The following is a 144,179-nucleotide window of genomic DNA, read 5'->3' on the forward strand; positions in this document are numbered from 1 at the left end:
AAAATTCATAAACTTCAAGATAGACTAAGATGAGCTCTCAATTGAAAATATGAGCCATTAATGGGCTCTCTCAATGAGAAGCTCTCTTGTTGAGTAGCTTTGTCTAAAAAGATAGGATGTATGCTCAAGCTTATGCTTCAAAAAGGGCTTCAAATGGAGTTGGAATTTGGGTGTGAGTGTATGGTTTTGATGTAAAATGGCTTCTTAAAATGACATTATGACTTTACTTCATGGATTGTGTTATTTTGCAAAGGGGAAGGATCCAATTTATAGGCAAGAGGCTTGAGGGATTGAGGGCTAAGATGCAAGGATGGGAAAAAGCTCATGGAGGGCTCAGATTGCATGAGAGGAGAGCACATGGGTTGTGCTTCCTTACAGCCAATCAAGGAGTGACACATGTCACATGGTGAGAGGATGGAGGAAAGGGGAAGGATGAGTCAACAAAAGAGGCTCAAGGGATAAAATCTGCATAAAGACCCTCATAATGGCTTGTAAGAGCAATAAAAGGGCTTGGAAGAGTCATTTATGGCCTAGTGGGCTTCATAAAGTTTTATGGTTGAGATATTTTGAGGGAGATGAGAGCAATTTCGACTTGGGCTTGATTAGGAGGGTTTTAAGCTTGCTTAGGCTTGTGCAAATGATTAGAGGATGGATTAGGATGGTTTAGGATTAGCTTAGGGATAGGCAAGTGGATGTCATTTAATGAGGGTGGGTGAAGGAGGAGATATTTGCTAACTTTGGCTTGGGTTAGTAATTCTTAACCCATGTTTAGGGAATGTGACAAGGTTAGGAGGGGATTAGGATTAGGTTTAAAGACATCTTCTAGAAGAGTCTAGACTTTGGATGAGGATAAAGACTTTCTAGAATAGTCTAGAATTTCCTAGGATGAGGATGAAGACTTCAAATTTAAATAAAGCTTCTACAAACTAAACAAAATTCATAAACTTCAAGATAGACTAAGATGAGCTCTCAATTGAAAATATGAGCCATTAATGGGCTCTCTCAATGAGAAGCTCTCTTGTTGAGTAGCTTTGTCTAAAAAGATAGGATGTATGCTCAAGCTTATGCTTCAAAAAGGGCTTCAAATGGAGTTGGAATTTGGGTGTGAGTGTATGGTTTTGATGTAAAATGGCTTCTTAAAATGGCATTATGACTTTACTTCATGGATTGTGTTATTTTGTAAAGGGGAAGGATCCAATTTATAGGCAACAGGCTTGAGGGATTGAGGGCTAAGATGCAAGGATGGGAAAAAGCTCATGGAGGGCTCAGATTGCATGAGAGGAGAGCACATGGATTGTGCTTCCTTACAGCCAATCAAAGAGTGACACATGTCACATGGTGAGAGGATGGAGGAAAGGGGAAGGATGAGTCAACAAAAGAGGCTCAAGGGATAAAATCTGCATAAAGACCCTCATAATGGCTTGTAAGAGCAATAAAAGGGCTTGGAAGAGTCATTTATGGCCTAGTGGGCTTCATAAAGTTTTATGGTTGAGATATTTTGAGAGAGATGAGAGAAATTTTGACTTGGGCTTGATTAGGAGGGTTTTAAGCTTGCTTAGGCTTGTGCAAATGATTAGAGGATGGATTAGGATGGTTTAGGATTAGCTTAGGGATAGGCAAGTGGATGTCATTTAATGAGGGTGGGTGAAGGAGGAGATATTTGCTAACTTTGGCTTGGGTTAGTAATTCTTAATCCATGTTTAGAGAATGTGACAAGGTTAGGAGGGGATTAGGATTAGGTTTAAAGACATCTTCTAGAAGAGTCTAGACTTTGGATGAGGATAAAGACTTTCTAGAATAGTCTAGAATTTCCTAGGATGAGGATGAAGACTTCAAATTTAAATAAAGCTTCTACAAACTAAACAAAATTCATAAACTTCAAGATAGACTAAGATGAGCTCTCAATTGAAAATATGAGCCATTAATGGGCTCTCTCAATGAGAAGCTCTCTTGTTGAGTAGCTTTGTCTAAAAAGATAGGATGTATGCTCAAGCTTATGCTTCAAAAAGGGCTTCAAATGGAGTTGGAATTTGGGTGTGAGTGTATGGTTTTGATGTAAAATGGCTTCTTAAAATGGCATTATGACTTTACTTCATGGATTGTGTTATTTTGTAAAGGGGAAGGATCCAATTTATAGGCAACAGGCTTGAGGGATTGAGGGCTAAGATGCAAGGATGGGAAAAAGCTCATGGAGGGCTCAGATTGCATGAGAGGAGAGCACATGGATTGTGCTTCCTTACAGCCAATCAAGGAGTGACACATGTCACATGGTGAGAGGATGGAGGAAAGGGGAAGGATGAGTCAACAAAAGAGGCTCAAGGGATAAAATCTTCATAAAGACCCTCATAATGGCTTGTAAGAGCAATAAAAGGGCTTGGAAGAGTCATTTATGGCCTAGTGGGCTTCATAAAGTTTTATGGTTGAGATATTTTGAGAGAGATGAGAGCAATTTTGACTTGGGCTTGATTAGGAGGGTTTTAAGCTTGCTTAGGCTTGTGCAAATGATTAGAGGATGGATTAGGATGGTTTAGGATTAGCTTAGGGATAGGCAAGTGGATGTCATTTAATGAGGGTGGGTGAAGGAGGAGATATTTGTTAACTTTGGCTTGGGTTAGTAATTCTTAACCCATGTTTAGGGAATGTGACAAGGTTAGGAGGGGATTAGGATTAGGTTTAAAGACATCTTCTAGAAGAATCTAGACTTTGGATGAGGATAAAGACTTTCTAGAATAGTCTAGAATTTCTTAGGATGAGGATGAAGACTTTCTAGAAGAGTCTAGAACTTCTTAGGATGAGGATAAGTTAGATTTTTAGGAAATAAATAAAGTTTTATTTATTTCAAGGGTTTGGGTTGAGGAGATATTTATTAAAACTTTTTTAATAAACATGAGGATTAATATTTAATCTTAATTAAATATTTTGAGTTGGGATTAGGGGTAGGAAATGATGAGATTAGCCTTTAATTAAAATTAAAGAAGGATTAGAAGATTTTGGAAGAGGTTAGTGGTCTTAAGGAAATTGGCCAAGTTTTGGGCAAAAAATAAATGTTTTATTTATTTTGGGTTTTTTGGTCAATTTATTAATTAAATAATTAATAAATAAGAAAATAATGTTTAAATAAGATTTAAACATTTTTGGGAGGGATTCCTTAAGTAAATATTTTTAATTAAGATAAAGGGATTTAATGGCATAAAAATTAATTAATTAATTAATAAATGATGATGTCATCAGGACTTTTTCAGAAAATAAAAAAAAATTATTTTCTAAAAGTTTTTAGGTGTCTACATTTTGCCCCTCTTTGATGTGATGCCGCAGGTGGCATGGCATCAAAGATAAGAAAATAAGATGCCCAAGGCTAGAGCAGAAGAGGAGAGAATGGACTGTGAGATGCCCCCTCAAGAAGGTAGCGGGGAGAGAAAGCGAGGCTCAATGGCTTCTTGAAAAGAACAAGAATCTCGGATGAGCAAGGAAACTCAGATTGGCAAAGAGAAGGGGTTGAATTAGCTCAAACTCTCACTATGGGAGAATGATAAAGGAGAATCATATGCACAAGAGGAAGCAAGCTTAAGACTTTAGGGAAGGTGGAGGATGAAGGAGCGGAGTGCTATAAAAAGGAATCCAGGATAGGGAGATGGATGAGGGGATTATAAAGCTGATGCAACAGGATTTCAAAGAGTCAGATTGGTGGAAGATGGGTTTCGAAGATCCCTAGGACTAGGATTGTGGATCTCGAAAGATGAGGCTTGGTGGATTGATTTGGATTGGTGGATCCCTAAGACTAGGATTGTGGATCCCTAAAGCTAAGAGTGATGAGTGATTCAAAGAGATACTGATGCATAAGCTGGGGTAGGAGAGACGGATGCTGGATATGGATGGGGGATAATGGAGATGAAGGAAAACCATTGAAGCTTTTTGAGCGAGGGGATACTGCAAAGAGAAGTACCACCATGTAGTTGAGCACTAGATTTGCTATAGGACTATTGGTTAATTGCCAAGGTTACCAAGAACATCAAGGCCTTTTCACCAACCGTCAAAAGGACTGAAAAACTAACTCAAAACAAACATGCAAGGATTGCCCCAGCATCACTCATGAATCCTAGAGGAAGCAGCGTGGAAACGACACTGGAGAACCCACAAGTAGAAAAGAAAAACAAACGAAAGACCTAATCAAGACCTTACACTCTAATTGCCCCATTCGCAGCATACCATGATATGGAAGATCATAGCAACCTTGAGGAGGGAACAAGGAGATTGCTTGGAAAAGATACTTCAAGACCCAAAAGGGAAGATCCCAAATCAAAAGAAAGTGAAAATCCAAAAGAGAGCCGTTTGCCAACGAGATGGGTAGGACAAGGTACTAACGGACCAAGATCAGACATGAGGAAAGCTATATCCTGCAAGGACCTATCGGAGAGCACCGAAGCTGGTGGATTTGGATGAGTGATGCGTCTGGCAAGCTGAACTAAGAAAGATAACACTTTGGTGATAGGAAATCTAGCTAAAGGATGCATTGGAATAGCTAACCAAGATGTGCGATGGGTGCAAGATGTTGATCAAGGATGAACTGACACGAACGCTGGATAGATACAATGGTACTAAGCTAAAGAGGATGTACAAGCTGACGGACCGAGATATTTACAAGATGAAGCTGACCAAGATAGTTACAAGCAGGAAAAAGCTCAGGATGATAGGATAGCAGGATGGTTCGATGTTGTGCAAGATGTGAAAGCTAAGGGTGGGGTGATAGCGAAAGATATGGATTTGGCAAGATGCATCCAATGATGATGAGAGATTTTGTGACCAAGGATAGCTAGAGGAGCAGGATGAGATGGCTGGATAGGATGGTAGATAGCTAGGATTATGATGGATATAAAGAGATGACATTGGGTTTGCATGAGGATAGCCTAGAGCTAGATACCAATGACAAGGAAGGATGGACAAGACAAGATCTCCAAGGAATATAGTGCCCCTAATCAGAAGATAACATGTGGAAGGAGGTCTTATGATGGATGTGATAGGATTGATGCTAGGATGGAAAAAGATGAAGGGGCTAAGGAGATGGATGATAGCTGGGATGGTTGGCTGAAGCTGCAGGAGATAAGTGGATGGTGTGAGATGGAAGATGGAGGGTGGAGGATAGGTGGATAGATTCGAAGATGGAGTTGAATTTCAAGAGATGACCAAAAGCATGAGGGTGATAGGCTAAGCTGGGGATGGCAGGATTACGCATGACGCTTGTTTGCTAAGTTTTCATCATGGTACTTGTCCAAGGCGCTTGAATTGCCAAGTTTTCACCAGTGGACGCTTTATTTTTCTTTTTCTTTTTTTTTTGACTTTTTGACTTTGGACTTAGCTGGAATGATTTTAGCTTTCTTCAGCTATTTTTGGCTCATAGATGTTGGTAGGATGGATGAAAAAGGATTGGATTTGAACAAGTGGAATGGTGGGTGGGAGTTTGACAGATAATGGATGCGAAGACATAAGGCTTGTGGGTAAATGGATGAGGAAAATGGAAAGATCATCATTGGCACACACCTTGAGAGGTGATAAAATAGTGGGAAAGATGGTTTTGAGCAAGGTTGAGGAGAAAATGGAGGAAGAGAAAGATAAGGACTAAAAGTAGAGTTCGAAGATGGAGGATGGGAAATTTAGGATAAGAAGCATATGGACTAAAAGTGGATTGGGGGGATGAAGGATGCTTATATGGGGATTTGGATGAAGGATGGATGGATGAGGCTTTTTGAGTAGCATGAATGGATGCCAATTGAGATTTTTCTTTGAGATGCATTTCTTTTATGAGAATCTTGGGTATCCACATGATTTTTTACTTTTTTAGCTTGGGCTTTTGTGGTCTCTTGACTTTTTCTTTGATTGGGATTAAATGTTTCTTGTTTGGAACATGTATTTTAGAAGGGACATGTTGAGACTTGGATTTTTGTGAATTTTTGGATTTATGCTTTTATATTTTGGCATACAATATGCTTCAATTAGCCATGGGATGGGAACAAGAGCATGGAGGAGATGGAGGGATAATTGATGGAGTGATAGGGTTTAAAGGTTGGAAGGGATTCAAGGGTGAGTGCCTTTGATGATCTAGCTGGTGGATTTGAGGGGATGGAAGGATAGATTGGAAAATAGGATATGGATGGATATAATTTCCCAAAATGGATGGAGGGAAGGAAGGATATGGGCCCAAAATAGATGGAAATGGGGAAGGTGTAGGTCCCAAAATAGATGGAGGGGATAAAGGATTCATATTAGGTATGTAAGGACCCAAAATGGATGGAAAGGGTGTGGGATTTAGATAAGGGATATATGGACCCAAAATGGAGGGTTGGAGATAAGGAGTAGGATGACGGCCCAAAATATATGCGGAATAAGATGGATGGGAACTTTGGGGTGGAGATGGAAGGACTTGGGACCATGCAGGAATAGCATGGATACCAACATCTAGAAATACATTTTCATTTCTTTTTTCAACATGATGTTCATTATTTGGAACACGAGACGTGAGTCTATTACTAGCTGAAGGAGTTGGAGCTTCAGATATGATAATTAGTTCTTCTTCGATGGATCTATCATCATGGATTATGGGAGATGTATGATCATGAAGCAGAGGAGATGGGAGGATAGGATCTTGAGTTGGGTGGGCTGAGGGAAAGGGATCTTGAGATGGAGTAAGTAAGATGGTAGGATTTAGATATGGAGGGGATGGTAAAAGTGGATCATGTAGGGGAATAAGTGGGATGGAAGGATCTGTTGTTCTGTCAGAGGATATTTCAACATGCTTTTGGACAAGATCTTGACAGGAATGGATGGGAGTGGATGCATGAGGTTCATTATATGGGATTTGGATAATGCTTGGAGGAGGAGATGTGGATGGGATTTGGAGCGATTCGATGGGTGGTGGGAAATTGATGCTTGTAGGAAGTGGAAGGATTTTAAGCAACTTGATGGATGGTATGGGGATGATAGCTATGGGAGATGGGGGTGATATTATAGATGGGGAAGCTTCATCACTAAATACTTCACATGGTTGGATTAGATGACATGGCTTATTGACTGTTGGAGGCGGCTTTTCTTGTATTTCCTCTAGGAAATTCCTTGGAGACTCATGTGTTGGAGGTGGAGGTGGTGGATTGATAAGAATAGCTGGTGTGATGAGGGTGGAATATTGAAATCTTGGTTGATTGGGTGATGGAGGAGAAGCTGGGATATCAGATGGCATGACTAGATAGTTTGGAATAACTCTTGGATTTTGGGGGATGCTTGGGGGAATGTTTCTAAGGCTTTCAATATACCCGTCATAGTCAACAACATTTTCATCATCATTGGAATAGGAGGTGGCAGGAGCAAGGACAATACGACCGAACACATCATGATAGGTTTGGGATTTCATGTTTTGATGATGAGTCAAATGGGGATGGGGTCTTGCATTCAGATGAACACGGAAGCTCATGGTTGGATTTGGATTAAGACTAGATTTTGGATTGGCTAATGAAAGATTTCCTAGGGAGAGTCAAAGTTGCATGATAGACCTAAGGAGGATTGGCTAGAGATTTTTGGCTTTCCTGTGGATGGAAAACTTCAAGGGCATGCTGTCAAAAAGTGAGAGTTTTGCTTTCCAATGTGCTGGATTGGTGGAGATTATGTCAACTTAAGGATAGACTAATGATCCTATGGGCATTACACGAGATTGACCACTTGTGGATCCCAACCTTTAGCTCAAGGTGATGAGGGATAACAAGTGACAAAGCTAGATTACCCTAGAAAAAGCTTTATCAAAGGGATAACCTTGGTGAGGCTGGTGGATTGGTCGGATTGATTGGATAGCAAATTCTAGCAGAATGACAACAACTCTCTAAAGGCTTGGGTGTGATTTTGGATTGGGTTGCTAGTTGGCTGGGGGGAATGATTTGGGGAGACTTTGGATTTGGGATTGTTCTAAAGCAAGGAACTAGATAGATTCAGTTGTAGCGGGGGAGCTTGGATGATTTTCTGATGAGGCAATGACTACGCTAAGTATGCCTTGAGCTCGGAGATTTTTGCTTTTTTGGGATTTTGACCGAAGTTGGCAAACATTCATTCAAAAGCTATGAACAAACAAGCAGACAAAATTTTGGAACAAGCACATCAAACACATCAACATCCTAGGAAGCTTTCTAAAAGGATGAAATTTGTTATAGCTAGGGAGTCCTCGATATACGCAAGGTACGTGAGGCCCAAATCCGTAGATGAAACCAAAAAGATGTCACACAACCGAGAGGAGCAGTAACCCACTTCTCCTCTTTCACTTTTCAAGAGTATAAAGTTCCTTGAGGCTTAGCCCGAGTGACAAAATCTTGATTCCAAGAGAGGTGTCTTTGGATTCACCTCTTGATTTTTATACTCCGCCAGAACGCTAGAGTTGAGATCGTCCCAAGGGGTGATGAAATCCCCAAGTAGGCCTCCTAAAAAGTGTAAAACAAGACCACACACATGATCTTGGGCTTTAAAAGACACGCGTTTATTCCAATTGATGATTTAGATTTTGTAAGCTATGATTGAAGAGACTTGTGATTATGGTATACAATGTTCATTCCAATTTGACAGCATCGTCAGCATAATGAAAGTCGAGAGATCGTCAACATAAGAAATGCGAGCGTCATTGAAAATGCGTCCAAACCATGCAATGTTCATTGATTGTTAGGCATTCAAGATTGAGTGTGAGTTTGTTTTAAGCCCAAAACAAAGATGTGTGAAACTCGATTGCCAAGTGTGCACCTGGAGGCCCTCCACGTCAAGATTTGTCCAATTTTTATGCCCAAATGAAGTGTGAGCGAGATTAATGCGCATTCAAGGAATTTTCTAACTTAGAAAAACCACTAAAGACCCAAGTGAGTGGAGTTTGATCTTTGTGGAGCACTTAACACCCTCTTAGGTAGACCCATCCCCATAGATGGCACTTAGATTGCAACCAATGGTTAAATTGATGGGTGATTAAAGAGAGTGAGTCCAACTACAAACTTACTTAAAGCGTCTTTATTAGTTTTTATAACTTAGAAGATTTCAAAAATGTGGATTCTTTTTATGCCCCAAAAGATGATTATTTGATCTATGACATTCAAGATTGGATTTGTTGTTTTAATCATGCATTCATAAAAAAAAAAAACTTGATTTTAATCCATGGCACTCAAGAGTGATTTTAGCAACATGCATTCAAAGACAAGTGATTAAACATTCAAGTTTTTTCCTTTGAGCATTCAAGATTGAGATTTTGTGTGTTGTTTTAAGAACTTTGAAGTGCTTTGTTTTAACCTTAGATCATTCAAGGTTGTTTTGGACTCAAAAGTGAAAATGACTCTTTGGACTTTGGTTTTCATTCAAGATTTTGTGTTCTAGTTTGCATGTTTTAAGCCCAAAAATTATATTCCTAGATTGTTTTGATGCATGAAAAACCTAAGAAACATTCAAGATTTTGCAACAAGACATTTGTTTGGAACAAATAACAAAGCTTTTAGGACAATTTTTCGCAACCATTTAGGACTCTTAGTTTTCATGAGATTTTTAAAATAACTTTAAAATATTTTCAAATGAGGTTCATTTTATCCTTGATTGATGCTTTGAGTTTGATTTAGATTTTAGTGTGCACTTAGTGTTGATTTTGAACCTTTTGAAATGGAAACTTGAAGTTCTTTTTAAATTCCCAAAAATGAAGTGTTCCTAATTTTGCATGAATGAATCTAAAACCTTGATGTTGCAAGGATGCAAATGATTAGATTGGTTTAGTTTCATTTGTTAAAAGATTTTTTCTTTTTTGCAAATTTTTAATTTTTCAATGGATTTAAGTATGATTTGGGGGTTCATTTTAAGCACTAAAAAGAAGTGTGTATGATTTTGCTTCCTTAAAAAAAAAAAATGGCCAAGATCTCCCACAAGAAGAAGAAGAAGAAGTAGATGGAATAAGAAGAATATAGACAAGAAGAGGAAGAAGAATTCCAAGTTCTTTGTCCACCTATAAGCTTGAAAAATCTGCAAACACTATGAGATAGATTATGAGTTCCTTTGTCTTCTTCATGCTCATGTGGACCTACAAAACCAATTTATACAATCCTACCAATCACAAAAACAAGTAAAATTGGCCAAAATCAGCAAATGACATACAAAACTTGACTAAAAAAGCTAATGAAGATGACCCATGCGGGGTCCCACCAGGCGTGCCAAAATGTATATGAGCAATGTTAGTATGCTAATAGAAACCAAATTTAAATAAAGCTTCTACAAACTAAACAAAATTCATAAACTTCAAGATATACTAAGATGAGCTCTCAATTGAAAATATGAGCCATTAATGGGCTCTCTCAATGAGAAGCTCTCTTGTTGAGTAGCTTTGTCTAAAAGGATAGGATGTATGCTCAAGCTTATGCTTCAAAAAGGGCTTCAAATGGAGTTGGAATTTGGGTGTGAGTGTATGGTTTTGATGTAAAATGGCTTCTTAAAATGGCATTATGACTTTACTTCATGGATTGTGTTATTTTGCAAAGGGGAAGGATCCAATTTATAGGCAAGAGGCTTGAGGGATTGAGGGCTAAGATGCAAGGATGGGAAAAAGCTCATGGAGGGCTTAGATTGCATGAGAGGAGAGCACATGGATTGTGCTTCCTTACAGCCAATCAAGGAGTGACACATGTCACATGGTGAGAGGATGGAGGAAAAGGGAAGGATGAGTCAACAAAAGAGGCTCAAGGGATAAAATCTTCATAAAGACCCTCATAATGGCTTGTAAGAGCAATAAAAGGGCTTGGAAGAGTCATTTATGGCCTAGTGGGCTTCATAAAGTTTTATGTTTGAGATATTTTGAGGGAGATGAGAGCAATTTCGACTTGGGCTTGATTAGGAGGGTTTTAAGCTTGCTTAGGCTTGTGCAAATGATTAGAGGATGGATTAGGATGGTTTAGGATTAGCTTAGGGATAGGCAAGTGGATGTCATTTAATGAGGGTGGGTGAAGGAGGAGATATTTGTTAACTTTGGCTTGGGTTAGTAATTCTTAACCCATGTTTAGGGAATGTGACAAGGTTAGGAGGGGATTAGGATTAGGTTTAAAGACATCTTCTAGAAGAGTCTAAACTTTGGATGAGGATAAAGACTTTCTAGAATAGTCTAGAATTTCTTAGGATGAGGATGAAGACTTTCTAGAAGAGTCTAGAACTTCTTAGGATGAGGATAAGTTAGATTTTTAGGAAATAAATAAAGTTTTATTTATTTCAAGGGTTTGGGTTGAGGAGATATTTATTAAAACTTTTTTAATAAACATGAGGATTAATATTTATTCTTAATTAAATATTTTGAGTTGGGATTAGGGGTAGGAAATGATGGGATTAGCCTTTAATTAAAATTAAAGAAGGATTAGAAGATTTTGGAAGAGGTTAGTGGTCTTAAGGAAATTGGCCAAGTTTTGGGCAAAAAATAATTTTTTTATTTATTTTGAGTTTTTTGGTCAATTTATTAATTAAATAATTAGTAAATAAGAAAATAATGTTTAAATAAGATTTAAACATTTTTGGGAGGGATTCCTTAATTAAATATTTTTAATTAAGATAAAGGGATTTAATGGCATAAAAATTAATTAATTAAATAATTAATTAATAAATGATGATGTCATTAGGACTTTTTTAGAAAATAAAATACTTTATTTTCTAAAGGTTTTTAGGTGTCTACAGTGCTTAGTTGTGATGTTTATCTCTTCACTGACTCCTAGTCATTCTAGTTGCCTTTATATACAAGGCACTTCTAGTGTATTAATCTCATATCCAATTATCTGATATCCATTATCATTTTGATCATTATTGAGATTCTCATTTGGTCATCATTAGTCTGTCTTATGCTATCTATTGAGCTTCTTGATCTTGGCATCATTTTTCCCTAAGGCAAATTCTTACATGGTATTATTAAAGCTATACTAAATTCTTACACTAATTCCAACAACGAAACACACTTATTTCACAATGAAGCTATAAATGTAAATATTCAAATAAATTGTATGGTTACCCTAATATATCCCAAAATCTAAGTGTGAGTGCTAGGTACTATCATTCATATTGTTTCTAGAGTCCTAACTTCTTCTACCCAAGCCTCATTCTCATCTTCAATACTTGTTGATGACTTTCAACTCTCAAATTTTCATTAGTTCCGCTATCCATAATCCATAATCAATAATCAAACTTCATCATAAATATATTATTATTTGTTTATTTTAGAAATTATAGAAATTTATTTATTTATTTTTTTCAATTTAAATTTTTTTTTATGATAATTATTATAATTGATTGATAATAGGCTATTGCCAATATTTTATTAATTTTAAAAAATATTTACATTTTTATTTTTGCTCGTTCAAAGTACATGCACAAAGGGGAAAAGAACAGAGAAGAAAACCCCTAGTCTAGCTTGAGATGCAAGCATCCTGTCTACTTGTACATACAATTGTCACTTATTTATAAGAGGGGACTTTGAGAAGACATTCCTTCTCCTACGTGATTAATGAATATATTACAAAAATACTTTATATCTTGCCTCTAAACTTCACTAGAGGGCTTGGGAATACATATCTTCCCTTACATTAATTGATAACTTTACATCTGAATTACAATCTTGCCCCATATTTTGCGGATCTTGGTAAAATACTTCATCTTTGATCTTGGATGTTGCTTAGTTTTCTAAAGTGTTATATCCATTTCATGCTACTTTGATTCTGATATTCTTATCCCCGCATTCTCCCTTATGGCTAAGATCATTATTAGTTCAAATAGAGGATTATACAAACATTAATGAGATGTAATTTGATAAATAAAAAAATATAATTTATGTCTTACTTCGGCATCATATTTTAGTAGGATAAAATAAATGTCAAGTTTGGAATATTTAGTACATCATAATGACCTTAAGCTTTAGGTATTAATAAGAAAGTCAATTGTTTCTCTTAGTGACTTATTTTGGATTAAGTATAACCTTTTATCTCAAAAGTGTGTATGCTGATATTTCACCCAAGTGAGTGGGTGCACCTTGTCTAGACAATGAGATCAATTAAAATTAGTTTTTGTCTGACAATGGCTAATCTGGTTTAAACTCTCATGCCCTAGTTTAATTAAGTGTTCTTCCATAATATTAAATCTTTATTCACGAGTTTTCATTACAAGGGTTTATTGGTTAGTTAGGGGTTTGTGTGTAATTTTTTTATTATTCCAACATTGACTTTGTTTGAAAATGAAATATTGTTATTTACTTGCATTAGTAGTCAATATAACTACATTTAAGGTTGCATTTGATCCTGAGTAAAGGAAAGATTTGCTTATTAGGGCTTATATCCAATCATTACTAGACTATCCTATTAGTGAAAGATGACTGAAAATTTGCTTTCATCATTTTTCTTGGATCTATTAGTGGGTACTTACATGCTAAATAAATATCAATTGATAACTCAACCATGAAAAGATTAGGACCAAAAAACTTATTAATAAACCACTTACTAAAGCATTAAGGTTTTCCTATGAAACTGTTAAGGCTTATCCCTGCTTTGATATAATAATGTTACTATGCCCATCATATCAATCCAATCCCCTGTAGAAGGTGTTGGAACTATAACTATAGAACAATTTTTATGTTGTCATTGATGTCAAACCTTACTAGTAAGACATTTACTAACAATGTATAGTGTCATATCATTTGATTGATGAAGGGGATTTGAAAATAAGAGATCAAAAGATGACCTAGTGAAAGATTGAGTTGAGATGTGAAAGTGTGATGGAATTGTAATGGCCACTTGATAAGTTAGTACTTGACAAGATAATGTGTTGTTTATTCATTACAACAAGCAAGGAAGAAAGATCGGTTGACAAACAAAAACAGTTAATTGAAGCAACCAAACTAATACAATTTATTGAGCATTTAAAGTAGAAGATTAAGAAACTTAAGCATTGCTAAGTAGAACAACATTGGATGAATAGCAATATTGACTGAGTGATAGAGAATGTCAAGTGACAATAATGACCGAGTTGTAAAGCGTAAACCAAGAAAGGCAATTTAGTCATGACCTAGTAACCTAGTGATGGCCGAGCAACATAACAAAGTTATGATTGAGTGTTAGAAAACTAATAGTTTGAGAAAGAATCAAGATTTGTGGCCGGCACAGTTAAATTCTTAAAATAATCAAAATGTGTTGAATATAAGGATTGATGAGCTAGATATACATGAAAAGGATTAGTTGAGTGATCAAATGCTAAGATTTGAGGAAATGTTTCTATAAGTTTCAAGAAGGAAGAAGAAGAACATAAGATGGATAGATTCATTAAATCTATTGAATCTAATCATAACCCTAATATCTACAATTATGTTTAAGCAGAAAAAGATCTAAACTACCCATTTAAATAGGCATATGAGATGTTTTATATGGTTTTTGGATTGGAATTTGTGAAGACAAGTGGAGAACAAACTTGCAAAGGAGAAGTGCGAAGTTTTTGATGTGGGAGATTGCTTAAAGTGTTGAAAAGTAGATTTGAGTTGTTGAGAAAGATGGAGTCCAGTCAATGGACCATGATTAAGGTGATTGGAGATCTGAATTTGCAAAGTGAGTTGTACGTTATCAGATCAAACCTAGCTATTACTAATCATTGCGGCAATAGTAAAATATTTTTGATTGTAAATCCTTTAACAAGGTGACATTCTAAGGGAATGTTCTAAAGTCCTCTAATAAGGCCACTCTTGAGAGGGTGATTAAATCCTTTAACAAGGCACACCTAACAATGTGTTTTGTAACCTTTAAAGGGTTGGCTCCTAATAGAGCTCACTTCAGAAGAGTGAAAAAGTGGTAGCATGTTACTTGGTGGTTTTCTCCAAATTGGGTTTCCACATTAAATTCTGGTGTCAAACATTTGTGTGGATGTTTGTTATGTGTTTATGCTACTTATTATTTTTATCCTCAAAAGGGCACGAAGGTATCAATAGTAACCCATGACTTTGAGTATAAAATGTAAGTCACCTAAACCAATTGATAGGCAAAATAAGACACCCATCAAAAGAGCTAGGGGACAAAAAACGGTAGGGACAAAATCAACCATAACGGGGTAGAAAAACATGAATTCCAAAAAGAACTTGATTGGGAAAGCCATGTAAATATAAAATTTGAATGAGGTATTGAGAAGCTACACCATACTCCACACAAACCAACTTTATATCGAGCGTGATCTAAGTTATAATGATAGCCTTCTTAAACAAAGTTTTAAAATACCTATCTTAATTAAAGATCAATTACTCCAATCATAGGCTACCATAATCCAAGATTCCTACTTTGAAATTAAAAATGCAGAACAAATCTATAATGAGGTTCTAGATGTGTAAACGAGTGATCTAGCTTACTAGTGAAACCTTAATATTTAATGGTTAAGATTGATTTTTCTAAAAATTATTTAGTTTAAAATTAAATATAAATAAATATTATTTACTTTTTATACATATATAAATGAATTTTAATAAAATATTTTAAATATTTTAAAATTGTTTTTATTTTAAAAATTAAACATTATTTTTATTTTTATTTTTATGCTTTATATGTATTATATAAATTAGTTTTAATATTATCAAATTATAATGCAACAACATACATCCAAGTTCCAATTGCAACTCATCTAAATACTTTACAATTAAGAATCCTCAATCTATAGTTTCATAGCCAATAAAATTTTAAAACAAATCTAACACCTTGCAATTTTTTCTTTTTGATGGAGGGTTTAGATCTACGAGGCAATCAAGCAGAGGCACGAAGCTTGTGAGTTGCCAATCAATGAAGGTTATTGTTGACACAAAAGTTTGCACCCATGCTTGAGGTATGACCCTCAAGCAACCTTGTGTAACATGGAAACAAACTCTAAGTGTGAGACTTGCACTTTGAGGTTAAATCTTTGGAAAAGGCGTTTCCTTACAATCAGGATGCACCTAAACTAAAACATTAAGGGAAAATGGAGAAGGAATGCATAAAAGTAAATTGCTAAAATGAAAGGGGGTGATGCACCAGATTGAAAATTGGTTACTACCTCTACCTATGAATGCACTAAACATTAATAAAACACCCAATTACAAAGTTTTAAACTCTAATCTATCTCCAAAGAACTTGTATGTAGGTTAGAACTGTTTAGATGTTGAAAGGAAATGGATTTTCACTATGTAGCAACTACCAACAGATTAAACACGACATTCAAATTAAGAAAATATAAAAGAACATCCAATACAAGATAGAAATCCACACAAGATAAATAAATTAAAGAACAAGTAAAACAAGTATTTTATTAGTGGAAGACAAAAAGATTTACAAATTTATAGAGCATACTGTTGCTACAAAATGAAAATAGAGAAGAACCCAAAAATTGTTTACAACTTTGTTTTTTAATGAGTTCATGCATAATTCAAATGTAACTTGATGTTCAAACTTCAACCACGATAGAGTTAGATAACATAGGAGAAATAAAGAAAAATCAGAAAGAAATCTGATCATGTCATGGAAGTGATAGGGAAAGCCCAAATGAATATATCTAGCAAGGCGAAAGGTCAAATCTAATAGATTTGATTGTTACAAGCAATAAAGAGGCATGGAGATACATTGGTGTCATGGCACAAGGCCCCAAAAGTCACCGAACAATAAAGAAATGGTATTGGAAGTGTGTTGTGGATGGAAGCAATCAACTTGCATCACTATAAAAAAATGCAAGAAGGGATAACACACAATGGTAACCCATCTGCATACACTTGCAGAGTTGACCCCCGTGGAAAAGACTTGATTTCCCCCCCAAAGTGGTGGACTGTCGATGAAGATCTTTCCATTTGAAATGGACGCCTTAGACACTACAAAAATCTCCCAATGAATGATTAAAACACAACCGTTCTTGAAAAAACTTTAAAATCTAACGATTGGCACATTTCCCAAATAAACAGTTGAAGAAACAACAAAAGCTTTCACTACTTCGCAGGCTGCCCAAATGACCTCCACGAAATAATGAAATGGGTTAACTTGAAGGTTAACCTTTTGCCACTACCAAACCCATTGGGTAAGCCATAGAAGGAACACCTCACCGAGAACCCAAAAGCAAAAAATCGAGCCATTCGGTGAATTAACACACTAAGCCACACAGTGAAATGTAAACCAAGGAAAAATCGAGTATCACAGTGAATCAACATGAAATGCTAACCACAAATATGACGTGTTAACCCATCGCAAAGAATCCAACCTGTTGAAGATCTTTCAAATTGATTATCTATGATGGGCTAAATGGGGGCAAAAATAGCCAACAACGACCAAAAAAATGTTTTAGCAACCCGATACGGGCTCATTCGTGCCCAAAACCTCTTTAGCTAAGAGCCATGGATTGAGGGGTATCTATTCTACCAAAATTGCCCAGGCACGATCTCGACCTAATCTCTTATGGTGTTAGAGTCTTGCACTTAACAATGCTTGATCTCTAGTGGACTCATTAAGAACCATTCGACTTCACCAATAGACCAAGAACCCATTAACAATTTTATTAACTATTTCAAAAACTTGAGTAAAATAAAATTAAACAAATCCCTATTTACCAAACTAAAAAAATTTCCACCTACTATTTAAAAGGAAAAAAGATAAAATTAAGAAAAGGGGAAAAAACAAACAAAAAGACAAATTCCCCAATCTTAGAAAGTTACAAGAATGTTAAGAAAAAAGTCGTCCCCCCAACCCCAAAATGTTAGAAAGTGGATCTATTTAATGTCCACTCAACTTCCTCATCCAATTAAAAAAAATTAACCAAAAGAAAACAAAAAATGTCACTAAAGAATGTCGCCAAAGTTGCTCTCCACGTCATCCCACCAATTTTCCAACGACTATAAGCCAATTTGAAAACTATGTTTGGCTACATTTGTTTTGGGCCCACTCCCTTTATTAGTAAAAGAAAGCTTTTTTTAGGGTTAAACGAACGTAACCATGGTGGAGTAAAACAAAAGACAAAATATAAATAGTTTAAAAAAATGCCACGGCATGTTAATAGCCACTCACCCAATCTAAAAACACGTTACCAAACCACCTTGTCACAACAATAATTATACAGGATCATAATCACTCAATTAGTAAAATAATTGAGTAGGATGATCAGAATCACTCAATCGGAAAAATCATTGAAGAGGATGATCATAATCACTCAATTATAAAAATAAATAAAAAGATCATTTACGAACTAAATTCAGCGCATCAACAACCAAAGTCAACAGGGACTATTTAAGGAGAAAAGGCCAACAAATAATCCCTGTTCTGAATTGAATCGAATTGGCCGCTGCCAAAAATGCCGAGCTTAAAACCCTCTTCTATGGCGACTGGATATTTGCATTCAGAAAACGTGTTTATAGATCGAATTCTTGTTCAGCTAGCTTGTCTTGAAGCTCTGTTGTAGCTGGTGCAGGTGTCTTCGATTTGAATTTACAGAGGTGTTATTATTATTTTCTCTGCGAGGCCTTCTGGATTGCTCTGGTTGTTTGTATTCAGGAAACGTGTTTAGAGATCGAGTTTCTGTTTAGTCTGTAGGACTTGATTGCCTTAAAACTATATTGTAGATTATCCGAGTGTCTTGAATTTGAATTTACAGAGGTATGCATATTTTCTCTGCAAGGCTTTCTGGATTGGGCTGGATATTAGCATTCAGGAAACGTGTTTAAGGATTGAATTTCTATTTAGCCTGTAAGACTTGATTGCCTTAAAGCTATATTGTAGCTCATGCAGGTGTCTTCGATTTGAATTTATAGAGGCATTATATTAAGGTTTTCTAGATGTGAGCTTGCCTGGCATTGAATTTTTAAATCGTGGTATGTTTAATAACCGAACTTAGCGGGATTGATCTTTAGCCTAAATCTGTCGTAATTGGCTGGTTAGACATTTGTTTGTTTGGTTGCGTTTTCGATAATGTTTGGAGTTAAGAAAATGTTAAAATATCTTCGCTTTGTTTTCACGCTCTGTTTGTCTAAGATTTTTATTTTTCATTTTTTTTGAATTGGAGAGCTGTTGTGACGTTTTCTCATTGGGATGTCTCGCAGGTCCAAGTCTTTATAAGTTATTTCAATTTGCGGTGTATGGTCCAGAGTTCAATCCCCGGGAATGGAGATTAATAGTCTTGATCAACTAATGCACCATGGCAATGGAGAGTCAGGTGTGTACGCCGTACACATTGAAACGATGCTTTCGATTTTAATATTCGTCTTCGTCTGCATCTCTATTTTTTGTAAATCTTGTGCTAATTGTAAGTGCGAGTTGCATGTTATTAGTTTTTATATTCTTTCTCGTTGTAATTTAGTGGGAGTTGAATTTGAAATTTGTAAATGGATTTTTCTCTATTTGCTGATTTGCAAATAAATGTCTCTTGATTTTAGAAGTATTATTTGCAATATTATGGGCCGTGGAAATTTATTAGGCCTTGCAATGCAATTTACTGCTTCTAATATTCTTGCTGGTCAGTTGATTTTATTGATTGATTTATTTATTTTTATCCTGTTGGCTGCACTATGGAAAAATAGAATGTCTATTAAATAAGATCTTTTTGGGGGTTTGTTTTTTAAAGAAGCATGTTCTTTTAAAGGGCGAATGGAAGAAACACACGTACAATCTGTCTTTTTCATTATGTTTTATAATAGTTTGTAGTCTGAATACATATTTGATCATTCAAGTAGTTTTCTTATTTCTCCAAATTATTGGGTCTGAACAATATTTTTAATTAACTAGCTTTTCTTTTTTCCAGTTTATTTTGTCTTAATAATTTGTATTATGGCTTATGTTTGGGAGCCAGAATAAGGTTGCGATTTCAACCAAGTGCCTTTTCTCAGAACAAAGAGCAGAAAGTTTTTTATCCATTTCATAACAGTTTATAATAAATACTATTCTAAGAGTAGTAAACGTTAAAGCTATCATAGCCCACCAGTGTCCAATATGGAACGAAGCAAGACACTTTCATTTCAATGATATTTTTTAATTAAGTAGCATTCCAATTTCTCCTATTTATAGTCCAAATAATTAGTAAACTGAACAATTTTTGGGTGCTAGATAAAGTTTATAATTTCAATTGATTGTCTTCTCTATTACAATCAAGATTTGAATTTTTTAATCTGCTTCAGAGTAGTTTATAACAGAGGCCACTCTATGATTATCATATGCTAATTCATCATAGACTATCATGCACCACCTGTGTCCAAAATGGAACTAGATCCATGTGAGAGTAGGGTTGTCGTTGCACCAAAAGACCAATTTGTCAATGCCCGAAACAACCACTCAACTTATAGTACATAGGAGGCAGTTAGGCTCTTGTCACGAATCCCGAGGGGAGTGCTGAACAAATTTTCAACAATCTCTTGTTAGAGTGGGGTTGCCATTGCACCAAAAGAGCGATCTTTCAATGCTCGATACAACCACTCAACTTATAGTACATCAGAGGCTGTTAAGTCCTTGTCACGAATCCTGAGGGGAGTGCTGAACAAATTTCTAACAATCTCTCCCTCAGCATTACCCGAGGGTCAGAGGATTCGAACCTGTGACCAAGTTCTGATACCACTTGTTAGAGTGGGGTTGCTGTTGCACCAAAAGACCGATTTTTCAATGCCCGATACAACCACTCAACTTATAGTACACAAGAGGCAGTTAAGCCCTTGTCATGAACCCCGAGGGGAGCGCTGAACAAATTTCTAACAATCCAATGATGGCGTGTGCTTTTACATTAAAATTATTTGGAATGATTACTCATTCCAGTGAGACAACTTATAACAGTCATGTTTGAAAGTAGTGTCAAATCTTTTGTGTTTTTGAATTTACTAACATATAGACTGTTACTATTGCCATGTGGATAAAGGAAAACATTTCCTTTGAAATGTTTTTATGCTAGCCAATGATGATTATGTTTGATTTTTTGTAAGATAGTAACAAGGGCATGTCTCAATACGGTTCATCTGTAGTCAATTTAAGTGTAGCATCACACTCCAGAAAAAGCATTAAGAAATGGATATTCATACCTGAACATTTTTACCCGAATGCTTAGTCATACTTTCTCATTGAAGGGCAGTAGGTTTACAGTCATTCTGTAGCATGTAAGTTGCACTGATCAATTGCTAAAGTATTCAAACTTGATGCCAATAGTAGCATCGGAACTCATTGTGATTAAATCATCTCTAAAAAATTTAAATAACTAACAAGTGCAATTTTGTGGAAAAGTGGTCAACATTTGATTTATTATAAACTCAATGGTAACTCTCCTATTATTACTGTAAAACTTATAGCAGAAATTCTAAGCTTGATTTGTTTCCTTTCTGAAACTTAACCAATCAAACAGAGATGTATGTTCTAAATGTTCACTAATTAATTTATCATATATATTCTCAATAATAAAGATTTTCAATAAGAAAAGTTGAATGAGCAATCTAATTGGTAAAATAGAAAAGAAAGTTTTGCAATTGAAATTTCAGTCCAGGAAGTACACTGGAGAACCAGTACCAACTTAGGCCAATAAAGTACACTGGAGGCCTTTGATAGACCTGTTATGCTGTTGTACTTTCATTGTGTGGGTTGCTGCTTCTCTTCAATGTTTCATTAGCTTTTTGTCATTTTCTACTAAATTATAGAGAAATCATTACATTTCATGTGACAGCTGCTTCAGGGGTCCAATTATGGAAGGGGGAACTCTGGGATACTGTATGATAAACTCCTTTGATAATAATTATTTGTGTGTCATGTGAGTGATAAAGAGCTTTGACAGGCATGTATTTGCTATGTTTGTAGGTTTTATGTCTATGTCAATCTGTGTACTTTTGTATTAGTAAAAAAAACTTAGTACAATTTAATCATTTCATATGTGAAGAAAAGAAAATGAAAGTGAAACAGTTGCTATAAATGGGCTCTTAATGGTCCTTGTGGGTCAAAGTGGTTTCCTAGAAAGGTCTGTCAAAATTCTCCAGTGTACTTCCTTGGCCAGATTTGAAATTTGTGGTTTGAGACTTGTCTGCACTTATGTGAAATGACTTGGAACTATAATTTGGACTCATTTTTGAGCTTTGCTTCAAGATTATATGCATTCTTGTAGGCATCTCCTAGGGAAGTATTTTGGAGAAAATCTGTCTGAGATCAGCTATAATTTGTCCACATTTTTGTGAAAGGACTTGGAAACATAATTTTTTGACTTAACTTTGAACTTTGCTTCAATATTATATGCATTCTTCTAGGCGTTTCCTAACAAACTGATTTGGAAGAAATCTATCTCAGATTGGATATAGAAACTTGATTGATTCATATACTATAAGCATTATATTTTGTTGTTTGATTCTTCATAGTTTTTGGTGTATGTTGCTTAGCAGTTAAACTTTTAAATATTTTATATATTGGCTCTCATGATTGCCAATATGATAAATTGATTTTATTCAAGGCATTGACAAGTCTAGACCAAGATTGTACTTGAATGTCATCATACATATGAATATTTCATTAGCTTCCTCAATAGTTTCTCACAAACAAGGAAAATTCCAAGAGGGCAAATGTAATCTTGTCTGAACTAGAGAGAGAATTGAAATCAAAGTAGGCATTCCCTTGACTGAGCCAATTATTAAGAGCATCAATATTTATCTTTTCTTAAAAAATAGGTATATGCAAGTGTATGTCTACCTTATGTGGGATTCTATGAAGGGGCCTCATCCCTGGCAATACAAACAGAAGTAAAAGCTATATAGAGATCAAAAACTGTGTGACCCTGATGCTTGATAACATTCAGAAGACAGATACATACATCTACCATTACTAAAACAACTTAGAGATCCAGTTACATGTAAGCTACATTTATATACACACTAACTATATTGCCAAGAACCTATAAATACTAATATTCATAGACTACTTACAAGTGAAAAAAGGGGTTTGACCATACAAAAAGACCTGCAGAAAAAAACACTTCGAATAAGAACAGAAGACAAACATACAAAAACCTTGAGCAATTGTAAACTCTCACTGAGATAATCCTGCAGTTCCAGGAACAGAATGCCAGGAGTCACCTGCTCAAGAACTTGTGCCTTTGCCAAATACAAGAACTGCATCCACCATTATTGAAGAGGAGAGAAACATTTGCAAGCTTGTCAACTGAAAGCCTTTTATTAACTTAGCTCTATTAGTCAGTCTCGTTATCTTATGGAAGCGATAAAGCACTAGTAGCCTCTAGAACTGCATTATGGTTAGAGCTACCATTTGTTTTCTTGCCGGTTTTCAATTTGGAAATACGTCCATGAAATCACCTGCATCCTGAGTGTATCCAATTCAGCTATAAATGCCTCATTCTTCACCTCCATTGCAACAAAAATACTTAAATCAAGAACCAATAGTTGCACATCCTCACATTCCTCATTGGCTTCTGCATTAAAGGAGAACATATCTAGAATACATTTGTGCACCACAACTTGTTCTATTTCACAACCTGTTCTATTTCAACTTCTATCTTGTTATGAAAGTTTACCCATATAGTATGCTACATCTTGAAATTCGAATACCCTCATCATTTTGGACCCATCTTACATGAATATTTTGATGGTAAAATATTTTCTTCAATCGGAAATGGGACACCTGCCCTTTTGTGCAAGGAATCCCTAGGAACCTGAAATAAAGTAGCCTGTAATGTCCCCATTTTAGCTCACCATGGCTGGTAGTTTCAATTAGCCTATTAGTGGCTCTTGTAGGCTAAGCTAGATGGTTAGGGGGTCTTAGTTGGCAGAATTGGAGGTCAATTTCCATTTCAGACAACATGGGAGTTCAGGATTGCTTTTTGTTTGGTTCAATCTGGCACACTTAGTGTCTATTCCGAGAAAGTTAAGAATCTATCTTTAATATGGTCACTTGTGGTGAGGTTGCACTCAAAGACTCCCCCACCCTATATTTTAGTGGGCCTATAAATTTTAGGGGCCTATCCCACTTAAATATAGGGTAGGGGGTGGGGAGTAACATTCCCTTAGAATAGTAGGGCGCCATCCCCACTGAACAGGATGGTGGCAGTATTGAGATTCGACAACATGGATTGGAACAGTTATTCATGAGCTTACTATTTTTAGTAAGTCAATGTTGAGGAGTTACTATATTTGGCAGGGCACTAGAACTCATGGTATACTCAATGGTTGACTCATTCGTTATTTGGCTTAGTGGAAAAGCTTTATTGAGCGCATTGATATTATTTTCATTAATAAAGTTGCTTTATTAATGATAAAATTATTATGAAGTTATATTACGAAGTAAGTTAATGAGTGGGGGCCAATTGACTTTAAAAGTGCATTAAATGATTATAATATTGAAGAAGGCCAGTAATTTAATGTTACTCTTAAGTCAATGTGAGTGCATGGAAAGCAAATATCATTTAATGCTTTAAAACAAAACCCGAGTAGTGTCTCACATGAGGGGCATTTAAAGAATTAATTATTAATGATGAAAGTCAACCTATATCAAAAGCCTGTGCATTTTAGTTATGTGGAAAGTAAATGTGAAGTTACTTGGTCGATTTGGGAAGGATACGTATATATAATGGCCAAAAGCCAAAAATTGAACCATCTCATGCATTTTTGTTAATTGCCTTTGAATTGGGAAGTTCTTGTGTGCAAGGGTTTCAGTATTTTCCAGCTTGGAAGAATGAAATTCTTGATGAGCTCTTGCAATCAGAGACAGTGAGAGATCCATTGCCTTTGCAGATATAGATGACTCCACCTTGGAGTCATGATTGAATCTAAATGAATTGTTTTAGAGGAGATTGAATTAGTTTTTGCAGAGTATAACACATACAGCTTGTCATAGGCAGCTATATAACGTATATCCTGGCATTTAGACTCAACATGTGGTGTTAATAGGACAACCGTCCCAAGTAAGACAGCAGCATGAGCAATCTGGATAGTCGCCAAAACCGTAAGTTGAATCGTATGATAACTTGTGCTTTGCATTCATTCCAGACTTGGAATGCCTAGAGGCTATTTTGCATTTCATGAAAGTTGTGATCATTTTTGAGTCAAGTTATAGAGCTGTGACTTTGTATCAGGTTCTCATAATTGTTGTTAACATCATTTGGAATTAAAGATATAAATCTGTAACTTTCATGTCCATTAAAATAACATTAGATTTCAATGCTGTTATCATTTGTTAATCTGATATATTTGCCAATCTGATTATATGCAAATCTAAGATCAAATTGTTGTATGAAGACATGATGTGAATATTGCCATGGTTCATCTACTTAGTCTGTAACAGCTAACCTTTAAATCCAAGTTTAGAGGAGAGGAATTCTCTTGTGTGAAGAGGTGTTAGTCTGTAACAGCTAACCTTTAAATCCAAGTTTAGAGGAGAGGAATTCTTTTGTGTGAAGAGGTGGTAGTCTGTAACAGCTAACCTCTAAATCCAAGTTTAAAGGAGAGGAATTCTCTTGTGTGAAGAGATGGTACACCAAGTGTTTGATGAACTGTCTCTATAGTATAAGTGATTACTCTAGCATGTTATGCTTGATAGAATTCCTATGCAAAGCACTTGCGATTTGTGTGCTGTTTTGGGTGACACAAGAACTTAGAAAATTAGAAAATCTTTACTTGTCAACTATTTGATGAAATTCCTCCAAGACATATTGAAGATTTAGGACAAATATTGGATAACTTGTTGGGGTTATTACAGTGGTATTAGAGCAGTTTCCTACCATCTTGTTGGGTGTTGGGAATTATTATTATTATTGGTTGTATAGATGAAATGTTAGTGATCAACACTCTTGCAGATGTTGTCATAGAGATAATTACGAAAGCACTTAAATAGGGAAAACATATAAAGATTGACAAAATAGCGCAAGGTAATGCTATTCACAGAGGGCTTATAGGACAGATTTAGAGGTTTGGTCAAGGTCCTTAAACCAGACACCTTGGATGATGCTATTAAGATCACACATGATTTGGACTCACCTTCTTCGATACTATAACCTCATAAGAAACCTTATAAGGGGTCTACTTCGATCCGGAAGAACAAGAATCAGCATAAGACTTCCCCCCCAGGTTGGACTTTGAGACACGGAATGAATTGGGGAGGAAGAAGCTATGTTTAACCTGTAGGGAGCCGTGGACACCGGATTACAGATGCCTTGGCAAGGGTAAAACACATTATGTCAAGGTTCTTTCGAAAGAGGAGGATGAGCAGCAGGGAGGCAACGATGAGGAGGGAAGTGAGGAGCAACCTCCTAAAGAGAGGAAGGAGTCCACTCCTGGACAATCCCCTATCATAGCTTCCCTTTCTAGCAATCCTACTGGTCACCCCTTTCGTTTGAAGGGCATAGTTAGAGGGCAACATATTGTGTGCCTTTTAGATATAGCTACATCACATAATTTCATAAGTACACGCTGGGTATCAAAGAGAAGGTTACAGGTTGATGATATACCCGAGTTCAACATTAGAATAGCAGGAGGTGATAGATTAAGGTGCATAGGGAAAGTGCCTGGGCTTTCAATTCACTTTGATGACTATCTTCTAGAGGCAGATTTTTATGTTGTTGATTTGAATGGGTTAGACGCCATGTTGGGTAGGCAATGGTTACAGATTGTTGGCAAGTACATAGTTGATCAGGGTAAGATGCAACTAGAATTCTTACAAGATGGTTGACAGGTGATTCTCAAGGCCATGCTAGAGGGTGAACCCAGAGTGGTTTTAGCACACAAGATGGAGGCTATTATGAGGCATGATGACGTTGATTGGGCAATATACTGTTTCATCTCCTCTAAGGCTACATTAGGTTTAGGAGAGTAGTTTCATTGTGACATTCAGCCGGTGCTAGATAAACACAAGAGGGTTTTTGAAGACATACCCCCAGGTAAACCCCCTGATAGAGGGTTTGAGGCTTTGAGCATATCATTGAGTTAGAGGAGGGCGCCAAACCCGTCATTGCCACTCCTTAGCGTCACCCAGGCACTATAAAGAGGAAATAGAAAGGACAATCAAGGAACTCTTAGACATGGGACATATTAGACCTAGCTCCAACCCTTTTGCTTCTTCGATAGTTTTGGTGAAGAAGGATGACACTCTTTGCATGTGTATTGATTACCATGCTCTCAACAAGAGGACCATTAAGAATAGGTATCTTATTCCTCGCATTGATGAGTTATTAGATGAACTACATGGGGCAGTCTATTTCTTAAAGATAGATCTTCAATTTGGATACCATCAAATACATGTTCGTGGGGATGTGCATAAGACAACTTTCAGATGCCACCATGGACACTATGAGTTTTTGGTTATGCCATTTGGGCTCACCAATGCACCAGCCACATTTCAGTCTTGTTTGAACCATATTTTTAAAAGGCAATTGCGCAAGAGTGTGTTGGCATTCTTTGACGATATATTGGTTTTTAGCAAGACTTGGGAGGAGCATTTGCAACACCTAGATGAGGTACTTAGCATTATGGAGGAGCATTCATTGTTTGCAAGGGAATTGAAGTTTGAGTGCAGATTGATTGAGATTCTTTACTTTGCACATGTAATTAGTGTAGATGGGGTTAAGGTACACCAGCAAAAGATACAAGCAATCCTAGATTGGCCGCCTTTGAGGAATGTATTAGATTTGAGAGGTTTCCTTGGTCTTTGCTTTTATTATAGGAGGTTCGCTAGAGGCTTCTCTTAAACAACAACTCCCCTCATTGCTCTCACATGGAAAGGGGCATTTAGGTGGATGGATGATGCATAGGTAGTCTTTGATAGGCTCAAGACAGTGATGAGCACATGTCCTCTTCTAACACTTCTCGACTTCTCTCACCCTTTTGTCTTAGAGTGTGATGATTCGGGGAACAAAATTGGCATAGTGTTGATGCGGGATAGGCACTTGATAACAAATGAGAGCCGGAAGCTCAAGAACAGTGAGAGATTGTATTCCACCTATGACAAGGAGATGCTAGCCATTATGCACGCCTTAACCAAGTTTAGATAGTACTTGGTGGGTGGAAAATTCACAGTTAAGACCGAGCACAACAGCTTGCGATATTTCTTAGAACAGAAGGATCTCAATGAATGAAAACAAAAGTGGGTCAGCAAGATTCAGGCCTATGATTTTGAAATCGAGTATGTCAAGGGTAAGAACAATATAGTTGTTGATGCACTTTCTAGGAGACCTTCAGTAGTAGAGTGTTGTGCCATTTCAGAGATATCAACAGATTGGAAGTCCTAGTTATTGGTTGAGTATTCTAAGAATACTCAAGCTTGTTAGATCCTGGATGGGCAGCTTCAGGACAACAGGTACATGGTATTTGATGATATGATTTTTTATACGGATAGGATTTACCTCGTGCCAAAGTCTACTTCAAGGTAAAAATTATGGATACTCTTCATGATGCACCATCAGCCGGACACCTAGGTTTCTTCACAACCTATAAGCAGGTCAGAGAAAGGTTTTCATGGAAGGAACTCAAGGTCGATGTCCTTCAACATGTCATATACTCTTCATAATGCACCATCAGCCGGACACCCAGGTTTCTTCACAACCTATAGGAATGTTAGAGAAAGGTTTTCATGGAAGGGCCTCAAGGTCGATGTCCTTTAGCATGTCAGAGAATGCCAGAATTATTAGCAGAACAAGTTAGAGTATGAGTTCCTCGCCGGATTATTATAGCCTCTTCCTATTCCAACACTGAATGGGGAGAGTATCTCCATGGACTTCATTACATGATTACCTAGAGTTCAGGGTAAAGATTCCATTTTTGTGGTTGTGGACAGATTGACTAAGTTTGCTCATTTCTATGCTATAGTGGTAGATTAGTCAGACTCTCAGGTAGTTGAGTTGTTTTTTTGAGAGGTTTTTTGTCTACATGGTCTACCTCAGATCATTGTGAGTGATAGGGATAGCAAATTTCTCGACACTTTTGGCAGGAATTATTCAGATTGGTAGGTACGAAATTGACACCTAACACGAGTTACCACCCACAAATGGACGGGCAGACTGAGATAGTAAATAAATGGGTGGAGGGTTATCTCTGGAACTATGTAGTGGGGCAACAAAGAGCTTGGGTTAAATGGTTATATTTAGGGGAGTATACTGTTACAACTCCTAGCACATGTCCATCTGGATGGCACTGTTTCAAGCTCTCTATGGCAACGGACCACTATTGGTCGTAGATTTGGCCTTATAGGACAACAGAACACCGCTAGCTGGAGATTGGATACAGGATCAGCAGGACATTAACAGATCTCTTCGGAAGAACATCCTATAGGCTCAAAATCAGCAGATGTATGCTGATCTCCATCGGACAGAGTGGAGTTTTGAGTTACGTGACATGGTTTACCTTCGTCTCCAAACTTACAGGTAGAGCTCCTTGACAAAGAGTGGATCTAAAAAGCTCCAGCCTAGATTTTATGGTCCCTATCGCATTACCAGGAGGGTTGGAGAGGTTGCTTATGAGCTGGACTTGCCAGATGACTGTAGAATCCATAATATTTTTCATGTGTCTTGCCTTAAGAAGGTGATTGGTTAGCATGTAGTGCCTTTTGTTGGATTGTACCCACTTGATTTGGAAGGGAAACTGGTTTTGGTTCCAGCTGAGGTGATTGAGATCAGAGAGAAGCAGCTGCGTAACAGATTCATCAGGGAGTATTTAGTCCGGTGGAAAGATTTGCCATATGAAGATGCCACTTGTGAGGGCGAATCAATCCTGCAGCATCTGACGCTGAGATTGCTTGAGGGTAACCAATCCTAGGAAGGGAGGACTGTAATGTCCCCTTCTTCGCGCTAGGCCTTTTTGGCGCCTTGTTGGTCTATCTCTCCATCCAGATAGGCTAATGACATTAAGCTTGAGGATGCCAGCTAGTCACAGGAATTTATTTGGTTTCGTTAGGGAAATATTTAAGATTGAGGAGTTTTTCTATAGTTAGGTCACTTTATTTTATAAAGTGGATTTAATAAAGTTACTTTATGACTTAAAGTCATTTTATAACAAAATTAACTTAAGTGGCTAAAAGAAGAAAATAACTTTTATCCCACATTGCCTAGTTTGTACTTCCCTTCATATCGAGGTTATAAAAGCAATGAGCTTCCTTGGGATTGGGACCATAAAATATAATATTATCTAAAAATGACAAAGGTTGCTTAAATGTGACTGGTTGCTTTGAGGGAGAAATCCCTTAAGGCAGTATTGAGGAGTTGAATGTAGCCCTGGTTGCTCTTTAGAGATTTCATTTAGTTGACGTGGAGTTTGAAGTGGTGATACTTGTTTATGTTGGGATTTGCTCCCAAGAATCAGGTTTTCCCTCAAAAATACAGTGGTAGGACTTCTGTTATCAGCTGGAAGTACAAAGGACAGGTCTGCAATATGTGAGAAAGACGACACAACCACTAGCAGACGTCGGATGATCATCTGGTCAGCATAACATTAAACCAGCAAGGCATCAGTTAACAGAGGACCATGCTGCTGGGTAGTCACTTTCCTCATGCGACAAGGGAGGAGTATGCCTTTCTGATCTACATATGGGTTTTGAGATGCTGCAGGTGACACAGCAGGAGCTTGGTGTACTATGTCCAACAACAGCTGTAGGTACGATGGTGGATTCGGGAGTGAGCACTCAATCTTCCATTTCCTTTGAGGAACTTGCCAGCCGTGATTGCATGGACAGTCTACTCTTCTACGACAACTCCAGGTTCCAATGTATTTAATTTGTGTTTTGTTTATTACAGTCATAGGTATGTAGCTCAAGATTGAACATAAATGTATGGCATTGCCAACTGATTGTTATCACAAGCCAACCAATAGATGAATCGAGAACCTGATTTTAAGTTTTTTTGAAGGTTGCTGTGAGTTTCTTTCTTCCAAGCATTCACATTTTGTATAGTTGCTTAGTCATTATATTGCACTTTGAGTTCAGATTCTTATGTTAAGACCCTCCCATACTTGAGGTTCCTTGCTTTCCATAGCTGATAGTAATTGAATTATTAATATCCTGTTAGTGAGGTTTTAGCACCAAAAATTTGTTCTCTCTTTAACAATGCATGTATTTGACCATGATAAGCTTCTGAACACATAAACTTGCCTCAAGATATTATCTTAGGTCCAATCAGGACTAAGGCTTTTCTTTAATGTTGTTACAACAACTAGTAAATAGCCTTATATTTTGACTTTTTCAAATCTTTCCTTATGTGCTAGTACGAGATCCACATTAAGAACCTTCCATTCCTCTTCATTATTTTATTTTGATCCTAGTATCTTTGAGTCACCACACTAGAATCTAGCAAGTATTTCAGCAGAAAAGTTTTGCTCTATAACAAAGCATATATTTGACCACTTTAGTTTGTGAGTCCAGTGACTTGCCTCCTCAAGACATTGATCTTATCCTCCAATCATTATGTTTTGACTTCTTCAAATCTTTCCTTATGTGCTAGTATGAGACATGCACCAAACACCTTCCATTCCTCTTCATTATTTTATTTCAGTCCTAGCATCTTGGAGACATCTACTAGAATTTATCTTTTCCATCCCACAATACATAACTTGCTTCTGCTATACTTGGTTTCCCCTTGGAAGCTCCATCAAAGTTCAGTTTTACATCCAACTTTGGAGACAATTAATTTATCTCTTTCTTTCATCTTTTAACCCATTAACAGGTATGTTTGGTCTTTAGATATTTTCTTCAATGATGTAAATAGTGGTGTATCTGGAGAGGATCACAATTTTTGTAGTAGCTGTGCCAAGTTATTAATTATCTTGCCTTTCCCTACTTAAAACTATTTTCTGGTTGTCTCTTTGTCAGGTTATGTACCAATGCCCATAGCTTATTGTTGATCTATGGAGCTATTTTTTGTTGGTACACATCAGTTCATGATCCTCTTAAATCATCAAGGGTAGTGGCAAATAGGAACACAATGTGTAGCTTGAGCTTGTGCCAGTTTGGCATGAATTTGTAAATATATTCTTCTCATTGGCAATGTGCCTGAGAGACACCAACAAGAATCATCATGCGTCATTTTGGTTGGATGTCTAAACCCACTAAGCTTCATCCCGGTTAAAGCGTTCTATAGATAAGGAGAGATGGTCATACACAAGATTTATCCCTAGCCAAAACAGTTAAAAAAAGTAATTATACATCTCTACTTGAATGTTACTTAATTAATAGCCATAATCTGGCATTTAATCTCTAATGGCATCATTCTGCTACTGGTGCAATCGTATCAGAATAATGAGTTGAAAATTCTCATAGCACATATTATGATATAAGAAGACAGTCATTGTCAAAATATTTTTCATAGAACTCTTTGCAACTGCATATGGATCCCACTTAGTTTGGATATCAATATGTATTATCAATCAGTGAGAGGTTGATTCTCTTGCTGCTCATGCTAATCTGCTATCTGCCATTGGAGATTAACATGTTTTATTGCATTGTAGTTGCAGGAAATGTTTTTTGTTTTGTTTTCTTTTTATTATATGAAATGCATGTTTCATTCTGCCCCATTAATTATCCTTATTTTATTTTGGTAGGAACAATAAGAAGGTTGCAAGAGCTGCTAACTCAACCAGATAATCAAATTTGTGCAGATTGCAGTGCTCCGTTCCCAAAATGGGCGTATGTATTTTATTTTTTCAGTATTATTAATTCTTTTAGTTTTAGCAACTTATTATTTTTAAGTCACATTTACTATTTTCTTTCAAGGAAACAAACATTCACATACATGGAAATAAATTGTCTGTTTAGAATTTATTTGATTTAGGAATTTCTAGAGCATTTTTTTTTTGTGATAGATTTGAATCTCCTCTTCCTAGTTACTCTATAGATGACGTGTAACAAACGGATTTTCATAACAAAATGAATAACTAATATCTGATTTCACATAGAAATGAAAGAGTTTTCTTCAACTAACTTTTGAAAACAAAACATCTTAAATCATTTTCATGAGACTTTAATTGGTTTAACTACTAATCGATTAACTGAAGTAATTGAAATAACGATTCTCTATCTTTCCTTGCATATAGTAAAGTAAATACATGATCAGTTACAAGAGGAATATAAATGTATATCAGGAATGGGAAGAAGAAACATACAAGAAGTAACTGGCGAGTCTTTAACTAGTTGTGCAAGCCTTGGCTTTCGGTAAGAGGAGAAGCATTGACTTAGGGTTAACCTTTTAACCTTGGACCATATCCATCCCCACACAATCTTTTGAAAAGAAAAGCCCTCCCTACCCTGGGATCGGGCTTGGGGTACTACTAGTCTTGCCACTTGAGCATTTCTGGTGTTTAGAATGTCTGCATAGTTATGGACGGACATGTCTAAATAACTGATACTACTGACATCAAGTGATCTTATGAAGACAAACATGCCCTTTAACGACCTTGGCCACAGTTTTTGGATGGGTTCTATTACTCGATCACCACCCTCGACTTGACAACAGGAGAACAATAAGTATGACCATGCATGAGCTATTAAACAATTTTTCTTTTTAAACTAATATATTATTGTTATATCATTTCTGATTTTGTTTCCATATTATTGTAGATTTCTTTATCACCTCTTCACCTCTTTTTTGGCCATTCAGCCGGGTGAGTCCCAAGTGTTTAAATCCTAGAGTAAACCAACTCAATCTGCTGATCCTCAGCTAGTGTATGAATAATTACATATTTCAATATATCGCAGCTTTTATGGCTTGAGAAAATTAATCTTAAGACTTGCAAAAGTACAATTAGATTCTGACTTACAGCAGTAAAAGAAATATGTTTGGACTCAACATGACAATTTGTCTTTTCTCAATATGGAAAGATTAGTCTCTTTGATAATACAATGCAGACTTCTCATGGACGTATTTCCTTCTCCTATAATTTCTAATGCAGGAATAAAAAGAATGAAGATGTATCACTCGAAAAGGGAAATGACCACCTAACTTTCTTTGACTTAATGATAACGTGAGCCCTGGCTTGATGTTTAATAGCTGGCTCCCTTATAGAAGCAATCCCTATGCAATATCAAAATATATTTGATTTCTGACCTTCAACAAGGGGTAGAAACAAGGAGTAAAACTGTGGAAAGATATACAAAAGTAAAATTGTGTGGAGCAATATATATATATCCGCCTTCTCTCGGCTTCCAAATATATGTAAAGGCATTCGATTTCTCAAAGGCTTCCAAGAAGCCGTAAGTTTTAAAAAAATGTTTTGCCTTCTTGGACGGTAGTGTGCATTTCGGTTTTTTGTAAAAAATTGAATAAATAAGGAAAATAATTTGAAGATAATAAATCAAGGATAATTTATAATATATTTCTCTACTTTCACGTAGATGTATTTATAAGATTGGCATCATAATATATGTCTTATCCAAAGTTGTATCTTTTATTACGTATATCTAAATACATGCTTAATTTGGAAGATTATTTTATCTTCTTGTACATGTATTTAAATGTACGTATTAGATAGAATCTTGTATAAAATGATATTATGGTGTCACCTTTATTTCTATATCTATGTGCACGTACATAAATATGTGTTACAATGAAATGATGGGAATGTCAACCATAAGTCATTAAAGATATGTACTTTAATTAAGTTAAAATCATTAATGTTTTAAATTTTTATCTAATAGCTCATGCATGTCCAAATGATTGTACCCTGTTATACAAGTTGCTAGATCCTTATCAAGATAGTTAGAGGTTATACCTATCGACCAGATAAATGGACTAAGATGGTACTCCATTCCGCTGATCCGTTTAGCAATGCTTCTCCCCTTTGTCTTCTCTTGCAATCACCCCTGCAACATTTTTTACAATAATAACAAGTTCCATGATAAATCCATAATAACATTTAACATAGATATTAGCAAGGAATTTAATTTTTAATCATAATTCTGAAACCAAGCAACTGTTAACTTACTATCATCATCATAGGATAAATAATGGATAAATAATAGGTAGACAAATAATGACAACAACATTTTCATAAAATACAACGGATATATTTAACTACCCTTTTCACATGATTAAGAAAGAAAATCCATTAAATTCAACAGCTATAATAAATTTAAATTAGGTCAAAATTTGGGATGTAACATGATGAAAACTCATTGTCAAGGAAACTAAACAATGAAGATAATGATATGAACTCCATGATGTTTGATGTTGAGAAAAATTGAGGGGTTTGCATTTTGTCCTGATATTAGTTGTAGATTCCAAATCCCTAATGCTCAGTAATCTATGTGACCAAGGTGCCAAATGCTGCAAACTTGTTTTCTATGTGGGCAACTAAGGGACAAACAATACCCTTTGCACTATGTACCCCGATATACCTATGTGTTAGCATGAACATATAAGGATGAGAACCTATTAAATAGATAACCTGCTATAAAACTATCTGAAAGTGTGCTTTATGAAAAACCCTTGTTGTTTTGCATATTCAAACATGACACTAAAATACACAGTAAAGAAAATGATTATAAAAGAAAACTGTTTGACTTTGAGCATGTTGAGGATTGTGGGGGAGAGAAAACAATAGATCAATGCCTTTGTCAGTTAGGCAACACAATCTTCAAATTTAATCAAACTTGCATTAATAGCAATTAATGCAATGCATTAATCAACACATCACAAAAGACTAGACTCTCCAAAGTGCACCAAGAAAGTAGGACCCTACACATAACTCACAAAAACCATAGATAGTTGCATACTCTTAAATGGATCTTAATAATCCATGCACATACCCATGCATCTCCTTTATGACCCCGAAAATATATCTTGCAAAAGCTTAACAAGAATTTTGCATTCATCTAGTTGGCTAACTAATTAAGAGTAGACTCAGAAACATACACCTTGCACTTGAAGACGCTCAATCAAGGTCCAGTCTACCCTCAATCATCCTTTCTACAATAGTTACATGCATTATTAGACATTTAGGATACACCTCGATCATTACGCTGATAATATATAAACACCCAGAACTGGAGTTATAAACAAGTGTCCACTGTAAATCTAATTTGATTGACTGGAAATGTGGAAGAACATTTCCCATGCCTCTACAATATAGTGCATTGATAAAATGCCCTACGATTTCCATTGTAGATCTTGTTTTGGAGGTGCTATGTGGCAAAAAAAGGTTTTGCACATCATAAATGAAATATGTGCATCATGATTTTCTTTGGATCAATGCCAAATCACATTAAAAACTTGTCCTTGAGCTCTGCAAATCGAAGTCTGTTTGGTGCAGCAATGGATGCATCTTTATGGCATTGCATAAGAGGTAGGTAGATGAAAGTGCACCTTTTAAGGTATCCCAGAGTTTTCTTGCTTGTGTACCTATCTCAAAGTTAGTTGCATGTCATATTTCTTTCATGTTTACCTCTTATTGTTCAAAAACCTTTGGTGGTCGAGCATTTTGCCTGCGGTGTGCTCAAGAAACATTATAATATTTGTTGGCCCACCAAATATTTTTGTTGGGTGTTGGGCTTGCTCCAAAACTTATGCCTTTTCCATCTACATCCCCAGTCAAGTGCTGGGCCTTGGGCTTGATTTATACCTTTTTCCTTGTGCCACCTTTGTTGTTTGTGTGTTGGGGATGAAGGTTCCTTGTAGAGGCTAGTACATTATAAACAACCAACAACCACCTTTCTTTTAACTAAGCCAATTTTGAACTCCAATTTTGATTTGGTGAATAGGTAGATGACATAGGAAGGGAATACACATCAAATAGCACAATATCAATGATGACGCATATAGAATATTCTTGGATTGGTTGTCATTAATGGGCAATCAAAGGTGTAGAGTAGATCATTAGAGCAGTACAACACAAAATGAGACAATAAAATGGTGTGCTGACAATTCTTTATTTTTTGTTTTCTCTCTTTGTAGAATAGTTCTTTGCATTTCTTGTTATTTATGGAGTTATGAGGACTATGCATTTGGCTTTGATATTTTGTTCTTAGGGTTTATATTTGTTTGAGTGAACTCTATTGTTACTTTCTTAACAGGGAACACTTGGGTGTTTCTTGTTGCTTTTAGTATATGCACTTTTGATTTCAATGAATCGATCCATTCATTTGGACATTGCTATAAATTTCTTTCCATTACACATGACACAACTAAGGTGCACCTGAATTTGTTCTGATGGTAAGAAAATTACTGTTATTTAATTAGAAAAAGTAGGGATTCTCAAGCCAGAGGGATAATGATTCCAAGGAATTGTTGAAATCTCAATTTTACCAACTTGCTTCCTAGAGTTTGGATTACATAACCCATTATATAAATAAGAAAGAAAATCTTGAATTTTCTTTTTGTATATAAAGATTCAGGAGCAACAGTAGTTATATTGATACTCTTGGTCATAGTTATAAGATTTAGACTCGACTCAACAACACAAAATTTAGACTTGGACCAAAGACTTGGCATAAAACTCGGCATAGACTCAGCAAAAAACAAAACCTCATAATAACACAAAAAACAAGAATTAAATGCATTTAGAGAATATAAAGTCTAGTTTGACGACCAGTTTATCACAATTCAAACATTACATGTAATGAACTCTCAAAACTCGAAATTTTTTCAGTTTTAAAATCAAAGAATGCATTGCAATACAAAAAATCATAAACAATAAATGCATAACAACCTTATAATTTATAACTATTTACACATGAATGCATGTAGAAATGAAAATCAACAAATGCAATCTATAGCTTCTATCTTTCCTTTTGAAGTTTTAATCTATCAAGCCTTGAATTACAAAAAAGTCATTTAGCAAAATGATGGTAGATTGTTTTGTAAATGTCTTCATTTTCTTCCATTGTATCCAATTTTGTTGCTTATGTTTGATGATATGATCATCCTTATAATTTATAACTATTTACACATGAATGCATGTAGAAATGAAAATCAACAAATACAATCTATAGCTTCTATCTTTCCTTTTAAAGTTTTAATCTATCAAGCCTTGAATTACAAAAAAATCATTTAGCAAAATGATGGTAAATTGTTTTGTAAATGTCTTCATTTTCTTCCATTGCATCCAATTTCGTTGCTTATGTTTGATGATATGATCATCTTTGAATCCTTCCAGTCATCTACTTGTTATGCTGATGCTTTATTGGGTGAAATGAATGCATAAGAGCAAAATATAACCAAAAAATGTTGAAATTCAGTTAAAAAGGCGTGTTTGTTATGTTGAAGCACCAAAAAAAGAGAGCTTGAGCTCAAACTTAAATAGTCCAAGCTCGAGACTTAGAGAGGCTTGGAGCTGGATTCAGTTGAGTACTCTCCAAAATGCAACTAGACTTGGTCCAAGAGTTTGGTTGACTCATCTTGGCTAGCTAAGGAACTCATGTTTATGCAGTCCTTTAGAGTACTTGAAGAGCCTTCAAACTATGTTCACGATCATCAGAATCAAGAGCTTTCAGGCTTGTTGCATATAGTTGCATTGGCATTGGTTTTTCTAGTTTAACTTTGGAATCCTTCTTTATGAATTATTTATGATGCCAAAAAGAGCGAAGAGTATGATAGTTAATAAACCTAGTACTAATATCCACCCTTGAAGTCAATGGACACAATCACATTTGTGGATGGGAAAGTTTTGGCATGGCCAAAAAATTCTACATATAAGAAAGGTAAAACTATAGTTATAAGACAAGGATACTTATACAAACTCTGCACTGAACCTAAACACACACTCATTTATGAAACTTATTATTGAGATCTATCATAGAAGATTAGAACATGTACACTTTCGTGCCCTAACCTCTGTGGATAAATTGGTAAGAGGACTACCCAAGCTAAATCCAACTCATAGTAGGACTTGTTAAGGGTGTGACTTAGGGAAAAACATCAAAGGGTCCTTTCAAAATAGTTTGAGCATAACTAAAAATATATTGGAATTAGTCCACTGTGACCTATGTGGACCTATGTCTACACCTTCCAAGAAAGGTGCATTTTATTATGTATTTTTTGTAGATAACTTCTTCAGAAAGACATGGATCTACTTCTTGAATTGTAAAGAATCAAAAGAGATCCCTAAAAGGTTTATGGAGTTCAAAGTCCTAATAGAAAACTCCTTTGGAAAGAAAATTAAAACATTAAGAATTGACAATTGAAAAGCGTTCACTTCAATTTTTTTTAAAGGATTTTGTGTTGCTGCTGTGATCAAGAGGAAGTTTAGTGTACCCGATAATCCTCAACAAAATGGGGTAGTTGAAAGGGAAAAAAAAACTATTGTGGAGGCTGCAAAATTAATGATGTATGACCAAAACTTAGACACCTCATTTTGGGCAGCAACATCTAGAGCAGTTATTTACATCCAAAACATATGTCCACATTCACATCTTGATAACAAAACCCCTGAAGAGGCTTTTACCGACCTAAAACCCGATATAAGCCATCTAAGGATATTTGGTTGCCCTGTGTATATTCATATGCCCAAAGAGAAGAGGTCAAAACTAAAACCTTCTAGTAGGAAAGGAATTTTTGTAGGCTACAGTGAACCTCAAAAGCCTACAAAATTTACATTTCTAGACAAAGACAAATAGAACCGAGTCGAGATGTCATATTTGGGGATGACATTGCTTCAAAAGGGCAAAGAGCTCAAATGAGTTAGAAATTCAGAACTTAGCCTCAAACATGGAGGAAGACCCTTCTCCTGAGATTCAGAGGGAGTATCTAGAAGAAACCTCAAATGAAGTCCAACCTAAACTTGAGAGTCAGAGGGAGCAATAAGAGGAAAATCAAAACATCCACAATAAGAAAAGATCACTGTGGGCTAGGAAGATTGTTGAGGAAGCTGAAAAATTTGCAGCACCTAAAGGCATTTTTAGAGAACGTAAGAGGCCTAACAAATTCTCAAGCTATGTGGCCTTAATGAGTGAAATTATGAAGTGAAAACCTACTAGTGTACCCGAAGCTCTCCGACAACAAGTTTGGAAAGATGCCATGAGAGAAGAGTATCAATCCATTTTGAACAATGATGTTTGGGATATAGTACCTAGGCCTAAAGAGAAATCTGGTGTCTCATCTAAATGGCTCTTCAAAATTAAAAATGTTGCAGATGGTAGTATAGAGAAACACAAAGCTCATTTTGTTGCTAGAAGGTTCTGTCAAAAGAAAGGAATTGATTATGAGGAAACATTTGCACCTATTGCCGTACATACTTTTGTTAGAGCAATCATAACTATTACAACAGCTAAAGGCTGGAAGATACACCGGATGGATGTGAAAGCTACACTCTTGAATGAGACTATCAAAGAAGTCTACTTGGAACAACTTGAAGGGTTTGTAACTGATAATGCAACATCTCATGTGTGCAAATTAAAGAAAGCCCTATATGGACAAAAGCAAGCTCCTCGGGCCTGGTGTGAAAGGATCAACAACTATCTCATGGATCTAGGGTTCACAAAGAATGTTGCAGATCTAAACCTTTATTTTAAAATTATCAAAAGTGACATGCTAATACTAATCCTTTATGTTGATGATCTACTAATTATAGAAGATGATCATCTTATTGCTCAATGCAAAGGAGACTTGGCTTCAGAGTTCTAGATGAAGGACTTGGGTATTTTACACTACTTCCTAGGTTTGGAAGTCTGGTAGAAACTTGATGGTTTTCTTCTAAATCGAGGAAAATACACTATTTGATATTTTGAAAAGATTTGGGATATTAAATTGTAGGCCAATGTCCACATCCATGGAAACAAACTTACATAAATTAAAAGAGGGAGCAACAGAATCCAGTTTTTCAGATCCTATCCTTTATAGATAGATTATCAGATCCTTGATTTACTTGGTCAACACTCGACTTGACATTTGCTATGCAGTGAATGCCTTGACTCAACTTATGTGTGAACCACGGGAGATACACCTTGTTGCTGCAAAACACATGCTGAGGTGTACCTATAATCTAATATTGGATATGGTCTAAAATATAAGAAAGTTGACCTAGATCTACATGGACACTCAAATTCAAATTGGGCTGGGATTCTGACTGATTGAAAGAACACGTTCGGATGTTGCTTCAGTTTGGGATCAGCCATGATTTCTTGGATAAGCATAAAACATTCTTCAGTAGCACAAAGCTCTACAGAAGAAGAATACATTCCTCTATGGGAGCTAGAGAAGCAACATGACTTAGAAAGTTGATTGTTGGACTATTTGGTGAGCCCTTGAAGCCTACCACTATCCATTGAATCAATCAAAGTTGTATCAAGATCTCAGTGAATTCACTATTCCACAATCGGTCCAAGCATATAGACTCCTTATCACCATGTGAGGGATATGGTTGAAAGGAATGCAATTCAGTTGGAGTATATTACTACAAGTAATCAAAGAGTAGACATTTTCACCAAGCCTCTCTCCAAAGTCAAAGTGGAGCACTTCAAAAAGAAACTTGGTATGGTTGAAATGTAATTTATCAAGACTAAGTCTCATAATTGTTTTATTTGTACTAATAGATATTGTAAAAGATGTTTAATGTGTAAACTCTTTCGTTATATGCATGACTCTATCACTCTATGGGCCCCCTGTGTACATTACTGAAAGGTGACGATCTTTCTGATAATATACATATGTATTCGACATTGTAAGATGACGTCTTTACAATGTTCACTGTCATAATGAAAACCATGTGACTTGATATTTGTATGCATTTCATGATAGTTAGTATCTCTTGAACATTTTGATGGATATCATGAGACATGATATCTATTGTAGATCATTATGTTCTCTACAAGATAATTGTGGTGGATATTATGTGACGTAATATCTATCAACATGCCATGATATGTTTTGGTGGACATCATGAGACGTGGTGTTAGTGCACATACCATAACTACAATATATGAATGTCATCTGACTTGATGTTTTGTATATTCCTTGATATCATGAGTTAGGTGACATCTAAACCAATTCATACTAGTGAAGAGGGAGTGTTGAGATATGATAGCTTTGGTTAGATAAAAGATTACTGATCATGACAACTGTATACACATATGCATGTATACAAGTTCACCATGTGAACAAATATATATGCACACATACACATACATATAAGCCTTGTGAATATCTTGCCATTTGAAGTTTACCAATGATCATCCTTGTATTTATCCTAAACTATTCATATAAAATTCAGCATGAAGAAGTCTGTACGTTCAGATTTTATCTCTTGGTAATTGAACAAATTGTTCCTTGACCAAATTGATCAAATTGTTATCATATTGGATGGAGTGCAGGATCCTCTATATTCAGATCAGAGGCTTTGTTAGTGAATTTGTTTATTAACTAAACAAATAAACAAAACTTGCCCGATAACCATCGGTTCTATTGGAGAATTATCAACATGCCTTTGTGTCTCTTCAAAGAGACATGTTATAAACTTTTATAACCATCAATCTCCTGCCTCTTGAGACAAATATATACAATGAACGAACTCAACAGATAATCATTGAAATCCATAAATGATTCTATCTTCTTAGATCAGGACCTAAGATCAGTAATCAAAATATATTCAATCTTGGCGAGCAGTTTTCAGTATTGATTTAATTCAGATCCTTTCTACTTTGATTATCACCTCCAAGCAAAGGTTAGATTAGCATCCACCAAATCTATAAAAAGCCACTATATATATTAGTCTCATCATAGGTTTGATTCACATTCACAAAGTCAATCTCTTGTTATAACTTTTTTCAAAATGTTTTTTTGTTATTGCTTGGAGAGGCAGGCTTTCTTTTGATTTGTGCATTCTTTGATCAAATCCATGAGACTCAATTGGGCTCAAGCAGTAACAAAAAATACCACATTTCAGTAACTTGGGATGTCTTAGAGAATTATCCTAAGAATACCATGAGTTAGTATCCCATCAAAACTAATAGGTTTGAACATGAATTGAGGAAAACAAGACAAGTAACATTGCCAAACTTTCCCACCTAATTGTAGCTCCTTGTAGAAGCAACCTACTATTTTGTATCAGCTAAAAGAAAAGACTTTTTGAATTGCAAGTGTAGAGATTGCCTTTACTAGCTCAACTAGAAGAAGTCACTCCTTGAACTCATAGTGGAGGGACAACCTCATTCACTATCTTAGCTAGAAGAAATCATCAATTGGGGTGTCACTAGTGAGACTCGGGGACTCCCCTCCCCTCCCCCCCGCCAAAAAAAAAAGAAAAAAGAAAAATTTGAAGTATTGACCCTTGCACCGGATACTCGAAGTACCCCCACCTCCGCCATTCTAAAATCGGGATGGGTATTTGAATTTTTATTTGATTTTTGAATGTTACTGTTGGGTATCTACTATGTTACTATGTTGAATGTTCAATTGTTTTATTTCATGGCGCTTTTTTGCTATGTTTAAGTATTTCAATTTGGAATCAATGTAACACCCATTGTCACACATTGCCAAGGTTGGAATCAACATCATACCATTCAATAGACGAGGATGTCATTATAATGAGGTGGAATGACACCAGTCTGAGAAGAACAATGGAAATGATGGAATTTATAGTGAAGCCACGCAATTTGTAAGGGCTGCTCAAACAAGAAGATCAAAATAGTATATGATGCTTGTGCAAGTGAGGTATGTGTTCCATAACAAGAGATAACTAATAACTATCTTCCCCTCTTGAGGACATGCTAGTAGGAAGCAATGTACACATAAACCACCACCATACTTGATCCACAAGATCTACCTCAAGCAGCAGAATTTCAAGTTCCTAGGAACCAAAGAATTTGATGTTCACTAAAACTTATAATTTTTTTGGGGTCATAGGAAACAAAAACCACTTAGTAATCATTGATCAAGTCAATAGCCATCATTTCATTGAAGCATCAAAGTTGTCTAAAATCACAGATCATGGATTCTTTCTTCAACACCCCCCTCAAGCCTCACTCTTTCTTAAGCTCTCCAAGTTGGAAGCATCTCAATTAGGACACCCCAAAATGCTCCAAATTCTTATCTAATCAAAACTAAAGCAAAATATGATTTTTTGCCCAATCAAAACTAAAACATAACTTTTTGGCACAATCCTAATCAATAATGAATATTACAAAACACAAGAGTTGGCAAATACTTAATGGCTGATATCACACGAGCATGCCATAGAAACCTAGACCTTTTATCTAAATGATCTTGGTCTTGTTGTGTGGTTTTAACAACCCCCTCTTTTTTTGATTTAGCAAGTGGGGATAGTTGTCTTAGGTGGTTTTAGTTGGCAACATTTTTTTTCGAGTCTAGGATGAGTTTGGACAATTTTGGCTTAGTAGGGAGCAATTTTGGTCTTAGGCTTATACAAGCATTTTGATGCCACTTAGGGGAATCTTCATGGTCCAAGTCTAAGAGGAAAGTGATTTTTTTTGGTTTGGGAGAGATGGGTTTCTATGTTGGGAAAGGGGACGAAGTTTGTGAAAGAACCAAGTTGTGGTGGAAATTGCAGATCTTCCAAAAACTCCCCTTTGGTGGAAATTTCGGATCTTCCGAAATCTACCCTTTTGTGGAAATTTCGGAACTTCTGAAATCTCCCCTTTTGTGGAAATTTCGGATGTTCCAAAATCACCCTCCTCATTTCTCCCAAAAATTTCAAAACTCGGGACTTTATTTGGTTGCAACTTAAGAATCACAATTTTAGAATGATGCAGGGAAGAAATTGATAAATTTTCTAAAGGATTTTCCACTTCAGTGGAAATTTCATAACATTGGAATTTTCCGCCGTTGGAAATCTTGCATCTTCCTAAATTTCCTCACATTGAGTCTCCCAAGTTTTACCATCCTCTAAGGCATTAGAGGTCGACTATGGCATGAGGCCAACACTATGAATAAGAGTAGATCAAGGAATCACCAAGGAGCATTCAAATGAGGAATTTTAGGAACATTGTGTCGGGTGGAAATTTTGCAACTTTGGAATTTTCTACTCCGGTGGAAATTCCACAACTTTGGAACTTTCCACTTTGTAGAAATTCCACATCTTCTCAAAAAAGAAAGAAAAAAAAGTTGAGGAGAGGTGAAAAAAATTAGAAATAAAAAATAAAAACAATAATAAAAAATGGTTTTGGATTGAGATGAGATTATAATTTGCCTCTACTTTGCTGGATGGTTGGTCTTACATTGGGATGAATTTTGTTTATTATTGATGTGATTTTATTTTCAGTTTTTTTCCACAAGCTTAATGCTTTTCTCCTTTGTTTTGCAAGGTGAATTCAAGAGGGATAAGGGTTGAATTGAAAATCATTCTTGGAGAATTAGAGCATTGTTGGTACACATAACCTCCATCGTCACACCAATAGAAAGAGAAGGTAGAGGGCAAGGTAATGATCAAGGCCTCAAAACTTCAAGTGGATACTACAAGAAGATGACTCAAGCCTAAGGACTCAAGTGAGAAGGAAAGATTCATGTTTAGGTTATCGACTCACAAACTCAAGTCGAAATCAAGAGGAAATTCAAGGAAGCACAAAGGATCTAGCTACATGAGGACATATCCAAGGAAAATCAAGAGAGATCAAGTTCATAGGTTTGTGAAGATGCAAGTAGTTCAAGTCAATTCCATGAGGAAATTTCGAAGGATGGAGAAAATCATAGATGTTGGGGACACTCTACAAGCCATGGCTCCAAGCATAGGATAAGGATGATGACGTGGTAATTGTTTGCCTCCTCCAATTAGAAAATTTATGTTTCAAGCACACTTAATCATAATGTGCCAAGTGTCCTATTTTCTCATTGGCTATCAAAATCATTGTAATTTTCTTATTGGCCTGTGAATTGCTGCCTTCATGTAATTGGTTGCAAATTTGGCAACCCTAATTAGGGTTGTGGGAAGAAATTTTGGCCCTTATCTTCACTCGATCTTGGCCCTTAGTTGTAATGGAAGTACTATAAAAGGCCAAGGCGTTCTCATTTGTAATTCATTAGTTTTTAGATTGGAGGAGTTGGCTTAGAGTTAACAGGAAAGATTAGAGAGCTAGAGTAGGATAGCTAAGGAGAGACTTGATCAAATTGTTGCTATGACACTTCCAAAGTAATGGATAATTCATTGTTGGTTCTTCATGGTGGATTACTTAAATATTGCTTTGTAGTATTGCATGGTTTCCTCAATCTTTCACTTAGAGTAGATTTCTTTTCATATTGAATTAATTTGGTTGAATGGAAGTTATTGTGGATATTTTCTTGCTTAACTCGAACAAATCCAGGCCACTAGCCGCTTGTCGACTATAAGGGTACCTTGCTTGGAGAGTGGATATTGATGTGAAAATTAGTTGTGTATTCCTTAGAAGCTTGCACTAGGTGGGTGGAGCTGCTAGTGAGATTACATCTAGTAGAGTCCAAGTTCATCCATGATTCCTCGCATTCGTAGTAGATGTAGAAGTAGAGGTAGTAGAAGTTAAGTTTAATTTGAAGAGGATTTTTGAAAATCAAAACTATACATTCATTGCACATTGTAGAGCCAAATCTTTAGAAGTGCAAGAGTTGGTATCCATTGAATGAATAACATAAGTCCCTTTGTGATATCCAACATATAACATCATAAGACTGAGTGAAGTCCACGATTAAGAAGGAACCTTGAAGTCATTTCATGATCTTACTTTGCAAGCTTAGCATGAGAGACAACCTTATATCAAGAGAGGATTGAGTGTTTGGTGTTTCTCCTTGAAACATTAGGTATTTGATTCTGTGTGTTGTAGTGGAACAAAACTCACATCAACTGGTCTCACATATATGTTCTAACTTATAAGCAATCTTAACTTTCCAAGTTCAATAAGAAAGCAAACCAACACATATTTATTCATCTAAATTTATAATGCATAGAGAAATACACGATGGTCGCTAATAGCTACTATTATTGAGATATATCCATATTCTTCACCTAGAGTAATCCTTCCCAATTTTTTTCTAAAAGACGATATTTATACATATAGGTTATTTTAGCCTTTTAGTAGTTTGAAAAGAGTCATTAAAGACCTTTTTTTTGCATATAAGGTCAAACTTTCCTTCAACAAATTTTTTTTTGAAATTTAATGACACAATCTTGAATGTGAAGAAGATTCACATGCCCATTCCACGCTAGAAGCTGACATGGAGAACCTCCAAATGTATAAAATGAGAAACAATTTATCACTTGCAAGATCAAGTTTATTTTCAGGCATTCTTGTGCGTTAGAATTTGATTGTGAGCATGATACTCATTATCTAGAATGTGAGAATGAATTATAGGATTGCATCGCTTCATTCATGCCTAATTTTAGTTCTATGCTTCTAGCCCATTATCTAGTTTTTTCTTGTCTTTCTTTTATTCAACTTGCATTTTACAATTAGCTCATTGCTATATATTAAACTTAACAACTCTATACAAGTACATTTTTTTGTATTTTGACTTGTTTTTTGTTGCAATAGCTGGTTTAAATCTCGTCATATTTGCAATAAAGAAATCTCCAATGATAGACATTCTCACTTTTCTTTTATCTACTAACTATTCACAGTGCAATCAATATTACTACAATTATTTCTTTAGCCACTGATGCAACTTTTTGTGTACTTTGCAAACACTTTTGCTTTCACATTTGTGTGCTTTTCTTGACTCAATACAATTTTAGTGGTTGTTTTTTTGACCACTCTTCATTTGGAAACACTTTCAAGAGTGGACCATTTAAAGATGGCTTTGAGCCTTTATAGTTATGCAGTAAGTCCATACAACCATTTTCCAATAAAGACTATTTTATGCTTATCTCCTTTCTTTATTAGTACTCTTCCTTGGAAGTCTAGTTCAACTATGCAAACTTAGATGGGATCACCTCAACAAAGCCAATCTCATAATAACTATCTTATACCAATCTTAATGCCTCCTCTAATCCTAGATCACAAATACATAGGCATTGAGACTACAAGTCGACATGACAGATATAATTATTAGAAAATATAGGTCCTGTCATAAAGGGAAAATCAGAGACCACATAATTAAGCAAATTGACATCTGCAGGATTAAAGATAGGTCCACACCTGATCCAAGAAGAGATCCCCAAGGCCGAGGAAATCCTTGATACCACAAAAACTTGCAAAAGCAAAGAACCACACGTTACTTGACATAGGAGGAAATGAACTCGCAATGTGCAAGAGAAAGGATAACCCTTTGGCGAGATCAAATTAAGTTTTGTGAACATAGGAGAGTGATCCACAATAGGCCCTCTATAGTTAATTAATTGTGCAGAAAGAAGGAACACGAAAAGAAAAAGCCATTACACGAACAATAGACATGAATAATAAACAAGGAATGTGTTTGGTTGATGCAAGATTGCCAAAGAACCCAAGATGCCCCTGCATCAGTTTTGAATTAGAGTAACAGATTGAGGTGATTTGAGTTACCCTCAAAATTGGGGATGACCTCGTAATTTTCTTCAAAAGGGGATTAGAGAGGGAAAAAAGGTGTTCTTAGAAATAATGTTTGGCTCCATAGGGCTACAAACAAAGTCAAACTTGTCTTTTCTCACACCTTCAGATTGGACTACATTTGAAGTAGGGATATCAAAGCCATCCTTGATAGGGCTATTAGTGGTATTCTTTTTAACCTTCTCATCCACCAAAGATAGAGTTAAACAAGGGGCCATTTTTCTTGTTATGACCATTTTTCTTATAGTGGAAGCATGCATTTTGATTACCCAAAAGGGTAACATCCCATTCAAATTTAGCCTCATCCAAAACCACAACTAGTTTGTTACGAATGTCTACCTCGGGGGCTAGGGCAATAAGAACCCTAACATTGTGTCGAGGTAAGGTAATTTAGATTCTTCGACTTGAAGAACAAAACTCAACTTTTAAGCTTTTGAGGGAGAAATGTCCAAAATTCGGGTTGGAGGTTGACAACTTCAAGCCAATGAGGCAAGATCTAGCCAAAACTTGATCAATCTTGCCTTCAACTAGCCAAGGGAAAGCCCTAAAAACTGTTGTGTTCACATTTGAAAAAGTTATTTTAATAACTTTATCTTGCATAGCATTATTCTTGAAAAAAAAAAAAAATTCTTTTTGAAGCATTCTGCAAAAACGTATGAGAATGCCTAGTTTAATACGCCATATTTTGTTCATCCAATCATCAAAGAATCTTCTTGAAGGAAAATAATCATAATTAATAGAAGCAAAATAATAGCTACACTCCTCATCCTTGATCTCTCATTCCTAGTGGCAACCTTCATGTCATCATTAGGAGAGAGATGAAGGGTTTTGCAAGAATCTAGAGTGGCCTTACTGTCTCCTCCTCCTACGGGGCTAGAAAGATTGGTTCTTCTACATCCTCCAGCTCCTTTAGTGGCAGACCCCAAAACTCCTTAGGTTTTCATTGAAGCTATCGAGAAGTGTCTATTAAACTTGGTTGAATGAGGGAAAATTTCCTCAAATTCTTCACTAAGAACTTTCTTGTATGAAGGTTTTCACCCACATCTCCTGTAGAAGGTAACTACTCAACATCCTTCACCCTCTTGCCATCTTTATTACCTTTATGAATTAATGGCTTCACACTCGTTCGTTTACAGCTATTAACCGCCATTATTCCTATTCAAAGTGGAAAACTCAACCTAGGCTCATATGGTCGAACTCCAAAGGCAATGTGAGACAGGGTACACATTGGAAGTAAAGGTAGAGAATATTGATCAAGGACCAAAACCCAGGATTAGGATTGGGTAACCACTAAAATGAAAAAAACAAAGAGAAAAGTGTGGTGTAGGCCCCCAAATGACACTTAAGTGTGTACTAGGAAATAGATCAAATCACGAGCTCCAAGGCTGCAAGTTGTAGACGCTCCTTCCTCTTGATCACTTGCATCATAATAATAATAATTTATTAATTATTATAATGTTCTTATCAAAGCTAATATTACCTATTTTTTTAATCCATGTTAATTTTTTTTTATAACAAATAATATAAAGGAATTGTATGCACATTTTAATGTCCATGCACGTATATACACGTATCCCTTATATGATGCAGATGTAAGCATATGAGTATGCAAGAGTTTTATATGTATATTTGGATAGCCATGTGCTTAAACACAAATGACATTCATGATACGAGGTTATATATAGAAATGCACAATCATTTCATTAAATACAAAATCACACAGTAAAATCTCTATTAATTTTACCACTACAGAGGTCCAATAATTACACCAACATGGTCATACGAAGATAAGGCAAGTATCAAAATTGACGACGTACATGTCTAATAAAGTTACCATCACTAAGGAAACAACCATAGCATGAGTATATACATCTGCACAATTCCAAAAAAAACATGACATCATAAATGATTAGAAAGAAAGAGAGACATTTTACTAGAAATAATTTGTTGCAATATTAGTAACTTGTTAAAGTTTTCCAGTTTTTGATATATTGGATGGGGTAATAATTGCTTTAATTATCTTCAACTTTCTAGGTCTTGTAATGTAGGAAATACCTAAAATGTGGGTTTATGATCTATTTTATATTTTTTCATGCTTGTAAATGTAGATTGTTTTGCTAGCATAATCATGGGAAAGCAGGTTATTCTAAGTCATTTTTCATTTTGTTGAAGGATAGGTCAACAAATATTGGTGTTTTTATTTGCATTAAGTGCTCTGGTGTGCATAGAAGCCTTGGTGTCCATGTATCTAAGGTATCCTATACTCTCTCTCTCTCTCTCTCTCTCTCTCTCTCTCTCTCTCTCTCTCTCTCTCACGCATGTGCACACACACACAATTTTTTTTATCTTTGTTTGTGAGTAATTTATTGAGCCTATGAAAGAAAACACTCTTGGCACTTAATTTCATTAAATAGTGGTCCTGTTTTTCATAATTTAATATTCATGTAGTAGTTTCCAATCACATCTTAAGTTTGTTATCATTCATAGCTTTTAGAGGATAACTAATCATAAGTTTACAAATGATTTAGTTTTTGTCCAAGTGTTTGCCATGAGCATTCTGGTGTTCAAGTTGAAGGATGATGGTTTTAGGGTTTGTTAATAATCAATTATTTCATTCACACATTACAAACCAAGACATGCTTGGGTCATGGGATTGGTAGTCATTTGGTAATTTTATTTTTAATGAAGGCTCTTTTTTCAACATTGTGTTTCAAATACCATAACGATTCATTGTTAGAATAGGATGCACCAAATACACATACACACCCATAGACAAACTGCAATTTTTGTTAGTTTACACAAACTTCATCATTTGTTTGATTCTCTAAGAAATTGTTGACTTTATTCTATGGTTATTAATCTTGAGAACTATTATACGACCTCCAAATTTGGCTGCTAGCTAGAACGCATGAGTTGTTTTGAACCTATTAAAAATTGATAACCTTGACTTTTGCTTCCGTTCATGCATAATTAAATGGAACCAATGCAAATAATATTGGCACACAATCAAATTTTGTTGTTTGTGTGGTACCTCTATACCAATATCTCTTCCCTTGTAAGCTTTCTAAAAGACAAACACTTTTTGTAGCCATTTATAGTGAAAGAGTTTCCCGCTACAAGCATTTTAATGAGTATAGATAGTGATAAGCCAAATTTCTATCAACAATGTGATTATTTGTTTATTTTTGATAGTGCTAGAGAAATATTTTGTTTTGTTTTTAGGGGTTGTTACAAGCTAAGGTTACCTTGCACAAAAAGATTGACTTGTCAATGCCTGAAACAACCACCAAATTTATAGAACATAACAGGCAATTAAACCATGTCACAAATCTCGAAGGGGAAAATTGCCCAAGGAGATTTGAACTTGTGACCAAGCTCTGATACTACTTGTTACAATCTAGGGTTTCCATTGCACCAAAAGATCAACTTGTCATTGCCCCATACAACTACTAGACTTATAGAACATAGGAGGCAGTTAAACCATGTCACAAATCAAGGATGGTGAGGGGTAGGAGATGTTGACGATGATGAAAACAAAGACCTAAATCCAATCAAAAGGGAAGATAAGATGGAGGAGGTTGCTCTTGATGGGAATTGTGGCAACAAATTAGATGTGCCACTCCTTGAAGGGCTAATGTTTCTTTAGATTGCTTTGCAAAGGAGGTGATTTCCATAGCTCAACCCAAACTTCTTTGATGCAATACATTCACACTATTAATCACCTAAGGAAAATCCCATTATGCAAATTAGGATCTATGGGGCAAATGGTGATTTATTCACTTGTGCCTGAAGTAAGTTGGAGAAGATGCGGATTAGAGATTTTTTAGTTCTTTGCTATGCTTTTCTACAAGTTGATCAATACAACATACCTCACATTGTCGAGTAGGGAGTGGAAATCGGTAATGCACACTTTAGAAAGCTGGTTGAAGAAGTATATCTCTTCTCAAAGTCAATAAAGGGGGCCCTAGTTAAATACATTGACAGTTTTTGAGCATCTAGGGTGAGTATTTAGATCCTTTTGTCATGGAAATGTCTCTAGCATCTGGTGAACACCATGATGAACACAAGAGTGAATGGACTACTTGAGGAAAAATTTTAAGATGGTATTTCTTTGACAACCTTCAATTTTCTTAAAGACTACTGTTGTCTTTGCTGATAAAATTTTGTCTATATGCTTCAAGATTCCTCTAGATCCTATGATTGTGAAGTCAAGAGAGAGATTCTTTAATTGAGATATTGGATTCTTGTGAGTTCAGCTTTGATGAAATCAAAATAGTAGTTAGTCTCGAGGCAATGATGGAATGGTTCTTCAATCAAGCATTTTTTTAGTGTCCTTGAAGGTCGTGATTGAAACTTTGCTACACTATAAAGGAAAATTCATCAAGGTTGAAGTAACAGCATTGTAATGTTCCAATTGTATTCTACAACCTTTCATGAAAAAGATTTAGTTAATATCTTCCAACAGGTAGAAGTGGAGATAATATCTTCCTTTAGACCAGCATTAAAACAAAAAGATTTGACTCTCCTCTGCTTGATTTGGGCATAGACAAATCATTCATAAAGAAGGCATGTAATTTCTTTTTAAACACTGTTAACTTTCAACTTCATGTGGAAGATCTAGGATAAGTTTTAGGGATGACAAGTTTTGAGTATGATATTTAGTGGCAATTTAATATTGACCATTTGTGCATTGCCTGCATCTTCGCATTAATTATGTGTAATTTCTTTCAGATCCCCATTGCATGCAACCTCTTATCTTGTTTGTATGTAGACATCTACATCTTAAAGATTCAATTCTTGTTTTGTATAATACACAATTCTTAGTGTAAATTATATGTAATTCCTTTCAGGTGCGCTGATTTCATACAACCTCTTCTAATCTTTTTGCTAAAAACGGTTCTTGTAGACGTCAACATTTTAAAGATTTAATTCTTGTCGTATATGATACACAATTCTTAATGATCTCTTGTCAACATAGAATAATAATCTTACATTTACTACAATCAGTAAGATAAAATCTGCCACAGTTCATGTTCATTTACGGAATCATGTTTTTTTTTGATGAAATATAAGGTGCAAGATTCAACAAGAATCTAACCTAACAGGAGCGCTGTATTGATATAATTTGTCTATTTGATTTGGATCTCAATAGATATTGAAAAGACAGTATTGTGAATGAGAACTATTCTAAGTGATGAAATTGCAGCAACAATATGCAACACATATATACCTAATAATCAAATCGGAGGCAAACAATGGCAGGTCTTAAGAACTGCATTTTATTAGAATCAATTTGGTTTTTATCATAAAATTGATAAGATGTACAAAGGTGCTATGTGAGAGTTTGAATGTTTGTTGAGGATCCTGCATGTGGAGAAGGAAGAAGAACCTGAATAAATGAGGTACATGGATATTGAGCACTACATATGGTAGTTGAGTGGCTTTAGCTTGGGTGGAAAAAACATAAGGGCTTTCATACATGAGGCCCTGTGATGCAGAGATGTCAATATTCCAAAACACTCTTCCAAGATTTCACAAAATCCAGTGGGTAAATAGGCCTAATTTTACCACATTAATGAAGAAAGTGCCAAAAATCAGATTGGTTTCACAAAAATAACAATTGCACCAGCTAAGGCATCCACAAAAATGTCCAAATCACAAGTTTCAGCCTCTAGCTTACTGTTGCATGTAAGTTGCAAGTGTTTTTATGGTTGCATTCCTTGAAAATAAGGGAAATAACCCACCTAGGGCCTCTTGACATAAACTAGAATCAAATGATATACCAAAATAAATTGTAGAATCATTATATATACACTCTGAACTACTTAAATCCAAAAGGCCATTGATTTTTGCTGGTGGAATGAGGAGAAGAGCAAATTCCATTTTAAAACTCTTGATTTACAAGCAATTTCAGACCTCCTATCAAAGATTTTATCATCTTTCACACATACTGACATCTCAAGACTTCAAACCTGATTCATTTGAAAGATATTTCAACCCCCTAAACATTCATAAAGGTTTCAGACCCTTATGGAAACAACAAAAAAATGTGAAAAACAATACCCAGAATTTCAACCACTGTTCAATAAATTTCAGTTTTCTCCCACACACGGAAGAGTTAGAACCTCCAATCAGATTCGTTGGAAAGCTAATTCGAAGCTCTTTCCAACCATATAGGTTTCAGACCTTAACTAGGTCATGCACACACGTGGAAACAAGATAACGAAAAACTTTCAATCAAAAATCAGAATTTTTTCTGTTTCTATATCCAAAGTTATCCAAAAGCCTTTTTTTGCTGTTCATACATTTGCATTATGATATAATTCGACCAAAACAACATATATACACGTGACTCTTGGCTTTTTGAGATCATGTATTTAAAAGACTTAGGACTTCTAAAATTGCCAGAAATTCCTAGTTGTAAAAGTGCAACTTTGTAATATGCAAGCAATATTAAAATACCATGCATTTCTATTTGTGTGACCCCTCTAAATTACTTGGATGATCCTAATATTGAACTAAATGAACTAATTTCATGTTAATAGGCCAACTTAGCTATTTGGTTTTGATGGCTTATAAAGATGCCAAACATGCCAATGCTTTACAAAATAGGCCTTTATTACAATAATAATGAAAACAAGTGACTCACTAACATATCCTACTATGCATGGACATGACATGTTCTATCTAATATGCATGATGGTCTATGTACATATGGAAATGAAAAGATTCAACAACTTTCTCATGTGGGTGCCCCTGCACCATACACCTTGGGTAAGTTTATCTCAGGCCCACTTGAGATGAGCTCTTGTAGAGTGGTACCCTTCTTTATGTCTTCCTCCGTCATCCACACAACATCTATATCAGAATAACCTCTGATTTTTTCCAAGTACAGCTTGTACTCCTTTCCTCTTGTCTTCTTTACAACTTTGGTGTCAAGTATCTTCTCTAGGTTTTGTGCATCCTTCAATGGTAGATCTTTGATGTCTTCCACATCAGCAATCTGCCCTGTATCAACTCCTTCATTGCCTGCCTTGAATGGTGTAAGGTCTGCTATGTTGAAGATAGGAGAGATGCCAATCTCGGGTGGCAATTAAGTCTCATAAGCATTGGTCCCAAACTTCTTAACTATTTGGCAAGGACCTAGTTTTCTTAACATGAACTTGATGTTTACCTTTTGGTAGCCTCTCTTCTTGAGATTAGCCCACACTAAGTCTCCAATTTCAAATTCCAAGTGTCTTTTTTTCTGATCTGCATATTTCTTATACTTTTTAGAGGTTTGTTGAAGTTGTGCTTTGACTTCATTATGGATCCCTTTGATGGCTGTAGCAAACTCCTCTCCTTGTGCACTAACTTGTTCTTGTGAACTCATGTCTGTTAACTCTAAGTTCCCTCTAGGATGAATTCCATACACCACTTGAAATGGTGACTTTTCTATACTCCTATTGATGGAGTCATTAAATGCAAATTTAGTTTGGGGTATGATTGCATCTCGCTTTTCTCCATGTTGCCTTGTGAGTGATCTCAACAAATTTCCCAATGTTCTATTAACTACCTCTATTTGAGGGTGATAGGCTGATGAGAAGGATAAATTGTTTCCAAGTTTCCTCCACAAAGTCCTCCAAAAGTGTCCCACAAACTTCATATCCCTGTCTGAAACTATGTTGAGAGGTAGCCCATGAATCCTTATGACTTATTTGAAAAACAGATCTGCTATATGGGAAGCATCATTGGTTGATTTACATGGTAAGAAGTGAGTCATCTTGCCGAACCTATCCACTACAACAAACACATTATTATGCCCTCTTTGTGTTCTTGACATCCCCATTACAAAATCTGTTGTTATGCTTTCCCATGACGTAAATGGTATTGGCAAAGGTTGATAGAGCCCTGCATTTGTAGTCCTCCCTTTGGTTCATTGACAAATCATACATGTTTCCACAAAGTTTCTAACATCAGTCTGAAGTTTAGGCCAATAGTAATACCTCCTAACCAATTGTACGGTTTTATCCAAACCAAAGTGTCCACTCATTGTTCCACTATGCTTCTTTTTTATAATATTTGACCTCATAGAACACCTAGGTACACATAGTTTGCCTCCTTTGAAAAGAAGTTTGCCTTGTATCAAAAAATCAGAAACTCAACATGATATCTATCATCAAACTCTATGCATAGCTTGTAGATTTCACCAAAATCCAGATCTGCTACATATATTTCCTTTAGTGCTTCAATTCCTACACTTTCTAACTGAATTTGGGAGACAGTCATGTTCCTTCTACTAAGAGCATCAACTACCTTGTTTGTTATTCCCTTCTTGTGCTTGATGGTGAAGGTAGCTTGCAAAGACTCCACCCATTTCATATGCCCATGACTTAGCTTATCTTGGCTATTCAAGAAACTAAGTGCTTGGTTGTCCATGTACACCACAAATTCCTTTGGTAATAAGTAATATCTCCATCTCTTGATGGCTTGAACCGAAGCATACATCTTTAAATCATATGAAGAGTTTTTCTTCTTGGCTTCATTCATTTTTTCACTTGAGAAAGCCAGTGGTCTACCTTCTTGACTAAGAACAACCTCTATTGCAACCTTGCTAGCATCACACTACACATGGAAAACTTTTTTAAAATCAGGTAAAGAAAGAATTGGTTGCTCTCTAACCTTTTTCTTGAGCAATTTAAAAACTTCATTAGCTGATTGACTCCACACAAACTTACACTTCTTTCCACCTTTAATAGTTTCTAACATAGGAGCACTTATATGACTGAAATTTCTTATGCATTTCCTATAAAATATAGTAAGACCATGAAAACTTCTAACATCTCCAATTGTTTTAGGAGGTGGCCAAGAGAGTATAGCACTTACCTTGTCTTTATCCATCTTCAAGTTTCCTTGGGAGATCACAAAACCAAGATAGGTCAGCGCCTCTTGTGTGAACACACACTTTTCCAAGTTTATCACCAAGTTCTCCTTGTGAAGTTCTCTCATAACCATGTCAATGTGTTTGAGGTGTTCTTCCTTTGTCTTGCTGAAAATTAATATGTCATCCAAATATACTATGATGAACTTACCATTGAAGTCTTTGAGCAGTTCATTGACAAGTCTCATGAAGGTACTAGGAGCATTAGAGAGTCCAAATGACATTACCTACCACTCATACAATCCATCATTGGTTTTGAACGTTGTCTTCCAACGCTTATCCTTATTTGATGGTACCCACTCTTTAAGTCAATCTTGGAGAAATACTTTGCAACTCTCTAATCAAACAAATCTTTAATTCTTGGCATTGGAAACCTGTATCTGATTGTAATTTTATTAATGGCCCTTGAATCAGTGCACAACCTCCATGTTCCTTCCTTCTTGGGTGCCAAAACAGAAAGTACAACACATGGACTTAAACTTTTTGCAATTAAACCAGAATCTAAAAACTACTTCACTTGTTTAATAATCTCCTCATTATGTTGAGGTGTCATCTTGTATGCAGCCTTAGTTGGTAAAGTAGTTCCTGGAATGAAATCAATGCAATGACTAATGTCTCTTATAGGCGGTAAAGACAATTGCACCAGTGAGGGCATTCAAAAAAACGTCCAAATCTCAGTTTCAGCCTCTAGCTTATTGTTGCATGTAAATTAGAAGTCTTATTGTTGTTATTTTTTCTTGAAAATAAGGGAAATAACCTGCCTAAGACCTCCTAACATAAACTAGAATCAAATGATACACTAAAATAAATTGTAGAATCATTAAATATACCCTCTAAACTACTTAAATCCAAAAGGCCATTGATTTTTGCTGGTGGAATGAGGAGAAGAGAAAACTACGCTTTAGAACTCTTGATTTACAAGAAATTTCGGACCTCCTGTCAAAGATTTTATTATTTCTCACAGATACTGGCGTCTCAAGACTTAAAACTTGATTCATTTGAAAGATATTTCTGTTCAGCCCATAGGTGAATAGGAAATTAACATATAACTTAACAAAGTAAAGTATTATTCATTCATCAAATGCTTCTGTACAATGTAATAATATTTAATACTAACATGATGCCAATTACATAAGTGTATGCCATATTTATAACATCCGACACGGTGCCAATGAAGCAACAAATGCCGTGCCTGTACCCATAACTGTTTAACTACCTAGTTTTCCGAACAACAGTATTCCCCCCCCAAAAAAGAAAAGTCGTCTCCTGGCGACTCAAAACTAACAAAATTACGAGACAACATACAAATATAGAAAGAACCATAGACTAGGAAGGAGGTTGTCCCTGAAGTGTTTAGCAGTTGGCGCAACTCATAAACTTGATCGGTGCGTATATGTAAGTCCTTTTCTGTCTGCGTGTTGACCTCCACAACCTCCTTCAGTAGAAGTGTTGCCTCCATAGGTTGAGTCTGAGCCACTTGCAATCCTTTTTCAGCCTTTTCCTCATCTCGCAAGAGCATTTCTCGTTTTGCCCATGCTACTTGCTGACTAGCCAATCCAGCAGCTAGCTCCTCTTTAGCCTTTGCCTCGATTGCCTTGGACCTCGTAGTTGCAACCCTCTCTGCTTCTCTATTTGCCTTTGCACGCCGATGAGCATAGTAGACGTCTTTACATGCCCCTACTATCTCATGTGCCAACTTTTCCATAGCAGTGTTGCACGGTCCCAACTTGGGTTCCATAGCGCAATCAACCAACATCTCTGATGTTTCCGTGGCTGGCCATCCTTTGGTCTCAAAGCAAGAGCGGAAATGCTCTGGACAACCCCTCTGGATATAGGCTCGGATCAATTGCAACTCCCTTCTACAGGTCAGAGCATGTTGTCCATTAATTCAACCTTTCTCTAACAGAACCTCTATGACCCTAATGTAAGCCATGGTCCTCTCCTCGTCTGACCCATAGTCAAGTCCCTCTTCAGCCTCAAACTCGACATCTTGCTCGGCTTGTGGGTCAATATCCATCTCCATTCCCTCAATGATAGCAACTGCCACCTCCTTCATACTAGGCGCATCCTCGGACTGTGGAATCCTTCCCCCTGGGGGTGTTGGAATGGTCGATACTACTGTCAAACCCTCCCCTTGCCTCGAGGACTGGATGGAGGGGTTGACATCTGTAGGGGTGAGTTGGAACTGTTGTCTTAAGAAGACACTGGGTCGATCCATTACTTTAATGCCCTCGTCCTCTGGCTGTGCTGGCTGGGCCACACTCACGGGTTCGACCAAGAAGGATGAAGCTATCGTGACAACTGCCTTTGTGCCAATCACATCTAGTCGAACTTGAGGCTCGGGCTCTAGTGCCTGGTGCATCTCCACGAACCCTGCCATTGGAACTGTGACTGCTAGATCTGGGGCAACTGAATTGATAGGGACATCTACGACTGGAGTTCCCTCAGGGGTGGCTAGCTGGGATGGCTCCTTAACAACCTTCATTGAGCCAATACATCTGTGCTCTTTGCCATGGTTGTAGGTGGAGTCATAAAAATGAGCGCATGCCTTTGGCCGAATGGAGGAATAAATAGCATGGGGATAGTGGCTATCAAGTGTGCAGAAGTCGGCATCTGGGGAGGGAAAAGTTTCTTCGGTGGGGACCTTGCAATTGCCTCATCATTTCAACTTTTGCCGAAGTACTATCTCCCTCTAAATTGGTCCCACCACTTTTTGTAGTATCCTCCCATCCATTATTAGTGTCATCGTAGGCATCTAAGCCTTGTATTGGTCTCTTCTGGCAGGCCATCGTGCCACCCATGTCCAAATGCCTCGAGTAGAATACTGGGGGTTCTCTTGGCGCCAATCTTCCTCTCGGTGGGAATTCAAACTCATCTACTGGAATTTGATGGAGTGCTGCTTCAAGAAACAACCCAATAGCATGGTGCGGCATATAGAATGTGCAATGTTGCAGTGTAATAAATCCCTCCATTCTATCATTGAGGACAGTCACTAAAGCATATACCATAGCATTCATAATGCCATTCATGAAGGTAATCTGTGGTAGGGCGATATTTGAAGCCCTACTCGCCTCGGTTAACCTGCTCTTTATCACGTCCATGATACATCGCCAATGGCCTTCCAGAATGAAGTCCTGCCACAATCCTTGACTCTTAGTACCCTTTACGACGGACTCAAATTCCTCTAGGGTGACTTCATCCGGTACTCCTTTCGTTCTTGTGGAAATTTGTGGTTCATAGTTAACACTTTGCAGCCTCCTTGGTCAAGAATGCCAAGAACCCTAGTGAAGTTGTGGGCTTTGAATGAGACCGTGAGACGATGCTTCTTGTATGCGAATGTACTTGTTCTGTTGTGTTTGTTGTATGTTTCAATCATCGCTCTTAATATTGTCTCAAACAACTGTATGGAAAATACCAGAAGTTGAATCGCCCAATGTACTTGTGCATAGATCAGTATTTGTTTGATGAGGTTTGTGTCAACCGTTTCTTGCCACCATATACGACAATCACTGCCATTCAGCCCTTCAAACTGTACTGTGAGATGAGAAAGGTCAACCTTTTGTGCGGATGACTGCACTTTAGGACGCACCTTCGGCTTCTTGCTACTCGATGCTCCTGGCCTTGCAACACGGACTCCTGAGGTCAATACTCTTGCATTCTTGTCCATCTTGGCACTATTCTCCTTGAACTGATCCTTCCACTGTCTCTTTTTCCCTGCAGATTGCATACTCCAATTGACTGACAGTCTCTTGTTTTGTCTTTATTGCAACAAAAATGGTTAGGTTTTGTGGTTGCTTCTCCTTTTGTTTCTTCGGAGCACGTTGTGCTTCAGCCTCCTAGTATTCTCCATTCCTCTCCCGTGGTGTATATTTCTTTCTCCCTTCGTGGAACTTTGTTTTTTGTAACTGTGGAATGCTTCCATTTTCTCCTTTTCCCGTGGCAATGTCCTCTCCCCCCAGATGGCAATGCGTTTTATTTCTCTCCTCGCTGTGGAAGGTGCTTATGTTTCTCCTCTACTCTCCGCAGAATGCGTTTTCCCTTTCCTCTTTTGGGAACGCATTTTTGCTCTCCACTGCGAAATGTTTTTTTTTCCCTGGAATGGTATGCTGGTGGGCACTCATAATCACGGGACATTGTGTGTCCATGACTACCTGTCCATGACCCTTCCCCTTTTAAAATTTTTTTTAACATCCTAAGTCTAATTTTCGGCAAGTATTACCCTTTACCTCGCCTCCTTGCTGTTCATGATATATCTTCAGCTTCGATACATTAATGGCGTCAAGAATTTCTCGCCAGTCCAAGGTCCATAATTTTAAATAGCCATTATCACCAACTTCTTTGCTCTTATATGGTCCAAGCCATTTGACCTTGAGTTTCCTTGATTTTATCTCATTGTGGCCATTGTACCAAAGCACCAGTTGGCCTGGCTAGAACCTCATCCTTTTCAATGTTTATCATGCCATGCCTTGCGACGAGTTTGCGCCACCTCTGTCGCCCATGGAGCTGTTAATCTTCGTTCATCTAATTTGTTCAGCCGATGTAGGTGCTCTCGTAGGCTTTCCATATCTCCGAGTCTATTTCAATTGCAATCTGGAGGCTTAGGACCATGAATTCAGCTGGTACCATGGCCTCTTGCCCAAACATTAATTGGAATGGCATCTGTCCAATTGTGACTTTGAAGATTGTGCGGTAGGTCCATAGCGTCAAAGGAAACTTTTTCTCCCAGTCTTCTTGCTCTACTCCGCATGATTTATATATGATAGCCACGAGGGTTTTGTTTGTCGCTTTTTCCTGGCATTGGCTCTTGGGTAATGTGGACTAGACAATGAATGAAAAATCTTGAATTTAGTTGTTAGTAATCTGATCATGTGATTCACAAAGTGACCTCCTTTGTCACTTGTCAACTGGATAGGTATGTCGTATCGTGTGATCATTTTCTCATATCAAAACTTTGCGGTGCTTATTGCAGAGTTGTTTCATAGTGCCTATGCCTCTACCCACTTTGTTAAATATTTAGTGGCCACTACCATGTATCGGCAACGTCGGGCCCAACGTGCCTTCAGCGGACCCATGAAGTCCAGTCCCCAATGTTCACACAATTCCCGAGCGTAGGAAGGGTTTAATGGCATGAAGTCCCGTTTAAGTGGTTTGCCAACTCTCTGGCATGTATCACAACTTAACACCCATTCTTGTGCGTCATTGTAAAGTGTGGGCCACCATAATCCAGCAAGCAGGACCTTCCGTGCAGTTATGTCGGGCCCTATGTGGCCGCCTACTAGACCTTCATGTGCTTTCCTCAAAACACTATACTTCCTCTTCAATTACACATCGCGTTAGTATTTGGTTTGGGCCCATCTTATATAGGAGGCCATTTATTAGTTGAAAGGTCTGGCTCCTTAACGCTAGCTTCCGCTGGTCGCCTAGCGGCATCTCCCTCGGAAATTGGGATGTGTATAGATATTCCCCAATAGACTTATACCATCCTGGAAGGATGGCGATCTTGAACAAGTGTGCATCCGAAAAATCATCATTGACCCCTTCCAACGGCTCTCCTAACTTGATTTGGGAGAGTTGGTTGGCAATGATGTGACTTTTTCTCGGTCGCACAATAATGGTGAAGGTGAACTCCTGCAGGAGTAACAACCATCTACTAATCCTCCCTGGGATGATCGGTTTGTTCACCAAGTACATCAGCGCCCGGTGGTCCACGTAAAAGGTGAATGGTTTAGCCAAGAGGTAATGCCGAAACTTTTGTACACGTACACCATCCCGAGGGCCTCCCTTTCAGTGGTACTGTAATTCTTCTCAGCTTTTGAAAGTAGTCGACTTGCGAAATATACTAGGTGATCAAGGCCATAGTCGCTAGTTTGCGCCAACGTTACACCTATGGCGAAGTTAGAAGTGTCCACATGGACATGGAACTCCTTGTCCCAGTGTGGATATGCCAAGATAGGTGCCCCCAACAATCTATTCTTCAACTCTTTAAAGGAAGTCTCCTACTTGGAGCTCTAGATGTACGGTTCTCCCTTCCATGTCAACTTGTTGAGGGGAAGAGCAATTTGGGCATAGTTCTTTATGAATTGTCTATAGTATCCAAGGTGCCCGAGAAAAGATTTCACTCCCGTTACCTCTATCAGGGCTTCCATTTCCACAATCACCCACACTTTGTCCGGGTTGGTGTTCAATCTGGTCTTGCACATAATGTGCCCAAGTAATTTTCCTTGAGGAACCATGAACCGACACTTTTTAGGGTTTAGTGCTAGCCGACACCTTTTCCACACATTCCTGGAGTGCCACCAAGTGGTTGTCCTGTCCACTGAAGATTGACCAATCATCCAAAAATGTTTAGAAGTTGCCATTGACATTTTGTCAAAGATGTGTAAAATGATTCTTTGAAATGTGGTAGGTGCATTACACAATCCGAAGGGCATCCATCTGGTTGTAAGCATATACTCCATCCTCCACCACAAAGGTAGTTTTCAATTTATCTTCTTCAGCAATGGAGATTCGGTTATAGCAAGAGAATCCATCCATGGAGGAGTAAATCTTGTGTCATGCCACTTCTTCGAGAATTGTATCCATGAACGGGATGGGGAAGGAATTTTTAATCGTGACAAGATTCAGGCATCAGAAGTCCATACGTATTCAGATTTGGTTCCTGTCCTTCTTCATGGATATTATGATTGGTGACACCTACTCACTTGTTTGGACTTTGAATATTATGCCTGCTTCCAACATTCATTGTATTTCCTCACGTACACGTGCCGACTAGTTCTTATTCATCCTGTACGGTCGCTTCTGTACAGGTATGGCTCCAGGCACCAAAGGTATGCAGTGAACACACATCTTTGGCGAGACTCCTTTTAAATCCTTATAAGTCTAGGCAAATACATCCTTATACTCCATGAAGATTTTAAATGTTACAGCGTCAGTATGGGGTTCCATTCGTCCTCGACAATTATGTTCCTTGGGTTTTCCATATTGCCAAGATTGATGGCCTCCATTGACGACTTTTCGTATCTAATGGATTTCTCTTCAAAGCGATGGGCAGAACTCTTGTTGATCTTTGCGTTGCCTTCTTTGTATTCCACAAACTCTGGTGGAAATACCTCCTTCTCACCTTTAGGTTCCTCGATGCCAAGCATGTAAGAATGGAAGATCTCACAGTCTTCCATTTGCCAATGGAAAAGTCCATTCATTGAACTAGTCTCATCTCCTGAACATTCCTCCAATTCCAAAATGCCTTCATTGTTTAGATACATGCGGGCTCTTCCCTCATCCATTTGATGTTCCCCATCTGACTCAGACTTCGATGACGATGCCATTTCTTCACCTACTATTTATGTTCGGAGGTCAATGGCAAACTTCCTCCCTCCGCTTTCCATAGACATAATCTTCTTTTTCCAATTGTGATTCACCTTGGCTGCCACTAGCCATCCTCTTCTAAGAATGGCGTTATATCCCTTTTTCTTTAGGGGAATCACAATGAAATCGAGCACAAATGGTTGTATCCAGCCATCATGGTCCCCAACGGCTTCATCCCTTGTTGGTCAGTGCCGACTGGGTTGAATGTGGTCGGCCATGGGGTAAGCTTGTCAAGTTTCTTCCATGTCTCCTCGGGAAGGATATTCACCCCAGACCCACCATCCACAATGGTGTTTGTCAGGATGGTTTTGAGGATTCCCATCTCGACCACCACCGGGTGACGGCCATTGCTCACTGTCAACAACATGGGGTCTGTGGCCAACCCTCTTGGTAAAGTTGGTTGTTCATTCTTCTCCGGTACCATTGGCAAGTTTGTGTAAGTGTTTAATAATGTCATCCTTAATTGTGGTATTGTTTGTAAGAGGTCTTGAACATTTATGGGCACCTCCATTTGCAACATCTGGTTCAATAAGTTGTTCTCTACCTCCGTTCATTCTTCTCCGGTACCATTGGCAGGTTTGTGTAAGTGTTTAATAATGTCGTCCTTAATTGTGGTACTGTTTGTAAGAGGTCTTGAACTTTTATGGGCACCTCCATTTGCAACATCTGGTTCAATAAGTTGTTCTCTACCTCCGTTTATCCAGAAGTGGTTCCATTGCTATTTTTTCTACCCTTCATTGCCATTTCTATTTCTTCTCGTGCCTCTTGCAGTCTTTGCTTCTTGGTGCGGGGATTTGGATACGTTGCCGCTTGGCTTGGTTGTGGGTGAGGACAAGGACCTTATCCTCCTCAATGTTAAGGAGGTTCACTTGTTTTGGGCAGTTGGTGTCTTCGTGGTCCCTTGGACCACACCATTGACACAATTTCTTAGTGTCACCCTTTAGGCAATCTCTGGCAAAGTGGCCCCATTGGCTACATGCACGACATTGGATTATGGGCCTTCCCTTGGATTCATACTGTATTCGATTCTTGTTGACATTTCCACCCCATCCCCCTTGACGGTAGTTGCCGGATGTGGCATTGTTGTTGTTCCCTTGTGTCTCATTATGAGTGCCAGAGGTGGATGGTTGTTCTTGTGTGAAGAGTATTTGTTGGCTTCGTGTCTTCATGTTATAGGGGTACTCCATCGTAGAATGACCCAAGACTTGACAAATATTGCACATCGCCTTCTTAGGACATGCTCCCCTTGTGTGTCCTTTCTCTTCACAATTGGTACACCATATTTCTCCCTCCTCTGTACGACTAGTGGTTCCTTTCATGGACTTGAACTCCTTCACCATCCGCTCCATGTCCTTTTGGAGGGCTTGTACCTTCTTGTTGGGTTCTTTCTCACTGTCGGCATTGCTTTCCTTTTCAGAGGACTCATCACTCTTAGAGGAGGATGAGGATTTACTCTAATTCTTTTTCTTTTTATGTCGCCTTGCCCTCACTTTCCAAGTTCATGGCACGGTCGTAGGCATCAATGTACGATGTGGGCGGGACTATCTTCATCTTCCTTCTGAGTGCCCCGCGGAGTCCTTCTATGAACCATCGTTTCTTTAATTCATTGGTGGGTTGAGTACCCATCTTGTTAAGAAGATCCTTGAGCCTTCGATTGAAGGCTCGTATGGTTTCCTTTTTCCCTTGTTTGCAATTGTAGATCTCGGCGACGACCTCGTTGTCATCCCATTGCAGTCGAAATTCTGCTTGAATTTTTTTATTGAGATTGTCCCATGCGTTGATCTTTGCATTGTCCATATCAGAAAACCAATCCACGGCTACTCCTTGTAGGGTGGTTGGAAACTGTTGCAACTTGTAACCACTCGTCTGCGTTTGTGACCGAGTTGGCGGTCCATATGGTTTCACATGTACAACAATGTCATACAGGTTCCTTCCTGTCGCCTATGAACTTCGGGAATTTTTGTTTCTGAGACATTGTGTTTCTCGTCCTCTAATGACCAGTTGTGTGTGTACCACTTGATTGTGTCCCGGAATTGTTAAGAATTGGTCCTGGCGGGTTACTCTGACCATCGTGCAGTGTCCCTCCGACACTTCCTTGTGCCTTGTTGTCTTTGTTGGCCTCGCCTCCATTCCTACTTTATAGGTTCCCTCTCGCAGTGGTGTATGGGATGAATGTACAAACTATTCCCTTGTCTCCTTGAGCACAATTAATCTGTGTCGTGTTTCCTCGAGAAACTCGTTGTTGCTTTGTTCTTGCCATTCAGGCGAACTGTGGCACCTGTTGGTGGTTCTTGGACCACCCGCGTGGTTGCCTTCTACCACACTTGGTGATTCTTCCGACTGCCCCACAGTTCGTTCTTCGACAAGTTGTCTTAGTTGCCACCTTCGTTCAGCTTGGATTATATCTCCACGCACAAATTGTAATTCATCAATATCCTCCCCCAAGTTCCTATTTTTATTTAAGAGGTTGGGCATTTTTGACGTAACCATTATATAAAAAAAACAAAATAAAACACTCTTTTATTTATTCACTCTGTATACATCATGTGGTCGACTCATGCGACAGTTATAGACTCTTGAGTGCTCTTGGTACTATGTCTCAAAAGCTCATGGTTTAGTTTTGTGACACTGTGCATCTCTCTCCTTATAGAAATTCTTGAGGGTTTGTTGATGACGTTCCTCTTGCTCCACTTCTTCCCTACATCTCTTTTGTGATAGGTATGCTTGTGCAATTAAAGGGGAGAGTTGGTCGAGGAACCTGTTTGTTGTTGGGCTTGCATGCACATCCCACATAGTATCCTGTGTAACCTTGTTTTCCACGGCTTCTTTCTGTATGAAGGTTTCGAGGCTTACACGGTATAGGATGCGGAAGTTTTGGGTCGCCTCCTGTTCGCCTTCCAAGAGTTTTGTCTCTTCCTCCTTATTAGTTTTCCGGTTGTTTGGTACACGTATTCCCATTTATCCTCGGCTTTCCATTCGCTGCCACTCTGAATTTGAATTGGCAATGGTGCCAAATGTTCAACCTGTAGGTGAATAGGATTAACATATAACTTAACAAAGTAAAGTATTATTCATTCATCAAATGCTTCCGTACAAAGTAGTAATATTCAATACCAACATGATGCCAATTACATAAGTGTATGCCATATTTATAACATCCGACATATTGCCAATGAAGCGACACCACCGTGCCCGTACCCATAATTGTCTAACTACCCAGTTCGCTGGACAACAATTTCAACTCCCTAAACATTCATAAAGGTTTCAGATCCTTATATTTTCATACATACATTTGCCAAAGCTGGAAGCAACAAAAAAATGTGGAAAACAATACCCAGAATTTCAACCATTGTTCAGTAAATTTCAGCTTTCTCCCACATATGGAACAGTTAGAACCTCCAATTGGATTTGTTGGAAAGCTAATTCGAAGCTCTTTCCAACCATATAGGTTTCAGACCTTAACCAGGCCACACACACGTGGGAACCAGACAGTGGCAAACTTTCAATCAAAAATCAGAAATTTTCCTTTGTTTCTATATCCAAACTTGTCCAAAAACCGTTTTTTTCTGTTCATACATTTGCATTATGATATAATTCAACCAAAACAACATATATACACGACTCTTGGCTTTTTGAGCTCTTGTGTATTTAAAAGACTCTTAGACTTCTAAAATTGCTAGAATATCCTAGTTGTAAAAGTGCAACTTTGTAATATGCAAGCAATATTAAACTACCATGCATTTCTATTCGTGTGACCCCTATAAAACACTTAGATGATCCTAATATTGAACTAAATGAACTAATTTCATGCTCATAGGCCAACTTAGCAATTTGGTCATGATGGCTTATAAAGATGCCAAACATGCCAATGCCTTACAAAATAGGCCTTTATTACAATAATAATGAAAACAAGTGACTCGTTAACATATCCTACTATGCATGGACATGACATGATCTATCTAATATGCATGATGGTCTATGTACATATGGAAATGAAAAGATTAAGCAACTTTCTCACGTGGGTGCCATTGCACCACCCTGTTTCAAATTCTAGAAGACATGATAAATTGAGTAAAATGCCAAGTCCAACACATTGGTGGCATGCTTTAGTTTGTTAGGCTGGGTGTGAATCTGCAGTGAATTTGATAGAAGCGATATTCCTTGTCCATTACATCTAAGCCAGAAATTACTTAACAAGGGGGCAATTTACCAAATTAAAAATAACCACTTTTTATAGCCTAGGATGGTAGTGCAAATGGAAAATTTGAATGGTTCAAAATTTATATTTTGCAAAAGATAAATCTACAAGTGATGTTTAGGTTGCAAAGGTGGTATACTTTGGTGCCAACTAAGGCAATGCATTTAAAATTTGAGCTGAAACACAGGAAGGGCACTAGTACAAAATTACAAATGTCAGTTTTGGTGGCATAATTGCTGACATTGGTTCAAATATGGTACTACTGTTAAGGTTGAACTTGACAGTTTATACAAAAGTGGTTGTTTGCAGAAAAGTTGGCATCTGTCTTGAATTGGTGCTAAAGGCAAAGTTTAGTCTCAAATACAATAATCTTTTTGATTATGTTCAGTCTATTTGGATAGAGTCTTGATCATTAGTCCTTCTTTCGAAAGCAGCATTTGCAATCATGTCATTTGCCACAAGCAAGAGAGCTTCTTATCAATTTTTCCTTCTTAGAACAACTTGGTTGCTTTGGTAGATGGCGAGCTTTGGCAACACATGACAAGGAAAGGGCCTTGTTGTGAAGCATGCTTTAGCATGGTCTCACTAATCTAGTTAGGTTGAGCCTAAAACATATAGTATAGATCAAGTTCAGCTGGATACTTAAATCTTTGGAATTTTGATCCATTGGATGGACTGATACAGCAGAGATGAAAAGTAGGGCAAAGAAGGTTGAGAAGTAATAACAGTTTGATGATCAAGTCAAGGCAGAAGATCAGACTTGTTGTTCCTAACCTGCATTGTGGTTTTGTAAGGACTGTATCAAAGAGGCATGAGTTTTTTTAAGACTTGAACATCACTTATTTTAAAGATGAATTAAAAGTTATTATTGACATACAAATGATGAGATTTATCATGTTGGTCATGGTGTACATTAACCTGGTAAATTTATATTTATTAGTCCTTTTCTTCCAATATTTCCTTTTAAGTAGACTAAGGTCATGTAAATGCTAGGTATGCTATACCCATGGGTGTACAAGGTTGGAAACACAAAGTAGTATAAGGGTTCAGTTAAAGGAGTTAGTTCGTAAAGAATGTGGGTGAGTTGTAGGCGCATATTTGATTTTTTTACTTTATATAGCATATTCATGTTTATTTAGGTTTATAGAAATTGGTGGTATTCATAAAATTAATGTTTTGTTTCTTCTGTGTAAGGTTTTATCAGTGACACTGGATGAGTGGACTGATTCCCATGTTGATGCTATGGCTGATGTTGGGGGAAATGCATCTGCAAATGTAATATATGAGGCTTTTCTCCCTGAAGATATTCAAAAACCTACACCAGAAGCATCCTTTGAAGAACGTTCCACTTTCATTAGGTAAGATTGATTGTGTTTGTTTCTTACAGTTTACCAATTTTGTGCTCAGAGGTATTTGAAATGTTCCTATATGCAGGCAGAAATATGAGCTACAAGAATTTGTCAAACCTAGCCTACGAATCGCCTCATCTTCCTCTTTGAGCCTTAGCTCATCATTGCGAAATATGTCTTCCAGTAATGAACTGGGACATACAATGGAGGAAAAGCCAGTAGGGAAGGTGAGCCATTCCTCTCGCCTGTCTGGACTTGGACATGCTTTGCGTAAGAGCTGGAAAAGAAGAGATTCCGATAGCAAGGAGACAAAAAGAAACAGTTCGCTGGTAAATATGAAAATATCATGAACCTATATATGTATGTACAAATTTAAGTCAGTAGGACAGCTAAGTCGATATGTATGTATGAACATTAATATTCTGTGTAATATAGGTGGGTTTATCTGTCAATCAATTTTTGGTCGCATTATTCTGATTTTCAAATGTCTATTTTTATATGACAGCTAGGTATGGTGGAGTTCGTAGGTTTGCTAAAGATCAAAGTTGTCAAAGGCACAAACCTTGCTGTGCGAGACATTCTGTCTAGCGATCCCTACGTTATTCTGTCAGTTGGGCACCAAGTAAGTTATCCTTTGATACTAAATGATATTTGATAATTGATAAAGGCATGAAAATAATATATTTTATTTAAAAGCTATTTATTTTATCTTTTACACTGATAAAGGGAAATAGAGTAATGAAACAATTTTTTCTCTTTCATATTATTGTTCTGCAGACCGCAAAGACTAAAGTAATAAAAAGCAATCTAAACCCAATATGGAATGAAGAACACATGCTCTCTGTCCCAAATCCAATGCCACCTCTGAAAGTTGTAAGCAGCTAGAACTTATAATGTTGGTATCTTGAAGTGCTTTGGCAAATACTGCTCTGTTACTTGTGTATTTTATGACAAGCTTCTTATCTGACTATATTGTCACACTAAATTACAAATAGGTCTTCCATAACAAGCTTCTCAGACTATGAGTTCAAGTTGTTATAATTTTAATGTTCAGTTTGGACGTGTGATGCATAAATTATTTGTTAGCATCGCTAATCTTTTTCTCGATTCTTTTTAATAAATAAAAGAATAAATTAGATAAAAATTAAAAAATATGTATATAGTCCCATCCATGATCTGGACATGACTCGGGCTTTTGGCACTTCTAGTGCAGTAAAATTTTACAATTCAAGAGGCACACGATCAAAATATCAAAATAATCTGCTAATAAATAGACAAAAGAAACCTAAAAAACTAAAAGAAGACACTAATTCTACCAACATATGCATCCATGTAAAGATAGAGCAACTGCAACTTTGAAATTACATCCTCTAGAACTTATGTATAAATCCCAACATAGATCTCATATCAATCTAAACTTGAGCGTATTTTTAACTTGGCTAACAAAGCAGCCGCTATCTGCTATATTTTTAAACAAAAGCATCCTTGTAATATTTAAGGATATATTACTGGAGTCTTTAAATTTTAAGAATGTCTCTGGATTTAACTGTGCAGTAGTTTCTGATTTAGCTGACGCCAAAAACCATGCACAGCTAAATCCAGAATATGTCTTAGCTCTCTGTCATGGACTGTAAATAATATGACTTGTATCTTCAAATCTTAGCACATAGCATCACTAATTAGTCCTACCCTTGTGGATTTGAAGCCCTTTAGGTGTGGAATCATGCAATCCTTCTGACACTTGGGCAGCTTGGATCATGGGGTTGCCAATTTAGCAGCTTTTACTAAAATTTCAGGTTGAGTCACCTGCCTTTTGAGCACGGGCTTCTGGGTGAACTGCTGTTGAAATATTTTTGCACGCCTCTTTTTACTTTTATCAAAAGAACATGAACGCCAGCTTGCAAGATATATATATCTCTGCCAAGTTCAGTATCAGATTTAACTTCAGGGGGTTGTTAGATATTTCTTGGACAGTGATCACCATGAAAGAGCCAATAATGAACTTGTCAAACAATTCCTCTCATCTCCTAGATAGGAATACAGAGACTCTCATGAACATCTAAAATGTTACCTATGTTGGGATTAATGATGTTCAAAATGTTTGCCCTGTCTTTTAAAACATGTCTACTACAATCTGCATCTATATCAATCAGAAAAATGGGGTTACGTTTCTAATCAAGCAGTTCTTTGATTGTATATTAGAGATTATGGAGATACATCCTTTCCTATCTAATCTCTTCGATGAAGTTTAAACCCTATACGTGGAGGTCTTGAAGTGGAGAAACTAGACTAGGTGAGTGTTCTAACCAAGGGTTCCTGGCTGAAACTGACACAAAGCTATTAGAACAAGCTTCCATGGGAATTTGAACAGGTTTATGAATAGTGTGAAGTTAGTTTTAAGGAGATTGATCAGGGAAGCAAGATTTGTGCTTGCCATTGAGTTGGAGCAGCATGGCAGACTCAAAAGACCCACATCATCGTGGAAAATAGGATCAAGCAGGTCACTGCTCCCATCACCTTGGCAGTTAGTGCTATATATGTAAGAGTTCTGGAAGTAAAGAGAGCTAGAAGAGACGATTCTGAACTAGGGCTCAGGTGTAGGAGTGTGTTGGGAGAGGAAACTCTACATGGGCAGGAAAAAGATGTTGGCTTCCATGGTTTTTGCAAAACCATCAGATGTGAGTAATAAAGCTATGGAAAGTTCTTTGAGCCATGCTCCAAGAGAAGTAACAATGCCTGAGAAACCAATATCAGGAAGGTGACTCAAAGCTTGGAGAAAGTGTTGCATATCAATTTCTAAATAGATAAGAGAATTAAATATTCCTATAAACACCTTTGGAAATGTGGTCAAAGCTGATAAGAAAGGCAAACCATGGACAAGGGAAGGAATTTGAGACCCACCATATAAAACGACACTAGAAAGATCAAAATAGACACAAATGGTGCAACAGTCCAAAAGAAACCACCACCTTAGATATAGAAGAGGATAAGATATGACAGTAGCTCAAAAGGGAAAGAGTCCAGAACAGGAGAAGGAAGAGGAAACCAGAAAAACCAAGGGAGGATAGAGAAGAAGACTAGAGGGAGGGCATCACCAAAAACAAGGAAAAGGGAAAAGGGAAGGTGGCAAACTAGTAAAGTACAAAAAAGACTTCCTTTTGCTCTTTATCCTCATCAATGTTTTAAAATTTTTAAATGGGATTCTCAATGAGGCTAAGATAATCAGCCCCGACATTTCCTTTTCATTTAGGGTGGAAAACGCTAGTCATCAAACTTATCTACAAGATCCTTAGCTTAAGATAGGAGATCTTGAAGCCTCCAATGAATGATATTTCTGCCTTTCATACCATTGATTATGTTAAAAGAATCTCCTCCCACAATCCAATGATTAACTATTGAGCCCTTAATTTGAGATCAAATACCAAATTTCACTTCTGGAATGTTTTTAGAATTGACTCTAGTAAAGAAGGTACCAAGGAATTTCTAGAAAGAGTGCTCACACTAGTAATTCTTTGAATATTCTTTCCAGCTTTGATCAAACAACATCTTGATCTGACCACTCAGGGTAAGACACCAAGAAAAGGGATCCTTCCTTAGGGGGGATTGCATCATAGTACTTTCAATGCTCAAGCCAAAATTTCAAGATATCCATCTTTTTAGGATTTGCTTATTTGTTTTGTCTATTTTCTAGATGGTGCAATTACAAGACAAACTACAACCATTTCTCTCCAAAGCTGATTTTGACTTTGCTTACATATTGTGATTAGAAGACAAACTGCAACCATTTCCTTCAAAAGCTTATTTTGACTTTGCTTCTTGCCAGTAAAGACTTATTTATCTCCAACAATATCTTCCATGCAAATGATACCTAGCACATCTCGGAGAATATTGAGAGCTACAAGGAAATGCCATGACTCAAAAGGGTTTACAGAAGATTTGTTATAACCCATTTAAGATGTTAATATTTCAATAAATTATCCTAGATACCTCTAACATAATCACAAAATAAGGTAATTACTTTCATCTTCCTAAGACAAGCAAAGGGGACATCATCTTGGACTTGTGAAACCTTTCTTTTAACTTGCTCCCATGTAAGAATCTTGGGAAAATAACCTTCTAGATAAAAAAATATCATAAGGCTAGATCTTAGAGATCATATCTTTCCCCAAGAAAAGATTAGAAGCATGTTTTCCAAAGAGTCAAGGTCAATCACCAATTTCACAATGCCCTCTTTAACAATATAGTTTCCATTCTACTTGAAAATCTCAAGACTTAGCAATGACTTGAAATTGAGTAATAACTTGGATGACCTAAAATTTCTATTAAAAAAACTGGATTCTGCTAAAATTGGACTCGCCATAACCTCAACAGTATCTTGACAAATTTTGTAATATTAAAAAACACAAATTTGGAAAGTATTCTTCAAAAACTTGCAGGAGTTAACTTTTTATACATTGAAACATTGTTCTTCAAGCTTTCATTGAATTCTTGTTCAAGTAAAGCAACATTGAAAACCTTCTACACAAAAAAAATGAGAAGGGACTTTTCTCATAGAATCACTAATTTCACATTTGCCAATTTAACGATATAGTTTCCGCCTAAGTTACAAGGTATCATGATATTTGGATGAAATTTAATTTGCCATTAAATTTAACTTATATAAATTTATTAATTTTTAAAGATAGTAACATATCCACAAGATTGTCGAACTAGTTTGATATTGATAAATAATTAAACTAAATAACTTAATATTATTTTAAAATAAAGGAATATTGTTATAAACAACAATATTATATTAAATGTCATTAAATTTGGATGATGCTCGGAAAGGGTAAAAATTTACTGAAATGCAAACTTCATGGATGAAATTCGGCGTATCCTTTGACTTAGGTTTCCACAGTATTTGAAAACCTGAGACTCTGCAATAACTCAGCTGACCTAAAATTTCTCAAAAAATCGAAGTTGGCTAAAATCTGGCATCGACAAAAACTCCCTAATAACTTGGCACTAAAATAAGATAGATCTCTGTAATATATTCTTCAAAAATATGCATGCGTTAACTTTGCATACTTTGAAACAATCTTGTCAAAGTCATTTTTATTCAACAATGCCAGAACAGTACTAGCTTTCTCCCAAACCTTTGGACAGTTATCTGTTTTGCCTGTTTTATCTTCACAATGGAAAACAAATGTGTTAAAAAGTTTGTATTTTATTTAATGTGACTATATTATGTTGATAGTTTGAAATTAATTGCTTCTCTGGTTTGACCCAGTGAATTATGCCCATTATAAGGATTTAGGCAATAACAAAAAAGGTTTTTGGATATTATCTATCAAACAATTTATTTTTGTTTTTATTTCGCTTTGCTTATGATAAATATGGCTTAACTCGATTGTTTTATTTAGTTTTTATGTGAGAAAACTAAAATTTGATAAAATTGTGGTAAAGATTGGAAGCAGGGTTTCCCATAGGATCAAGGTCAATCACCAATTTCACAATGCCCTCTTTATCAATATAGTTTCCATTTTACTTGAAAAACTCAAGACTTAGCAATGACTTGAAACTCAGACTTAGTAACAACTTGGATGACATAAAATATCTGCTAAAAGTTGGACTTGTCAAAACCTCAATAGTATCTTAACAAATTTTATAATATTAAAAAACTCAACTTGAAAAAGTACTCTCTAAAAACTTGCACGAGTTAACTTTTTATACCTTGAAACATTATTCTTCAAACATTCCTTGAATTCTTGTTCAAGTAAAAATAACATTGAAAACCTTCTACACAAAAAAATGAGAAGAGGTTTTTCTCATAGAGTCACCAATTTTACATTAGCCTCTTTAACAATATAGTTTCTGCAGTATTTGAAAACATGAGACTCTGCAATAACTCAACTGAACTAAAATAAGATAAATCTCTGTAAAATATTCTTCAAAAACATGCACGAGTTAACTTTGCATACTTTGAAACAATCTTGTCAAAGCTTGGCAAGAATTCCTTCGAATATTTTCTACACTAGAAATTCTTGGTCGAAGTCATTTTTTATTCAACAATGCCAAGACAACACTAGTTTTCTCCAAAATCTGTGAACATTTATTTCTTTTGCCTATTTTATCTTCACAATAGAAAACAAGTGCATTTTAAACTTAGTATTAAATTTAATGTGACTACATTACATTGATAGTACGAAATCAATTTCTTTTGTGGTTTGGCCCAGTGAATTATGCCCTTTATAAGTATTTGTAATGTCCCCCTCTAAATTCTAACCTTGGAGAATAATTTATTAAATGCTTCTCGCTTTCTTCCTTTGCATTTAGTAAATTATTAAAAAAATAGCATATATGTTTATATGAGTTGTGATGACATGTTTGATATTATTAATGTGTATGGGAAAAAGAAAGTGGGAAAAAAAAAAGTTAGGTCTTGCCAACGTGGCTCAGGAAGCCTGACTCGCCAGTGTGGTTCAAGGAGTCAAGAAGACACGTGTTACTCAGCTGGGAGGATATGTTGGGGAAGCGCTTAGTGGGTAGGTAGAGAGAATTGAAGACAGAGTTTATTCATGGGAGAGGAATATTGTGGAGGTATTACTGTAGGGCCTATTTTCAGAGCTTGGAGATACTCCCAGAATAGTGCAAAGGCAAGAATTGTAGATCAGTTCATTGGCTGGGCTATTGCATGGGTAGGGTCTCACCAAGGAAAGTAGCTATCTTCGGGTGGGAAATTGGATGCCCAAGATAGCTGAGAGTATTCAATCACAAAGGCAAGGGGGGAGAGTAAGAGGAACTCAATTGAACTCAATCGCACTCCAGAAGAAATAAGACACGAGATTTAATGACATCAAAGACAAGGGGAATGTTGATGGCGTCACTATGAGTGAGAGGGAAGCGTATGCGTTAGAACATCTAGTTCATAGAGGAAACCATGGTGGGTGGCATACAGGAGATTCAATGCCAGTTTAAGGAGAGGCGGGTTGCGCTCATGATTAACTAGTATGAAGGTCCCTACAAGAAACAAGGCTTGAGACGAGCAGTTTGGTGAATTAACAATCCAAGTCGGAGGTGCATTTGCTTAGAAATGGGAACCTGACTCACATGCAATTGTGTAGCATCCAACACATAGCAAGGGAAGGTGATTTGGTCTGGGGTGTTCTCTGGAAACAAGAGGAGGTGTTAGACTTACTGGGTGGACTTCCCTCAGAGTACACAACTCATAGTCGTAGAAGACAGGAAATGGACTGTATGTAATTCATTAGTAATTTACTGTTTATGCTTATTTTGGAACTTGCGGATATTCAACTTGGATATTGGTTGCTCTTGAACGCTTACTGCCTAATATTTCAATTAAGTGGTGAAATGTGAAGAAATTTGGTAGACAAAGATTGTTTACGGAAACATGCTAGGAGTTAAGTGTTGTTTGAAATTGGGGGTGGTCATTGTAGTGGTATTAGAGCTTTGATAAGCTCTTGGGTAGCTATCTAGTTATGCGTCTATTACACCACTACATCTGTAGGAACAAGTCAAACACCTATTTGGACCAACAACCTGAGATTGGTCAATCGACCTTTTAGTTAGAAATAATGGTCAGAGATGCAAATGGTAGTGGGATTGAGAATATGTTGCGTGAATAGGCAAGGGCACAATGAGATATAATGAATTTGATGGTTCAATCACAACATCAAATGACTCAAATGCTCACACAGTTGGTTCAACAACGTGTAGATAACGAAAACCATGACAACACCACAAACCAAGGAAATAATGGAAACAGGGGATAAGTTCCACTTGAAATGTGCAAGGGAATAATGGCTCAACTATTCACTCTAGGTCACTGATGCCTTCCTTCAATCAAGCTAACGACACACCAATAACAAATGAGCCAACATACTGTGAATTCCATTGACAAGTGTGGGCTGATTGGCAAGCACTCAGAGAAGATTTACAGGATGAAATGCCATTTCCTAATACATTGCCTTTAGGGAAAGGAACCGACCATGAAGGGGAAATGATGATAGATACCAAAATCAAGATTTGCAGTGAAGAGTGGGTAAGGTATCCATACCGTACTTGGATGGGTCAAGAAAAATGATAGTGAGATCATGGGTTCAAAAGATGGATATTTTTTTCCAGCTTAAATCTATGGCTGAAGATGAAGCAATTAAATATGCAGCCTTGCATTTGGAGGGAAGCGCTCACGACTAGTGGTATCATGGTTTGATTACCTTGGGCCATGATCAAATTGTAACCTATGCTGAATTCATCGAGAGGATGATTGATCGATTTGAAAAGAAAGATTTTGAGTTGGACTTTAAAGAATTGGCACAATTAAAACAATGGGGAACCGTAGAGAGTTATTTTTCTGAATTTCAAAAGATTTCGGTCTCAGTGACAGATATTTCTGAGAGGAGGGTGGTGCTCTTCATAGATGGATTGATGCAGCCATTAAGGCGGTGGTTTAAGGCTCTAAACCCAGCTAATTTGCAGGATGTCATTCAAAAGGCTAGAGAAAGGGAAATGTCTACTTCAAGAGGCAAACACTCCCCTAGAAATATCCATCACAAGAGGGACAAAGATAAAATGTACTCTCACAAGGATGAGGACCAGTCTAAGAAAGAAGATCAGGATGGATGATGGGCAATTAAATGAGTTGAAAAAGAAGAAATTATGTTTCCAATGTAGGGAACCTTGGGACCCAACTCATAAGTGTCCATATAAGGCAAAAGTGAAATAGTTAGAGTACTTTACAGCCCCTAAATCAAGTTCTGAAAATTCAGAACAGCATTGCGAATCCAGCTCAAGTGAAGCGGATTCTACTTTAGATGAGTCAACAAGTGAACGTAAAGGGAAGAATTGCATAGCCCAACTAACGAGCTTGCAGAAAATTGGATCCTTTAGAGTTAGAGTAGTGTTGTGTGGTCAACAAATAATCACCTTGATAGACACTAGTGCAACCCACAATTTCATAGATAAAGGAGTTGTGTCATGAAGAGGTTTGAGGACTGAAGAATGTGAAGGATTTAGAGTAATGGTTGTAGATGGATTCACAGTCGCTTGCACACATAAGATATTAGACTATTGCATTCAGCTGGGGGAATATGAATTGAAGGATGACTTCTATATAGTTAGCATTGGGGATATAGATGCGGTGCTTGACATCCAATGGCTATGGTCACTTGGTGAATTTAAAATGAATTTGCAAAGCATGGAAATGAAGTTTGAAGTTGAAGGGGAGATGTTCCTTGTTAGAGGAATGACAAGTGGTGGCCCAAAGATTGTTTCCTTTAAAAGAATGGAAAGGTTAATGAGGCATGATCAAGTGGAGTTGGCGAGAGAGTGTGTTTTCTCACCAAATGATTTGGAACAAGAAGACGAGTTTTCAGCTTGAGATTAAGGTGCTGTTGGATAAGTACAACAAAATTATTTAGTAACATCCCACATGGAATTCCACTCGATAGAGGCATTGAACAAATAATAGAGTGGAAGGAAGCTGCTAAACCAGTCATATCCACACCCTATAGGCACTCAAAAAGACATAAAGATGAGATAGAGAAGACAATTAAATAGCTGTTGGAAATGGGTCACATAAGGCCAAGCAAGAGTCCCTTTGCCTCTTTTGTGGTCTTAGTAAAGAAGAAAGATGGAATCATATGCACATGTATTGATTATAGGGCTTTGAATAGGAAAATGATCAAGAACCATTACCCCATTCCATGCATTGATGAGGTTATTGATGAGCTACATGGAGCTTGCTTCTTATCCAAGATAGATTTGAGATCCAGGTACCACCAAATCAAAGTAAGGGAAGAGGACGTGGAGAAGACATCATTTAGGTATCACTATGGGCATTACGAGTTTCTAGTCATGCCCTTTGGGCTGACTAATGCACCAGCCACCTTCCAATCTTGTATGAGCTAGATTGTTATCAAGCAGTTCCGTAAGTTTGTTTTGATATTTTTTGATGATATTTTAATATATAGCAAGACATGGGATGAGCACTTGAAAAATTTAGAGGAGGTGCTTAGTATTTTGAAGAAGGAATCTTTGTTTGCTAAGGAGTCTAAATGTGAATTTGGTTTAACAGAATTGCTGTACCTTGGTCACATTGTCATCTCTAAAGGGGTAAGTGTTGACCTGGAAAAAATCAAGGCAATTTCAAATTGGCCTCATTCAAATTTATCATAGCTGAAAGGTTTCTTTGGTTTGTGTGGGGTTTTATTGGAGATTTGTCAAAGGTTTTCTACGAGTGGCTGCTCCATTGACTGATTTGACAAAAAGGGGAGCTTTTGCATGGTCAAATGAGACACAAAAATGTTTTGACCAGTTTAAGGAACTTGTGAGTTCATGATTAGCAATACCTGATTTTACTAAGCCATTTGAGTTGGAATGTGAGGCATCAAGTGAAGTGATAGGTGCTGCCCTAACACAAAACAAACACCCAATTGCCTTTGAAAGTAGAAAGTTGAGAAGAGCTGAAAAAAGCTATTCAATTTATGACAAAGAGATGCTGGCAATAACGTATGCTCTTGCCAAGTTTAGACAATATTTAGTGGGGGGTATGTTAACAAATCACAGTACTCTCAAATACTTCCTAAATCAACAAGACCCGAGTGAGAGGCAACAAAAATGGGTAAGTGAATTGCAGGCCTACAACTTTGATATTGTCTGTGAAGGGGAATGCTCCATAGTAGAGATAATAGTTGACTGGAAGAAAAATATCACAGCTGAATATGCAGAAAATGACTGTGCCTCAAGCTTACTTCAAGGCAAAATGCATGATGACAGGTATAAGGTGCAAAATGAGTTGATACTCTATAAAGACAGGATTTTCCTATTACCAAAATCCAAGTTCAAACTTCAGGTTTTGAAATCTTTTCATAATGCTTCTATGGCTGGTCATCCGTGATTCTTTAAAACTTACAAGCAAGTTAGAGAAAGATTCAACTGGAAAGGATTGAAACTTGAAGTTAAGAGATTTGTGCAAGATTGCCCAACATGCCAACAAAACAAACATGAAAACACCTACCCAGCTGGTTTGTTACAGCCCTTGCCAATTCCAAATAAAAAGTGGGAGAGTATTTCGATGGACTTCTTAACTTGTCTACCACTAGCTCAAGGGAAAATTGCATTTACATTGTGGTTCATAGATTGACTAAATTTGCACATTTCTTTGTCACTTCAGCTACATACACAGCAGTACAAGTAGCAGACCCTTCTTCAAAAAAAGTTTTAGACTTCATGGGCTTCCTCGCAACATAGTAAGTGACAAGGATAGCAAGACTATGAGTCTGTTTTGGCAAGAATTGTTTAGATTGTGTGGAACCAAGCTTACTCGCAGCACTAGTTATCATCCGCAAACAGATGGTCGAACTGAAATTGCAAACAAATGGTTGGAAGGCTGCTTAAGAAACTTTGTGTCAGCACAAGAGAAAACATGGATAAAGTGGTTACATATGAGTGAGTATTGTTATAATTCAACCTATCACATGTCCATCAAGATGTCACCTTACATGGCACTCTATGGCTATGAACCACCAAGCATTTTAGATCTGGTTTTGATGAACAACATGGTACCTAAAGCTTCAAGATTATTATAGCAGAGTAAGGACATAGTGAAGGCGTCACAAGAGAACATCCAATAAGCTCAAAACCAACAAAAGCAATATGCAGAACAACATAGGACTGAGAGCCATTTTGAAGTTGGTGACCTAGTATACTTGAGGTTGCAGCCTTACCAATAGTCTTCTCTCAAGAAAGGTGGAGCTGAGAAATTGAAACCAAGATTTTATGGACCATACAAGATCTGGTGAGTTAGAGAAGGAGCGTATAAACTGGAGTTGCCTACAAACAACAAGGTACATAATGTCTTTGATGTATCCAAGCTCAATAGGGCCTTGGGACATGTGGTGATTCCTTCAACAGTATTGCCACCTCTGAATGATGAAAGGAGATTAGTCTTAGTGCTTGTTTCAATCATTGAAACAAGAGAAAAGACCCTCCGTAAGCGTGTGATCACAAAGTATTAGTGAAATGGAAAGACTTGTTAGTGGAAGACGCCACATGGGAAAGTGAGCAAGTCTTGATGCATCTAACACTGAAATTGCTTGAGGATAAGCAATTCGTGTGGAGGGAGGACTGTAATGTCCCCCTCTAAATTCAAACCTTGGAGAATAATTTATTAAATGCTTCTTGCCTTCTTTCTTTGCAATTAGTAAATTATTAAAAAAATAACATATATGTTTAAATGAGTTGTTTGCTATTATAAATGTGTATGGGAAAAGCAAAGTATGAAAAACCAAAGTTAGGCGAATCCTGCAGTGAATGTTCGACTTGCCAATGTGGCTCGGGAAGCTTGACTTGCTAGTGTTGTTCAAGGAGTCAAGAAGACATGTGTTACTTAGCTGGGAGGATATGTTGGGGAAGCGCTCAGTGGGTAGATAGAGAGAATTGAAGACAGTTTATTCTTGGTAGAGGAATACTGCGGAGGTATTATAATGGGCCTATTTTCGGAGCTAGGGGATGCTTCCATAATAGCACAAAGGCAATAATTGCAGATTGTTTCATTGGCCGGACTACTACGTGGGTAGGGTCTCACCAAGGAAATTAGCTATATTCAGTTGGGAAACTGGATGCCCAAGATAATTGAGAGTTATTCAATTGCAAAGTCAAGGGAGGAGAGTAAGCGGGACTCAGTTGAATTCAATTGCACTCCAGAAGCAATGAGACACGGGATTTAATGACATTAGAGATAGGGGGAACATTGATGGCATCATTATGTGTAAGAGGGATGCATAGGCTTTAGAACATCTTGTTCATAGAGGAAACCATGGTGGACAGCATATAGGAGATTCAGCGCCTAGTTTAAGAAGACGTGATTTGCACTCATGGTTAACCAGGAATGGCATTGGGTCCTTATCAAGCCACTTCACTAGTTTCCGAGCATACATAAAGGTCCTTGCAAGAAACAAGGCTCGAGACGAGAAGTTTGGTGAATGTAATCCAAGTTGGAGGTGTATTCGTGTGGAAGTGGGAACTAGACTCAAGGAAGGCGACCTGGTCTGGGGTGTTCTCCAGAAACAAGAGTGGTGTCAGACTTACTGGGTGGACTTTCCTTGGACTGCACAACTCTAGCAATGCAACTCATAGCCATAGAAGAAGAAGATAGGAAATGGACTATATGCAATTCATTAGTAATTTACTGTTTATGCTTATTTTGGTACCTGCGAATATTCAACTTGGATATTGGTTTCTCTTGAACGCTTGCCTCCTAATATTTCAATTAGGTGGTGAAATGTGAAAGAAATCTGGTAGATAAAGATTGTTTATTGATATAGGCTAGGAATTAATTGTTGTTCCAAATTGGGGGTGGTTATTATAGGATTTAGGTATGAAAAAAAAGGTTTTTGGATATTATCTATCAAACAATTTTATTTTATTCTTATTTCTCTTTGCTTTTGCTAAAACTGGCTTAACCTGATTGTTTTACTGAGTTATGTCAAAAAAAATAATTGATCAAATTGTGGTAAATTATATTGTAGTTTATTCCATTTTCTGAGGTTTTTTAAGAACTCTTGCTGGTTCTTACTTTTTCAAACATCAAATTGCTTTACTTTCAGGGGTTTCACATTTTGTCAAACACTTTGCATGATATCTCTATCTCTCTATCTTATATTTTTAGATTGCCTTTCTTGGAACCTTGAAATGCTGAAACCCTTGGCTCCAATATTCATCACAAATTCATATAATAACAAATGCACAATAATGAAAAAGAACTCATGTGAGTCTTTCATAACTTTTTGTGGGAGAACTCACATACTTTTCTAGCCAATGTGGGATAAATAGATATACTTTTCCCTTTAATAATTCATTTACTCCAATACCTCAATTGATATGTTGGCTTAAGCTTACATTAATTAATTAAATAAATGGTCCCTTTAAATGATGACTTAACCCGCAAGTGAAATTATAAAGTCAAATTACAACTTTATAAGAAACCATTTAATGTTTTAATATGATTTGGCCACTAAAATGATAATAACAAGGGTCCCCCTCAATCATCCCAAGAGTTATCGTAAATAGTAAGTACATGAAACTAAGCCCAAACAAAGTCCAATCTAAGCCAAACGAAGACCAAACTGAAGCATATTGAATTGTGGATTTGTGAGTGAGTTGAGCACCACTATTTGCAGAGGACTGCAAAGATCCCCGAATTCTAAGATTGTAATCCCTCCATTGAGGTGTCCTGAAGCATGATAGCTACATTGAAATTTAGAAGGGTTGTATACTCATGCTTAATGTATTAACATGCATCATGAGGAAAATGCAATTATATGATTTTGTTCTAGCTTAATAAACTTCTTATTTCATTTGGGCTTCTGGAAGCCTAGCTCATTTTATAATTATTATGTTTATTTTTTAAATAAAGAGGTCACATGTGAATTATGTGGCAAGAGGAAAATACAATTATATGATTTTGTTCTAGCTTAATAACCTCTTATTTCAGTTGGACTTCTGGAAGCCTAAATCATTTTAATTATTATTATGTTTAATTTTTAAATAAAGAGGCACATGTGATTATGTGGTAAGCTTCCACTTCTAAGACACCAAAAGTAAAGTTTGAAGTAATTGTTATGATATCTTTATTTTCATTTTTATATATTTATCTCCCTCTCTATTTTTCTTTCTATTATATGTACATTACTTACCCATGAAATATACATGTCATACATGAATTAAAGTTCTAGATTGAGGTTGCTTGTTCTCAAACAATTGAGGGAAAATATATTTGTAGAGTGTCTACTGCAATCATCCCATCCAATTATGGATGCCCTTTGCACTAGAGATAAACAAACCAATTTTACTACGAAAAAAATTCAAATGTTAACACGGTCTAGATGTGAGCTAATGTTTTCCGAAACGTAGATGGTTTCTCTCCGTATTTTTGTTGAGGTGAAACTTTAACTGTATATTGCATTTAATTATGATCTTTGAATCGTTTGTTTAGCTTACACAAAAGGTCTTTTGTTAAGACTTCACGAGAAACAAAAGTTGCCTATGATTTGATATGTGCTTCTTCCTACTACCATCATATATTATGGTGTAGTAGCAACATGTACAACGAATGCATACGTTTACAAGGTAAGAAGATGAAGGGATATAAAAGAGGGATATGGAGAGATGAAAATAGCGATGAAGAGAAAGGAGTAAGGGTTAGATATAGATGGTAGAGAGATAGAAAGATGAAGATAGAGATAGGAAGTGATATATAAAGAGAGATAGAGGGAGGGCTATACGGACAGATAAAGATGGATAGATAGATAGTGTGTGTGTATGAGAGAGTATGAGAGAGAGAGAGAGAAAGAGAGAGAGAGAGAGAGAGCATATAGAAGATATATACATATAAAGAAGAGAGATTGAGAGAGGTAGAAAGTGATATAGAAAGAGAAGTAGAAAGGGAGAGATATATAGGGATAGAGAGTGATAGAGAGATAATAAGATAGAGATAGAGATTGGGGAAAAAATATGGAGATGTAGAGATTTAAAAGTATATAGAGGCAATGATGGAAATAGTGGATGGGTAGATAGAGGGAGATGTGTCTAGATATGGAGGGGGAAGAAGAAGATAGAGATGAATATAGAGAGAGGATGTGAGATAAATGGATAGAGAGATATTGAGATGGATTAAGAGGCAAAGATAGAAAGAGATATAGAGAGTGAAATAGAAAGTGAGAGTTAAAGAGGAAGCGATATAGATGGTAAGATATATTGATAAAGAGATAAGGAGATATAGAGAGGATTAGATAAAGAGACATATAAAAGAAGAAATACTTAAATGATCTTCCATACCTCTACGACGTATCTATTGCACACTAAGGTGCAAGTGCTAGTAAGGTAATTTCCCATGTTTACAACAAGCTACCCCCTTCACACCAATACTCATAGGTGCAACTTAGGGAGTACGATAAAATGTAAAGATGTACAAATGATGGGTCTTGGTTATAAGGCCATGTTAGGTGTCCATGTACAAACAAAATCTATCAAAAGCATTGAAAAGGAGTAGAAAAAATCCCCCTCCAAAAGAGAAAAGATGCAACTAAACATGTACTCTTGAAAGAAGGAAGGGGCTTTAACATGACCTATCAAGGATTACTTCAGTCGCAAATGTACAATAGATATCCCCTATATAGGGGAAAAAGAGAGACTATATAATCCACCATAATGTATGATCTCCTATTTTAATATTGGATGCTCAACAAAAGATGTCAATAATGATCTAGAAACATTGAGCAAAAGTCCAATGTTCAAACATTTCGCCTTGTGGGAGGAAACGATAAGAAGTAGAGGTGTAGCATATTTTGATGATGTTGATGTTGTCTTTGAACTGCTTAGGCATTGCCATGTTGGTGTGAAAAGATTCCATAGTCATATTAGGTACAAGTCATATGAATGAAGAAGTTGACAAGCTAAGAAAATGTGGATACGAATGAAGAATAAAATCCAAAGATGAAGAAGGTCTAACAATAGATAAGACAAGGATGTCATCAAAGAGGAGATAAATGTCCTTATGTATTAGTCTTAAAAAACAAAACTGCAATACTTCAAATATGCATCCCAATGTTTTAAATCTTGTGATGTACCTTCTGTAAAGAGTCAATTGAAGCAACAAGAGATGGAGATGTATTTCAATGTTTGTCATCCAACTAAACTTGCCATATCATGACACTATGTCCATAGAAGACGAAGCTTGCTCTACTAGGAAAGCTTAGGATTGTGACTTGAAGTCAAAGAGAAGGAAGCCGTTGAATCTAGAATAGGAGTCATAGAAGCCAAATAATCAATAAGCTAATATTTAAGAGCATCAATGTAATGTTCCCATTTTTAGCAGGTTCTTGCAGTTGGCTTGGTCAGTTCACCATCGCAACCCTTGTGAGCAAACAATGGGATTTGAGGGTCTTAGTTGTGGGGTTATATGCTTTCTAGCAACCTATGGTATGTTTTGGTTCCGTTTGAGGGACTTACTATATAGTAAGTCAAATTGTTGGTTTCAATGAGCTTAGTTAAGTTAGAAGAGTTAAGTGATGCTTTGAGTTTTTATTTTGGGCTTTTGGTTTGGGCTCCAAGAATCTTGGAGGGAGTGTCTATTTATAGTAAGTCACCTCGTTAAGTTCATTCATCATCTTTCTTCATCAAGATCACTTTGTTGTTGTCAAATTTTGATTCTGATGCTTCTTCAATTGTTTTCGCAAGACGAGTGAATTATTATTATTATTCATCTAAATATGTGAGGTTACTATTTTTGTTGGTATTGTAAGTTGGTCCCCTTAGTATCATAGCTCGTTGGAACCAGGATGAAAAGTTTTAAATTGTGGGCACAAGAAACAGTGGCCTTGTGTGTCAAAATATTATCTTATGGTGGAAAAGGTCATTTTTGAGAGCCAAAAGTAATTAATAATTATATTATATGACACTTTGTTATATTTTAATGTTGTGTTGAGGAAGCTTCTAAAGTGAAGTTGTATTTGGGAAACTTTGTGCCATTTGGAGAATAGAAATATGAGCCCATTTGATGAGAAAAGCATTCGATCGAATATAATTTTTCTCTTCTTGTCTTTGTAGCACTTCTAAAGTTCTGAAATTTTGTGCCCTTGCTTAAGTATAAGGGTTTGAAGTTGAGTTATGCATTTAATCCATAGCTGAGGTATTGTGGATTGGATTAAATTCTGAGAATTATTATTGTTTCGTCTATTGTGATTACTGTATTTTTGGAAGGCGATAGTGCTGCAAATTAGCATCCATCCTACGTAGGTGGGCATTGGATTTTATTTGCTAATGATACACAACTGGGCGGCTTAGTTGCTAGAAACGTGATGGGGAAGCCTTGTTTCACATTTTGACGGCCGAAATGGGTTTTCTGTCATGTAACGGACATTTCTATGATGTGTGGAAAGAAGATTATATATAAGAAAACTATGAATATTTTAGAGGGTGCACGAGGAACGTAAGATGCAGTACACTCAAGTAAAGTTTCACTTTTGTTAATGAAGTAATAGTTTTAGTTTTGTTCTTATTCCAAAACATGCAGTGTAATTAATCAAATGTTTTTTAAAATAGTTTTCAAGATTTTTTTAAATCTAGAGGTACTTTAGTAGCAGTTAACTAATAGTTTTTTGTGTAATTATGCATTAATAGAGTTGAAATTAAATAATCATTAATTTATGAATGCAATTTAAGATAGAATTAAGAATTAATTTTTAAGAAAATTATTTCTGTTATATCAAATCAGATTTTTAACACACACACACACACACATTTCCATTTCTTTTACACAGCCTTCCAAAATTCCATTTTTCGTCACATTGCCATTGCGTTTAGGTTTCTCGTTTCTCGTATCTAGTAACATAGCTGGGCAGCGATTTAAATCTGCATATAGTGTGATTGGGCATCCATTATCTAGAAATGGAGATAGATGTGGATCTCCAAAGATCTTCCAAATTTGGTGCAAAGAATGTGTGGACACTCAATATGTGAGATAGAGCACATTGTGTCGAAGTCAACATCACTACTAATCAATCTAAGGTGTTTAGGATTATGTCTTGACCAGACTTATAGTTCCCTTTGTTCAAGCATGATTTTTGGAAGGATTAATTGAAAAGCCAACTATTTCACAATTATATACTCACATATAGATTAGAGATAAAAAATTGTGAAATTGGGACCATTTTAGGGTAAAAAATGGTCCTATTTTTTGCAAGATATCCAAAGTATATGTCAAAATAGAAATTCTAACTTCAAACTAAAATAATAGGGTAATTTGGAAAAAAAAGGAAAAACCTAGTGTAAAATGGGGATGCACACCCAACCCCAGAACCCCCACCCCCCTCGCAATTGGGTGCAGGGATGTCCTTGGGATAGGTACTTGGCACACCCAAGCACTCCCATCGCTGCCCAAGTGTTTCCGCACTCGTCGCCACACCGCTTGGGTTTTGGGTGCTTGGGTACTTGTGTGTTTTGGTGCTTCATCTACTCTGTTAAGAGGAAAAAACTTAACTCTAATTGGGTGCTTGTGTGCTACATCCACTTTGTTAAGAGGAACAAACATGCTTCTAAGAGAGCGGAGAAGCTTGTTGTACATAGTGTCTTGCATATCGTATATCACGAAAAACACGTGTACAAAGAGAGCCTAGGAGGATGATGGGATGTAGAGCTAGAGGATCTATTTCATATTGATGAGGATGAGCTTGCATCAAAAAGAGTTGTAGGGTTGGTTGGTGTTCCTTTTGTGGAACTTGAGTGTGAGGAGTCCAGTAGTTCCAGCTAATGAGTACTTTGGCTTGGGGGATGATTAGAGGCTTCCCATCACTACATTTTATCACTTTGACACGATTTTGTACTCATTTTGATATTCATCATAATTTAAATGATGCATGATGCTACTCATTGTAATCATCTTTATCGTTATAAATCCTATTTGCTAATAATTTGGATTTCTATTTGAATCTTGATATATGAATGTTACTATTGTAGTATGTACTATGTTACTATATTGAATGTTCAACGATTCTGGTTTGTGTTGCAAGTTTTCTATGTACAAGTATTCTGATTTGGTATGTTATGTTGAAACATCATTTCATAGCTAGCATTTCATGTTATATATTTATATTATGCAACACCTCTTCCCTCCCCACCAAAGCCCCGGTCCCCCACCATTCCCCGCTGTCCCCAAATTGAGGCCCTTCTTTTATTGTCCTAGAAACTTGTCCCGATGTCCCTCAGCGCTGGTGTTACACTGGAAAAACCAAATGTATGACTATGTAGTGCTTGAAACAAGCTTTCAAACACTTGTATGTTTGCAAAACCTGATAATTTTATCAAACTTAAAAAGCACAATGTATATTGGGTTTTGGTCATCGACATGACTAGGTATTTGGTTAGGGGTTGGCATGGGAATGATGTCATTATTGCATTGATAGCTATACTAAATCGTTTTATTTTCAATTTTTTGGGAGAAACATATTATACATGACTTAGGTGAAGCATACAGGAATATTATTTGTAAGATTTTGATTTCTATAATAATTGTGGTTGGACAATACAATGATTGTGTGCTTGGACAAAATTGTACGACATATGGATTATTCTAGTGAATTCTTTTGAATACCCCAAAAAGCTTCAAAATTTAGTGGCTCCAAACCCTATGTTCCCTTTTACGAATTGATAGGTTTTTGGCATTTATGAGCTCATATGTTGTCCATTTGGTACTAGGATGTACCATATGAAAAATCTTAAATGGATCTCTTGAAAAAGAGGGAAAGGAATCTAAATCTAGAGCTTTAATAGCAAGTCAAAGGTGATCGACCACCAAAACAACCTTCCATGAAAGAGAGAAGCAATAGAAATGCTATGAAGCTAGATAAGTCTTTAGATGCAAAATGAAAATGGTAAAATATACAATTGAAAGATGTGGATGAGACCTTGCAACATACTAAGATCATGACAATTTTCTCAATACTATGATGAGACTCGAAAGTAAATGACATTAGCAAGCTTAAGTATGCAAATGCGAATATGGTCTAATAAGAAACTACTTAGGTAATATACCATGTTCAAACTAATAGAATCTTCTCTAATACTTTTGATTGACCAGTAGTTGTGTGATAGAGGTAATATACCATGTTCAAACTAATGGAATCTTCTCTTATCCTTAGCTTTCATGCCACCTATATATAAAATGTTGCAGTGTATGTAATTCTGGTTGATACTCCAGATACCTTTACAAGTGGTAGAAATGTATTGAATACAGATGAAGTTTTGGCTATAGTGAATTGCCGAGGATTGGAGACAGGGATTAATGTATGTGTTTAGTTATTTTACAAGTTTTTCCCTTTTAGGCTGCAGCTGCACGTATAATGCATTGAAAGCTAATTTAAAACAATTGGTTTGTGTAAGGTGCAATTGTGTTGAACGTTGATGTATGTTTTGTGTACTATTGTCTCTTTTCAATTGCATATGTCATAGATATTTTATATGGAGAACTCTAAGTCCAGTGAGTGCAGTGCCTTGGGTGAGTGGTCATTATGACTAATATGCCAGCTTATTTTAGTGTTTAAATGCTTGGGTACAATATGCGCACACAAGTTTAGGTTAGAGTAACACAGGACTAGTTCCAAGGGTGTTGAAAGACAATTCATAACTCAAATGGTAAGGTTTTGTCTTTCTATAGGAAGATATTCAATGACCTCATACATGATCAGGTAGACTATCAATTAATGTTGTAAGATTCCCCAAGTAGGTCATATATCTTTGAGGTGAAGTGGCTGGTTGTCGCAAAACAGATTGAAATGGTCTAACTTTTTGAGTTCTGGTGAGATAACTTGGTTTTGTTTAGGGTAATATTGGCATAAGTGTCTTGATGAGTTTGACATGTAACTATGCAGTGAATTTGCAAGCAATATACGAGAGTCAGGCTATTGGAGTCTTCTCAGGCCTTTGAAGTGAAAATGCCATCACATATGTATGACTTGGCTTAATTACTCTTTCCACTGTTTTCTTTTTCCTTTTTTGAAAGATAAGATGAATGATTAATGGGTCCAGACAAGAGACTTAATAAGGGAAATGCACAATTTCAAGCTGACAGGCCACTATGAAATCTATTCCAGGTGTAAATTGATATTATCTTAGACTTTGATAAAGTTTGGTGGGGACAATAGATGTATAGTAGTTATTTCATTTTCTACAAATGTACATTCCATATTCTACAATGTCCAAATTGTTGATTCTCCAATTTTCTGGGATGGGAGCATGCTGTTTGACAGGGGTACAGCTATTAATTTTTTAACTTTAAACAAACTAAAAGAAGCTGACATTTTAAAAAGTAAATGCATCATGCTGAATTTTCAATGACAATTCTCTCCCTGTTAGCTATTAATGGTTAAGCTTTTTTCCGCTTCAGACTTTTTAATTTTTATGCATCGAACAGTGTAGGACCTAATTCCTGGAAAAAGGGAATGTCCTCTCCAACTTCCAAGAATCTGGGACGCTGGGGACATGTCCCAGGTCCTTGAGGATGCATCCCTGTTACTATTAATTAGCAATGAAGCAAATTGTACCACATCACTTTTGCATCTATTGGTTTCCGTGATTCAGGATAACAGGCATATTGCATATGTGCAAATATAAAAAGTGGAGATACTCTTTTACAATTTTATTGTTCAAAGATCATTTGCACCTCCTCATCCTTCATGTTCTAGTAGAAACCATTTATAACAATGGAAACTTTTCCCAAACCATATGGTTTGTGGTATTTTTGGAGACATGCTAATGAATTTTTTATAGCTGTATAGCATATAACATGTTGATTGCTACTACCTGCAGCAAGTATTTGACAAAGACACCTTCTCATCAGATGACAGCATGGGGGAGGCTGAAGTGGATATTCAACCATTGGTTTCTGCCGCAAATGCATACATAAATGCAGTCGGCTTTGGAGATATGCAGATTGGAAAATGGCTAGCTACAAGTGACAATGCACTTGTAACTGATAGCATAATCAAGCTTGTTGATGGACACGTAAAGCAGGATATAATCTTGAAACTGCAAAATGTGGAGTCTGGAATATTAGATCTGGAGCTTGAGTGTGTTCCCCTCACCCAGTAATTTCATTTATGTATGTTGGTAGTGTACTATAAAACACCATGCACATCAGGGTGTACTATACAACTTCATTTAGGATTGCTGCCTAAATTGAGGGATTATTTAATGCCCTTGGCACAAGCATGTCTACTTGAGTTGATGAATTGCTGCCGAGTGAGTTTAATGTGTAAACTGGATTTTTTTGTAACAGGCATTCTTTTGTAACATGCACGACTGGATTTATTGAAGTCATTTGGCTTCATAAATACCGAGTCACAAATATCTGTAAGAAGAAATTCACTTTACTGATGCTTGAGCATAGTATGCAGATGGCAATCAAGGTACATAATGTCTGGCAGGGAACAGATGAACTTCTCAAATAATTGGAATTAGAGATCAATTATGAAAATTCTAGTAAATCAATGTTCTTGTCATAGAACCAGTGATGAATATAGACAAGAAGATTTACATATTGTGAGACTGACGAAAGTGTTAAGGTTATTCAGGTAGTTATTACTCCGAAAGATAAACTTCGATGTTTTCCTTTTCTGTGCAAGCCATTCAATGAGCATTAGCATTGGACAGTGGAGAACTGAATTAAACCAGTGAGGCTCTTCTAAAGCTGTAAAGTATTGTTTCCTAGAAGAGCCTGGACACATATCTGTAATATTATCACATTCATAAAGTTATTCAGAGCAAAGCTAAAAATCTAGTCCTGTGGGCTGCGTTTTTCTAAACCGTCATAAACAGTGAAAGCTATGATATTAATGAAGATTTCATAAGCTTTCTGGGAAGATGCAACATCAGTCAATGGTGTATCTGTTCTCATATTTCTGGCAAGTTTCATATTGTTCACATATTTTATTTTGAGGGTCTGCATCCATGTTCAGTTTCTAGAACGTTAAATGAGGATGTGATCATCATAAGCATGGCAGTAAGATTAAATTAAATAAGAATAAAAGTCTCTTAGCGAGATTGTATTTGGAAATGAAGTCATATGATTCTTTGGAAAGGCCTTGCTAGATTAGGTGCTCCTTTTTTTTGTTTTATGGTCTAAAATCAGACAAGTGGATCTTTCACTGGCTGAAATATGCAAAGACAAAAAAAATGTTGAATTTTATGGTGTATAAATAATTTAATGTTACTTGCATGGAACAAATACATGATTCAGTTGTCCTATGTATAATTTGTCTAAAAGAGAAACAGACAGGTGACTTCAATGGCAAACTAGACCGGTAGCAAGGCTGATTGTGAAATGTCAACCCTACTTTGTAAGTATACTAGCACTTGCATCTTTGAAGGGTGCAGGGTTACGTCGATAGTTTTATATATATCAAATAATGTCACTGAATGTTGACACCAGAAAGTTTGCTAATAATAATTTTTATACATGGTATAACATTGAAAAGATAATTTAAAAATCTTTATTATTTTGGTTTCCTTGCTAACCATGGAATACACCCTATTAAGCTTTTCTTTCCTCAAGGTTTGTCCTGTCTTTTCAATAATTTATCTTCTATGCAACTTTTGTTGATATCTTTGCACCCTTTTTCATCTATAATAAATTTATAGAATCTTGGTCATTATGGCCGGTACTTTGATTATCCTCCTCCAAAAGCATGGGTGCTACATGAGCATTGACGTTGTTATTAATGAAGTACACACTACAGTAGTGGTTTCCATCATGATATGAGACATGAAGTGTGGGTATGTTTGAGCTATCAATATTGTAGATTTGGGATGCTTGGCCCTTCAAATGGTGCACATGATATTGTTCAAGTCACTAGGGAGGTTGCATAAATCTCACAATGATCTACCCAAGTTCCATCTTCTGCCATTTTTTCAATCATTTTCAAAATTCATGTCATCTTTCTGAGAAAAGAAAGGCTCAAAGTCTGAACAATTCTCCATAATGTACTCCACTACTATACTAAGATACTTTGAGTGTTGCTCTTGGTCACCTTCAAGTTTATCTGCTAGGGCTCTGAAAAAACAATTTCCATCTGGTAGCCTTTGCACCATTCTTATCTGCAATCCATTATGTTGTGCCTTTATTTCTTCTTGGCTTTCCTCACTTTTTGTTTCATCCAACATGACGCTTGATAGAGATTGTCTTCGTTGATGAGCATGTTTGACTGAGAAAGAGGTAGTTCCAGTTAAAGATTTCTTTAACATATAATTTAAATAGATAATGAAATGTACAATTCAACCTTAAGTTTTAAGCATTTTATTTCAAAAGAGCATAATGTTACTTTCAACTATTTTGTAATGGTCTCAACCTTTGCCTAAATTATCAAATGTATTCATGTGTGATCCTAGAAAATGTGAAGACAACCAATTGTAGAATCCATTTAAGTGCAACCCTACCTAATTAAATGAATTCATGTTTATGAACATGTACACAAGATAGTACCTCTTAAGGTGTAGGGGACAAATAGTTACAGTCATAAGTGATGGGAGAGCCAAAGTTGAGGCTAATACATCTTTGGTAATATGTGAGAATCCAGTACTAATATGTCTTCTATATATAGAAACCATTTAGATGTCCTTGACAGTGTGTGAGGAGAATGCAATCACATGTCTACGATACATTGACTCAATTCTACTTGCGACAGTGACATACAATTTTTGAGCTCTATTGTGTGCACATGCATTGTAGATAAACAAAGACATTGCCGGATTCATGTCCTTGTCACGAGATTTTGCCATGTACAATGCCTATACTTGCATTTTAGATTTCTCCTTCAATTGTGATTTTTTGAAGCCCTTTATCCTTAGTATGAAATATGCTAAGGTCACCACTAATTCTATGATTGGCCTTTATAGTTGTTGATTTTTCATTTTATTTCCAAAAAATATTTTATTTCCTTAAAATCTTGGAAAAACATGAAGAGGGTCATTGCATTACATAAAGTCATTCCCATGCAAGAAGTTAAAAATGAAGTGATGAAACTAAAATAAATTGGGAGATTAATTAAACAATTTAGTACTATTATATTTTATTATGTTTAAAAAAAAAAATGATAATATTAATTTATTTAGATTTCAACAAATTTATGATTATAAAAGAGTTAATTTTTTATTTTAATGAAATTATTTCAAAATTTTAATTAGAAGTAGATACAATATCATTAAAGTTGCTAAATTGTAAAAATATTAGTTTAATTTAAAAAAAAAAATTAAGTATAGATAATCAATTTTATTAATTTTAAATAAATTAACATAAATAAATAATAATTATTTGTTTACTTGAAAAACTATAACAAAACAACAATAACAATATACTATATAACTTTTAAATTTTATATTTTAACACAATCTATCCCACCCAGCAACACATCCCCACCTATGTGCAAATTTAATTTATCGAACTGATACACTCTATATTCTATATTAATTATGAATAGGAGGAACAAGTTCTGGATAAATTTGTTTTACCAATTCTTTTTAATATTCCAACATCACCATCCATATTTTTTTTATGAAATACTTGAAAAAGCTATATAGAACCTCCAAACATCTCATCTTCATTTTCATTGCATCATTGCTAAAATAATCATAATGACTGGATCCCCAAGCCCCAAAATTTGAGAGCCCATTGAATTAAACTAGTTAAAATTAAAACACCAAGCTATGAACTATAAATTTGTAGTTGGGTTAAGGTTGTTGTATCTGAGAGTGTTAGCACTAAGGATGCATAAGGAAAATGAGCAAATAAGGGTAACTTTAAAGTATGTTGTCACACTTTGCACAAGCCTTGGTGTTGGTTTCAAGATACCTTCAAAGAAGCATGGTCAAGTGATGTAGGAATGCAAACTCTTGTTGGAGAAATGCATTATATTATAATGGGTGCGGTATTCTCTATAGCATACAAAAGGGAAAAATATGGTTCCAAAAAGTTACAAAGCCTAGATTAAAATATTTGAATTAAAGAGTATATAAAGTTTGCCGTATATAAAAAAAAGATGTTTTGTACTTTTATAAATGTATTTATTTTGCACACAATTAAATTGTTCTTAGTTTTTTAAATTCTTCTAAATTTTAATTTTTTTTTCATATATTTAAATTGTTACCTACTTAAAAAAATCACAAATCATCTTAGTAATGTATACATATATTTAATTAAAAAAAATCTAATATATCTTTCTACCCCTCTATCACTATTACTATAATTCTCAATGTAAAATGGCCAATCTAATTTTCTATAAATATAATTATTAAACTTAAAAATCTAATAGAAAAACTAAACTTGTTAAATCAAAATCTACAATCTAATTATTGCTAAAAAAGACTAACTAAACACAAATTCGTAGGATCTAATATTTTAATTAATAAAATATATGACATTATTTTCTTCTTTAATTCATTGTGATGTATTATTTTCTTCTTTAATTCATTGTTATGTATCAATTGAACCATATTTAATTATATTGATAAAAGAAATGTTAATATAATTTAAATATTTTTAATCTATATTTTTAATAATTAATAATTATTGTGTTGTAAAATTTATTATTATTATGTATTTAGCTTGAGTAGATTCAAACTCAAGACATCTTAATTAAGAAGCTCACAATTTTACCATTGTGTGTAGATTTTTGCTTCCAATATTTTTAATCTATAAAAATGATTTTAGATTTATCAAAAGAGTCGTGCCTATTAAAGTTATGGCAAAAGACGATATGCCTAACATAGTTGCCAACTCTTTATGCTTAGAACCTTATTATGAATATCTTAGAGTTTAAATGCATAATCTTAGAGAATATATAATATGCGCACGTGGTAGAAAATGTTGTCGATAAAGGTAAATTTTTGATAGTTAGAGGAATAAGGAGAACTAGGGGGAACAATGAGTAAAATAAATAAGAGAAAGATAGATGGAAGATGTAGAGATAGAATGATAAAGATTATGAGGTGATAAATAGATAGATCAAAGGAAATAGAGGAAATAAAGTATAGATGTAAAGCAACTAAAGGTAAAGAGGGGGAAATTAGAAATAGGGAAGGAGAAATGTGTCTATGTGCATACGTAAAAGAAAGATATAAAGGAAGGGATAGGGATGCTTATAGAGAAATTATGATTCAAAAAGAGACATGGATATAAAAATAGAGAGGTATATAGATACATTAATTTGTCTAAATATAATATATATGTTTCGCTATTTGCGTAACCTTTGCACCCCTCAATGAAAATGCTAGTTTACTTGTATCAGAAAAATATATAAATGGGCCCTTGAGACTCTCTCTCTCTCTCTCTCTATGACTAGGAGACTATCTTTGTCTGATACAACACTTATTTGTAAGCTCTGGCATTGGACCCCTTTTGTTTTAAATCTTCTGAAATGGTGTAAATATTCTTGGTCCTGTAAATGAGGTATTTTACATTGATAATAGGTAGGAGTATTTCATTGTGGTTTTTACAAATTTATTTTTAGATTATTCTATTAAAGTGGGATTGTTGTTGTATCAAAATACCATTTTTTAAGTGTCAGAAATAACCACTCAACTTATAGTACCCAAAATGCAGTTAAATTATTGTTATAAATCCCAAAATTAGCATTAAACATTTTTACTAACATTTTTCCTTATTCTCTTAACTGGCAAAGTGTGCAAGTTTGTTCATTTTATTACCAGAGCAAGTTGAGAGGCCCAACTTTCACAAGAACATTAAAAAATTATGCTATCTACTTGGAAATTTTTGTTCTAATATGCCATCCATGAGGAAGTAGAATTTATGTCTGTCTTGTGATGTTGTAAAGCTTTAGCATGGTCTTCCCTTAGATAAAGAATTAGGCGTTCAAAACTATTGAATTATAATAAATTTAATGCTGACCTCCACCAGCGCCCTCCCTGCTCTCTCACCAAATAGACGTAAGTTCTGATAGAAATACCTCTATTTATAGTTTAGATATTTTGAGCAAGGATCAATTGTAATATTATGTAAAACACAACAAACTAAAGAGGCTTATCATGCTAATTGGTTATTAAGCTAGATATCAATGGCCAATAGACACTAGTTCTTTCCAGTATTTGACTCCAATCTTGGGATGTTGGGCTTTGAAGATCCCCATCTCTATAGAGTAGTATTGAGATGAACATTTGACAATTGAAGGTTTAATTTTTTCAAGTAATTAATGAGCAAAAGTAGAATACAATCATTATATAAAGTATGGATCCAAAATTAAGCGTTAATATCCCAATTTCATGCATCAAATTTATAGGCAAATGTATAACAAATATTACAATGCCTGTAAATTGGTAGTTGACTGAAACATTAATGGGTGTAGTTGGTATGAAAGGTTGTAAGTGGCTATGAACAGCTGAAGGTGGCTGCATTTGTTTCATATTTTGGTTTGTGCCGACAGTATATTTAATTTATTTCAACAAGCCAGAGGTGCCAACATTAGAAATAATCAACCCAACTTTTTAATCCTTTTATTGATTTGGTCTCTCCTCATCCAAGACTTTTGGGCTCTAGTTTTGTGTTGACTCCGAGTTTAAACTAAAATTGAATGCCAATGCAAATATTTTCTATGGTTAGTAGCATGGTATTTGTGGTCGTTTTCGGTTCTAAACCCAATTTGATCTTAAAACCATAATTCGGAAATGACAAAACACTATCTCTTGGCAGGATGTTCCTTGGGAGAATAAAACTGAAAAAGTTAAGACGATGAAAGTTAGAATATCAAAGCATCAGCTGGAGGATTTTCTACCATATTAGAGAGCATCTGCCCAAGATGTACAACTAAAGCTTCTGAACAATGATTTGTCTGAAGCCAATCTATTGGGTTTTCATCAGTGACATGTTTGACGGTCGGATCAAAATGGTTATGAAATCCCCATGTTTTCTTTGTACAAATTAAGTACAGAGAAATACATTTATTGTTGATGTATTCAGTCACTTTTGATAATATTGCACTAGAAACATTGTGCACATGCATAATGGCGTCTCTGCCTACAAGTCGTATAATTTTTTTAATGCTCTCCATGTCCAAAGCCACATCATACTCCACCTCTTTTCCCTAAATGAAAGATCTCCATGAACAATTTTTTCGTTCCTTGATAGAGATTCCTCTATATATATCGTTGCATGTTGTTTCTTTGCTTCAAAATGATATTAACCGCAGACCACTCATTAGTGCTTTGGAGCATTTTATAAAATATTTGACAGCGAGATGACAACTGATGGAGGAGAAGGTAAGTTTTTTTTGTCTGATCTGCTTAGCTGGCACCTAATTGGCGAGGATATCATGGGACTGAAATTTTGAAATGCTCCATTTCACTATGTTTTTTGTCCACGGATAAATACGTTTGGATACTTCCCATCTATTTTTCCTCGTGTAAGACCGTTGGAAAATTCGAACAAACCAACCACTTTTTCCAAGGAGTGAAGCTTATCGGCTTAAATATTAAATGGAACATACATTATGAATAAAAATCTTCATTAGCCACAAAGCAATCTAAATTCTAGAGAAATGAAGATGACTTGCAAGGAAAAGAAAAGAAAGTTTAAGGGGCATCACATTCTAGGTTCCCGATTTGAAAATTTCTAGATTAAATAAGTATGATAATATTTTCTCTCTAGATTGGTATCACATATTCTATATATAGTTCACAAGGGAACTCTATTATAGGAAGGTGGACTGCATTGATGCCAACATAGCCATACTTTTTTATAACTACATATGTTAAGTCAATATGATACTTTTTCTTATTTCTAAGTTGGAACTAAATATTATATTTGTAGTTCACAAGGGAACTCCATGGACTATATCCCTATCCCTATGTTCATAATTTTTATAATTATATTTATTTGAAAATTTAGTTTGGGTTACTTTATTCTCTCTAAATTGTGACCAAATATTCTATGCATAGTTTACATGGGGAGTCTATACATTATAGGAACTTAGAATGTGTACTTGTCCCCAGAGCTATAGTTTTTATAATTACACCTTATACCTATAATTTTTATAATTACATAGATTAAATCAATATGATACAATTTCTTCTTTCTAGTTGGGACTAAATATTCTTTGTGTAATTTAAATTCTATTATAGGAACCTGGACTACTTGGGACCAAATATTCTATGCATAAATCACAAAGGAACTCCATTATAAGAAGTTTGACTACATACTTGTGCCAATGATTATTTAAACTACACATGACTAAAAATTATCCTAGGTTTAATCAATACTATACATATTTTTCTTTCTAGAGTAGGACTAATTTTTCTATACATAGTTGACAAAAGAACTCATAGGAAGTTGGACTACATCTGTGACCCCACACCCATTTTTTTATAACTACATTTCAAAGCACGAAAAATCCATTTGAGTGTGCACCAACTTCCAAGATCTAAATAAAGCTTTCCAAAATGATGATTTTCCACTCCTTAATATTGATATGATTATGGACATGACTACGGATATGAAATGTACTCTTTATTGGATGGGTTCTTGGAATATAACCAAATTAAGATAGATCCTGCAGACCAAGAAAATATTGCTTTGACTTGTGCATGGGGTACCTTTTGTTGGAATGTCATGCCATTTGGGCTAAATGCTAGTGTTACATATGAAAGGGATATGAAAACAATTTTTCATGACATGATGCATAAAAACATTGAGGATTATGTAGATGACACCTTGGCCAAGTCTAAGAAAATAAACACTCACTTGGATGACTTGAGTTTGATAGTAGACCATATGGAACAATTTCAGCTTAGGCTCAATCCTAAGAAATGTGGTTTTGGTGTCACCTCTGGTATATTGCTAGGCTACATTATGCCCACTAAGGGCATTGAGGTTGATCCTAAAAAGGTACAAGTAATTATGGAAATGTCACCTCACCACAATATTAGTTAGTTAATAAGTCTTCAAGGGCATCTTCAATCTATAAGGAGGTTTATTTCTTAGTTGGCCAACAGATAACAATCCTTCAATAAGAACTTTCATAAGGGGTCTACATGTGTTTAGAATGAATAATGTGACAAGAGCCTTAATCAAATCAAAGAATATTTAGTCAAGCCTTCTATTCTTATGCCCCCTCTTCTAGGAAAGCCATTAATTTTGTACATCTCAGCTACAACTACTTCCCTAGGGGAATTATTATCACAATATGATGAAAATGAAAAGAAGAAAACTAGTTATTATATTAGAAGAACTATAGTTTCTTATGAGATCAATTACAAAAACATTGAGAAGGCTTGTCTCGCTATGGTGTTTGCATATCGAAAGCTTCAACACTATATGCTAGCTCATTCTATGCACTTGGTTTCCAAAATTGATCCTCTTAAGTACCTCCTAAGTAAAAAGTTGCACTCACTGGTCGACTTGCTAAATGGCTAATGATTCTTTTTGAATTTGACATTCAATATGTCGAACATAAAGCCATAAAAGGACAAGCTATTGCAGACCAACTTGCCAATTTCTCGCCTCAAGCTAGTGCTCCTATCAAAATAGATTTTTTGCATTCATCTATCATGCATGCCACTAAAAGGACTTGGATGATTTTCTTTGATAGATCACATACTCAGAATGGTGGTGGTGTTGACATTTTGTTTATTACACCTCATGGCTACACCATTCCTAAGTCCTACAAGATATTGTTTCCTTGCACAAATAACATAGCCAAATATGTGGCTCTCACAATGTGATGAAGTTAACTATTGAATGGAGAATTACTAAGCTACATACATTTGGAGACTCCCAACTTCTCATAAATTAAATCAACAATGACAATCAAACTAAGGATGACAAGTTGATTCCCTATAAAATGTCGGTTGATGCTTTGAGGAACTATTTCACCTTTGTTACTTTTCAACAAATCCCTTGGGTTGAAAATAAGGCTACTAATGCTATGACTACCTTGGCATCAATCCTACAGGTACAAGAACATGTCTTAGATTGAATTCCTGATGGAAGAGCTACGTTACTCTTCCTACGATTCCCCTGATAACCAAGTCATTTGCACTATTGTGGTCACAACTCCTCTCGCTATGCCGCTGTCTATTGTTATCTCCATGACCAAATTATTCCCAATGACCTAACTCGTAATGAAAAATGCCAACTCATTTGCAATGCCTCCCATTCTACCCTTGTCTTTGGTAAATTGTATAGGAAGGGTTCAGATAGAATGCTACTTAGGTGCTTAGAGAAGGATGAGTTTGAGTGAGTTCACAATGATATTTGTGGATCTCATTCTAATGGCTTTGCGCTTTCTCAAAAATTGCTTTGGGTTGGTTACTATTGGTCTACTATGCAAGATGATGTCATGTGTTATGCTAAGTCTTGCAAGAAGTGTGAACTGCATGGTAACTTGATTCATGCTCCTCAACGTGAGTTGATTCGCTCTATCACACATTGACCTTTTCAATAGTGTGTCATTAATTTGGTTGGCAAAATACATCCTAGATCATCTAGTGGCCACAAGTTTATCATTACAACTATTGAATATTTCACTAAATGGGTTGAAGTTGTCCCTCTCTTTATTGTTAAAGAGAAGCATGTGACTCTCTTCATCCAAAATCAAACCATTTTTTGCTATGGAATTCCCTTCTCTATAGTCACTGATAATAGATGACAATCCAAGAATGAGGACCTTAGGAAACTTTGCAAGAGATTCAAAATCAAGCAACATTGGTCTTCTATTTATTATCCCTAAGGGAATGGTCAAGCTAAAGCTTCAAATAAGATATTGCTCAAAATATTGCATATAATTGTACTTAAGTCTAGGAAAGATTAGCATTTACAAATTAATCCTGCACTATGGGGTTATAGGACTAGCATACACATGCTTACTGGGGCCACACCTTTTTCTCTAGTCTATGGTTCTAAGGTTTTCCTACCATTAGAAGTTGAGATTCCTTCCTTGCGAGTCTCTTTGAAAGGGTTGATTATTGATGAGGACTATAGAGCTATGCAAATTCAAGAGCCAAAAAGTTTCCATTGTTCATAGAAAATAACCTTGCAATTTATAGTGTCTTGGAAATCTCCTTTGCCTCCATTTTAGATTTAGAAATATGGCAAAAAAAAAGCATTTTAATGGTTATTCAATAATATGTGTGCATCTTAGAGTTCATAGGAATGAAGACGTTACTTTGAGATGTTTTTCTGCACATAAATTATTAGATGCAAAGAATCTCTCTATAGTTTGCAAGATCCATCTCTTATTGTAGGTTTCTTCAGATTCTTGCAATACCACTCCTATGAATGTTTCAAGGATGCTTTTGACCACATGAGAGCATATAAAAAATGAATATCTACTAGCTACAACAAGAAGGTTTATCTTAGGGAGTTTCAAGTTGGCAATGTTGTCCTTAAGAGAGAATATGAAGAATCAACAAAATAGAGAACAAAAGGGCAAGTTTGAACCTAACTGGCTAGGTCCCTATATTGTTACTATTGCTTTTGCTTTTGGTTCCTATTAGCTCTCTAAACTTGAGGGTAACTCCTTGAGACCATCGATAGACTGTATTTGAAGAAGTTCTATGCTTAGTGTTCTCATTCCTCAAAGCTTGTACATACTTTACGATCTTGAAAAAATCCAAAACAATCATATATGATGGTGAAATTATCCTAAAAAGAAGAAAATGTCTTGAAAAAATGACCATCTTAGTGAAAATCAAGCTATAGGTGCTTTGATGTATCACAAAAAAAATCAAATATCTCAAAAATACAAAACCATTATAAAAAATTGTGAAAAAAAACTCATGCCAAGTGGTGAAAACTTGGAAACAATCACTACTTGAGACCCTCACACTTGTGTCGATTAGCATATGGCTTTGCACCCTAAGCATAATCCATTTCATATCTCTTTTGCCTTGCCTAGTTTGGAATTGATTGTTATCTAGCTCTAGGGGTCACAAACTATATATGTTACTATGTCTCTTGGTTGCTTTGGTGTTCCTCAAGCAACTCTCATATAGTGTTTTTCAACACTCTCCCTTGACATCAAGTGTTTCTCAACACTTATTGGATACTTTGGCTATAGTCTAGGATATTGCGACATTCTCACAGTCATACTTGAGTCCTAGGATGATGCTCATGTGACTTTCACACATGCACTCAAACTGAAAACTAGTTGAGATTTGTTGGCTTATTTTCTTTCTGTACAGTCTATAATGGTTTCTTTGCTAAGTGTTCCATCCCCAGTAGTTTCTCAAGGATGTTATGAACTAGAGGACTGGGGGCATGGGGCATGTTTTTCTTTGAGTTTTGTCTGCAGGTGCACCTTGTTAGATCTTAGGTATCTTGAGCTTTTTGCTTGAGCCACTTGACACTTGGGATCTTCTATGCTATGTCCTTATTTTTTGTTTAAGTGTGTGCTTATGTCCATCTCAACATTTTGTGTCTCGATGTGAGCATAATATTCCTAGACTAAAACCAGGGAATGTAACTGCACTATCATCTTGGCCTTTATGTCTTTGATGCATATGTTGGGTTCCCACATTTCTATCTGATATAGATCATATTTATATCCTCATAGTTATACTAGTGATGATTGTATGATCTTTTGATATCAATCATAAGGATCGATGCTAAAAACTAGAACCTACTTATATAACCATTCCAATTGCACCTTTGCCTACTAGCTTACATTCTAGGGTTCATTCTATCTTAGATTGCATTTGAGTATCAAGAGAATCTTCTTTATCTTTCATGGACGCGTCAAAAAAATACATTCATCTTCTTGATTCTTTTTGACCGTGTCTTCATCTTCTTTTGATCTTTTGATCTCATCATCTTCCCATATCCTATCATCACAAGGGGTTAATATTATTATCATATCTATCTACCCTTTTGGACCCCATATATACTCTTATGACCTATTTTGACCTAATTTTTTATCACTTCCAAATTTTTGCAAAAATTGTACCCTTACCTAATTTTGATGTCCTAGATCCATCTTCGGGACTGAAATCAAAATATGGGTTCATCTTGCTATTCAAAATAGTATTTTAAAATTCCACCTTCCTACTCATCTGGCTGACATTTGAGGCTTAATCTTCAAATCCTTTCGAGGCAATCATCATTTTGTCTTCTTACATCATTCCATCTTTCTTGTCACCCTTTCTTTGCTACCTTCATCCTTCCTTCTCTTTTGTTTCATTTCATTTCATCTTTATTCATGTTTTGACCTAATTTTGATGCTTTACCTTTCTTGGTCAAACTTAGTCAAATTAGGGCATATCTGCACTGCTTGGTGTGCCATTGTTTGGTCTTAATCACTTATATATCATCTTTGACTATATCTCTTAATTTGATCAAATCTAGCTCATTTCCGCATCTACTCTACCTCATTTTGATTTCAATCCCAAGGGTACATGAATACTCTATTTCAAACATTCTATTCTTAGGTATGCACCATTTGAAATATTTGGCTCCTAGGAAACTCAACCCAAATTTGAACTAGGTTCCTAAATGACAAGATAAATGTCAAATTAGGGAGAACACCTAATTTTGAGATCATAACAAGATACAAAGGCCACAAAAGGTAACATAGGGCCAATGTAGGGTAATAAATGATTTGCTAGTGTAAATACGTATGATTTGTTGGTGTAAATATGTATTTACTATTTACACTTACTTAAGTTTACTTAGGTTAATGCATTATTTTATTATTTTGCATTATTTTATTTTGTGAGACACTTAGGAGTTTGCGCACCTTTTTGAGTTGTCATGTTCACAACACAGAAGTATGCAACTCTATTTCAGCACATGGTGTCTACAACACTGGAGTTTGCATCATAAACTGAGTTGTGATATAGACAACATACTTATTCACATTCTCTTTTAGCACATGTTGTCTACAACACTGATTTGCATGTTACACCCTTGTAGGCTTATCCTCTCATCATCACACTTACTTCTGTGCTTAATGTAGGATAACCCATATCTGGTGGACATATGCCTAGTTGTATGACTTATCATGTAGCTGATTCTTAGACATTTTAGATGCATCTCAAAGGCCTTTATATACATGCACTCCTAGTGTACTCTAAACACATATTGAATGAATATATCATCATTTTGGTCATACTCTCTCTTTCTGGTCTACAATTGTGCTTGTGTTTGAGTTCTTAGTTCCTGGGTGAATTTTTCCCTAAGGAAAATTCTTACATAATTGAAGATGAGAAATAATAAAGGAACACACTTAGAAATTTAAGGGCTTACTAGGGATTACCCAAGATTTGAAGAAATTGAATCAACATAGGTCTTATAATATTAATTTAAAGGTCCAATGAGTGCAAGAGGTTGTGAATTAATTTGGAAATCCATAAAATATACTAAAATGAGAATCTAGCTATATATGCTAACATTTTAGGATGGTACATTTATCCCCCACTATAGCAAGAGTATGAGTCCACCTCATGCTCATAATAAAGTAGAAAGAAGAGAGAGAAAGAGATATAATGATGGGGAAATTGAAAATAAATATGATGTCTAAAGACATAAGCCCCCATACCAAGGATCTTAACTTGTACATCCATGTGCAAGAACATATAAAACAAAGAACAAAACCTAAATCTTACTAAGGTTCCAAGTCGACTTCTCAAAGAAGCTTGTATATAAAAAAATTATCCGCTACTAGCATTACATTTAGAAAAGATATTGCAAAAGCACAAGTGGTCACATGAATATAGAAAGAGCGCACATCAAAGATAAGGCAAGAATCCATGATCTGATCAAATAGAAAATTGTTTTATACTATGGAATCATGGACAAGAGAAAAAGGATAACCATGGATGAAACATGATATCCATCTATCTTATGCTAGGTGATCCATGAAAGAGTAAGGAGGAGAGAGGGAAATGGTCTAGCAATTTGTGCTATATTAGTTCCACCCATCAAAGATAATGTAAAAAGGAAATTGATGGTCTAGAAAATGCTAGTCAAGTCATGAAATATATGAAAATAAGAGGTTGAATGGTCTAGAAAATTGTGTCCACCAATCCCATGGATAACCAAGGAAAACATAGTATCCAAGGACTCTATATAGAAAATGCAAAGGAGAGTGATTTAGCCCTAGAAAATTGTATTGTTCTAGTATACTTTGTTTGAAACACTTGAAGAAACCAAAACATTTTCAATAAGAAGGCCATGTATATGCCCCCTTAATATGAAAAAATGGGACTATTTAGACATCTTAGGGAAAAGAGGAACAAAGATAAAGCACCTTTAACACCAAGAAGATATCTCATAAGCATTGCCTAGTCCAAGACAAAGAGTTCACAACTCCTATTAGGTCAAGGAATGTTTGAATTCTAAGAGATAATATGAAAACAGTTTAAATGAATTCATTTTAAGGATGAAGAATTTTTAAAAAAAAATCGTTGACCAATATAAAGGAATAATTCACACTTTCTCTAATTCTAGGTAAATGGACTCTTAATGAAGGAAAACACACTCTCCCCCACAAGTAATGGATTTTTTTTATCACGAGTACCCAATTGTGAATAAAGAAGAACTTATGATCAAGGATACATACCTCTTTTCTAAGAGAGAATCCCTTATGAAAACAAATAATTATATGTAAGATTTGATGTCACACAATAAACAAATGCCACTTAATCAAGGGAAAAGTGGTTCCTTAGAATGAATGAGAGATATTAGAATAGTACCCTTGCCCCCAAGAATAGGGACAAGAACAAGGTTAAGGAGGACTATTATGCTACTTGAAAAGTATGACCACACCTAAAATTGTACCCACACCATGAATGACAATGAGCCCCCAATAGGATAACAATGTCACACAACGTGGAGACACATAATAGGCAGTTAAATGTTATTCAAAGTAATCATAATTGAGAATCAACTCATTTAGACATGTTATATAAATAAATTATAATCAATGAGTTTTTGAAATTTGTAACACACATCTTGACATTCATTAGTAGAGTGATCGTGATATTAATGATTCATGAAAAAATAAACATCCTTAAGGTTGTTAGCTCATAGTAACTAATCAAGTAAGTAAGATACACTTGGAATATATCCTTGCCAAGATTTGGAGGCAGATCCCCTAAGGAAAACTTTTTGGCACTATTTTTCTGACTATTTATTGAGGGCCAACATGTTGTAACCAACTCTAGCCCTAATTTTGTAAGGAGAAAAATGCTTGTATAAAATATCTTAGGGTTAGGGATTTTATGGGATGATGATTTAGTAGCTTCTTACGGTGGTATTGAGTTGCAAGATATTTCATATTGTAATTAGGTTGAAATCACTGGATATTAAGAATATTGGACTGCTATTTGGTGGATGTAGCCTAGGGTTTCGGTGAATCACATTAAATCTTTGTTTCTTGTGTTCTCTTTTGTGTGATTTGTTTATATTGGTTATATTTGCATGTAATTGTTATTTCTATCTCTCTAATTCTAACAAAGGTTGTTACCATTATACTTTCATGTAGGTTGAGTAATCAACTTAGCATGAAGAAGGTTAGAAGTTACAAAACATTTCTTAATTAAAGTAGATAGAAGAAATGCTAGATAATGAAAGATGGTGTGACACTCATATTTCTCAAATCTTTCTATAATGATTCATGATATGTAGGTGCATCTTGAAGAAGCTTCTAAAGATGTATCTTAGTAGGAGTATCATGGATTTTTTTCTACTAAATCATATTATTTTCTAATACTTCGAGGGGGATAAGGTGCAAGAGGAATCATTGGTTCAATACCAATAAGAGGAGGAGCAACTGAACTTGTAGGTTATCTATTTTTTCTTGTGTTATATGTGCAACCACATGATAATAAGGTTGTTGAGGAACTTTCACAATAATGATTTGTTTATTTTTAGGTGTAGGGTTATTTTAACAAAGATGGAAAACAACCTTAGGACTTTTAGTACCCAAATTATTGACAACATTAACTTGATCAAGTTCTTGATTATCAAAAGTCTATTACTAGAAGGGAGATTATCACATAAATTAGTAATGATATTATTCTCATCTTCCAAAGTATCCTCATGAGTAGGACAATATTTAAAATTGGGATTAGGGGCTTCCATCAAATATTCATCTCTAAAAGGGATGGTATTTAAAGAAGGTAGGGTGATATTTAAAATTGTATTTATAATATCCTCCTCTTTCTCCAAAATGTCATCATTAGTGGGGTGAATTTTAGAAAAGGAATAAACATCACACATGAACATGTCTTCTCTAGAAGGACTAGAAAAAATATTAACCACAATATCATCTTCTTTATCAAGGTTTTTTCATGAGAGAGAGAATGATCAACATCCTTATCCAATGTTTTATCCAAAAGGGGGAGAACTTTGAAGGTAGAAATAGAAAAATCTTTAGTATAAGAATAATCACAATTAACTAAAGTTTCATTCCTAAAGGGAAATCCATAAAAATTAATGGAAGATAATGAATCATGTGGTGATTTTATGATTTTCACCAAGGTATTCTCATGGGGGAGGCACATATTAAGATCAGAGATAACATAAATGTTCAATGCTATTCCTGAGAGAGATTCTTGAGAGAAGGGTTAAAACCATCTTCTTGCACCAATATTTCTCATGGATAGGAGGATCATTAGGATAGGGATAAGGTGATAAAAGGGAGGCTAAAACACTATAACCTAGATAAAATATGAGCTATAAAATTAATATAATCGAAAAAATGCATGAAGCAATATGAAATTTGGTTTTTGTGTTTTTTTTTTTTCTTTCCATATATGAAAATAATAAATAAAAATAGATCTTACTAATTAGATGTAAACAAAAACATATTTAGACATCCAAATCAGAAGTGGAAAAGGTACGCATCAGGTTTACCAAAATGTACAATAAGAAATGATGATCAAGGGGGGTTAATCCAATCTCCCATTGAACATTAGGAATACAAAACCTCCACATGACAAATATCTATTCTCTCTAGGTTTTAGTTTCTTTTGCTACTTGGAATGGGGGAAGAGAGATACAAAGATGTAATGGAAAAATTATAATTATGAACTTGTTGAAGCTATAACAAGATGAAGATGTAGGTAGAATAATATTTGTGTGTACCTGAGAATGAAATAGAAATTATATCGGGATAAGATCTCAAAAACTCTTGTAGTTCTACTGACCTGAGATCCTAAGCTATAAATTATCTTCAAAATGAATTTGATCCCATTCTAGAGGTAAAAAAATGTTTCAAATGGTATGTACCTACGATTTTTTTTTTCCAAACATTCTATTCTAGATACGTCTTTCCTAGACTTTTCAAGGTCTCTATTGCATCTCCCAATCTTCTTGGAAAAGTTCCAATAGTTGCGTAACATATTCCTGCACATAGAAAAAATGGAGAAGAAGGTTGTGAAAAGGGATTTTCCTTGGTCAAACCGCTTCTTTAGGAATACAAATGTAATGAAATTTCTAAAGGAAAGATGAAATAGAAGCTAGATTTGAATTGTGAATTACTTTATGACATAATGCCTCTTTCGATGTAATCTTAATGAAATACCTTAAACTCTAAAAAAAAATCCAAAAGTAAATGATCAAACGTAAGTGTTGTGTAATGGATGATTTGGTTTTCAAAATTCTTGAAGAAGAATAATGCTTTGAGGACTTGAAGACCTAGATGATTGAAGACCTTGAGAATGCTTGGATGCAAAATCATAGACAAGAGCTTGAATTGCAATTTCTTTATTATTTATTGATCATGTTGGCTGTCAAAATGAGGATAGGTGTGGTGTTTATATACCTCACCATACATTTCAAAATTAAAGAATAGGTCAAGCCAACCATGAGATCTAATTCCCCTCTAAATTGTGACAAGTCTTAAAGAAACATTTGCACCAATATATCCAAGAACATAATGTTTCAAATGTTATCTTCCTAGGTAAAGAAAAATTGAAACTAGGAACATAATTGTTTGAAATATTTTGTTCCTTGGTATAAAACATTTGAAGCATTATATTCCTAGGTAGAAAACATGTTTAAATGCAAATTTGTATAGTCCACAATAATGGTTCCCACTTTCTGGCCAACTTTGACACTAAATCATATATTTAAGAAAAAATTCACTTCCAGATGCACATCACTAAAATACTGTAAAGAATTTGAAGATAATGTAAAAAGGTGATTTTTAGAATTCTATTTTTAGTTTCTAATTTATTTTTTCAGAATTGATTGAAGTCCATTTTTTCTCCTTTCCAAAGTGTATATATGAAAAATCAACATTTTTAAAGAGTGGTCGTTGTTTTGGTCAACATAGATTTTTCTAAAAATATGATAATGAAAAAATTCTTTCAAGGCTAGAATGATAATATTAATACCTAGAAACTTTAGTTGGTTTCATTCAGTTTAATTGAAAAATGTAGGTTCTATTCAATGGTAAAGTGACATTAATGATAAATTAGACATAGGTTTTTTTTTTTATAGATTGAAATGGATGTTTTCTTGTTTTTCTAGAAAGGTAACACACATACCTTTGTACCACATATTTTGTCAAAAATTATTTTCTCTCATTTTCTATTTTTCCCAAAGATTCAAACAAAGACATATGAAATGGCCAAACAACCTATATTTAATAAAATTACAAATAGAACATCACAATAAACACAATGTATATTAAAAATACAATCAATTGAAATATTATTTAGAGTAGAACAATTTGATATATTTAGTTTTAAAAAATAGACCTATTTAGCCCTTGTTTGAGCCCTCAGAACGGCAAAAGTTTGCCAAAAAATTTAAGAAATTTGTATTTTGGGGGCTTCAAATGAAGCCCCCTTCATTCAAAGCCTATAGTGGTAGAATGTGTGGTGCCAAGGGGGCTTCAAATGAAGCCCCCTAGGCATTTTCCAACATCTTTCCAGATTCAAATAAACCATGGGGCTTCATTTAATGCCCCTAGTACAGAGACTTTGAATGAAGCTCTTAGGGACCTTCATTTGAAGGTTAGGCTTCATTTGAAGCCTCTTAAAAATGGAATTTACACTTTCCATCAAATTTCTTCATGATGGAAAGTAGGAATCATTATTGTGGCCTCACCATGACCTAGGAAAACAACCCAAATTTGAATTGGGTGTTGAGATGATACGGTAGATCATGCTAGGTTAGGAGGCAATACAACTTATAATTTTGAAATCAACAAAATGTAGAAATGCCACAAATGACAACATAGGGCCCATGTGTGATAATAAATTATTAAAGAGAAAAATAAATAAAGGAGAACACTTAGAAATAAGGATTTACCTCAATTTTTGAAGAAATTGAATCAACATAGGACTAATTATATTAATTTCAAGGTCCCATGTGTTGGAATTATTTAGAATAACTGAGAGGGGGGTGAATCAGTTATCTAAGGTCCAGATGTGCAAATATTTTTTTTTCACAACTTAGTGAACCCATATCCATAAAACATTTACATCATGCATGCATCCATCAGATCATACAATCACTTAAACTTGTAGGTTACTGTCAAATCAATTTTGCATAATTGTAAGCTTGAAACATAATAGATTCAATAACACATTTGACATAATGATTTAACATGGAAACTTAGTTTGGGAAAAACCACCAGTAACATGCTACTCATTCTCACTCTTCTAAAGTGATGCCCTGTGAAAGGCAAGCCATGTTAAAGGTTACAATGCACACTGTTAAATGTGACTCGGTTAAAGAATCTTCATCAACTTGTTAGGAGTGAGCCTTGTTAGTGGACTTTAGGTCATTCAATTGGAATGTCACCTGGTTAAAGGATTTACAAATGACTGTTAGGTCAACCTTAATCCAAAGGATTTACCTAGACTGGTACAATTATTAGAAAGTAATAGTAAGGTTTGATCTAATAACAACTTACAACACACTTGCAGATAACAGATTTTTATTTTAGTCTTCCATTTTTCTTGGCTTTCACACACTTCAACTATGATAGCTTGTTCACCCTTCAAGCATCCACACCCTTAAGCCTTCTTGCTTTGCTTTCCAATGCGTACTTCTTTTTTTAGGCCACTGAATGAAGCAATACCCTAGACTTCTTGTCTTCCTTAGTTTCTCACATATGATAACCTTTGCTTCTGACTAGCCATATCTATAAATAGAGAATTAAGATTTTTAGTTGTTCATCCTCCTTCGTCTATTTTAGGGTTAGGTTAGATTAGGTAGGATTGAATGAATTTACCCATCATTTCATTTCATTCCCTTCTAGAAACTTCTCCTTCAATCCTCTTTGAATTCACCTCAAAATGGTTCATCTTAAATTTTGTACCACCAACTCATCAAACCTATCTTCCACATGGCTCACACAATCCAAGAAATCAAACTTGTCGGCTCAGATTCATCAAATTCGTGATCTTTCTCATAATGCTAACACTTGACATTAATTTGCTTCTGATGCTTTACACATATTGTGTTGCTCAACATCCACTATCAAAATACTCAGCACAGACTAAAGTTTTCTGGTGCTAAACATCAACTAAAAATTACTTGGCTTCTACTATATCACTCGGCTTACACTAAAATTGATTTTTATTGGCTCCAACTAATTTTTTACTTGGCTTACACTAACTTTACTTAGTACTTACTATGCAGATTGTTAAGCTTGGCAGACTCAATTCTTCTCTCTTGTTCTTCTGAACATAATCCGTGTATGCATCCTTTGTAATATTAAGTAGATTATCAATGCACTATAATATCATTGTTTTAACTAATCCTTGTACTCCTTTTCCATATCATAACTCAACCTTTCCTCTAGGCACTATTGTTACCTCATTTGATCAAATACTCTTCATTTATCAAACAAATTATAGCACTCAAATCCTCTAAGAAATTATCTTACCAACAAGTAGCAGGTTTGACATCAATGACAAAAAAATGATTGAAACACATATTCATACTTGTATCATTTTTTTTTTCAACACCATGAGCATTAAGAGAGTGTGAAATCAATATTGGAACTTATAGATACTAAAATTAGCATCTAATTATAGATGCTAACTTTTTAGGATCATACAAACCACAAAGTAGAGGTTTCTCTTTCATAAAAAATAAAGGAGAAAGAAGAGGAGGGCATTTTTTTCTTATCAATACTATTATCTTGGACCCCATTACCATGCGAAAAAAAGTGGTGAATTCTTTATTGGGGAATCAACAATAACCATAGGAGAGACAACAAGAGATCTAGGTGTCAATTACATGGGAATATTGGGTTAGAGGTAAAGCAACATACAACAAAAACATTGGACATGTATTAGGAGGTGAGTATACAACATGAATGATCAAACATGAAGGATGCACAACAAGAGCAAAAAAACACTTCAAATGTCAATATTGAGCTCCACATCAAGATTGTCCTTTGAAGAGACACTAACCTCAATAGTCAATTGTTGTTGTAATCTATTATTTTATTTTACTCTTGTTTCCTTTTGAATCATCATTGTTATTGGTTAGTTGTTAGGTTTTTGATATCTTTCATTTTGTAAGGGGTGTCATAACCCCTTAAAATTTTATTTTTTCCCAATTTTATTAAAAAGTATGATAAATCACAATATCATGTAATTACTTTTGATGTTATAATGGTAGAAAATGAATAAGATAATTATTAAAAATTATATATTATTGATCAAGTAATATCACCTCACTTAATCAACAATATAAGTAATATGTTTATATTTACATGTGAAAATTAATGTATTGCTCTCTCTCTCTCTCTCTCTCTCTATATATATATATATATATATATATATATATATATATATATAATAGATGTATTAATTTTTTTTATTAACTGTGTAGATATACAAATAAGCCATTGAGATCAACATGTATAAAGTGTTAGCATGAATTTTGATGGTATTCTTTTGGGGGAGTATCCTAAGCATTGCTAGCTTAGTTGGGGAGATTTTTAGCATGATTGACATGTTGCATTCATGACCGTGTTTTTCATTGATGTCAACATAGCAATAAGTTTGTGAAGATTGACAGAGTAGTAGACATACATCTTAGTTGTACGAACAATATTTTGATTTTTTAGCGATGCACGCTCATGAACATGTGTTATACAGTTTCTTGATGCTAAGGTTCAATGTGGAGTATCCGAGTCAAAGATGTACAAAAGATATGCCTGATTTACAAAGATTAGTAGAGAGACAGAGTACCTAAGAAGCGATTTCTAATGTGTGTATTATATCTTCTAACAGAGATATAATCTAGAGATACACGATCAACTAGTGACATAAGACATTTTGATGATAATATAAATGAATGCACAAGCAAGTATCACATGTGTGAGAAGTTGTATAGAATGTAAGCTAATAGTGCTATTGTAATGATGAATTAATTAATTATCTCATTATAATTAATTGGGAAAGCCTTGAGACTAACTCAGGGAATTATTTTGAAGATACGATATAAAGGAAATATGTTTTCCTTGTTTGTAATGTAGATGAAGTAATCATTGTATTGAATGCAAAGTGAGAAAAGGAGTAGAGTGTTTGGTGAATGCAAGTAAGTGATCCAAGGGATTATTGGATGTGGGATTTGTGATCTGGTTACAATATTAGGAGCAGAAGTCTAGTTGGCAGACAGAGAAAGAGGAAGGATTAGTACTATTCATTTCTATTATTCTATAAGAAATAATACATAGATAATTTGGACAGTGGGTTCATTCGTGTTGCCCCTAAAACTATTTGGATAGTGGGTCCATCTATCTTCTACAACTCCTAACAGGGAATCAAAGTCTCCTAAGAGGGATTGATATGTACTGAGTATTGTTATAGGCTCCTAATAGGGTCCATCCTCTAACAAGAAATGTTTATATTAGTACATTATCTTGTGGGTATCATCCCCATTAGCATTTTCCCTCTGATCAATGGTTTCCCTAGTTAACCTAGCTGGTGTTATTGTGCATGAGTATCTTGTTGTGGTTCCTGGTTATATTGCTCATATGGTTATAAGTTTAATAATGTTGATAATTGTGATATTAGTTGAATAATTGATTCACCCCCCTTCTCAGTTATATTGGTGGACTATATATGGGGAAGTGCACCAAGTTGTTTTGCCAAAAACATGACACACAAAATGAAAATTTTAAATTCTAAAAGCGCATGCACACTTTTTAAAATTCCAAATTTTTATATATGGGCTGCAAACCCACGGCTATTTCATTTGTTTTTGGTTGTTGCATTCTTTCTCCTCAACAGTACACACACGGGTTGCAAAACTTGAAGAATTTTCTCACCCACCTCCTCAAAATGTCTCCTTATCGCTGAAGATCAAGATTGGATCATGTAGTATGTTTTCTACTCTTTTTTTTGCATTGTTTTATATGTCTTTGCATTGTTTTGTAAGTTTTTACATTGTTTTGTAGGTTTTTTCAGTTTTTCTTTAAATTTGTTTATTATTTAGAATGAAATTGGTTTCTTATCAGGAAATGTGAATAATGAATTGCCAAATCCCCAGCTTAATCAACAAAATCAAAATGAAAACCCTCCACAAGAAGAGTAAGAAATTTTGCAACCTCCACCGATTGAAAGACCTCCTCCTCACACCCAAGACAACATAATGAATGAAATAGAAAGTGAAAAACATGAATTATAAGCACTCATTGGTAGCTTGAAATCTTGTGAAAAAACTAATCCTATGAGAGCACAATTGACATCCTCCCTTGAGTCCAGTATGACCCATTTAGCTTCTATTAGTGGTTAGTTGGATATTTGGCATGTCAAGAGGGATGAACAAAGAACATATTATGCAAACAAATTATCCTATAAAGATGTAAGAAAAAAGGAAGTAGCAAAAGGTAGCATTTGTGCATTGTTTAAAAAGCTTGGAGAACAAGACACTATTAAACATACATCTAAAAGGTTCCCCATCTATTGGTGCATACATGATTATATTAGAAATAACTTTTGCGATAGATGGTGGATGGTCTTTGATGCCTCTCCTTGCAATAATCATGAGGTTCCAATGTATATCTTAAAGAAATTGTATTATGAATTTGTCCTTGGGGATATCCCCAATTATTTTGATATGTTAGAATCTTAGGATAGAGGTGGGGGGTCATCATTTGAGAGGTCAAGGGCATGTCGTGACCCTAATGTAGTTAGGGCACTTGTTGTCAAGCCACAAGGTGAGTATGTGATTATTCCTTCAGTTGTGAAGGAACATCTAGAGACCAGTACTCTAGGGACTATTGATTCTTTAACACAGACCTTCATTCATTATGCTAGTCCATTAGTTGAGGAGGAGCCTTCTGTGCATCACGGTCACATGTCATGTGGATCCTTATGCACATTTGGCAGTCATGTTGGAGACAATATGGATGATGGGCTAGTCATTAATAAGTTCCTGAGTGACACATTTTGCATTGACACACAGGTAAATTACAATTATAATAAACTAATTTGATCACATTTCATATGTATAGTGAATGACTAATTAATTAGCATGTATTGATATTGTTCAAAATTTAGGGTAAGAGTGTTGATGACCCTAGTATAGATTCTCCGGCCCCATTTTGCATCCCGTCGACGAGTCAAGAGGTATGTATCGATTGAATCATTTAAATTAATACATATATTTATTAAGTAATTATACGAAGGATTAACAATTTTTTTTATCCATGTGCATCAGTTCTCTACTAGACCATCGCCATTAACAAGGGACTCTAAGCCTAGGCATGATATGAGCTTCGTATAGGTACATTTATTTCATGTTTCATGTTATATGTAAATTATATTACATGACATGTAATTGTTGATGTCTGAGAGGACTCCTCATCTTCGCCAGTCCATCAATTGTGGAGTTTGTGCTGCGATGGCTAGTTTAGAGCCATTGACCGAGGTATGAAATATTTTTTCTTAGTTTTAGTTGTTGTTTAAAATAGTTAATATTGAAATTTCAAATGTTAGTTATAAGTGATTATATTGATTGAATTGTTGTAGGGCCTTATTACATTTGATCGTCTGCGAGCCTTTGAGGTAGATGTACGGAGCGACTATTTGATGGTGGTAAGAAAATAAATAATTTTGTGTGTTCATATATTTGATTTTAATGTATAATAATAATTATTCATATCTACTTTGTTTTTATCAGCTCTAGTTAGAGAAGAGCCTAAACAAGAGGATGAGCGAGCATGTGAGGAAGACCCCATCATCCCCATCATCTCCCTTCACACAATGACAGAAGACCTCTAGGGATTTTTTTCCTTCCCCTCATGGGAAGGAGAGGATATAGGGATAGTCACACATGTATAGACATTAGTGGAAATAAATGTTAGATTTTATGTCAGTAGACATAATCGATATAGATTTGATGTATATATTACATTCTATATTTGATGTATGACACATATTTGGTGCATGAAATTATTAGACTTATGATATTATTTTTTAATATATGATATATTTTTTCATGTATGACATTATTGGTTATCATAATATATTATATGTTTGTTAATGTATGACATAATTGGTTATCATAATATATTATATGTTCATTCATGTATGACATTATTGGTTATCATAATATATTATATGTTTGTTCTTGTATGACATTATTGGTTATCATAATATATATCTTATTTTTTTTGTTTACATTTTAAGTATATTTCATGTATTTCATTTTAATGTAATTTGCATCCAAAATGATGCAGAGTGCTCACACCAAAAGCTAGTGGATTCCCAATAAGAACAATTTTAAGGCAAACTACCTTTCCCACCTTCCTAAGTGTCTTTAAAGACTCTTTCCAACTTGGTTACAACATTGAACAAACTTCTACCCAACTTCACAAAATTACTTGATCACTTTTCCTATTCAAGAATTGGGAAGCAATAATAGAAAATGAGTAAATTTGAGAATTGGATCATAATCAATTTCTTGTTTCAAATTAACACCTTGGACACTTCAAGGAACACCTAATAACTATCTCACAAAATTCAGTCTATCATCTATTCCATCCTTCTAAGAGATTCTTCAACATCATATGAGTGAAAAAAATCTTCCAACATCCTATGACTGTATTTTCTTTGCAACAACATATAATTTGCCAATTTTTGGCCAACTCTTCACAAAGGGAAGTGATTATGTTTCAAACTCATGAAATGGCTATTAAGACTATTGGTGTAAATAATTATTCATTATTTACACTTACTTAAGTTTATTTAGGTTAATGCATTATTTTAATATTTATTTATTTAGTTACTTAGGAGTATGTGCACTCTTGTGAGTTGTCATGTTGAAAAAATAGGAGTTTGCACCTCATTCATGCACATGGTGTCTACAACATAGGAGTTAGCACATTATTTGAGCACATGGTGTCTACAACATCTCCACACATGGGACACCTCATCATGCTTATCCTCTCATTGTTGCACGTACATTCATGCACAATGGAGGACTTGTGCTTAGTTGTCAAGCTTATCTCTTGGCACCTTCTAGAGACATTCTAGATGCATCTTAGAGGCCTTTATATATAGGCACTCCTAGTGTTTCTAAACATATAGTGATGTATTAGGACATGCTATGATATATTGATTATACTCTTTTTGGTCTACAGTTGTGCTTGTGTTTGAGTTCTTCAATCTTGGGTGAATTTTTTCCTAAGGCAAATTCTTATATGGTATTAGAGCTCTTGGAGAATCTCTCTTCACATAGCTATTCGAGACCATTTTCTTACTTCAGCACCTTGACCCAAATTTAGAGTATTGCAGTCATTGGGAGCATCTAGCACTAGATCTGACCATAGCATTGCATCCAGAATGTTGATTAAGTGAAAATCAGCTAGATTGTGAGACAATTTTTTTTTGCAAATTAGCACCCTAAGGCCTGATTTGCAACACGAGTAAGGTCATTTTTCAGATCTATTTAATTGTTTTATGGATCTGAATTTTTTCTTTTCTTTTTTTGAATAAAATTTTCAAATTTTCTTTAGGCCAGGCGACCTTGTAGAGAAATATTTTTTGGTATAGGCATCAGGTAGTCACACCTCAGCCCTGCACCCTGTGTAGAGAATATTCTCTACATTTTTTGGTGGGCATATTTCACAATTTTTGGCAACATAACCGGTCAATTCTGACATCACACCCGGTAGATAGCTTACAAGTACTGGCCGAGCATGGCATACAAATCCGGCTTCACTTTCTTACAAGCTAGCTACAGGTTTCTTTATTTAAACAACATAAATTTTGTTGTTCTGACCAATGTGGGATTATCCCAAAGGTAAACCCTTGACCGTGTAACTCCTTCGACAACCAAGAGATTGATCTCTAGCAATGACCAAAGGTTTTTTCCCTCAGTGGCCATTCCAATTTATTGGCACACGACATAGTCTTCTACAACAAAAATATATATTCTCTTGTAGCATGCACTCTTTTTCGGTGCTATTGAAACACACCACACTAGCTTGCTATTTTGATCTTTGGTTGTGCAGAGAAATTAGAGGCAAAGAATTTTTAGTCATTGGTCAATGCACAATTCTGTATACCATGCAAACCCATTCCCTATCCACCATGTGGAGAAAGTTCCTAGCTCGACTAACACGCAGACCACAGCCCACGTCAACATACAGCTGTCAATGCCTACTCAGCAGTGTTTACGTTAGCAACACATTTGCCACATCGACTGACACATCAACACAAATTGTACTTACCATATGCTTGCCATGCAGACAAACCTTTTTCCATGTGGACTCACCATACCATACAGACATGCCTAGTTAGCCATCCGTACACTGACATCATCTGCCACATCACCCAAGCTATTGTTTTTTGCTAATGTCAGCATTTCATGGTGGTAAATTTGACGATCGTTTGATTTTCATTCCTACGCATTTCCTAACTATAGTAATGGTCATTTGACCATCAAATTTAAGCTAGCAATTTTTTACCTAGACTCCTCTTCAGATGCATTTTTGATTTGGCAACCCGACTTTGAGAGGCCATAACTTAGTCATCCAGACTCCAAATTAGGTGCAATTTTTTTTGATTTTGGGTAGAGTTTCTTGAACTCTTTAGTGGTATAGCTCTTTTCTAGTTTTGGTGCAAGCATTTTTTAGAAATTGCATTTTTTGGTGACTATACCTATCAAATCCTACATTTTGCAACTTGAAACGTTCCATACAAGTTCATCTAGACTCCTTTTTAGGTTTTATTTTTTTGAAAGTTCATTATTTTTTGTCTACTTTTTAGATCTACATTCAGATTCTAGGGTTGTGTGGACAAAAATCTCACTTTCAGAATTAGGGCCTTTTTTGCATTATATTGCTTTGATTACTTTTTAGAATTGTTGTATATTTGAGCTACAGTGCTTAGTTCTAGAGTTAGGCCTCAAAAGGTAGTTGTAACAAGAAAAATTAAAAGTCTACCTTGTACATTTTGACAAGTGGCCTATTGTACATGCACCACTTCTAAAGCACCGAATCTTACATTAGGGAGGGTTCTTTGATCTGTTTTGCATTTTGGGGGTTACATTGATTAGTATATCATGGAAGAGGAAGATTTGATTATCTTAACACCAAAAAACTATTAGGAATGGAGTCAATTGGTAATCAAATATCTTAGTCAGCACAATGCACTACCATATGCGAGAGGACTTCAATAGGATGTTGATACTTTTTCCATCATTAGTAGTACTCTATTTCTATATGTGGATATGGAGATTTTGGATTCACTTATTGACATTAAGTCATCTAATCCATATGTGTTTTGGATTTGTCTTTGGGAGATGTATGGATATCCACACATCCCTCCATTTCCAAAATATCTTTTACCTCTAGTTATAGCTGCATCCTCTCTAGATAAGATCACACCTCCAAATGCTCCTGTTGTGACTATTGATCCAATTTTTGCCATAGATGCTTTGGATTCAGTGCAATAGGAACCTTCATGTCTTCCTACTTTACCTTCACGCAATGACTTCCTTCCAGACATAGTAGTGTTGTTTGTGGAGTCTCACGTTGAAGATGTGGGAGACATCCTCGATGACATTTGCCTTCTCTTTGAGGCAAATTATTCATCTAGTGGCACAATGAATGATTCATGTACTTTAGTACAATAAGGTACACTTTTTCTTCCAGTTCCAGCCTTAGGTGATGAATTCTTGACTGCAATTTCAGGTTTGTTCATGGAGTCACACATCACAGACTTGGGAGACTTCTTTGATGATATACCACTTCTCTTTGATGAGGAAAATCCTTCTATAGTTGTTGCGAGGGCTCGCTCTAACCCTAATGTTCATTCTCTACATGATCAGTCTTTACAAGATGATGTGATTATGGATCCTTATGTACAATAGTTGCAAGAGGTCTCTTTATCCTTTGAGGAGACAAATTTTTCTTTAAAATAGGTTCTACAACAATCCTTGTAAGATCTGCACTTCTTCTGAGCAGTTTTGGGAGGAGCCACCATCAGTATTGACATAGGGACAATTGAGCAAGTTTTAGAGACACCTTTTATCATCAAGATTCTTTCCAAACACAGGAGAAGCATCTCACCTATACCTCTGTCATTGTTTCTTCCAAAGGGGAGAAACATCATTCAACGGTCATGGATCAACTTCTACATTGGATTATTTCTCACTGGTTGGCACCTTACATCTAGGAGGGAGGGGGGGGGGGGGGGGGACTACCTAGTCTCCTTCTTCTTCTCCTTTATGGGGGGGACTTTTTCCTGTTAGGGGGTTTTGTCCTTCTCCCATTTCTCTCTTGTATATACTTGATGTATGTCATAATGGAGGGGTCTTGATTACTCCATCCATGCATGCATCTTATTTTTTCATCTCTCTTTTTGGGGGATGGTTTTTCCCATGAGGTTTTCCCTCTTTCTCCACTTTATGAGAGATTTCATTTCATTATGTACATGGGTACCTAACATGGCCTAGTAGCCAAGACCCATTATGCATTTCATCCTAGTTTTTGTGAACTTAAATGCATTCCCCTAAGTGACACTTAAGGGGGGGGGTGTGTTGGTGTAAATAATTATTCACTATTTACACTTACTTAAGTTTACTTAGGTTAATACATTATTTTAATATTTATTTATTTAGTCACCTAAGAGTATGTGCACTCTTGTGAGTTGTGATGAAAAAATAGGAGTTTGCACCTCATTCATGCACATGGTGTCTACAACATAGGAGTTAGTACATTATTTGAGCACATGGTGTCTAAAACATCTCCACACATGAGACACATCATCATACTTATCCTCTCATTGTTGCACGTACATTCATGGACAACGGAGGATGTGTGCTTAGTTGTCAAGCTTATCTCTTGACAACTTCTAGAGACATTTTAGATGCATCTTAGAGGCCTTTATATATAGGCACTCCTAGTGTTTCTAAAAATATAATGATGTATTAGGATATGCTATGATATATTGATCATACTCTTTTTGGTCTACAGTTGTGCTTGTGTTTGAGTTCTTCAATCTTGGGTGAATTTTGCCTTAAGGCAAATTCTTACAAAGACAACCAAGAAGATCTTTAACATCTTCCACTAACTGCATTTAGTGATAACATGAAACTAAAGTAGTGTTTCATTTTGAAAAAGTATAGGTTTGTTCTTCTAAAAAGGAAGTAATGATATTTGACAATAACTCAATGATCCTATATACAAGTTTAACATCAATAGTGATTCCTTACCATATAAAAAGAACTTAATAATCACCAACACCTTATGCCTCCTCTAAATTCATAGAGGCCATTTTCATCATTTTACATCCATTCCAATCAATTACTAGTTCATTTGATTAGTTACAAGGTTAATTTTAATATTTTCCAAAAAATTGCTAAATTTGCCAAAAAGTTGTTAGCAACTATTATTGCAAAATGCAATTTTTGCACTAACTCTTCGTAGAACTAAACCAAGTGGTTTTTGGTAACATATAGGACATATATAAGGTATAATGACTCTCAAAACACTTAGTGAGTCAACTTATTAACAAAAATAACATCGCCAAAAAGAGAGAGAGGGTATTTTAGGTCTTTGCAACATGGTCCTATAGCACCTAGAATTGCATCCATACTTCACAAAAGCTCCAAGATATGCCCCATCAAATATTTCTGCCCTATGACATTTAGTGACTGTTAGGGACGATTCATTTTGGCATGCCCAAGAATGTTTGAGCACTCAACAGGACTAGAGGAGCTTGGGACTAGGGTTTACCCGAGCACTTGGAGCTAACAGAATAGACAGTTTGGTTCCACAATGAATGGTGAGAAAGATTCGGCAGTTGACAACTTTGTACTATTGATACTATAAGTTTCAGCATCATCTAAGATAGGGCTGCAAAATCTAAATGGAATTGGATCTCCAAAAAATGAGAGAGGTTATTGTAGGTCTTCACAACATGGTCCTATAGCACCTAGAATAGCATCCATACCTCACACGAGCTTTGAGATATGCCTCGTCAAAGATCACTGCCTTGTGACATGTAGTGACTCTTAGGTCCAATTTGGTTTGACATGCCCATAATAGTTTGAGAACTCAACAGGATGGGAGGAGCTTGGGGCTAGGGTTTACCCAACCACCCAAAGCTAACGGAATAGATAGTTTGATCCCACGATGAACAATGAGAGAGATTCGATAGTTGGCAACTTTGCACTGGCCAACACTACAAGTTTCAACATCACCTAAGATGGGGCCACAAAATCTAAACAAAATTGGATCTCCAAAAAGAGAGAGAGGTTATTGTAGGTCTCAGCAACATAGTCCTATAACACCTAGAATTGTATCCATACCTCACACTAGCTTTGAGATATGTTTCATCAAAGATCGCTGCCCTATGGCATTTAGTGACTCTTAGGGACAATTCAGTTTGGTGTGTCTGAGAATGTTTGAGCACTCAACAGGATGGGAGGAGCTTGGGGATAGGGTTTACCTAGCCACCCAAAGCTAACATAATAGACAGTACAATGCCATGACAAATGGTGAGAGATTCGAAAGTTGACAACTTTGTACTGGCCAACACTATAAGTTTAAGCATCACTCGAGATAGGGCCGCAAAATATAAATGGAATTAGATCTGCAAAAAGTGAGATATATTATTATAGGTCTCCACAACATGGTCCTATAGCACCTAGAATCACATTCATACCTTGCACAAGCACTGGGATATGCCTCATTAAAGATTATTGCCCTATGGCATTTAGTGACTCTTCGGGTTGATTCAATTCGGTGTGCTTGAGAATATTTGAGCACTCAATGGGATGAGAGGAGCTTGGGGCTAGGGTTTACCTAGCCACCTAAAGCTAACAAAACAAATAGTTCAATCCCACGATGAATGGTGAGAGAGATTCGGTAGTTGGCAACTTTGTATTGACCAACACTACAAGTTTAAGCATCACCCGAGCTGGGATGGTAAAATCTAAAAGGAATCAGATCTCCAAAAAGTGAGAGAGGTTATTGTAAGTCTCCACAATATGGTCCTATAACACCTAGAATTGCATACATGCTTTGCATGAGCTCAGAGATATGCCTCATCAAATATTGATGCCCTATGATATTTAGTGACTCTTAGGGACAATTTAGTTTGGTGTGCCTGAGAACGTCCAAGCACTCAACAGGATGGGAGAAGATTCAGGCTAAGGTTTACCTAGCCACCTAGAGATAACATAATAGACATTTTGATCCCATGATGAATGGTGAGAGAGATTTGGCAGTTGGCAACTTTGTACTACCCAATACTACAAGTTTCAGCATCACCCAGGTCGCAAAATGTTAACAGAATTGGATCTCAAAAAAGTGAGAGAGGTTATTGTAGGTCTCCACAACAAGGTCCTACAACACCTAGAATTGCATTTAATGAATCTTAGGGCCAATTCGATTCAACATGCCTGAGAACATTTGAGTGCTCAAAAGGATAGGAGGAGCTTAGGGCTAAGGTTTAACTGGCCACTTGGAGCTAACAAAATAGCCAATTCGATCCCACAAAAAATGGTGAGAGAGATTCAATAGTTGGTAACTTTGTACTAACCAATACTGCAAGTTTAAGCATCACCCGGGATGGGGCCGCAAAATCTAAAAGGAATCAAATCTCAAAAAAGATAGAGAGGTTATTGTGGGCCTCCACAACATAGTCCTATAGCACCTAGAATTGCATCCATACCTTGCATGAGCTTTGAGATATGCCCTGTCAAAGATTGCTGCCCTATGGCATTTAGTGACTCTTAGGGACGATTCAGTTCGACATGCCCAAGAATGTTCAAGCACTCAATGAGATGTGAGGAGCTTGGGGCTATGATTTACATAGCCATTTAGAGCTAATAGATGAAACAATTTGATCCCACAATGAACGGTGAGAGAGATTTGATAGTTGGCAACTTTTTACTAGCCAACACTACAAGTTTAAGCATCACCTGAGATGGGGCTGCAAAATCTAAACAGAATCAGATATCTAAAGAGAGAGAGAGGTTATTGTAGTTCTACACAACATGGTCTTGTAGCACCCAGAATCACATCCATACATTACATGAGCTCTGAGATATACCCCGTCAAATATCACTACCCTATGGCATTTAGTGACACTTAGGGTCGATTTGGTTCGGCGTGCCTGAGAACATTTGAGAGCTCAATGGGATGGGAGGAGCTTGGGGATAAGGTTTACTCGGGCACACAGAGCTAACAAAATAGGTAGTTTGATCCTAGGACAAATGGTGAGAGATATTTGGAAGTTGGCAACTTTGTATTGGCCAACACTACATGTTTAAGCATCACTTGAGATGGGGCTGCAAGATCTAAATAGAATCGAATCTCCAAAAAATGAAAGAGGTTATTTTAGATCTCCACAACACGGTCGTGTAGCACCTAGAATCACATTCATACTTCGAATGAGCTCCAAGATACGCCCTATCAAAGATCATTGCCCTATAGCATTTAATGACTCTTAGGGTCAATTCAGTTTGATATGTCTAAAAACATTTGAGTGCAGAATAGGATAGGAGAAGCTTGGGACTAGGGCTTACCTAGCCACCTAGAGCTAATAGAGTAGACAGTTTGACCCCATTAAAAATAGTGAGAGAGATATGAGCAAGATATGTATGCCTAAGCCACTTTTTGCAAGATATGAGCAAAAGTTGCTAATTTGGAAAAATTGGGTCTTTTTGAGTTTTTGGTAAGGATAGCCTAGGATTAGGCGTTTTTAGTTTTTTTTAATAGTTTGGAACCTTTTCTAAGTCCTAAAAGTGAAATCTAATGAACTTTGCAAAAGTGGCACTTTTTGTGCAAAATTGCAAAAGTTGTAAAAGTTGGTTAAAAATGCAAATCTGACTGGAAACCTTCTAACCTAAAAAAATATGTTTCCCATGCTCATATACCAAGCATGAATAGTTACAACTTCCCAAACCTCCATTTGCAACTTTTTGCAAAAATTGCAAAAGTTGCTCAAGCAACTTTTTGAGCAACATTGCAACTTTTGAGCAATTTTTGCTTTTTACATATTTAAGTCAAATGTGTCCATCTAGGACTATTCTTGGACCCTAGTTAAGATTCCTAGGACCTATTAGGTAACCAAATACCTTAGTTTCTCATGAATATTCAAAGGCAATGAATAAGCAATTGGCTACTAGCTATAGATATTACAAAGACATTGAAAACAATATATATTATTATTTCAAGACAAATGAGGTACCGATTCTGAAAATAAGATTGAAATGATTCCCATCAATGGCATGGCCAAGAACTACCTTTTTATTATAGTGACCAATAGTTGGCCTGACTCCCCATGCCTTCTCATTCCTACGGAGGAAAGCTTAATATATAGAGGAATTGCAGCTACATCTATTAAATATTCAAAGGAAGAAATAGAAAGCCTGCTTAATAGAGAGATTAATCTAAGAGATAAGGAATTTTTTTATCTTGGTGCTATTTAGCGTATGCCAATTACTTAGGATGAAGAGACAAAACCTAAAATTATTGGGAAAGAGTGCACATGTACACAAACAAATTTTTTTTGGATAAAGAAGTAACAAGTGCTATAGAATTATCCACGGAGCAATGTGAAGTGAAGCTTCAGATTGGCTCATTAATAGGCAAAGAATCTGGTCACGCACTTCATTCTAGCACCACAGATGTTTCAATTAGAAATGCCTATTCATCAATGGCCTTGCATTTATAGGACTTGTGAAGCCAGGATACTCAAGTTGGGCATGATCCTTCAAAGTTCTCATCGAAATATATTAATGATCTTAACAAAACAACAAAAATCATATTGCCACCTTAAGTTAGAGACTTGAGTTTAAATGGAGATTGTCAGTTCCCAAACATTTCCCAGTCAAGTAGATGACCAAGATGTTGCTTGAGTAAAGGGGATACCAATTTATTAAGGTATCTTTATGATTGCACTTGCATTTAGTTACTATTTTTTGAGCGGCTAGATAGCTGCTTTGGTGTGGGATTTCTGTAATATATAATGTCCTTATACAAGTACATGCCATTTTTTGTAAACATTTTCTATTGTAAAGGATTAGTGAGCAATATTTGTAATGTCCATTTTTGGGACTAAAGAATATAACTATTAAAATCACAAAGCTTCCATGTTGTTGTAATGGATATTATGTGCAATATCATTTTGCTAATTCTAATTCGGTCAATAATGTTGTATACATATGTAAGAATAATCTGGTTCATATATATATCTAGTTCTCAATTGTTTGACTATTATGAATGACTTATTGCCTTTGGTTTGGAAAAATATTTTTTGTATACAATACTCAATATTGGTATTCCCAAAATTTTTTTATTGGTTAATGTTCATATATGCATATATATCCTTCAATGATGTTCCTTTTATTTATTGGATGCACTTGCTTCAGATTCTTAGAATGACTATTTATTACCTATTGGAGGGTTGTGTCTCATTGGCATCTCATCAAGAGTAGTGTATCTTGCATGCATCCCCTAATCTCCCTCCCTCCCTCCCTCCCTCCCTATTCAATCTAATGAACCAACTAGATCTACTCTACATTTTGATGTCTCAAGTATTGCCTCATGGTCTAACTCGCGAACTTTCCAAAGAGTCTTATTATGTGGTTTTCCACCATATTTTATCAAGTGGACATTTGATGTGACAACAAGGTTTGAATAATGAAGAATCTTCCTCTCTATTTTCCAATCCTCGAATAACCACAAGTTAGGTTTCTTCATAGAATATTGTCTAAGCCATGTGTTAGTTACAACCACTATACCGATATGGTATTGTAAACCTTCACCATCTATAACCAAGTGATTCAATTTTTTTTTGGCTTGGACACAATGACACAAATAATAATTTGTCCCTCCTTCATTGTCTTTAGGTGCAATAATAGAAATAACATGGCCTGTAGTGATAAATGTACAAAATGCGGTCATTAATTCAGAAAATAATTAGGTAAAAGTTATAAAGTTTCATATTGAAATTAAAAAGATATATATACTACCAGGTTTCACTAGATCAGACAAGTGGTCAAAGTCAAAGGAAAAATCTATCTCTACCATTTCCAATGCTTATGGAGGATGATAGCTGTCAACTAGGTCCAAAACCCATAATCCCATTTGTCCACCCATTCAATCGACTCACAATCATCCCAATTCTCCTTTGCACATGATGGACAATAGCATGCCATTTTTCATGTGTGGATACTCCATGAACCTGCATCAGAGCTTCTAAAAGAGTGCAACTCACTTGATCTTAGTAGTGTGTAACAATCCTTATATGGTGCAATGTTAGTATTATCTATCAACCAAAATTTTTTTACGAACCATAGACTCACCTTCCTTACCTGGACCCATTGTAGCATTACACCACTGGACAATAGATTTTGCATCTGTCAATATTGCTCCATCTTTTTTACTTTAATTTTTCATGAGCTAGGACTCTTTCGATGCATGCGTCTGCACCATCGTGCTCTCCCTTTCCATGACCAACCTCTGTGAAATTTCACATATATTGAATTCTACTATTTCATTTTCAATTGCATGTGTACTATCCATATGTTCACAAGTTGATAAAAGTTCCAAAGAACCAAAAAATAAGCATGTACCATCCAAGCATGATGTCTTGTAAAATTGTTGGCCATCCCCTATTTGACATAAAATGTTGGATATGAATTCCCTTGAAGATCTAGGTGGTTCATTCATGTCACAATCTTGCAAAACAAACTTAGAATGTAAAAACACACATATATGCCTAAAAACATCAAAATGGTTAGAAAATTCAATATGTATCCTACAACAACAAGTTGTGTGTGTGTGATTTATCTTCACATAGATAGGTTTACCCATCTCAAAAAATCTTTGACTTATTTGAATTTGAGGATACATACCAATAAATTTTGCAAAAAAATGTTTATGAGTTGAGTCCAAAAAATGTTTCGTATGTGGGTCGCGATTTTGGCTACCAATCATCTTTCTTACAACATCTCTTTGATTAGAGGAAACAAATGTGTCATTTGTCCAAAAATCTTCAATCAATGATTTCAAAGCTTCAGTAATTTTTTTATCCTTTCATGATAGTCTACCACTAAATGTCCATAACTCATTTTCTGTTGGATCTTCCAATCTCTCTTGCCGTAGCATGGCTCTCCTTAGAGTACCTCTACCAATTTTCAATGTTTTGCTTTTCTTTCTCACGAGTCAAGATTTCTTCATTTAGGTACTTACTATTGTCAATGTAAGTACTCATCTTGTGATATTACTACCTTTGGTGTGTGATTTAGAACCCACTTTTTCATAAGCACTCATTAGATTCTTTGCAATGCTTTTTTCATTTGAATCGTCCATCATTCTTAACCCAAGAATATTCATGATAGCCTAAATTTTAAATTCCTCATCATTTCAACAAATAATTGGCATTGACCTGTAATATTTAATTCTTCAAAGAATAATCTCCACATACTATTAACTTTTCTTTGACAAGTACACTTGCTAATATTGTTAGGAATTGATTTCAAAATATTAGTATCAAGATCAATCAAATATTTTGGTCTTCTAAAACAAAATTTAGGTGTTATAATCTCTTCCATTCCCTCAACATTTTGAACATCAACATAAGGTTGAGTGTTTTGTCTACCTTGAATCGAATATGATGTGCCTTGGCAATAAGATGCAAAATATAGAATATCACCTACTTTATATGTTGATGTTGTGCCTTCTGTAGACACCTAAATTTGATTACACTGCCTTGGTAATCTAATTTAGCCATCTCTAAAGGCATCATTAATTAAATTCTTATTTAATTAATCCTTTTCCATCCCCTAGCTAATTAATTTAATTAATCATCTATAGTCCTAATTGATAAAGCAAATAACCTATTATTTATCAATTAAATCCTATTCTCCTATCTAATTCCAAATCCCAAATTTATTAAAATCACTTTAATAAATAAAAGCCCTCAAATCTAATAACCCCTAACCTATCCCTAACCCTTCATTTAGCCTAATCCACCCCATCCACCCACACTAACCAAACTTAACCACTAACTCACCCAACCTCATGAATGCCATCCACTTGCACATATCTAACATCCTTAATCTAATCCTAAACCTAAGCCTAATCACCCCCCCTAACCTTGTCACATTCCTTAAGTGAGCTTAAGACTTTCCTAAGCAAAATCAAAGTCTCCTTCCTCAAAATATCCCAACCATAAAACTTTATCCCAACCATAAGCCTTCAATGCTCTTACATGCCCTTAAAAGCTCTTACAAGACATTATGAGGGCCATTTAAAGCCTTGAGCCACCTTTGTTGACTCATCCTTGCCCTTTCCTCTACCCAATGACCCTGTGACATGTGTCACTCCCTGATTGGTGCTAAACAAGCACAATCTATGTGCTCCCCTTTGAGTGCATCTTAGCCTTCCATAAGCTTTCATCTCTCCTTGCATCTTAGCCATCCATCCCTCAAGCCCTTATCCTATAAATTGAACCCCCTCCCTTTACAAAATAATCCATCTTCCATTGCAAAGTTATAATGCTATTTTGAGAGCACAAACACTATCAAAATACCATTATAATGGAAAAATCACTTCATGACTCCATTGTTAAAACCTTGTTTCACTCACTCCACCCATCCATTTGAAGTTTGAAGAATAACTTGTGAGCATACATTCCTGCCATCAAGGAAAAATCCATTGCATCATTGTGTTATACCATTTGGAGCTTACCATTCTTGATTTGCCTCCATTTTTTGGTGATAACAAATTGGTCTTATCATAAGTGTTTTCTATTTTAGTATTGTTAATGCTTTCCATAATCGATAGTGTTTATTTTATTCTACTAATCTAGGTGATACATTTTGGCACACCCGGTGGGATCTCGCATATGGGTCAATCTAATCATGTTTTTGGGTTTTATGATAAACTAACAAAACTACATTGTTTGCTTGCAACTTTTTGTGTTAGGTTTGCTAACATTCTTGCAGGTACGCAGGTTACACTTTTGAAGTCGCGCTCCCAACCATATCATCAGTTTCCATTTTTGAGACTTCAAAAAAATCAAAATTTTTGCGAACCCACGACCGTAGGAACGCGTCCCCGCGATGCGAAAATGAGGCTATTCACCGACGGGAATGCAAACCCGCGATGGCAAGTTCGCAGGTCATCACCAGACAATTTTACCACATGTCCTAAAAACTTTCTCCGCATCCCCGCCAACAAATCCTCCTGTGGGAATGCGCCTATTAACAATGGGATCACCATTCCCAGCTTGCCACTTCCTGTCTTGACATTCTCAGGATTGCAATAAACCTATTTCTGCAGGATCATCATTCTCACTTGCGGGAACGTTGTAAGGGCATAAACCTGCGAGATCGCTCTATCAAAAAGAGCTCTCGAGTTTTTGGCTCATGTTTTAATTTTTCTTTTTAGCAGTCTTTTATGTCATTCTTGTAGTCTAGAGGCTTTGCGAGATCGATAACTATTTTGCGAGATTGCTAACCCGCGTGTGAGAACGCTAGTACCGTTGCGAGAACGCTGTTTCTTGCCTTTTCCTCTACAGGAATGCTTTCTCCCCTTTTGGTATGCTTTTAAGTCATTGTCATTCACATTTTCAAATTGGGAAAAATGAACTTGTATGCATAACAACCCCACAAATCAAGCACTCAATTTTGGTGCTTTAAAATGAACAAAAACAAACTTTCAATTTTGCATGCAATCTAGGCACACTTTGATTTTTGGGGCATAAAAAGAATCTACATTTTAAGTTATAAAAACAAATAAAAACACTTTTGAGTGAGTTTGTAGTTGGACTCACCCTCTTTAATCACCCATCAATTTAACCATTGGTTGCAATCTCAGTGCCATCTATGGAGATGGGTCTACCTAAGAGGGTGTTAAGTGCTCCATGCAAATCAAACTCCACTCACTTGGGTTTTTAGTGGTTTTTCTAAGTTAGAAAATTCCTTGAATGCACATTAGTCTTGCTCACACTTCATTTGGGCTTTAAAATTGAACACATCCTTGACGTGAAGGGCCTTCGGGCGCGCGTTTGAAATCGAGCTTCACACACATCTTTTGTTTTGGGCTTAAAACAAACTCACACTAACTCTTGAATGCTTTAAAGAAAATCAATCGATACTTGACGTGGAGGGCCTCTGGGCATGCGGGTTTATTTCTTGTTGACCCTAACTCTTCTTCTTGCTTGCATTCTTCGATCAATTTTTTACTTTTGTTGGCACTTCAAGTTGGAATTGAACATTTATGTCCTAAACATGTGTATTTGCAAGGTCTAGAATAGATAACTTAAGTGTCAGTGGAAAAGAACAATCATTTTTTTTAGCCCAAGGTCATCCAAATCTTCTCTCCCCTTGTCGTCTTTCGAGGCCTTCTTGGGTGTATAAGACTAGGATCCAAAACCTTGTTTCTCTTTTTAGGAGGCCTGCTTGGGGATTTCATCACCCCTTGGGATGAACTCAACTCTCGCATTCTGGCGAAGTATAAGAATTGGGGGGTGAATTGAAAGACACCTCTCTTGAGATCAAGATTTTGTCAGTCAGGCTAAGCCTCAAGGAACTTTATACCCTTGAGAAGTGAGTTACCGCTCCTCTCAACTGTGTGAAATCTTTTTTGTTTCATCTATAGATTTGGGCCTCACGAACCTTGGGTATATCGAGGACTCCCTAGCTAAAGCCAATTGTCAACCTTGTAGACAACCATCTAGGGTGTTAATGTGTTTTAAGTGACCGATTGAAACATTTGTAGAACATACACACTCCTTGGTGCAAGTATCATATTCTGGGAATCAAAACTTCTATTTGGTTGTTCTTATCTTTTGCTTGATATTCTACTTGTTGAATGAATGTTTGCCAAATGTGGTCAATGCTAGCCTAGGGCATACTTAGCGTGGTCATTGCCTCCAAGAAAAGCCACAGTTGTGATCTTACCCCTTGGAAATATCTCATGTCAAGCCATCCTAAGACTAAGTTTAAAAAGGCTAAGCTTCCTCAAATACTAGCCCACAAAGAAATCAAAGCAGAACATAAGAAGCATACCCCCAACCCCAAGATTGCCAAATTGTATCAGATTGAGAAAGACGGAGCTGAAGTAGCATTGCAAACAGAATGGGACTACAAGATCCAAAACCTAACCCTTCGACATGGTGTTAATACGAGCCTTATCGACAACTCTACTATTACTCATTCTGATTAGGTCCTTCCTTTTTCTGCACACACTTACACACATATAGGTTTAGTCTCTTCATTGCACTACCCCATCTAAGCATTTGAAGTCAGACCATCTCCTCTCATCTTAGGCTATTGAAGAAGAATCCTCCACCTACATTGACAAGATCTCAGCATCACCTCCTCACTCACTTAGAAAATTTTTACATCACATCTCTCATCATCTTGAGTATCCTCAAAAAACAATGCTTCACTCATAATAGGTTGTTTTTGGTGTCCCACATCACCTTGAGCCAAAGGTTAGGGTCACACCTTTTGCATCACTATCACATTCTTGACATTCACATCTTAGGAAAGCACAAGCACCACATCATTTGGACACTTTAGTGTCATCCCTCGCTGCATTTAGGAGAAGCATCCTTTCATGCCACCCACCACACATTTTGGTAGGCACACACGGAAAAAAGACATGGATCCTGATCATAGTGGTAACACATCTCGAGCTCAACCGTACTCTGTGGTATCCATGACGCCATCAGATCCACCACCACAAATCCTAGAGGAATCAGGATCATCCATAGATATTGAGGCTTTTATGAACCAACCTGGTCATGCTACTATTGTCAATGCCATTATAGATCGCAACAAGGAAACCAACATGGAAAATTTCTTATGAGACCATGTTGGTGTCTTTGAGTTTGGATGTCCACCACCTATCAACATAATAGATCCTACTCACCCATTGTTTGCATGGCAACCACCTCAGGTAGAACCAGCAGACCCAAATATCTCCTCAACCCAGGTGTTGATTCCCATTCCACAGAACACTCATCCCACCCCCACTCAACCATTGGTGCATACTAAATCCCAACCAACCTCAAGTATACCATTTACATCTGCTTCCACCTCTCATTTTTTTGCTCCACCAAATTCTCTATTTGCATCTAGCAGCACTACCTTTTCATTCCCATCCCATATCACATCTAGTCCATTTGCTCCTCAAATACCACCATCAGGGTCCAATACCTCATCCTCCATCCCACCAAACATTACCAAACCCTTTGTAACTAGCCAAAGCTCTTTAGCCACTTTTTCTTTGGGACCTTGGAATTTTGCTGCGACACAGACACCTATCATTAGTCTTCCCCCTAGCACTACAGTTGCATTCACACCTTCTGCACTATCATCCACGGCTTCACATAGCTATTCGCTCCCACCCCTCACCAACTATTTCTCCATGCAACCTTTAGGAAATAGCCCAAATCCACTGCCATTGTAGTTCTCTACAGTAAGCACTTTGTCACGATTTAACTACCTTGCACCTACTCCAAATCAGTCCTACTCTCAAGTAGGTGCACAACCCACATATATTGGGCATGGTATATATTCCAAGAGTATGGTACAAGCATCATCTGCATTACCACCGCTCCAGCTAGAGTCTTCACACCAGCAGTATGTCCAAGCACCCACACCGAACTATCTCATAGGGTAGCAACCTCATGGTTATCCACCACACCAACCTCAGTAGATGCAACAGTATGCACAGCCCACATTCCAGCAACCCATAGCATCCACTCCACCGGGGGCACCTAGATCGGGGGCACCAGTTCCTCCACCTGTAAAGCCTGAATGAGAAGAAATGAAAAATGCTCTCAAAGCCCTCAAGGATGGGACAAACTCCAAGAATTTCAAATTTTAAAATGATTGCTTGTATCCTTTTGATAAGACTATCACATTGACTCCATTTCCAAAACATTTTGAGGTCCCCAAGTTTGACAAATTTAGAGGGAAAAGTGATCCAGTCACGCATGTTAAGGAATTCTATATGCATTGTCAGGAGGTAGCTTATAATGATGTGTTCCTCATGTGGCTCTTTTCCAAGAGCCTAGCGGGACCACCCTTGGAATGGTTCTGCCACATGCCTCAAGGTACTATTAAAACTTTTGCAGAACTTTCTGAGGCGTTTGTTGCTCAATATACCCATCTCGTTGAAATTGAATTATCTATGGTGGACCTTGTCCACACCAAATAAAAAGGAGGAGAGAGTCTTGCAGAGTACCTACAGTGTTGGTAGATCCTCACAACAAGGATCTCTTGCACCATCCCTGAGTGCCATCTTGTCAAGATTTTCATAAACAACGCACACCCTAGCCTCACTCATCACATGGTTATGAACTGCTTGCAAACATACAAGGACATCAAAGAAAAAGGAATGGGCCTCGAGCAAGGTCTCATTAAGGATGGTGTCATCATACTATACAAGGAAAACACCCAGGACCGTGGTTCGAGCAATGACAAAACCTGATATTGGAACAAAAACAAGAATACAGTGACAGATGGTGCCACTGACACTCGAAAGGTCCATATTGCTGGGGTGGCTACCAATGTTCCCACCACATTTTTCCAACAACAAACTTATCAACATCAACCTCCTGCGTATCACCTGCCACTGGTCCAAACTCATTAGCAAGTGCAGGTTCCTAATAATCAAACTAATGCTATCACATTGGCAGTAGGTAGTAAACCTCGTGTTCAAAGACAACCACAAACATACACCCCGTTAGGGGAACCTCTTTATACTATCTTCAAGAGATTGGCCAAAGACAACCTTGTTCGGTATCCACAAACACAACCCTTGGAACCCAATCAATGTAGAGCATCCTGGTACAAAGATAACAATATTGCAAATTCCATCGTGTCAAAGGGCACACTACCCTTAAATGCATGCAGCTTAAGGATTATGTACAGGACCTCATTGACTGAAAAGAGATCATAGTGGGGGCACAACCCTCACCCAATGTAGGATTAATGATGTATAAAAATGCTTTCCCTCCTCATAACACAAACCCAAGAAAGGGACCTGCAAACCCTCCTATCAAAAAACCTAACAAAGCTCTGAGTAAACAAGGTGACAACTAAGACACATCTCAAAATTATACCTCAGCATACTTAGACTATGGTAGCCTAATTGGTTGCATATCCCAAGTTGAACCATCTGTCAATGTCATAAATATCAAAGGCCCAGACACTCAATGTGTAGTCACTACCCATCGAACACGACTCAATATAGCTGGTCCATCTATATCCACACAAATGAGGCCACCATCAGCATGAACACCTCCACCTCAAGCATCTCCATTAGAATCACCTTCACTAGGGCCACAGTATAACATCTTGGAACACCTTGGAAATATGCCAGCCCAGATCTCCATCCTGGATCTCTTACAAACAAGCCCACTTTATCAAGAGATCCTTGACAAGACTCTACATGAGTCACGTGTCCCTTCTGACATAAACACCACTAAGTTTCACAACTTGGTTGGCCATCTTTCAGCCTCATGTGCCTTATCTTTCAAAGCCACTGATATCCCAGCAGTTCAAAGCGATCACATCCTCCCACTTTGCATAGCTGTCATGGTTTCTGACTTTGCAGTTAAGCGTGTCATGATAGATAATGGATTAGCTCTCAATCTATGTACTCTAAAGTTCAACAAGCAGGCATGATATATTGAGGCAAATATCATCAATGAGGTGATCACCATCAAGGCATATGACAATTTGGAGCATACTACTGAAGGAACCATCTTGCTCCCTATCAGGGTTGGCCCAGTCACTCAAGAAACACTTTTTCATGTTTTTGATCTTAATCTTCCATATAACATCCTCCTCAGTCGCCCATGGATTCATGCCATGAAGGCCGTTCCATCCACATATCATCAGTGCGTCAAATTTTTGCATAATGGCACTGAGATAACCATCCACGCAGACCCTAAACCCTTTGCTTATTGCAATGCGGTTGAAGCTTCATACACCAATCATTGTCTTGGAATCAAAATTGGCACCACCATGGCCATCTCCTCTGGCACTTGCCAAGATTTGGACACCATTTTAGCCTCCACTCTCTCCACGGTTAAGATCAACTACCAAGGTTGTGGCAAGTATAGTCTCACATATGCTTTTTCTGTTGGCACTCTACCACTTGACCCACATACTCAAGGATGCCTAACACATCAAGGGCCTATACCAAAAGCTACCTCTCAACTTCACCAGTTGGGCCCTACCACATTTGTCACCAAAGGTATCCTTGATGGAGTAGAAAATACACCAGACATTAACACATGGTTATACAAAGAGCCACCTCCTAAAAGTGAAGCACTTCTTGATCACTTTAAATAGAAATATCCCTGTTCACATCGTTTGGCCACGAAGCATTGGGATTATCAAGGAGGTGGTTTAGGCTGCCAGGAATTAGGTATGAGACAGCCCATAGAAGCACACCAAGGGTAGAAAACCAAGGGCTTGGGCTATGGACTCCCTACAACTGGGGGCACTACAACGGAAGGCCACGCCTTTACAAACATCCAAAACACTCTCGTTGAGGTTGAAGACATCCCTGAGGAAGTTGAAAAGAAAGCTTACGATGATATTTTCCTTGACAAAATAATCCTTGGAGCCTCTATGCTCTGCCAGTTATCCTTGAACCTCATAGACCTCCCCCTCGCTCACCCCGAACTCATAGATTGGGACCAACCGAGTGTCATTCATGTTGACGAGTTCTCTACCGAGCATGCGCTCCTTAAATTCATGGGGGCAGAAACGCCACATAAATGACCACCTCCACCATTGGCATATGTCTACAAGCTGGATCCGTCAAGTTACTTAGGGAGGAGGAAATCTCTAGTCGCAAAAATGACGTTCCAAAAGAAAAAAAAAAGATAAAAGATAAAAGAAAAATATCCCATGGTGAAAAATCCTCTGGAGCGCCATTAGGTGACTCAAAAAATGAAACAAAAATAAAGGACATATCCAACGGTGAAAACCTCTCAGAGGCACCTGAGGATGGAGATTTCATCCTCCCCCCATAGGAGTGTCGACCTCCCATATCTTCGATTTTGATGAAAGAAACTCGGCCTTTAAATATCAGTCTGACAGAGATACCACATATCATATACATCGTAGCCTCTTTATCACCGAAACAAGCGGAACTTCTTCTTGAAGTCCTCTGTGAAAATATAGGCCTCTTTGCATGGTCATATCAGGATATGCCGAGGTTGGACCCCAAACTAGTTGTACACCATCTGGCAGTCGATCCAGGGGCCAAGCCTGTCAAGAAGAAACTTTGAAAAATGCACCCCAAGGTGGCATTATTAGTCAAAGTAGAGCCAGAGAAGTTGTTAGAGGCCAAAATCATTCAACCAATAGATTATTCTGAATGGATTTCTAACATGGTACCTATTACCAAGCCCTCGGGTGATATCAGAATTTGCACTGATTTTCGAGATCTTAATAAAGCCTGTCCAAAAGATGACTTTCCATTGCCAAATATCGACATGATTGTGGATCTCACCGCAAGTCATGAACTCTTGTCACTAATGGATGGTTTCTCTAGATATAATCAAATTCGTATAGCAGAAGAAGATTAGCATAAGACAACATTTACTACACCTTGGGGCACATTTTGCTACAATATGATGCCATTTGGGTTAAAGAATGCTAGAGCAACCTATCAGCATGCAATGACGATCATCTTCCATGACCTAATCCATAAGATACTTGAGGATTAGGTGGATGATATTCTAGTCAAATCTCTCAATGATTTGGATCACTTATCTCACCTTGAGGAAGTGTTTAACCGACTAGTAGAATATCGTTTTATGCTAAATCCAAAGAAGTGTGTATTCGGTGTTACTTCAGGAAAGCTCCTAGGCTTCATTGTGTCATAGCGCGGTATTGAGATCGACCCCAAGAAGGTCAAAGCCATTATGGATATGACTCCTCCTAAGACACTCAAGCACCTTTGTTCTTTGCAAGGAAAACTCCAATCAGTTCAACGCTTCATTTCTCAGCTTGCCGATAAGTGTCAACCTTTCACTCACTTGCTTAAGAAAGATCAAAATTTCAAATGGGACCCAGCCTGCCAGTGCAATTTTGAGCTCATCAAGCAATACTTAGCTAATCCACCTATTTTGGTTCCTTTGATTGCAGGGTGCCCTCTCATCCTATACATCACAACTACTCCCATGACGTTAGGTGCTCTTCTAGCACAGCTTGATGATGCAGGAAAGGAAAGAGCTATTTATTACATCAACCGAACATTAGTAGGCTATGAGCTTAACTACACACCAATGGAGAAGGCATGCTTAGCAGTGGTATTTGCCACCCAAAAGCTGCGTCATTACATGTTGAGTCATACTGTGCAACTCATATCAAAGATTGACCCATTGAAATATATGCTCTCTCACACAGTACTCATCGGACACCTGGCAAATGGGTTATGCTTCTCAATGAGTTTGACATTCAATATATTGACAGAACGGCCATCAAAGGCCAAGCTATTGTAGATCACTTGGCTGATGCACCCCTAATTGTAGATCACCCACTCATCATGGAATTCCCTGACGAACACCTCTATTTGATAGAGACACAATCACTCTGGAAGCTATATTTTGATGGCTCCTATGCCTCTCATGGCTCCAGTGCAGGCATACTTTTGGTTACACCTCAAGGTGACTATATTCCTAAATCTTTCCAGTTACAATTCTGGTGTACCAATAACATTGCAGAGTATGAGGCCTTTGTTGCAAGACTCCAAATTTCCATTGAATGGAATATCATAGAGCTTTAGGTCTATGGTGATTCTCAGCTTATCATCAAACAAGCTTTGGATGAATATCAAACCAAGGATGACAAATTACTACCTTACAAAGACCTGGTTGATCAACTAAAGGAGCATTTCACTTAGATCCAGTTCATACAGATCCCTAGACTTCAGAATAAGGTAGCTGATGCTATGGCTACTATTGGTTCTCTCTTAGAAATACCACATGAAGCTACGCAGTATGAATTCTTGGTTGAGCAGCTGCACGAACTTGCATATGAGAATGACAAATCAACACAGGTCTGTATCTTGGTTGGTCCCCAATCTCCATGGTACCACAAAATTCATGCTTACCTACTAAATGGTATCATATCTCCTCACCTCACATGAACCCAACGCCAAAACCTTATTTGCAAAGCTTCCTATTACACTATCATCACCCAAACCTTATATCATCATGGTTATCATGATACTCTCTCTCGATGTTTAGATCAAAATGAGGCTGTGATGGCTCTCAATGAGGTACATGCTAGACTTTGTGGTTCTCACACGAGCGGGATGGTGTCATCAAAGCAGATCCTTCAAGCTGGATATTATTGGCCTACTCTAGAATAGAATGCATGTGAATTTGTGAAGTGATGTTTACCTTGTCAACAACATGCTAATTTAATCTGGGCTCCAGCATAAGACTTGCAACCCATTGCACCACCATGGCCTTTTTCCTGTTGGGGTTTTGATCTTGTTGGTCTTATTGCACCACTTTCTTCAGAAGGGCACAAATGGATAATCACCACAACTGATTATTTCACTAAGTGGGTTGAAGCAGTTCCCCTTGTTACTGCCATGGGAGTTCAAGTCTCCAAGTTTATATTATATCACATCATATGTCGCTTTGGCATCCCAACTACCATTTTCACAGACCATGGAGGTAATTTTGAAAACCTAAATATGGAGGAATTGTGCACTTCCCTCCGCATCCACCACCGCTTCTTGAGCCCATATTTCCCACAAGGTAATGGTCAGGCTGAGGCAACTAATAAAACCCTCCTTAAAATCCTCAAGAAAGTTGTCAATGATTGTGACTGTGATTGGCATTTGCAAATTAATCTCGCCCTATGGGCATACCGCACCTCATTCCATACAACCATTGGTACAACTCCATACTCCTTGGTCTATGGTGCTAAAGCAGTCTTGCCTATTGAGGTTGAACTCCCATCACTCCACATTTCTCTTCGAGGATAGATATCTGATGAGGAATATAGAGTGGCTCGACTTACTCAACTTGAACTACTTTATGAAAGAAGGCAACAGGCCTACGACCATCTCATGGTCTATCAAAGTCACCTCAAGCGTAGTTTCAATAAGAAAGTCCATCTGCACAGTTTTTAGGAAGGTGACATGGTCCTTAAAGAGAATATGAAGGTTCAAGCTAACCGCAAAAAGAAAGGCAAGTTCGAGCCCACCTAGCTTGGTCCTGATGTAGTCACAACATCTTTTGGCTCAGGAGCCTATCAGCTATCTACCCTTGAAGGTGAAGTCCTAAATGATCCTACCAACATTTTTCACCTCAAGAAATTCTACGCCTAAGGATAGGGTGTCCAATGGTGAAAACTTGACAATTCAAGTGCCTTGGATAGGTCCTTGGTGAAAACCTAGAAAATAGGCACCAGGTGTACTACAACTCTTCCATTATTTATTATCGACACACACCCCTTCACCGCCCCATATCCTATCACTCATCCCACCCACTTTTTCCAAGGTGTTCCTTGCCATTATTTGCCATACTTCACAAACATCATCCTCTAGCACTTTGCACTATGTACCTTGCTTGATGTATCCTACCATTTGTACTCTAACGGATCTACCCTATCACGTACAGCATGTAGCATATACTACCCATGTATAAATGTGTCTTATACCCCCTGCACTAACTCGTATCACCCATATACCATATCTATGTGAATACAGCAATATTCGACCCCTTGTACATAAATTGCACTTCACATAACCCACCCCCCCCCTCAACGAAATCATGTACTATGACAACGCTATCTCCTCATCCAGAGCTTTCCCCCATCGTGCATATACCTACTATGTTTTGCTATCCAAGTCTTGAGTTCCCATATCCTTAAACTGATCTCACTTGTACATAATAGCCAGGTCTTGTTTACAACCCGTTAGAAGCTCATCAGTTGATCTCTTTGGCAAACAATTCCTTTGTCACTTTGCAGAATCTTTTTGTTTCTCCTTTTGGTTGAT

At 36.4% G+C, this 144,179-nt stretch overlaps 1 protein-coding gene and 1 long non-coding RNA gene across 7 annotated transcripts; both read left to right on the top strand.

The window, feature by feature from the left end:
* The first annotated feature begins 18,302 nt into the window (after positions 1 to 18,302).
* Positions 18,303 to 99,733, top strand: LOC149536087 (ADP-ribosylation factor GTPase-activating protein AGD12-like). Of its 6 annotated transcripts, none has more exons than XM_089806761.1 (9): positions 18,303 to 18,478; positions 19,082 to 19,194; positions 32,516 to 32,600; positions 50,522 to 50,597; positions 70,022 to 70,185; positions 70,262 to 70,505; positions 70,682 to 70,798; positions 70,954 to 71,049; positions 99,431 to 99,733. In XM_089806761.1, exons 2-9 carry the CDS (start codon positions 19,143 to 19,145, stop codon positions 99,518 to 99,520), a joined length of 924 nt encoding a protein of 307 aa, XP_089662887.1. In that variant the 5' UTR covers positions 18,303 to 18,478; positions 19,082 to 19,142; the 3' UTR covers positions 99,521 to 99,733. The 6 variants fall into 6 exon arrangements, with proteins under 6 accessions (XP_089662887.1, XP_089662884.1, XP_089662883.1 ...); XM_089806758.1 differs by lacking the exon at positions 99,431 to 99,733 and adding an exon at positions 92,542 to 93,787 and having other exon boundaries at positions 18,303 to 18,638; XM_089806757.1 differs by lacking the exon at positions 99,431 to 99,733 and adding an exon at positions 92,542 to 93,787.
* An 18,789-nt stretch (positions 99,734 to 118,522) lies between these two features.
* LOC149536088 (uncharacterized) lies at positions 118,523 to 119,012 on the top strand. The gene is made up of 3 exons (XR_016357066.1): positions 118,523 to 118,582; positions 118,684 to 118,749; positions 118,835 to 119,012. It is a non-coding gene; the product is annotated as an uncharacterized LOC149536088 (long non-coding RNA).
* Positions 119,013 to 144,179: the final 25,167 nt, after the last annotated feature.

Source organism: Cupressus sempervirens, chromosome 10 (genome assembly GCF_028749045.1).
Source record: "Cupressus sempervirens isolate cs-2001-9-10 chromosome 10, ASM2874904v1, whole genome shotgun sequence".
NCBI classification, from domain to species: Eukaryota; Viridiplantae; Streptophyta; class Pinopsida; order Cupressales; family Cupressaceae; genus Cupressus; species Cupressus sempervirens.

Coding starts and splice junctions, on each gene's coding strand:
- LOC149536087 (XM_089806758.1), top strand. CDS start 19,143: ATGGAGATTAATAGTCTTGATCAACTAATGCACCATGGCAATGGAGAG. Junction 32,601..50,521: donor GCTCCGTTCCCAAAATGGGC/GTATGTATTTTA, acceptor GTTGAAGGATAG/GTCAACAAATATTGGTGTTT. Junction 70,799..70,953: donor TTCTGTCAGTTGGGCACCAA/GTAAGTTATCCT, acceptor ATTGTTCTGCAG/ACCGCAAAGACTAAAGTAAT.